This window comes from Halichoerus grypus, chromosome 5, assembly GCF_964656455.1.
Source record: "Halichoerus grypus chromosome 5, mHalGry1.hap1.1, whole genome shotgun sequence".
NCBI classification, from domain to species: Eukaryota; Metazoa; Chordata; class Mammalia; order Carnivora; family Phocidae; genus Halichoerus; species Halichoerus grypus.
The window spans coordinates 132,722,467-132,866,645 of record NC_135716.1 but is presented as its reverse complement, the minus strand read 5'-3'; the positions used below and the strand labels follow the sequence as shown (position 1 = coordinate 132,866,645).

The 144,179-nt window shown below is 42.7% G+C and overlaps 1 protein-coding gene and 1 long non-coding RNA gene across 4 annotated transcripts; one reads left to right on the top strand and one right to left on the bottom strand.

Moving 5' to 3' along the window:
* Positions 1-33,887: 33,887 nt before the first annotated feature.
* On the bottom strand, positions 33,888-132,734 carry WLS (Wnt ligand secretion mediator). Of its 3 annotated transcripts, XM_036123031.2 has the most exons (13): positions 132,380-132,733; positions 91,640-91,783; positions 91,058-91,330; positions 67,588-67,712; positions 62,080-62,241; positions 60,913-61,049; positions 57,369-57,537; positions 55,895-55,992; positions 55,473-55,536; positions 53,381-53,524; positions 52,052-52,135; positions 44,373-44,526; positions 33,888-34,820 (listed from the first exon to the last, which is right to left on the bottom strand). In XM_036123031.2, exons 3-13 carry the CDS (start codon positions 91,299-91,301, stop codon positions 34,711-34,713), a joined length of 1,491 nt encoding a protein of 496 aa, XP_035978924.1. In that variant the 5' UTR covers positions 91,302-91,330; positions 91,640-91,783; positions 132,380-132,733; the 3' UTR covers positions 33,888-34,710. The 3 variants fall into 3 exon arrangements, with proteins under 3 accessions (XP_035978924.1, XP_035978923.1, XP_077929063.1); XM_036123030.2 differs by lacking the exon at positions 91,640-91,783; XM_078072937.1 differs by lacking the exons at positions 44,373-44,526; positions 91,640-91,783 and having other exon boundaries at positions 132,380-132,734.
* LOC118555138 (uncharacterized) lies at positions 49,789-50,357 on the top strand. The gene is made up of 2 exons (XR_004926820.2): positions 49,789-50,014; positions 50,184-50,357. It is a non-coding gene; the product is annotated as an uncharacterized LOC118555138 (long non-coding RNA).
* Positions 132,735-144,179: the final 11,445 nt, after the last annotated feature.

Here is a 144,179-nt window from a genome sequence, read left to right as displayed (position 1 = left end):
TTGAAAAAAGAAACGTGTATGCTGCTGTTGTTGGATGAAGTATTTCATAAATGTCAATTAGATCTAGTTGATTAATGGTGCTATTTAGTTCAACTGTATTCCTACTCATTTTCTGCCTGCTGGATCTATCCATTACTGAAGGGGTATTTAAGTTTCCAACTATAACAATGGGTTTGTCTATTTCTTCTTGCAATTCGTTTAGTTTTTGCCTCACATCTTTTGATATTCTGTTATTAGATACTTACATGTTGAAGATTGCTATATTTTCTTGGAGAATTGACTTCTTTATCATTATGTAATTTCCCTCTTTACCCCTGATAATTTCACTGTTCTAAAGTCTAATTTGTCTGAAATTAATATAGCTATCCCAGCTTTCTCTTGATTCATGCTATTATAGTATATCTTGTTCCATCCCCTTACTTTTAACCTGTTTCTTTATATTTAAAATTTAAAATTAAAATTTCTTGTAAAAATATATATAGTTTGGTCTTTTTCTTATCTACTCTGACAGTCTTTGTCTTTTAGTTAATGTATTTAGATCATTCATATTTAACGTGATTATCGATTTTTTTTGGTTTAATATCTACTATGTTTGTAACTGTTTTCTATTCATTGTATTTGTTCTGTGTTTATTTTCCCCCCTTTTCTGCCTTTTCTGGTTTTAGCTGAGCATTTTATATAATTCCATTTTCTCTCCTCTCTAAGCATATGAATTTACAATATATACGTTTTTAAGAAATTTAAGTCCACTTTCAAATAACATTGTACCATTTCACATGCAATGCAGGTACCTTATAACACAGTATTCCCAATTCATAACTTCCATCCCTTATACCATTAATGTCATTCATTTCACTCACCCATATGCTATAATCCCCTAATAAATTGTTACTATTTGCTATTATTACTTTGAACAATTATCTATTGGATCAATTAATGAGAAAAATAAAAGATTTTATCTTCATTTATTCCATCTTTAACACTCTTTCATTCTTTATTTAAATCTGAATTCTAGGAAAAGCTTTATAGAGAACATGCTGTTGGAGAGAATCTTGAAGGGAGAAGAGGACATTGGGGAAAAGACATTTCAGAAAGAAGAATGATGTCAAAAGGGCACAGAGCCAGGAAAGTATCTATGGATGAAACAGTAGTTGAACTGGAATTTATCCTAGAAATCATCTGTGGTTTAATTACCTCATTTCCTAGATGAGTAATTTGCCCAAGTTTACACAGCCTGAAAGTTGCAGCACTAAGATTCAAACACAGGAAGAATAACTTCAGCACCTCTTCTAACCACAGAAGGAGGTTAAGACCTGTTCAAGATGGCCCAGACCATCAGACACAGCCAGGACAAGGCCTGTCCCTATCTCTCAGACCCTTCACCTTCATTCTCCCACTGGTACACATTCTGAAACATAATTAATGTTCAGAAATCCCTATGGAGATTTTAGAGATGGAGTTAATATAGTCTTCTGAGGTCAAAGAAGAAAAAGTTCCATAGGAATCAGAAATGATATATTCTCAGGAGGCAGAGAGGGTTTATAGAGTAGCACTAATTACAGCTTTGAATAAGCTGCCCACAGTCTTCTTAATGAAATGAGCTGGAATCCTTCCTTGGAAACTTTCCTAGACAATCAGGTCTGTGTAAGTGAATACTTATACTCTAGACTCAAGGGAAGGCACCAACCAACTGAAGCCTCCTTGAGGAGGGGGTGGTTGGGAGGAGAGTGTCAGACACCACAGTGGGACTGGCAAAAGAGGGTCTTTCTTTCTTTTCTTTCTTTCTTTTCTTTCTTTCTTTCTTTCTTTCTTTCTTTCTTTCCTTCTTTCTTTCTTTCCTTCTTTCTTTCTCTTTCTTTCTTTCTTTCTCTTTCTTTCTTTCTTTCTTTTTTCTTTCTTTCTTCTTTCTTTCTTTCTTTCTTTCTTTCTTTCTTTCTTTCTTTCTTTTTCTTTCTTTCTTCTCTCTCTTTCTCTCTCTTTCTCTTCCTTCCTTCCTTCCTTTTCCTTTCCTTTCTTTTCTTTCTTCTCAAGATGCTCAACTTAGAATATTATGTAGCAATTATAAATATGTCATATATTCACATAACAATAAGAATGGTTGTTAAAAACATAGTGCTCGCTGAAAAAAGAAAATGGGATGAGATATATGGCACCTCACCATTTATGTAAATTAAAGATACATGCCTACAAAACAATATTATACATTTTTGCAGGAACACACACATACAAGATACATACTAAGTACATTAGAAAAGTTGTCTATGGGAAGCAAGGAAAGCGTGATCTATGCAGGATATATATGGTTTACATATTCACAATTACTAGACACACATGTTATATAAGGATGTAACTTGCATATCCTTATTACAAATTGTAATATATAATTTATATGTTCACATATAAAGCATGTGTGTGCGTGTTACAACCCTGAACAATGATAAGATGCTTGAGGGTAGCATCTGTAAATGATTCATTTTAAAAGCCTCACACTCCCTGGTATATAGTAGGCAAACAATAAATATTTCTGAATGAATGAATGGTTTCATCTACAACTTGCCTGATGTTCTGAACATGACCTGCCAGACAGAGCAAAGACCTACTAACACATCTCTTACCCCCACTCCCAGTTCTTTATTTTCACCATGGTGGTCTATTAAAGTGGCAAAAAAGAGCTAACTAGAAAGAGAGGAATAATTATTAAAGAATGAAAATGATTTACCCCATCAAAACCAAGAAGCACATTTTATGTCCCTTTTAAGTAACAGAATTCTGCTTTCCAGTGTATTCCCTTTTGATTGTTTCCATATGCACAGTGTTTCTACTGTAAAACACTCATTGGCTAAACAAAAGTATTTTTTTGTGTGAGTCCATAAAGAGAAATCCATTTTCATTCCTTTGTGTCACTACAGCAAGGCTCTGGATGCTATTGTGGAACATAATGGCATATGCTCCTCATTTCACTGTTTGAAAGCAAAATCCTATTTCTGCCAGTAAAATTGAATTCTGCAAGTCTGATTTTTTAAATTAAAAAAAAATTTGTAACAGTTCTAGATTTACAGAATTATTGCAAAGATAGTAAAGAGATATGCCCCATAGACCCCACAGGCAGTTTCCCCTATTATTAACATCTTACATTAGTATGGTGCATTTGTCACAATTAATGAACCGACATTAATACATAATTATGAATGCCAAGTCCATACTTTATTCAGATTTCTGCTGAGAGGACCTGTTTTTCTCTTAAGGCCTTCAACTGATTAGATAAGGCTCATCCATATTATGGAGGGTAATCTGCTTTCCTCAAAAGTCTACTGATTTCACAGTAATCACTTCTAAAAAATATCTTCATAGAATCATCTAGATTTGTGTTTGACCAAACAACTGAGTATCATGGCCTAGCCAAATTGACACATAAAATTAACCAGCACAGATAGTATAGAGAGTTCCTATATATCTCATAGAGAGTTTCTCCTCTTATAAATATCTTACATTGTCATGGTACATTTGTTACAGTAAATGAACCAATATTGGTATGTTATTTTTAACTAAATTCCATTCTTTATTCAGATTTCCTCATTTTCTTTTCTAATGTCCTTTGGCTCAGGAACCCATGCAGGTTACTTACTGCATTATATTCATTCATCATGTCTCCTTACTTTCCTCTTGGTCATGACAGTTGCTCAGACTTTCCCTGTTTTCAATGACCTTCACAGTTTTGAAGATTACTGGTCAGATACTTGGTAGAATGTCTCTCCGTCGGGGTGTGTCTGATGTTTTTCTCCTAATGAGACTGGGGTCATGTTTGGAGAGGAAGAGTACAGACAGCTTTCCACAGCAGCCCTGTGAGGTAAGTAAGTACTCTCCATCTTGCAGATGAAAACAACAGGTGCAGAGAGTGACTTCAAAGAGGACAAGTAACTTGTCTAAAGTCACACATCTCATAAGTGACGGAACCAAGACCGAAATGCGTGCATTCTGGCTCTAGTGTCTGTCTTGCAGCCACTGTGCTCTACCAGCTCTGAAACTAATGAGCATCTACTGGACCTGGTATTTCCAGGTGGCTCCCTGAAGCCTTCTTCCTCACACATATTGTCTTCCCGTTGCCTGTGGGACAGAGCTCCAGCTCAGGATGCACTGATCTGACATGGACAAAACTCCATGGTCAGGCCCAGCCTCCTCTCACCCAGCTTCTCTCCCTACTGGATGCCACAGCCGACCTAAACCCCGACACCCCTGCCCTTCCCCACATCTGTGAGCAGCTCTGTGCAGTGTGGGGAGCACGTCCTGAAGAGTCAGACAGAGCTGGGTTTGAACTTGGGCTCTGCAATTTATTGTTTCTAGAATAACCTTGAGCAAGTATATAATAACATCGACCTACTAGGATTTTCATGAGGATTCAAGGAAGTAATGTATATGAGTTTAACATAGTGCACACCTTATATAATACACACTTCCATAGTAGAAAAAACGATTGATATGGGAAATTCCAGTATTTCCACTTTCAAACATCTCATAAAATAGCTACTCATACCCAAAACTGGTTGACAGATCCTCTGCAGACCACGCATTCTTTTTTTTTTTTTAAGATTTTATTTATTTATTTGACAGAGAAAGACACAGTGAGAGAGGGAACACAAGCAGGGGGAGTGGGAGAGGGAGAAGCAGGCTTTCCGCTGAGCAGGGAGCCCGATGTGGGGCTCGATCCCAGGATCCTGGGATCATGACCTGAGCCGAAGGCAGATGCTCAACGACTGAGCCACCCAGGCGCCCCCAGACCACGCATTCTGGTTTAGGGTGTGGAAAATAGGGCTGATATGTAGCCAGTGGAGTGTACAGGGAAGAGCATGCACAGGGGCCTCAACTAGTCAGCAAAACCTTTCAGAGGAAGCTGCATTAAATTCAGCCCTGAAGGCAGCATTGATTCATCCAGGTAGAAATAAGTGGGCAAGTTACAGACAAATGCTCAAACACAAAAAGCACACAGTATTTTGTGGTGGTGATTTTTGTCTGGTTAATGGGCACCACCCAGGGGATCAGTGGGAGATAGGTTAGAAAAGTTAGCTTAAGGAAAGACTATAAGGGTCTTAAAATCCAGGCAAGGAAATATGAGATTGCTCCCTGCCTCCTTGCCTTTCTCTTATATAACAACAAAAACAGCAACAGAAAAGACAAAACCCCTCAGAGGAAAACAGCCCAGTTACTAAGCTGCACTCTCAGATTAAAAATTAAAACCCAAATCTCAGTATCCCACATGTAGATGAGGGAGCCTGTGGCCACACAGAAGGGTTCTGGCAAGTGTGTTCCTCTTAAAACAAAGCTCTCTGAGGGCTGCATTCCCTAGGGATAAGTCACGACAACTTGCAGCTTTGTGCTGTTGGAGACGGTTCCATTCTGCTGTTAGCCAATCAGTGTTCAAGGTGTTCTGCCCTCATGTAGTCCTAGATTAAGACAAAAGTGTCACCAGGACCAGAGGAGGTATAGGTTGGGTATGAACCAGGAGGAACCTCACAGAGTGAGCAGGGGTTGGTGGGTGCAGAGGGAGAGGGAGAGAGAGAATCTTAAGCAGGCTCCATGCCCAGCACAGAGCCTAGCCAGGGGCTCAATCCCAAGACCCTGAGATCAGGACCTGAGCCCAAATCAAGAGTTGGTTGCTTAACCAACTGAGCCACCCAGGTGCCCCAAGAAGCCTTCTTCTAAGGTGTTTGGTGTTTGTTGAATTACCCTCTTCAAAAGTTTCAGGTTATATTCTGTGTGTAGCTTTTTTCCCATGAGTTCAACTTAATTCTTTAAAAAAAAAAAAAAAGATTTATTTAGGGGTGCCTGGGTGGCTCAGTCGTTAAGCGTCTGCCTTCGGCTCAGGTCATGATCCCAGGGTCCTGGGATCGAGCCCTGCATTGGGCCCCCTGCTCCACGGGAAACCTGCTTCTCCCTCTCCCACTCCCCCTGCTTGTGTTCCCTCTCTCGCTGTGTCTCTGTCAAATAAATAAGTAAAATCTTAAAAAAAAAAAATTTATTTATTTATTTTGACAGAGAGAGTGAGAGCACAAGCAGGAGGAGTGGCAGAGGGAGAAGGAGAAGCAGGCTCTCCACTGAACAGGGAGCCCGATGCGGGGCTCGATCCCAGGACCCTGGGATCTTGACCTGAGCCAAAGGCAGACACTTAACAGACTGAGCCACCCAGGCACCCCTCAACTTAATTCTTTTATTAGTATTTATTAATCTTAGGTAATTTCCCCCTTTTATTTCATCAATGTTGCTCACAAATTGTCACATCAACTATCACATTATTATAACTGATAGTGTAAACAAACAATTCTCTTAGATTGATCTGATTAAGGCAGTGCTGATTATTGAATTAAATTATTGAAATGTATGTCACATAAAAAAGAGCATACAAATCATAAGCATACATCTCAATATAATCCAACACCATAATCAGTAGGACATTTCCAGCACCCCAAAGAAGATGTGGTATATATATACAATGAAATATTACTCAGCCAACGAAAAAATCAAATCTTGCCATTTGCAATGATGTGGATGGAGCTAGAGTGTAATATGCTAAGGGAAATAAGTCCGTCAGAGAAAGACAAATACCATAGGATCTCACTCATATGTGGAATTTAAGATCAAAACAGATGAACATAGGGGAAGGGGGAAAAAAGAGGGGGGGAACAAACCATAAGACACTCTTAATGAGGGTTGATGGAGGGAGGGAGGTAGGAGATAGGCTAGATGGGTGATGGGCATTAAGGAGGGCACTTGTTAGGATGAGCACCAGGTGTTGTATGTAAGTGATGAATCACTGAATTTTACTCCTGAAACCAATATTACACTGTATGTAAACTAACTAGAATTTAAATAAAAATTAAAAAAAAAAAAAACAGAGACAGATTCATAAATACAGAGAACAAACTGGTGGTTGTCAGAGGGGAGGGGGCTGGGGGGGTGGGTGAAACAGGTGAAGGGGATTAAGAGGTACAAATTTGCAGTTGTAAAATCAATAAGTCATGGGGCTGAAAAGTTCAGCATAGGGATTATGGTTAATAATACTGTAATAACATTGTATGGTGACAGTGGTAACTATATTCATCATGGTGAGCATAGAGTAATATAGAGAATTGTTGAATCACTATGTTGTACTCCTGAAACTGACGCTGAATGTCAACTATACTTCCATAAAAAAAAAGTGTATGTATTTCAACCTGGTCATGTGTGTTCAGGCATGACTACAGGAGAGACATAATGAAGTTGGCAGATGCTTGCTCCTACTTACAATAAGTAAATTTGGATGTAAGACAATACTCAAATAATATTTATTGCTGACACTTTTTCTTTATATTGCACATTTTGAGATAAAAGCTAAATGAGCATGTTTGTGTGCATATACAAGTAGAATCATTATGAATGTGACAGCTACGAATGCAGACTGATACAGGTGGATTGTATTGTTGACTCAAATACTAGAAGCAGTGTCACTGATGATGGAATATTTCTAAGTGGTGATCAATTCTTGGTCAAGTTCTGAAACTAAGTACAATCTTCCCTTGATTTACATGGGAGTTGCATTCCTCGAAAATTCAGTATATATTAGAACCATGTACAACATCCTTTTAAAAATATGTAAAATGGAGTTAGGTGCTAGGTTCTGGTAACTGTAGAGATTTTTTTTAACTATATGAAGTTCCAGTGGAGCATTTAAAATTTGTGTGGGGCTGTCTCCCTCATTGTAGGACATCAGATTTGTCCCTTGTCCTACTGGACAATCCCAATAGCAGCCCGTAAATATTGTGACAACCAGTCTCCCCACACCCAACAAATTTTCCAAACACTCCCCCAGGGAGCACTGCCATCTTTGTTGAGAACCTGTACCTAGTTCCTGTTAAGACAGCGCTGTCTCCTTCACTCCCACTCTTCTAAATCCTGAGCGAGCACAGCACGGGCTCTGGAGGATCCAACAAGCCACTTAGGAAGATTCTACATTGTATCATTGAATCACCTTTGTTTTTATTATTTTTTAAAATTTTCTTATCATCTTCCAAAAAGGATGTTTTGGTAAATTACAAACAGACATGTCCAGAGGGGGAATATACAGTGGGATGAAGAGTCAGAGAGACATCGGCAGGCAGGTGAAGCTGGAGGTGAACCTGGTACCTCAAACACACATTCCCAGGGCTCACACTTTTGCTAAAGGTGAGAAGTAACCTGGTTGTCATGAGGGACATTTGATCAGCTACAGAATTCCATCGTCTCTGAAATAAAAACAAGGTAAGAACATGGAGTCTGGAGCTGGACTGCATAGATTCAACTTGGCTTCACCCTTACTAGCTTTGGGACCTTGAGTAAATCGCCATGTGCTTCAATCCCCCTGCCTATAAACAGGGTAATAATAACACCTATGATACCTACCACAGAGGTCTACTGAGAGGATTAGTTATGTTGATGTAATAAGGTGCTTAAAACAGTACACAGTAGCCAGTGTGTGTGTTATCTAAGCATTTGCCAAACAAACAAGCAAATCTCGTTGCTCAGAAAAAACACAGCCTTTCCTAGCAGTTTCTCTCACGGACTGATGTAGGACTGGATTACCTAGTTTGGATGCGAAGGGGAAACTTGACGTCATTCATCCATTCCAACCTGCTTGTGCTACAGTGCAGGAAAACCATAGCCAGAGTCTGGAAGGCTAGTGGCCAAGCTCGCGTAGCTAAGTTAGTAGAGGATCCAGGTCTCTAGCTTCTGGTTACTGCTCCTTCGAATACACCATGGCTAGAGCTGGCCTGGGGTGCAGAGAACTGGCCTGTGATCTCTCTTACCCAGCGTGCCCACAGCTCCCAAATCCAGCCTTCTCCCAACTATCCTCTTCCTCCTCAAACTCCCCTCTCTTCCTAAGTACAGAGAGCAAAGAACAAAATAAATCAAGTGTGAGTGATCCATAAACTCTTAAGGAATAGGCAAATTCCAACTGGATTTCCTTTAAATAAATCTTCTAACTTTGGGTAGGACCAGGGATGGGTAAGGAGCGGGCAAAGGTTTTGGCAAGAATTTAAAAGTAAACTATCTGGACTGGCGAAGTTCCTCCACTTTCTAGTTGAAACTGCACACAAAGTTCCTTCAGAGTCTCCACACCTCATTTGGTTCCTCTGTAACATGGGATTGCTGTAAGATTAAATGAGGTAATATAAAGTAACTAGCACCACGCCTGGCACAGAGTCGGGCTGATAGATGTTAATCACCATTGCTGTGGTTATTTTGGGCGTCAGCAACCTACCACAGGAGAGATCTTTCCTTTCCTGTCTGAAAAACTGAGGCCATATGTTATTCCACACCAGAAAGGTTCTATTTCCGTGTCTCCCTGCTCCACAAACCCAGTTACCTAGCGGAAGGCAAGGGGGAAGTCTGGAAAGAAAGAAGCTGAAAGCTAAGTTGCTCCAGGCCCATGAGAAGCAGTGCAAAGAGCATGGACGTGGGATTGAATCCAATTCAACCACTCGTGTAGCACGTTCTTGAACGTGTTGTTCTCCCTCTCTGAGCCTTAGACAAATATTCATTCATTGTCCAGAACATAACGCATGACAGGGCTTGCCATTACTAATGTGCTAAATATGTACTAAATGAAGAACTTTGAAATACTGTACAAAAAATCTAGAAAGGCAGTGAAGTAGGATGAATCTTCCGATGGTGATAATTCAGAATGATTGGTAGCAAAGGGCTTTGCAAAGTACATGTTTAAAAACACACTCTCTCTTTTACCAGGAAAATTATAAAACTATGTTGAGTCATAGCGAGAGATATTAGAAAACTTTCTAAAATGTTTTTATACCCTTAAAAATTCAATAACTCAATAGTTCCACTCCACTCAAACTTGTCATTGGAAAGACATGAAATGTCTTATTGCAGATTCTGATTTTCAAAGGGACTTGGACCTGTGGGCGGGGGGGAGGGGGTGGTAGTAAATGCCTTCTTCGTGGCTTCTGGGAGCTGCAGTCTCTCGGCACGCAGAGGTGTGGGGGGCCAGACATCTGTTCTCTGGGGAGTAAGGAGGGGCAAGGAGGATCCACCATTACCCAGATGTGTGCCTTCAGTATTCCACCCTATGGCTCCCTCCCTGTGTTAGGAAACCATGTTCTCCCCTCCTGCATTCTTGCCAGTCTACAAAACTGGAATTTCTGCCCTCTTGAGGGCATTAGAAAGCAGCTTGTCCCCATGCCTCTACCTCTCCTTCGCTTCTTCCAACAGGAGGCAATGACCTCTCTTCCCAGTGAACTTGCATGAGTCCCGAATGGTGGGCTCTCTTTTCAGGCTGACTGCACATGGGTTAGAGCCCTTTGTCACTGCCGCTGCTTTCCTGTGGGAAAAACAGCTGGATCCCAGCTTAGGGTCCAGAGAGCCAGGTCTCTTTCGCCAGAATTCATGGGTTCGAGACAGGCTGCCTGCCCCCATGCATTGTGCCATAGCCCCAAGTCTGCCCCCACTGGGGGTCCGGACTCAGCCAGGGTAGTGCCATTTTGAAAGCCATTTGGTGGCAGGTGCGGTCCAACATGACCACCAATAAAGCTGCTATATCCATCTCTGTTTGACTAGAAATATGACATATTTTAATTGGTTCAGAACCAGAAAAGTCCTACTACTTAAAAGAGCTGAAGGAGCCAGAGAAAGGGCTCAAGCCCCTTACCGTGTAGGTGGAAAGCTGAGATCCGAATGCCCTCTGGCTGGCCCAGCCTCCCAGACCCCAGCAAGGTGCTGGCCACGTAATGAAGCGCATTGCCCGAGATTGTTCCATTGCCCTGCTGCTTTCAGCACGGCCCGCGCCCTGTGGAGCTAGATGAGCGGGCCCTCCATCAGACCTCACTGTGTCTCAGCTTCCTCCAGTAGATCCCTGGCCTCAAATTATTCTCTGCCTGTTGCTTTCACTCCCTCAGAAATACCTGAGCCTTCCTCACCCTGGCACTGCTCAAACCCTTTTTCTCTGCTGGGGGCATCACCCCCAGTGTCTCGGGATAAGATCCTGGAAGCTGAACATAGGCCTCCTGCCCCATGCCCAGTGCTCTTTTGGCCCACACCTGGGTGGCTACTCACCGTGAGTTACATACTTGGGCTTCTCTTCATATTGGACTCCATTAAATAGAACAATAGTTTTAGCTCATGATGTGACTCAGAGATGGTTGCTAGGGAAACCAGTGGGAATAGGTTTAATTTGTAAATCCTGTAATTGCCCTAAATTAGCACTAATTTGTGCTTTTGTTTCAAAAGGATTTGGGCTGAGCTGACTGCGAAGCAGGTGAGGAGGAGGGAATAATCACGAGTTGGCTTCCACTGCGATATGGTCACAGTCCTTATAAAGGGTTTTTTTTCCACTGCTTTGCCAAAAAAAGCCAAAGGGATTAAAGAGGGAACTACAGGGAACACCATGGTGTCCTTCTAGTGGACGGGGAAAGCTAGAAAGACAAAACAGTCCCTCCTACTCTCCTCATGAATCAGATGGTCAGAGCAGAGTGATGGGGAGGCAGGTGGAGCAGAGAGGGCAGCGCCCTCCTGAAAGGGAGAGATTAAAGGATTTTTCATTTTAAAATGGATTTGGGGGGCGCCTGGGTGGCTCAGTCGTTAAGCATCTGCCTTCGGCTCAGGTCATGGTCCCAGGGTCCTGGGATCGAGCCCCACATTGGGCTCGCTGCTTGGCGGGAAGCCTGCTCATTGTCCCAGGGTCCTGGGATCGAGCCCCGTGTCAGGCTCCCTGCTCCACGGGAAGCCTGCTTCTCCCTCTCCCACTCCCCCTGCTTGTGTTCCCTCTCTCGCTGTCTCTGTCAAATAAATAAAAATCTTTAAAAAAAAAAAGGATTTGGAATGAAATCTTGCCATTTGCAACGACCTGGATGGAGCTAGAGGGTATTAGGCTAAGCGAAATAAGCCAGTCAGAGAAAGACAAATATCATATGATTTCACTCATATGTGGAATTTAAGAAACATGACAGATGAACTTAGGGAGAAAAAAAGAGAGAGAGAGAGGCAAACCAAGAAACAGACTCTTAACTACAGAGAACAAACAGGCTTGCTGGAGGGGAAGTGGGTGGGTGGGGGGATGGGTATTAAGAAGGCACTTGTGATGAGCACTGGGTGTTGTATGTAAGTGATGAATCACTAAATTCTACACCTGAAACTAATATCACACTCAACTGGAATTTAAATAAAAACGTGAAACTAAAAAAAAAAAAAAAGCATAAGTAAATAAATATGTACAATTGTTTCGGAATCCTAAAATTGTAATTCATAAGAGGCTGCTAACTCCACATTAAAAGAATCAAGCTATTTGGGAAGTTCCATCATCAGAGAAAGACCTAGGGTGTACTAAATGTAGGATGTCAGATTTGGAAGACAGACTGGCATCGTCTCTGCCAAACCTTTTCTTGATTCACATCCGCAATCAGAGGGTTGCCCACACTCCACTCTCGGACGTTTTCAGTGATGAAGGACTCTTTCCCAAGGCAGTCAAATCTGTTTTAAAATAGCCGAGATAGTCACTGAATCTGCCTGATCTTGAGTTAAAATGGGTTCCTTCCTTGAGATGCAGTTGACTGGCTGAGTTCCGAGACTTGTTTATAAGCCTGAGACGTACTCACCCTCTGTCCTATGTACCCATTCCTGAGCAAGCCACGTGGGCTCTGGGGCCCAGGACTACCCATCCAGTTGGAGACTCCCAGCTTCAGGCAGAACGGAGAAACAGTAGGGAAAAAATTCAATGTTCCTTGATTCAGTGTTTGATTAAGAACAAAGAGAACCACCTCTGTCTCTCAGGACCTTGTGGTGTTTACCACAATTTGTGTGATAAAAACCAAAAATCAAAGACCCTGTTGCCTGGGGTAAATGTCATATAAAACTCTTCTTTCCACAGTATCCGTATCAATGCAGGAGGACTGTGTTCCAGATGTGGCCAGGTGTGTTAAGTCCAGGGGGTAATCGTGCCTTCTTTTGGAAACACCCACAGTCCCATTAATGTGGCTGAACTTCACATTAGCTCGTGGCAGGTGCATCCCACTGGTAACCAGTGCAAACCCCCAAGTTGCTCTCTCCTTTGTGGGTGCGACATCACATGGCTCCCCACACCTGCTCTGTTGGTCTATGGGTGTCCAGGACCCCTTCTGGCCCCTTGGCTTCTTTTGTTGTCAAGTTCATCAGCTCAGCTTCAGCATTTTAAAATTCAGAATTGCAGGGACTGTTTACCTCACTGTGATGAAAACCAAAATCAAAGTGCAATCCTATCTCTGGTTCTTTAGCACCTCTCCAGGTTTTTAAGTCCCCAAGAGGTCACTGTGCATGGATAATTGATCTCATCTGCATGGTCCAGTTTTTTCAACTCTAATTTATCCAGACCAGCATGTTTAATGTCTAACCTGCCCTTTATCAATGGCTCTTCTCTCTCTTTCCAATTCCTTGACAGGAAAGTTGGAGGAAAGGCGGGAGCTGAGGAGTTCTGCTCTTTCTCGAATCTGTTGAAGCATCATAGTTAATTTGCCTGGCAATATATTGCCCTTGTGAGAGGTAATAGTTTAGGATTTTGGAAAAAGACTTCCCACCTGAGTGTCTATCCTTTGTAGGAGTGCTCTTACATTGTCTAGTACTTCTGTACTTAATTGTTTTTTTAAATATTTTATTTATTTATTTGACAGAGAAAGGGAGGGAGAGAAAACACTAGCAGGGGGAGCGGCAGGCAGAGGGAGAGGGAGAAACAGGCTCCCACCGGGCAGAGAGGCTGACACAGGACTGATCCCAGGACCCTGGGATCATGACCTGAACTGAAGGCAGATGCTTAACCAACTGAGCCACCCAGGCGCCCCTGTACTTAATTATTTTAACAAAGAGTTCCTAGGTCTATTAAAATGGATACATTTGCTAAATTCTCATTCAGTTCAATTACTCTTGTGGAAAGTCTAGTTTATTTGCCACAGAGCAAGAAAGGTTTGCCTCACTGTAGAGAAAGAATGCAGGAAGAACTAAATGGTCATGAGTAGCGACTTTGTAGATTCCAAACAAGGAAGTGGGCAGAAATCACTGTCCAGGGGTCCTGGGCCCCAGGAGGTCCAAATCCCAGAGGAAAAGGGATCCTATTTTTCTCTCTGAATTCTGCTCAAGATTTACTAGGAAACTAGCTGCCATGCAAAACTAGAAATCCAGAAAGGACATATTTCTTGGAATGTAGGTATGTGAGTAACCTCAGTCTTAGAGCAAGGAGTCAGAATATGTCTGACCTAAGGAAATAGGCGTGGGAAGACAGGACTGAGTTCTGAGTCCGCATCTATGGAAATAGATCAGGACTCTACACTGAAAGTCAGAGGAGCGTACAAAGACATTTCAGTAGGAGAAAAGAAAAAAATGTCTTTGGCCTCTAATGGGAAGGTGCATGGGCTTGGTGTCAAGGAACCAGGGGTGAGAAAAGAGGAAAGATGGTAATATGCCATAATTTTTCTACTATTTTCTTTTAAATAATGACCTTAAACTTAACATTGGTCACTGCAGTCAAAGTTTTGTTATAGGAAACCAGGTGCATGGCTCTGAAATTCTAGAATTCCTTGGTGCAGATTTGTGTCTGGGAAGAATCCCAGCTAAAAACAACTAATGGTCACTCTCCTAGCAATGCTCTGTATTTAAAATGTAGCTACATCAATAATATATACGTTCTTGAGTGGTTTATTAAAAGGCACTTAGAACCATTCATAAAGAGCAAATGCTAGTGTAAGGCAACATGCCCCAAGGGCCAGGAGGGGAGTCAGGGGAGAGCGCTCCAGCAAGATGTTGAGTCTGCACTGGTGGGGCTGGCTACACGGAGACACCAAGGGACCCCTGAAAGTGTGCCTGGAAGATAGTATCCTCAGGGTTCCCAAGACTCTGTGTGACCGCTGCAGCTTGACCGCACCAAAAGGCAGTGTGAAGGATAAAGACAGCATCTCTGGGCAGGAGGTAAAATCCCAGGCCCAGTGGCCTCCAGGTCTGGGACCCTCCCTCCTAGACCTGGGAAAGTGGGCTGTGATTGATTTCACCCAGGAGGCAAATTAATCCAAACTCTATTCCAGAAACTTGGTGAATCTAGGAACTCACCACCAGCCGTTCAACAATGCCAGATTTCAGGGCAGAAGAGTTCAGTGTTTCTCAGGCATTAAATGCCTGAGGCCTCTACACACACACAAACACATGCATGTGCAGGCGCACGCACACACACACAAACACATGCATGTGCAGGCACACGCATGCGCGCGCGCACACACACACACACACACACATTGTGACAAGGCAAACAAGCCTCACACATGTCCTGGTGCACCCTGGGAGGGGGAACATTTAATCCTCATGGCAAACCTGTAAGCCAGGTACTATTCTATTGCCCACATTTTACACAGGTAGAAAATGAGACAGGTGCACAATCTGCCCAATCCCAGGCACAATGCTGGAAGTGGCAGAATGGGGACTCGGACCCAGGTCCACCTGACTCAAAGCCCAGGCTCCGAGGTGAACCTGATGCAGAAAAAGGCACATCCTGCAGTTTTGCTGAAAGCCAGCTCTAGAACCATCGCTGCCCTCCCCACCTGGCTCTCTGGGAGATGAATGGAATTTTGGGTGGAAACAATGCTAAGGCCAAAGTGGTCCTGACAAGCACCACAGCCTAAGTTCAAAGGGAGTTTTTATCAGTCTTGAAAATGGGTATAATAATCCTTATATGTACATAACAGCTGTATACTTTCAAGTTGTTCGCCTTCCATCCTCTTACTTGGTCCCACTGATAGCTCCATGGTGTGGGTGATGTAGGTATCTTATAAGGGAAGAGTGGCTTCTTAAATCTCACACTATATATTGGGATGGAGAAAACTCCGGATGGCCAGTTCCCAAATCATTTGAAAGGGACATATTCCCAGCTTACTGGAAAAGGAGCTGGTCTTAAAGTAAAAAAGACCTGGCTTTGAATCCTGGCTTTTGCACTTAATAGCTATGCAGCTTTGGTTAACTTACTTCATGTCTCAGGTTCTCAGATTCTTCATCTTCTAAAAGGGGTCATTAATGGGTCATTAATAATGTTTATATCCTCCAATTGTCTTGAAGACCAGATAAGATCATGGAGAATTAGAAATGTCCACCAGCTGCCTCCCCCCTCCCTCAAAGAGTGCACCCACCTCTACCACTCAGCCCCACATGTGCTCTAGTCCCCCCCTCCCACTTCCTTCTCCACTGGGACTGATTGGACCAAGGTGGGCAGTTAAGTTTAAGAGTAGTTAGCTGAACTCAAAGGAATCCATCCATATGCTGAACTGAGTCACTTAGAATCTCCTCTTTTGAGATTTTTTTTTTTCACTGAGAACTGAATTTATTTTACTTCATTTTAATTAGCCACATGGGGTGCCTGGGTAGCTCAGCTGGTTCAGTGGCCAACTCTTGATTTCGACTCAGGTTATGATCTCAGGGTCATGAGATCGAGCCCCACATTTGGCTCTGTGCTAGGCGTGGAGCCTGCTGAAGATTCTCTCTCTCTCTCTCCCCCTCTGCCCCTCCTCACCCCACCCTTCTCTCTCCCCTTCTCTAAAAATAAATAAATAAATAAATAAATAAATAAATAATAAATAATAATAATAATAAATGAATAGTCACATGGAATGAGTGGCAACCATATTGAACAGCTCAGGTCTATAGCCTTCTTCTCTGGAGAAGGTAAAACAGAAGTCAAAGAACTGAAAAATTGGGGGGAGATTTTTGTATCATTGGAAAAATTAGCACACCAAGAGGCTGTGAATTTGGGGAAAAGCCAAAGGAATATAAAGGAAGGAAGTGGGAATGTTTGAAGGTATTCAGACACTGGTTGGAAGTAGAGATGATTGTGAAGATCAGGTAATTTCTGTCTTGAGCATATACACTGAAATACCCATGTTAGTAGAATCCAGTAGTATTAAAAAGCATTCTGGCATTATGGAAAACTATGTTTGATGGAGTGCTTGCTGCTATAAGACCAATACAACCTGATAAAACATACTTTTCATTTGATTTCCAGGCTTGCACAAAGAGATGGAGGACTCTTCCACTCGCACCCTATCCCAGCAGTAAGTGATAAGTGTAGGTGAAAGCAGTTCACCCACAGTTCACAGCAGCTGGCCCTGCTGGCAAATGTTAAAATCACAGTCCAAAGCTAAGTAACCAGACAGATTAAGCCTGGGATGCTGGCAGGGGTCAAAAGTTTTTAATTGGTGGGTAGCACCCTCTGGCTCTGAGCAAGGGCAAATGCAAATGCAAATCTGGCTCTGCGCAAGAGCAAATGCAAATCCTCTCTAGAGGAAAGCTCCCTCCTTTGGCTTTCTAGGATTTTCACTGATTAAGATCAACAGTATAAATATCAGCTCTCGGGAAAATACAACCAAACACACAAGAAACCAAACCAAACCACTATGAGGAAGAGGAAGAAGAAACAAAGAACACCTAATTTAGAGCTTGAAGGACTTTAAGTAGTGGAACAATCACATATAAAAGCAAAATAACAATGTATTAAATCCTTAAATAGAATGTGAACTCACAGAAATAAGCATGCAAAGCCATCAAAAATGAAAAGGGAGATTTCAAAGAGAGTTAGATATAACTTTTATAAAGGAAAAATATTATTCAAATAAAACCCAGTAGATGGGTTAAACAGAAGAAGAGAGAATCAGTGAAATGAGAGATAGAGTTGAAGAAATTAAACAGGGTACATCCGAGGGAGAAATAGAAGATGATAAGTAAGAAAGATTAATAAATAATGATCATAGGTTCCAGATAAAAATAGTAGATTGAACACATACATCTAACTTTATTCCTTTCCCCAAACCCATTAAAACTGCAGTAAACGGATTTTTTTTAAATGATATAAACCTACAAGGATGAGCAGAATATGAGAAAAGATAATAGCAACAAACTTTTAGAAAATGGAAGGCAGATGAACGAGTGATAATAGACATAGAACTAAGAAAGCCAAATCCTAAACTGATGGTGAGAAAAGCTTTGAATCAACCCGATTTTCTAGTAAAACAAACACAAGTAAAGTAGAAGGAAGGATATAATAGAGAAATTAGTATAATAGGAAGCAAAGATACAATACAAAAAAACTACCAAAGCAAAAGTTGTTTGAGAAGACTATAAAAATAGATTAATCTCTGCTAAGATTGAGAAGAAAAGAGAGAAGGTATGAATATATATGAACAAAGGGGCATATCCACAGATTGGCAGAAGTTTTTTTTATTTTATTTTATTTTTTATTTTTAAAGATTTTATTTATTTATTTGAGAGAGAGAATGAGATAGACAGAGGGAGCATGAGAGGGTCAGAGGGAGAAGCAGACTCCCTGCTGAGCAGGGAGCCCAATGCGGGACTCGATCCCGGGATTCCAGGATCATGACCTGAGCCAAAGGCAGTCGCTTAACCAACTGAGCCACCCAGGCACCCCTGGCAGAAGTTTTTAAAAGGTGGTAATCGAATAAAGTATTTATATATACTTTCAAAGAAATGAAAAAAAATGCTTGGAAAAATATTCCTTATAAAAGTAACTGAAGAAGAAATAGAAAATCTAAATAGCCTTATAATTATGAAACAAATTGAAACAGTATCCCAAAATCTTTCTGCAAAGAAAAGGTTCAGATAGTTTTACTGACATACGATTATATCATTTAAAAAAATATTTTATTTATTTATTTGAGAGAGAGAGAGCACGAGAGAGCAGGGGGAGAGGCAGAGAGAGAGGGAGAGGCAGACTCCCAGCTAAGCAGGGAGCCCGATGCTGGGCTCAATCCCAGGACCCTGGGATCATGACCTGAGTTGAAGGCAGATGCTCAGTCGACTGAGCCACCCAGGCACCCCTGATTATATCATTAAATGGAAGAGCAAATGTCTGAGAAGAGCCAAGACATTTTGAAGACAAACAGGACAAAAGAACTTGCTTTTCTGGATTGCATGACTTACTAAACAGCTAAAGTAATTAAAACAGGATAGTGAGGATAGTCAAATTGGTCAAAGGAGTGGACTAGAGAAATAGAACTACATATATATGATAAGTTGCTAAATGAAGAAAGTGATAGTAGATCACGGGTAGACCATTCAATACATGGGGCTGAGGTCACTGGTTATCCAATAGGAAAAATATGAAAGACAATCCTTATCCTCATATCCAAAACTTAATTTCTGATGTATTAAAATCTTAAATATGGAAAAGCTTTAAAACTTTTAGAGGAAAATCTGAATATCTTTATAACCTTAGGATTTATTAAAAGATAAAGTACCACCCTCCCAAATTGATAAATCAACTACACTGATATCACCAAAAGACACCATAAAAAAAGTGAAAATATCAAATATCTTGGTAAGATATTCATAACAGATTTAACTGACAAGGGACGAATGTCCAGATTGTATTTTTTTAAATTCTACAAATCAATTAGGACAACACAATAAAATATGGAAACAGAATACAAATAGGCATTTTACAGAAGAAACAACACAAACAACAAATACACATATGAAAATATGCTTAATTTCAGTAATCAGGAAAATGAAAACTAGGACCAATGAGACACTACTTTATACACTAGACTACACACTAGATTGGGGAAAACTAATACAATAGCGAGTGTTTATGAGGATGTGGGTTAACGGGAACTTTCATACACAGCTAGTAGCAGTGAAATTTGTACAATCACTTTGCAAAACGATCACCATTTAATGAAGTTGAAAACTTGCATCTTCTATGACCCATTAACCCCATTCCTAAATTCCTAGCTAGAGGAACTCTTGCACACATGTGCTTGGAGACATGTATAAGAATGTGAAATGAGGATACTGCAGTTATATGACCAACTCCAAATGCAGCTCACATAGTTTTGAATTTTAGAAAGAAGTAGCTCATATAGCACATTATCTTTCCCTAATGTTCAAAAAAAGCAAGATGAAACAATATATTGTTTAAACATTCATAAGTATGTGACAAAATATAAAAATAAGGCAAAGGAACAGTAAACAACCCAATTCAGAAAAGTGATGACCTGGAACATGCCAAGAAATCGTGTGGCGCGGGGCTCCAGGACATAGGCAGATACAAAACTGCTGGTAATACTCTAATTCTTAAGTTGTTGGTGGGCTTTTATTATTTCATTTAATTTCTTACATAAACATTACATACACATTTTGTATTATTAAATATTACATAATAAAAATTTTAAGATACTAGAGGAATATTCAAAGTTATAATAGTAACACAGATATTGGCTGCAATTTATTATTAGGTATTAATGCGAAGGGCCCAGGAATCTGCAAAGGGCTCTTTCTGAGTTCTGTTTCTAGAGATCACGGTGGGTTTGAAGCCTATGGCTGGTTAGGACCTATGTTGCTTCCCAGGGTCACACACGGGGTCCAGATAGAGGCACAGGGATGAGGCATGCAGTCAAAAGCTGGGGGGCTGGGCACTGGGGCTGCCTGCCCACCACATCCCCGGCCTAGCCCCCTGGAGGAGTGAGAAAGTTTACCCTTCTCACTCTAAGCACAGCCACCTGGCAAGGAGCAGGGAAGGTTCACCTAGTACTAGTCCGCAGGGTGAACAAAGTGGTGAGTTACTAGCTAGGCTGAGAAGGTTGTGTGGGGGATGCGGGTCCAGCCCAGGGGAAAGAGAGCGCACAGCAGGACCCCGTGGGACCTTGGAAGTCAGGGCCAGCCAGCTGCCCCACACATCTGTGTTCACATGAACCCAGCTCTCAAGACAGAGGGCTAGAGATCAAAGCCAGGGGCCTAACTGTTCTCTCTCTCCTCTGTTTAGCTGTTAGGAGCATTTGGCAACCATGGGTGAACTTGGATCGGTTGGTTCCACTGTGTTCCGTGGTCTTAATTCAGAACCCTAGACAGCGAATGGGTAAGGCTAGGGGAAGGAAGGACCCTGGTGGTGAAGTGGGGGAAGCTGGTGAAAACTGGCGCAGTGAGCAGCCTGCACACTAAGCCCGCTTCGCGTCTCCCTAGCTCTGAGAGCCTGGACATGTTACTGTGCTCCAACTCTACCTTCTGTCAAGAGAGGGGATCGGTTGTTCTCATTTGGGGGTGCGTCGACCCTGGGGAGAAGCCCTTTGAAACATGCGGGGGAAATTTTTGGTTGTCACAGTGACTGGGGCACAAAATGCCAGTGGCGCCCCGAACGAGACGCGCTCGTTCTTACCGCCCTTCGGGCCATCAGCATTTCTCTGTCATCTGCGTCTGTGATAGTCACTGCTGCCGGCCGGCCGGGAACCTGGGGGACCCTGTGTCAATGTGCACATCTCCCCCCAGCCCCTTGGGACAGCTGGTTGCTGGCCCTAACTTTAGGATCTTGAGCGCCACAGATGCTCTGTTCTCACTTATTTCCTGCTTGGAAGCTGAATCATTCTTGAAGTAAGAAGATTTGGTTGAATTCGGTTGGAGAGGCCAATTACAGACACTACAGACCACTCTCGCTCCCTCGCTCGCTCATTCTGGCAGCCAGCGAGAGAAGAAAACTGGTTTGCTCCAGTTCTCACTGCGTTCTCGGAACAACTGTGCCTTCGGGCCTTTGTTGCCCGGTGCAAGGCTGAGCAGCGCCCTCCTTGGGACACACTGGGAAATGCACAGGAATGCCTGCTCTGGGAAAATGCCTTGCCTTGAGGACAAAACACCCCGCGGCTGTGACGAGCCAATCAGACCCCAGGCAGCCCCTGGGGGAGGCAATCAGACCCCAGGCAGCCCCTGGGGGGAGCGAATCAGACCCCAGGCAGCCCCTGGGGGAGGCAATCAGACCACAGGCAGCCCCTGGGGGGAGCGAATCAGACCACAGGCAGCCCCTGGGGGAGGCAGTCAGACCACAGGCAGCCCCTGGGGGTGCCTTAGTTAACACAGAGGAGAAAGAGCCTGGTTTCAGTGTTCACCTGCTCCGTTGGCCAGTTGCTCTTGTGCAATACGTGAGATGTGCAACTGTATTTAGTGGCCAGACCCTCTCATTCCCTGTCAGCCTGGTGACCCAGCCTTGGCTTCACTGAGGAGCCTCTCTCTGACTGCCTTGTGGTTGCCCGAACCTACCAGCACATCCCTCCCAGACTCTAGCTCTAAGGAAATGGATCCAGGTGTCCAGCCCCCATGACCTGACCTTGCAGATTCCAATTTGCTTGTCCACTCACCACACCCGACTTTCTTCTATGCAGTCTACTTTAGTCCTTGCCTCCCAAATAATGCTTATGAAATTTCACCTTCACACTCTCACACCCGTTCTTTGTGCTTCCCTGTGATCCAGCTATTTGAAAGCTTGGCTCATTTTTGCTTCTCTGGGAAGCCTTCTGAGATGGCCCCAGCACAGGAATCACCGAAAATACTCCCTGTATCTCCTTTTGGGCACAGACTATACAGCTCATGCATTGGTAGCCCTGCTGCCCAAGATTTATAAGTTCCTGGAAGGTACGAACTGAATTTTATATCCTGTGACTTAGCTGAATTCCTGTATCAGTTCTAGCAATTTTTTGGTGGTTTCTTTAGGGCTTTCTACATAGACTATCAAGTCGTCTTCAAAGAGTGAAAGTTTGACTTCTTCTTTGCTGACTTGGATGCCTTTTATTTCTTTTTGTTGTCTGATTGCTGAGGTTAGGATTTCCAGTACCATGCTGAACAACAGTGGTGATAGTGGACGTCCCTGTTGTGTTCCTGACCTTAGGGGAAAAGAACTACCCTACGACCCAGCAATTGCACTACTAGGTATTTATCCAAAGGACACAAGAATAGTGATTAGAAGGGGAACACACACCCCAATGTTTCTGGCAGCAATGTCTGCAATTGACAAGCTACGGAAAGAGCCCAGATGTCCACTGGCAGCTGAATGGATAAAGAAGACGTGGTGTGTGCGTGTGTGTGCGCATGCGCACGTGTGTGTATAAAATGAAATATTACTCAGCCATCAAAAGGAATCAAATCTTGCCATTTGCAATGACGTAGATGGAACTAGAGGATATTATGCTAAGCAAAATAAGTCAGTCAGAAAAAGACAAATACCAAATGATTTCACTCACATGTAGAATTTAAGAAACAAAACAGATAAACGGGAAGGGAAGGAAAAATAAAATAAGATAAAAACAGAGAGGCAAACCATAAGAAGAGTCTTAACTATAGGGAATAAACTGAGGGTTGCTGGAGGGGAGGTGGGTGAGGGGATGGGGTAAGTGGGTGAAGGGCATTGAGGAGGGCACTTGATGGAATGAGTACTAGGTGTTGTATGCAACCGATGAATCACTAAATTCTACCTCTGAAACTAATAATACAATATATGTTAACTAACTTGAATTTAAAAAAAAAAAGAACCAAATTGGGGGAGACTTGGCCCCCATGCTCACCTACTTAAGAAGCTCAATGAGCAGTTACCATAGTAACAAATAGCTTATCTTCCTGTTCTCTCTGATCAAAACAGACAGACAGATAAACTGTTAAAGAGCAAGAAAGATGAGGATGCTCTCAGAAAAGACACTTGCTTAAAACACCAACGCTCCTCAAACTTATTTGACAGCCCAGTGATGACTCAACAATGTTAAACATTCGATGGAACTAGTGTCCTGTGAAATGCACCTTGGGGAAAACTGTGTAGCCCCCTGGCATGCACAGATTCAGCTTACTTGGTTTAAATAGTTCCAGATGGAATGAGCCTATAGCATGGTAACTGGCAGCACAAATCTGAATCATGCTCGCTGCCTGGCTGGGGCTCTGGGCAAAGGTCTCAGTGCTGGGGGACAGGGACCCAGAGACCGCTCCCTCATATGGCTGGGCTGGTCTCTGCCCATGACTGACTGAGTCTATGGCAATGCTTATGGGGAAATAAAGACACTGAATCTCCATGAATACTGGCCACCACATCAGAGATAAGCCTTTACTCTGATTTAAATTGCTGGTTAACTTATTGTGAGAATATACACAGGGAACACTGCATTCTAGAAGGAACATGCCATCTGCAGAAACTCAGGAGCCAATATAGCATTTCTTATTTGTCACTGAGGGAATTTGAGATGGTCCAGAGCCATATATAGTCCACAGGTGTCAAGAATCCGTGATGATGATGATGATGGTGATGATGATGGTGATGATGGTGATAGCCAACATTTACTGATAGTTCCTTACACGCCAAGCACTGTCCTAACTCATGTTTTCCTGACAGCAATGCTATGAGATGAGCAGTGTATTCATTTTACACATGAGGAAATGGAGCAACGGGGCTGGTTCCTCATTTCAATTCCTTTTATGTGAATTGTGACTTCTAAGATCTAAGTGCCAAGTGACTGGTGGAGACCAAACCAGCCAGACGATGAAGTGGTACCTGGGTCCCCCAATCCCTTCATCTAGCTCCCCAAGAGCTGAGAGCCTTACCCAGAGCCCCAGCCCAAGGCAGGTGCGATTCAAATTTGTGCCTCAGCAGAACTGCCAATTACCATGCTATGGGCTCATTCCTTCTGGAATAGTGTAAACCAAGAAAGTTGAATCTCCTTTGAGAAAAAGTCTCTCGTGTTCCAGTTTAGAGGTGCCATTTCAGACGGGAGGCAGCACTAAGTGGGCACGTGCAGACAGGAATGGCCTCAGTTGTGGGCCCAAGGTTGGGAGGGGATGCCTGGTTTGCCTGAGATTCTGCATTTCTTTCATGCTCCCAGGGGATGCTGATGTTCCTGCACTGTCCCAAAAGAGGGCATGGTGCTCGATTGCAGGTAGAAGTAACCTTGCACTTGCAAGGCCTGGGCTTTAGTCCCAGCACTGGCCCCCAGCTGCTGTGTAGCTTCTGCAAGCCTCTTCCTCTGGGCCACAGTCCCTTCTCTTTAATACTTGGAAAAACGCTATTCCCTGCCCTCCCCACCCCCATATAAGGCTGCTGAGAGCCTCTCCTTTAGTGTGGGGGACAGTGCTTGTCACCTCATGTTTGAACGCACTGCTTCTCAAGAAGTCCTTTCCAGCCCCCCCCACTCCCCCGCCCCGGGCTCGTGGCTGCCCCGCACTGGTGATCTCCATCACATGAGAACCGGCCTAACCACCCCTCTCTCGGGGACACACAGATCTGTCGTCTCCAACAGAACCCCAGAGACAAACCCCAGACAAAACCCAGGGATACATTCTCTCTGCTTCTTGGGATGATACGTAGAGGTCCCTGGGTCCTAGAAGTGAGTCACTCAGTTTATCATGCTTCCCTCATCTGGGGACTTAGCATAGAGCGGTGGTAATGGAGTCATCCAGGCACAGCCTTGAGTGTTGAGTGTTGGCTGTGTAACCCCAGGCAAATGACCTAACCTCTCTGAGCTTCAGTGTACTCATCTGTACGTGTCATGAATGACAGTACCTATGCCATGGGGCTGCTGCAAGGGGCTGGCACATCATCAGTGCTTCATCTTTGCTATAACCACTGTTACTTGGACACTGGTTACAAGAGAGCACTCTGGGATATACTGTAACAGTAAACTCTTAAAAACTGCCTCTTAAAAATATGTTCTTCTCTCCTTATGAAATCAATATTTTGTCTGAGGTTGAGCACACGTGATGTTTAAAACTAACAAATAGATATCAAGGGCTTCTAAAAATTCTAAGACTCCCTCGCTCTTCGTGGGTCCTGCCGCTGTCCACCGCCCCCACCCCCCCACCCCCTGGCAGCAGCTGCTGGTGGTTTAGGGCAGTGCTCCCCCAGGTCAGGGGATGCCAGCTATCCCCGGTGCAGACCTGAAGTCCTCCTGCTGTATGCTGTCCCTTTGTCCCGGAGATCTAGCCCAGGCAGGGAAGAACTTTTGGTTTCATCATTAACTTCCAGATTGCCTCCTGCAGGAATCACAAGGACCTCAAGACAGGGGTCTGGAGCAGCCAGCCAGAGATTCAGCCCCTCCGGTGGCTTCCTTGACCTTCCCATCTGAGGGCCAGCGTCTGCAAGGAAGGAGGACAGGGAAAAGAGCTGGAAGAGCCCTGCTGTGAGCTTGCACTTGCCAGGCATTCATCTCCCCACAACTACGTGGGGTGAGGGACTAGCTCGAGCGGCACAGTGGCAGAAACTGATGAGTGGCTGAGCCAAATGAGCAGAGCAGGTGTCTGCCATCTAATAATGCCCCTGTCCATCTAATATTGAGGGCAGGAAGGAGAGCATATCTACTAGAACATGAGAGTAAAGGGAATGTATGGTTAAGAACAGGCTCTGGAGCCAGACTGATTTAAACAAGGCTCAGTTACTTCCCAGCTGTGTGACCTCAGGTGAATCAGTCAACCTCTCTGTGCAGCAATTTCCTCATCTGTAAAATGGGAAATAATCATACCTAACTCATAGGACTGATTTGAGGGTTGGGATGCCTGGGTGGCTCAGTCAGGTAAGCGTCTGCTTTCAGCTCCAGTCGTGATCCTAGGGTCCTGGGATCGAGTCCCGCATTGGTCTCCTTGCTCAGCGGGGAGCCTGCTTCTCCCTCTGCCTGCCACTCCCTCTGCTTGTGCTCTCTCTCTCTCTCTGACAAATAAATAAATAAAATCTTTTAAAAAATGATTTAAGGGTAAAAATGAGTTGATAAATATCAAGCAATTAAAATACCGCCTGGCACCTACATAGCAAGGACTCTATAAATGTTAGATATTATCGTTCTTGTTATCAAATTAAATACTATGAAGGTAGGAATCTTTGCCTGTTTTGGTTACTGGTCTGTTTTAGAACAGTGTCTAGTACTTAATAGGTGCTCCATAAATATTTCTTGGGCAAATGAATATTGTTGCAAGCAGATAAACCGGTTTTTTGTAATGCAGACATTATTTATCTTGGCCAGCAGAGGGCAGCAAATAGCTATAACCGACGCTAATTCTGGGCAAGGGTGATTTAAATGTTAATTTCGAAGGCTAATAGGGCTGTCCTTCCTGAGCCAGCTGGTGGGTTAAAAGGTTGCCATTGCACCTGTATGAGTGGCCCCTACCCCCCCAATCACCTCTGTGTCAGTTGGAATGATTGGCAGAAATTTCAACTCACAACAAACCTTATTTCGATTTTTTTTCTCACCTGCCCAACTTCTTCTCAGTTTCCTCTCCACTCCCTCTCTCTTCTTTCCCTTCCTTGTCCTTGCTCTGAGTATGTTTCTCACACACACCCTCCTCTGCATCAAGCTAGTATACAGTACACTCTCCCAAATCTTATCCGTACAACTGCTGCCTGTCTTCCAAACCATGACGTCTAGAGTGCATATCCTTATGCAGTATTCTTCCCAACTAATGAGGCGGAACGTGCATAATAAACACGAACATTTGATTTGATCAAAGTAGGCCCAGAGAGGTACTGTAACTTGGCCAAGGACACACAGCGATTAGTTGCAGAGTGGGAGCACTGGCCAGGGCCTTCTGCTCTGTCCACCCCATTCCGTCTCCACTTGCTTTTTTCACCCGCAGAGGAGGCCCAAGTGGTCCCTGTGTGCTGCTCTAATCGCCGCAGCTGTCAGCTTCTGGCCCCGGATGCTGTCCCCCTGGGTGCTGGCACAGAGGAGCAGATTGCTTTCCAGGGCAGCTCACTCAGGGGCCCAGGGTCAGCGGACGGGAGGCCACCACTGCCTACTCACTCCTCAGCTCGCCCAGCCCCGGCCCACAGCTCTCACGTTTCCTCTGTGACCAGTGCAAGCCTGCCTTCCCCAGATGGTGCATTTCCTTGGCACTGACGGGGCCCACACCACCAAAATCAAAGGTGCGTTTCTTGGGAGCCTCTGGGGAGCCCTTGGGTGGCAGAACCCAGAATGCAGAGCCGTCAGCTGGAATACAGCTGGAATGGTTCCCCAGCTTCAGCTGGCAGCTCCCGACTCTCAGTTCCTGGGGTGGGCACCCCACTGCTATGGCCTCCCGAGTTTGCTTAAGATTCTGTCTTTCCCAATTATTATAAAAAAAATTATGCCGGGGGTGCCTGGGTGGCTCAGTCGTTAAGTGTCTGCCTTCGGCTCAGGTCATGATCCCAGGATCCTGGGATTGAGCCCGGCATTGGGCTCCCTGCTCCGTGGGGGGGGCCTGCTTCTCCCTCTCCCACTCCCCCTGCTTGTGTTCCCTCTCTCGCTGTGTCTGTCAAATAAATAAATAAAAACTTAAAAAAAAATTAAAACCTTTAAAAAAATTATGTCAGGGTAACTATTTGGAGAAAATATTTAATTGAGATTCCTACTGAAAAACAAATTCCAGATGAATTGACGAGTCGAAGAAAGAAAACTGAAAGAGGAAAATTTTTAAATTAGAAAAAACAGGGGTCATCCACTCCATTACCTTGCATTGTTGGTGCAGCATTTCCACTGGGTCAGCATGCGAGGGACGTCATCCAGGCGTCTGCTGGGAAGATCTCCTGTGGTGGCTGCTCCTGTCTGTAGCTCAGTCTCTCAGGGTCCCTGAACTGGAGACATTCTGCTTAACTGGGAGTGAAGACCGTCTCCACCTGGGCTCACCCTGCTGGAAAGAGTTGCTGATATAGGAGCCACCTGAAGGAGCTCAGAAGAGCAACAAGAGGTGTGGGGCTGCAGAGCCAATAACTGATTGGGATCTATTATACTAGTGCCCCCCAGACGGTGATGCCCGGCAGATCTGGATCAGGCGCCCCTTATTACTACTATAGGACATCATTAGCACACAGCCTCCTTTATGATTCTTAGAATCAGGGCTGGTGAGGACTTGAGAGATTACCTAGTTCAAGGCGGGAAGTATGTGTGGCTCGGGTGCCCTGAGTGTCCCAGAGCAAAGTTACATGCAGAGCTAGGACCAGAATTCACTAAAAAGCGGTAATTGTCCTGGAGCACCTACACACTTCGCAGATTCCAAGGTCTGACTTTTGTCCCAAGATTTGCTCTGCGGTAGCTGTCATCCTCCGTTTGGCCAGAAGAGGGCAGACACTTGCCATCGATGGAGATGGAGAGCAGGAAGATCTTTTTTAGGCTAGAATAACATCTCCCTAATAAGGTCATTCTGCTCTAATGAGAGCTGCAGCTGAAAACACAATTCTTGATGTTTCTGCTACAAATATGCTACTCGAAAGACAGTGAGGTTCAGAGACTGAAAATCTCTTCTTCATTCCAATTTCAACATTTTACCTCTCCGAGATTCATTCTTTATTATGTGAAGTACGATCTCCACTACGTGACCATCCAGAGGTGATATTAGGAGGAAAATAGGTAAATTAGAAAGTTCCTTATTACAAAACACACACAAAGAAAGGGAGGTCCACAGCAATGGAATGTGTGTGTGTGTGTGTGTGTGTGTGTGTGTGTGTGTGTGTGGAGAAGAGAGCTAACAAAGGAGAGATGGTCAAGCTGTGGGAGGGTTTTCTGGTCTTGGATGAATAGATTTGTAAATCCTCTGGCAATTGAAACCGACCCATTTGGCACTTGGAAAGGCCTTTACTACTTGCATTTATATTTCAAACTGTGCTTTACCTACTGAATCTGTGTGAGAATAGTGAACTATCACTGGGATACTTGCAAAGTCCTACAATTAAGTTGAAAAATATTGCTGAATATAAAAGAAGGCATTGGTGATATTCATTTTTTAAACTCTTAAGTGTTTGAGTGGTTACATGGTCACAAAAAGCAAAAAAGTAAGATGTGGGTATTTTTAAAAACCTGGTGCCATTTTCTGAGGATGTCGAGCCCCAGGAGAAGTATTCTTTTCACACTAATCTGTGCCAGCCAGAGCAACACTGCAGTCTGAGTATCCCATTTTGGAACAGCGAGGAACTAGAATGCAGTTAACAGGCAAGCAGTCACAAGGGAAGGGTCTGGAAACCAGGTCTGCCGGAGGGGTTTTGGAACTGAGACACGAACCTGGAGGAGAGCAGCCCTGAGTGGGAGAGGACCTACAGGAAGGAATTCAGTAACAAAGTCAAAACCAAAAAGGAAGGGCTGGTCTCGATACTGAAGGGCCTTCTCAACAGCCGAAGCCAAGGGCATTGCTCCCGAGAGGCAGCTCTGGACACTGGACGGTTCTAGGGGTGCCTAGAAGACCCTTCTGATGTCCAGAGAAAAGGCATCGCTGCATACAGTCTTGGCAACCAAGTTATCTCTACCCAGCCAAAGCAGTCATGCATCAAAACATGCTGGGTGAGAGCAAGCTTGCAGTAGTCAGAATGGTTCTCAGAGCACCACGGGATGAAGGCAGCTGGAAAGAGAGGGGACAAAGGTATAGTCGCGTGAATGTCAGACTGTACCAGCGAGTTCAGCCAAGTCAGGGGCACTAACATATCCCGAAAGGAGCAAGGTTGGCTTGAATGGAAAAAAAAAAAGACAAGGGTCCTAAAGAATGTAGGTTTCCACTGCAGTCAGACTGAGATTAGGATTAGCCACGGCGTGTTCACTCACTCACCAACCCTCCCCGACTGAATTCCCACACTCTGCTAGGCACTTTGGAGGGAGCTGTGTGTATTTTCTTTGGAGGCTCCGGGATGATCCGTCAGGCTTCACTGTGGTTGAGATGTTGTCTCTTTCTTCTGTGTCCTCCTTTAGCCTCCATGATTACCCGACATGGCAAAGGAGACCGTGCCTGGGATGATGGAGCCACAGGGAGTATGTGCACGCTGCACTGTAGGAGTTCATGGGCACTGCGGTCTATTGAGATTCCCCAATGTGACCAGCCAGCTCGCACAGCCTGATCGGTTTGAAAGAGCTGATAAAACATAGTTTCTGTAACTGTCAAGGTGAGAATGAGACCCAAGACCAATCTCCGTTCTGATTTTCTTTCAGCCTTCTCAAAAGTACCTGCCAGGGTGTGACTTAAGGGCTCCACCAGCTCTGAGAGATGTGCTGAGGGACTCGGGCATCAGAGCTGAGTCAGGGATCTACCTCCGTTCTGAGAAAGGTTAAAACGCCCTGCAGGTCATGCGGGGAACCACTTACATCGTTATTACGGACATTTCCTTCCCGGAAGAGGAAGATGTAGGAACACCTAGTGAATACCCAATGTGACTGAATAACATAAAACTGATTTTGTTTTCTCTTTGAAACAGCAACTGTTATTTTATTTGCTTGTTGAATATATTGGTGAATTTTCTTATTTTTTAAAAGCAGGTAATTGGGAAGCTTTATACTTCTTTTCTATCATATTCTTCAAAACAATCTGAACATTTTAGGACAGCTTGTAGAACTGGGGGTATACATGGCCAATATTTTTTTTCTCTAGATTGATGGTCCTTAATAAAGGCTTCTTCTCACCTTTTGGAGAGTCTCTTGAACTTTCCACAGATCGAAAATGGTTGTGTTCAACATGCACTCTTGAAACTGAGAACTTCTTTAGCAGAAGGCCAACACTCATTTCGTATTTGTGGAGACGACAGAACACCCCGAGGGACGGGCTGCAACCTCTCTCCTTTGGACTTCGTTTCTCCTCTAACATCCATCCGCTATTTCTCTCCCATTTCAGGATAAAAGTATCCTTTCACTCTTTCAAAACTAACCCTTCAACTTGTGTCCTTGATCCCAAATCTCTGAATTTCCTTGGGGCTTATGTTACCTCACCATCACCTTGACCTCATGGCTGGCTCTTACTCCTCAGGTTTACAAACTCAGTCTAGTTCTCTCCTCAGACGACAAAACACAAGCCCTCCCTTTACTCTGGTTCCTCCTGGAGCAACCACCCCACCTCTTCCCTTCCCAACATGACCACCCATTAATTCTGCTCCACATCTGTCTAACTTCTGTCCTGCCACTTGAGAAGGTCACAGACTTCCAAACCACCAAATCTCACAAGCTTTATTCCTTAAATGCTGTCAAATCTCTCAGGATTTCTAACTTCTTTCCCCGTGAATCTGGCTCTTTCTTTGGCTTTTTTGACAACTTGCATTTTTCTGGGTAGTCTAGCCTCATTTTCTTTCTCTCACGAGGCTGTGCCCAGTTCACCACTCTTGCCAGTTACCTTCCCTGCTGCTTTGATGCTCTGCCCCAGCTGTACTTGTTCTTCTCAATGATAATGACTGCCAACCCTCCTGCCCCCAGTGGTCTGCTTTACCTCTCATTTCTAATTGTTAGCTTGTCAATTCTTGCAGAAGATGGCTTTTAAAACTCAGCCCAGGCAAATCCAGGTTCATCGTCTTGCCCATTGTGGCAGATCTTTCCTGAGTGTTTGCCCAGCTCAAAATGGGTTCTTTAGAAACTGACCCCGATCCATAGGGTGAGCCACTAGCAGCAAGCTGACTTGATTTCCTGAACACAGTTGACTGGCAAAGAGACAGGTGGCTGCCTGAGGCTGAGCTGCTCACATACTCCCTCCTAGTTCTGAAGTGAGACAGAGACTTGGACTGGGTGTAAATGGTAACAGCTTGAGGGGAAAGGTCCATGAATTCCTGGTGCTGGGGTCTCTTTAGAGTTGTCCCAGTTGCCAATCTTTCTGGTTAACTGCACTCTTCCACGGATCCAGGAGATACTCTAGGAAAGCTCTAGTAAGTTCTTCTTTCGGCTAAGGTTGCTAGTTGGCTTCTACTACTTTACAGACCTTTAAGTAACAGACCCACTGACACATCTCTAGGAATCTCGAATTCTGTCAAGGACCTTACCATTCCCTCACCCAGCAAGGGCTTGCTTGCGATTTGACTCTGCTCTTCATTTTCATGAGGCTCACATTCAGAACGCTCAAACCATGTCGGCTTTATCTCCAAGTAACTTCCTCTCCACGTCCTCTACCGTCACCCTAGTTCTAGCCTTGGGAACCTCTTTGCTGAGCCCATCCAGCTTCTCCTTGAGCCACTCATCATTCTGATCATATCGCTTCCGTGCCTAACACCTTCGGTTCAGTCCTACAGCTCTTACCATAGCATTCAAATCCCTGGTACATGGGGCTCATCTGCTGTTTCCACTCCTTCTATGTGCCAACCAGGCCTGAGGACCAGCCTCATCCAAACGTTCTCTGCTCTTCACTTCCTCTATGATTTTTGGACTGTGGTTCCCTCTGCCCTTTGGCCTTGGTAAAATCTTACTTCTTGAAAGCCTATTTCAGGCCTTTCCTACCTCCTTAGGAGAAACTCTCCCTCCAGCCTGCTGGACAGATCACTAGTCATGTTTTGCATTCGTCTTCCCTTCCCGACTGCAAGGCACAGGCTACACTGATTTCCTGGCACCGCAGTGGTTGATCAGAAGGTAGATGTTGAATGCGTTGGGTCACATACCATCACGTGTTTACTAGGACAGGAAAAGGCCTTGGAGAAGAGCCAAAGCCAAAGTGTGTCTTTCCATCATGGCTTGGCATGACTTTAGCCAAAATCAGGGACAAGAAAGGATGGGGGCTGCTGAGTGGGTAAATTCCATGGCATGTGCCCCGGACCCGCAGGCATGTGTGTGTGAAAAACACTTACAAAATGGTTTCTCGATCCAGGAAGAGCACATTTATACGGCATAGAGCTGAAGAAACACTTCCATATACTTTAACTCGTTTAATTGGCACGGCAACCCCGTGAAGCTGTTAGTTTAGGAATGCCAGTTTGTAGGCGAGGGAACAGTCAGGTCACGAGGCTTCAACAAGGTCACACTGTTAATGACGACAGCAAACTGTGCCTTCCAACACCCGATCCAGTATCCTTTCTCTCTGATGTGCCATGTGGCCTCTCCGATGGCAGAGTTAAAATACAATGAAACCAGCTACTTGGGAAGTGAGACTAAGGGGGTGGGGTGCTGATGTCTGCTTGTACATTCTCTAACTTTTCTTCCCCACGTGTGAGCACTCATTGCCAGCCTAGGGAGGTTAAGCACCTAGCACAGAAAATATTACCCTATTTCCAGAAATTGATACCACCCCCCGAAGCACTCTGATTTGGTGGCAAAATATTTTAATTTTTCATAAAGCTGTTTCCCCAGCCATTCCCCACCCTGCAGAGTCAGCAGGGAAAAGATTCTGTGGGCACTGGTGGAGGAGGCGGACGACGTGTGCGTATACATATGTGCATATACATACAGGTTTATTTAAACGATCAGATCTACACTTTTGGAGGCTGTTGGAAGCATCTTATCAAAAGAAAACACATTTTAAGCAAGAGGTTAAAAAAGCTTTTCAGACCCAAAGGCCATTTAATACAATAAATCCTACTCGGGTAGTTTAGCAAACATTTTTTTAAAACCCACATCCAACAGACTGGTTAGTATTGGATATACAGATTTGGTTTCAAAGCTGAAATGCCCCTGGCGTAATAGACCTTCTCACGAAGTTCAGTTATTTTATATTATGCCATAAAAAATAGGGACACATATCTATTGACAACTTAAATATTAACTCAATAGGCTACTTGGTGATATAAATAGGAAAAAAAAAACAAAAACAACAAGTGGTCACAGACTAGGTTTGAGAAGACTATAACACCAGCCTATCCTGGCCTGCAAAGATGTTAAAATCTACCCTAGAATCTAAAACAGGAAAAAGAGTCAAATATTCCACTCCATATAGACCCCGTCTGGCCCAAACCATCCCCCAAGGAGAACACCCCCAACACATGAGGTTTACTAACCACCTGCTACAGATGTTACTATGTCCCTAATTAACAATGATCACAGAAAATGTGTCATATCAGAGGTTTTGTTATCATACACAACGCATTAGTGGCCGCAGGAATCGTCCTCGGAGAGCACAGTCAGAAGGCGAACTAACAAACGTCTATGCTGCTGGCCCAGGAAACCACAGCGAGGAGTCTCGAGCATTCGTCTGCACGCTCCCCACTCTAGCTAGAGGGGCCGGGATGTGGGGACCGTCCCAGCCAGGTGCTGCAGCCTCTTACTCCTGGGCCTCCTTGCGGGTCAACTTGTAGATCTCGGTGGGTCCGTCCACATGGGTGATGGTGGTGGTGAGCTGGAGTTCCTCCCCACTGTGGACACCCAGATCACCTGAAACAGGGTTTTGGTGTTAGACGTGTGCAAGGAGGAAGCAGCAAGCTGGGATTCGCCTCGGTAACACTGGCCCAGCACCAGCCCTCTTCCACATCCCGAGCTTCTGGAGACCACCAGGGCACCACAACCTGGGCCAATGCGCACCCCTTTCAGACTCTAGTACTTTCAGAGCATTCCTGTCTCTCAGGGAAGAGATATTAATGACAGATGAGTCAATGATGCTTCTATCATGTGTAGTCATTATTAACATTTAATGAGAGCTTACTTTGGACCTGACGCTATTCTCCATGCTTTCTATGTAATCGGAGTTAATCCTTCCAAGAGCCACCCCAGGTGGGCGCAGTGATCGCAGCAGCAGCTTTAGAGATGAGGAAACAGGGAGGGAAGTAAGGACACTGCCCCAGGTGGAGGGGCAGACACACGACAGGGCCGGGAAGGAGGCCGGGGAAGGAAAGTCTGACTCCAAGGCCCCGTGGTGTGGACTAAGCCAGCACAACACGCCTCCCCAGCGATGGGGAGGGACACACGTACACACTTGCTGTGAGTAATTTACAAAGCAGCTACGCCATGCGAGGGCAAACAAGACCTGCCTATATTTACCAACAGATAGGGCAGGGGAGTGCATGTAATACATTGAGAAACGTTCAGGGGTTTTCTTCTCCTGGGGGAAAAAAAAGAAAAATCCCAGAAATGGGCTCTGAACTTTCTGCTGCCCCCAGGATTCTGTACACAACACCGGTGTTTTGGACTCATCATCAGTGACAGACGTGTTCCCCTCTGCTAAAACGGAAAAATGCGGTTTTTTCTCCACTAGCAAGAAAAAAGTAAGTTTCTGTAAATTGAAGAATCCTACCTGCCATAAGGCAAACTAAATGAACATATAGCTGGCAAAAGGAAAATGGAAAACATTAGGACATAACTGCTGTCAGACTGTGTCTGTGTGGGGTGCACACGGACTTGCAGATTTGCAGAAAGAGGTGCTGGAGAATGAAAGCTCAGGGTTACGTCTGTGATTTTTTTTTTTTTTTTTAAGATTTTATTTATTTGACAGAGAGAGAGAGACAGCGAGAGAGGGAACACAAGCAGGGGGAGTGGGAGAGGGAGAAGCAGGCTTCCCGCGGAGCAGGGAGCCCGATGCGGGGCTCGATCCCAGGACCCCGGGATCATGACCTGAGCCGAAGGCAGACGCTTAATGACTGAGCCACCCAGGTGCCCCACATCTGTGATTTTTATATTTTATATGTCTATGTTTATTACATATTATATTTTATTATATTATTATATATCATATTTTTATATTTATACTGTATACACATACTTTCTGGGACTAAAATTTTTCCTAGTTCAAAGCACAGAATTAAATAAATAAGTGCTGTTTTCAACTGGGCTTGAAACTTAGAAGAAAGCTTTGGCCCTATGCTTACAACTAATGTCTTGTCACTAGTCTGAGAACTGTTGGGCATCAATGCATCTGCTGGCCTCAGAACCCCAGGAGCCACCCCACATGCTGGTCCCACAGGCTGCGTGGCTGGTGCTCTTCACGTGTGCCACGTGGTATTCGTTCTTCCCCACAGACCCATTCTCAGCAGCCGTGCGGCTGAATCAGTCTTATTAAATGCTGGTCTGCGGCTCTCTGCCTGAGACTCGCTACTTTCAGTAGCTGGGTCATTAGCTGTTGAGGAGGACTGCTAACGGTAATTGGGGCTCTCTGCACAAGGGTCCGATCCACAGGACTGGGGGCAGAGCAAGTAATGAAGGGGGTGTATCAGCCCAGGCTCCAGCACGTCCAGCTCTACCCTCCCTTGGGCCAGCACACAGACCAACAGGGTGCAGAGGCTGTAGAAGACTTATGCAGGGCCCCCGGGGGCCACACGGAACCGTTATTTGTACAAGCAAGTTTTCCCAGGTCACCAGCTTGCTTTCTCACTGCTGCAACTTCTAGCCCACTCCTTAGTCTAGCACAATTGCCTAGGCCTCAAATTTCTCCGTCAAAGTTAGTTCTGGATTTGCATATCTGGGTGAGCCATCAAAACTTCAAAGCCACTGTCAGGATGTGGATGTCTGTGTGAGTCATTAAAATTTCAAAGAAAGTCCTGACCACCCCAGTAAACCCATTAGCACCTCCAAGTGTTTACCTAAAGAATCCCTTTCACTGAAGACTTAAAAATAGACACATTCTAGAATGTAATTCTACTCAGGTTTTGAACCCAAGGTGCTAATTCTTTAAGCTTAAAATGCGGTTCTCATTAGCATGTCCTAAAAAACGTGTATGATTCTACAGATTACTTGAGCCAAATTACTTTGGCTTCCTTATTTTAATAAGCACCCATATTGGTCTTTATCATGTGCTGACACCGTTTTGAACACTTTACAAATACAAATATATTTAATCTTCACACCAGTGCTTTGACAGAAATGCTGTCATCATTTCCATTCTATTGATGAAAAAACTGAGGCACAGAGAGGTTAAGTAACTTGCCCAAGGGCCAGGTTGGTAAACTGTGATGTGGGATCCAAACCAGAGCAATAAGGCTCCAGAATCCAGGCTGTCAAACCTTTAGGCTATGTTGACTCTTTGTAAACAATCTAGTTTCTAACAGCCAGAGAGACTGCCAGCAAAGGATGAGTCCACACGCAACGTGTTATGGTCATAAACATATACATGCAATAATCCGGATGAAATGTTCAGGATGTTAACTTTGCTTCTGTATTTGGTGAAAGAGAATTTATGGCACATAATTTATCAGTGCACAGGTAGTAAAGACAGCTGTTATTTTTTAGTATTTACCCTATGCACTATTAGGGGCTCAGCATGCCCTGTATTTCTTTATAAACAGGAAGACACTGAGGGTCGAATAGGCAATTAATTTTTCTAATGTGATTCAGTTTGCTCCCAGCAGAGCTGGGATGAGGACCCAGAGCAATGGGACCCTGGCTGGCCAAATCTATGACTCATCGCGTGTGGTCTGATTGTACCTTGAAGGCCAACTCTCCCCCCACCCCTTAGGGGGTGAATGTGGGAATATGGCAGTAACATGGCAGGAGTGGGGATCCCTCCATTTCTTTCCAAATTCCATCAACCCCTACTTCTGCCAAGGTCTTGCTCCATCTGTTATTCTCCCTCTCTCTTGGCTTCTGCTACTTAGTGCACAAACATGCTCAGAGTCTTTTCTAAGACAAAAACAACAAAAACAAAAACACAAAACCCTTTCCGAAAATGTAGTATGTTTCTTGTTTAGGGAAGAGGAGAAGAATAAATGGGGAAAAAATTTAAAAAGGTAAAGAAAATAATTCTTCAGTTTGCATTAAGCCTCTTTCCCTGCTTATGGTGTCAGGTCCTCTCAGCTAATTAACAAGGAGATGAGAGCTTGTTTCTGTCTAACCGTTGTGAAATGAGACTAATCTCTGGCATTGGATTTAATCACCAAGGACTATCAACGGATCCATATTTATGATATGGCATCCACAGGTATGTAGCTGCTTGCTGCTTGATTCTCACTGACTGGAATGCATCCTGGAGACACAGAAAGCCATATAAACTACACTATAATGAGACACCAATAACCACAGCTCCCGAAGACTGGCATCATTTTAATGATGATTCCTTGTGTATCTGTGGCTATTGTAGTAAAAGGAAAGAAAACTCGCTAAGATAATTCCAAGACTGTTTCACAGAATCTGGGAGACCAGCAGTCTTCGAACATTATGGGGCTACCTAATTCTGTCCTCACAACCACTAAGGCAAATGAACACCCCACTGCCCAGATCTGGAAGCCAGAAAGCTCCCACACCATGAGTTCATATTTCTTTAGGTCATACTCAGTCCACATTGGAGCCAGGATTCCAAACCATCTATGTCTACCTCCAAAGCTTATGTTCTTTCTAGAACACTCGTGACTTCATGCTGAGCCATTCCCCACCTACCTTCAAAGTACCTCCAGATACCGAGTACCAGGCAATTCCAAGAGGGTGGACACAATAAAACCTAGACATTTTGAGTGAAAACTTAATGTTACGGGCTGAATCATATCCTCCCAAAATTTATTTGCTGAACTCCTAATTCCCAGTACCTCAGAATGTGACTATATGTGGAGATAGGGCCTCTAAAGAGGTAAGGAAGTTAACATGAGGTCACAGGGGTGGTCTCTAATCCAATACGACCTATGTCTTTATAAGAAAAGGAGATCAGGATACAGAGACACACAGACTGAAGACCATGTGAAGACACAGAGAGAAGACCATCTACAAGCCAAGGAAAGAAACCTCCAAAGAAATCAGTCCTGCTGAGACTCTGACCTCGGACTTCTTGCCTTCCGAGCTGTGAGAAAATACATCAGTTTCCGTTGTTTAAGCCTCTCAGTCTGTGGTATCTGCAACAACAGCCTTCCCAAACTGAAAAATTTAGGAGGCAGAAAGTCACTCCCAAGAAGGTGACTGAGAGTGGGGTGATAGTCATTCGAGGAGCCGGGCAAAGATGCTTTGCTTTGCCTGGGAAAGGAAAGATCAGGTCACTGGAAGGACAGCAGCCCCGGGAGAGGCGGGAGGCAGAAAGTGCCCAACTCCACCCAGCAGAGCAGGACGTGCTAGGCTGGTAGTGGCTTGTCGCCAGCTTCCCATCTTCATTAGGAAATGGGAGAAGGCCACGGAGACCCACTTCAGAGTCTGGGTCCAGTCCTGGTGGTAAGACCACTTCCATCACTGCTCACAGACATCAAGAAGCCAGGCTAGCCACGGGCGGGTCATCTCACACGCAACCAGGGGAAAGGCCTCAATAAAAGGCGGCCACTGTCGAAGCCTCATGACTCAAACCCAACATTTATTGCGGCAACAAAAGCCAAAGCCACCTTTCCTGTGAAACAAGCAGCAGGAGACCTTAGAAGCCTCTGGCAGTAAAACTGACACAGCGTGGTAGCGAGCTACCAAGACATGGGACCCGGGGTTGCTGCTGTGGCTTCCAGCAGAATGAGTGTGTCAGACAGAAGACATTTAGCGCGAATAGAAATAGAAAGGAACCAGTTGGCAATTAGAGTGTTCCTGTTCCCTTCGTCATAGTCATCCAGTCAGGAATTCCGTTTCTCAGGCTTTTTTTCTAAAACCTTCTGACAAGAATTCTATAGACGAAATAACACAAAAATGAAAGCTATTATTAAGAATTGTCTGACTTCATAAGCAGCTCCAACTTTTTTTTCCACATGAATTGGTGGCTGAGGGGGTTTGGACAGTTCGCTGAGCGTGCAGAGCATCAATGCTGAGCCCCTGGGAGATGCTGCCTTCGTTCCGCCCTAAGATTAACATCAGCCTGCTGCAATTCGTGTCTGCCTGGGAAGACATCCAGAATGATTCACAAATCGCTTATGGAAACAGGTAAAAAGAACAACTTTAATGAGAAGGCAGCAGGAGCTGGGCAGAAAATGTGAATGGTCCTTAAAAGAAAGAGGTCTAAAATATCTTTGCTAAATTAAAACAAATGATATGTCTGTTTGTATATATGTGTATACCAACATATACAACATGTATGTACACACACATATACACATAAAATGATTATATTTAAAGATAAACATATATGTATGTATATGAAATACTTGACGTGAGAACGTTTATATCACCAGCTATGGTAAATCAACCAACGAGATGGAACCCAGAGCTCCACACCTTTGCAGCACCAATCAGCTGCTAAAAACATGAAAGTGTTCTGGCCTGGAGCTGTTCCGCCACGTCCCGAGTTTCTAGAGGCAGCCAAGGAAGCCTTGTCTCTCAGACCAGGCTGCTGGCTCCACGAGAGCAGGGACTGTGTCTTAGTCCCTCCTTTGGGCTTCATGTCACTCCATCTGATCAAACCTGACACAGTGCTAAGTACTGAGGTACTCAGCGGTTCATTTCGAAGGGTCACTTTCTGATCCACACAATAAAAGAGAAACAGATGTATAAGAAAAAAATGCTCTTTGGAAAGCCAGCCTTTCTAGAACCTGCCATCTGCTTTGTTTCTCTCAGTCCATTCCTTGACCAAAAGGGAGAAGCCAAAATCTATGCTCTCTGCTTTCATTTCCTTCCTACCCACTCCCTCCTGACAGTTCTTGGCATCTCTCTCCATGTCCAAACAAAACAACCCCTCTCAATATTCTTTCTCTTTCCTTAGCCCCTTTGGCTGCATCAGAAACCACCTGCCAAGTTCCTGGAAAGGAGCTTTTTCCAGATGTCCATCCAGGATCCATCTCACAAAGGCAAGAAGCACCACACACCTGGGATTCATTCTCCATAGCAAGAGATCTGAGTACTTGGCTCTGGACCTTAAAAGCAAGGGAGTGGGGGAGCCCAAGCCACCTTAAAAATAAAAACTTTCCATGAGAAAGGAAAAGGAGCACGGGAAGGCTGGGGGAGGAGAAGGGATGTCATCCAGAGACCCAGAGAATTTAAAAATACAGTGTATCCCCCTAGGAGTTCGTTTTCTAGGTTTCCATGTAATATTTCAAACTAGCTCTTTCCAAGGAGCTTCAAAATCTTGGCAAATGCTCCACAACTCCTGGGAGACACTGTGTGGTCTGGCCGGTAGACGAAGAGATGAAAAGTGAAGGAGGGCAGAGAAGGAACATGATCAGAGAACCCAGCGTGGAAAAGCCCCTTCCAAAGGCACGAGGTCACAGCATCATGTGGGACTGGAAGGACACACCAAGCTGCGGGGGGCTCACGGGCTGCTGTGAAGTCACGGCCGATCATGTTACCATCATAGAACTGCTAAGTTGTGTGACTCGTGTTTATGACTGGAACAGGGTCCCAAAAGAGTCTGCCCATTTAACTGCTTGAAGAATGTTTTTTCAGCAAGGGCCCTACTGGCATTTTAGGCTGGCTAATTCTCTACTACAGGAAACTGTTTTGCTCACTGCAGGACACCCAGCATCCTTAGAACGTGGCCTCTAGACACCAGTGGCACCTCCCAGTCATAGTGACAATCCCAAACAAACAAACATGAATACTTTTGGCAAGGGATTTGGGGGATATGACCTCCTGGTGAGAACCAGCTTTTGAGCTTTCTGTGAAATTACAGGTCAAGCTGCCTTCAACCGAAAAAAAAAAAAAAATCTGATGGGAACAGATCAAGTGCTATTCTCATCTGCAAGGTTTCAAGCCTCAGAGGGCGGCTGCTATGCAGAGTAAGAAGCCTTAATGGGAGCTGCCTGATACCTGGCTTGCAAATCAAGCATCTGGCCCAACAGGGTGGCAGGCAGTCAGCCTGTCTCTGCAGGGATGGCCACAGCTCTGGCTTCCCACGTGCCTAAAAGTGCTAGGATGGGCAAATTCTCACCAGTGTTGGGAAACCCCTCACCTGTGACAGATCACCCTCTGAGCTGCCCCTTTATGACAGAAACCGCTCTTCTTTGCCAACAGGAAGAAAGAGAACCCCACAGAATTTCATGGTTCCAAGACTTTAGGAGATCACACAACTGGGAGAAGTGGTGCACAGAGGTTAGGCAGTGTGCCAATAGTCACATAACAAAAACCACCGGAATAGTTTACATAAAGTGCCTTAGTACGTGGTCAGTATGCAGTAATGACGGCCCATTAGTAGTGTCATTCCAACTTCCCAGGAAGTCCAGTGACTGCTTTATAGGGCATTTCCCTGGAAGGCAGAAACTTCACCTACTGGGTTCCTGCTTAATACTCTCAAGTCAAGGACACATCCATGTGATTTCTGTCAAAGTCCAACAGGATGACCATGAAATGAAATCGAGATTCTTGTTCACAAGCCCAGAATCCCTTCCTGCTGGCGTTCTGGAGGTCCACTGTTTGAGAGGCTACGTGCCACCATTTCCCACGCTGAGTGAGACCAGCCAAGGAGCAGGAAGGAAGACAGGCCTGAAGGACACTCTTACACAGAAGAGAGAGGTATAGTATTGGAGGCAGATGGTGGCTGAGAATCATCTACGGCCCCAACCTTCAACAGAGATGCCCCTCACTTCTCACACCATCTCTCATGTCATCACCCTCCTCTCCTTCTAACCCTAACTCTCTAGATCATTGGCCCATCTGTGAAATATGAAAACTAATCTAGAACTCTCATTTCTAAAGCATTAATTCAACCAACATTTTCAAAACACCCTTAAGAACCTGTCCTTGCTCTTAAGGAGTCAGTATTCCAGAAGGAGAGAAAGAAGATACAGGCAAATTCATCTACTACCTTTATACAGCAAGTGTCATGTGAAAAGTATAATCGTGTTTCCCCAGGCCTATTCCTTAGAACACTACTTCCAGAAAAAAATGCACTGCTTGGAAAAAGGGGTCCAGGGCCAAATGATTTAATAATTTGGGGAAATGCTGTTACTCTCACCTATTTAAAAAGACCTATAGTAAAAATTAACGTATTAAAGGCATTAAGATGTCTTGCAGTAAAAACCTCATTAATGCTGATTAAAAACCCAATGGTTCTCAAATTTGTTTCACTACTAAAACCTATCAATATTCCGTGGCAACAATATTCTATTGAATGTAGTTTGCTGGACTCCAACTAGGGTGATCAGGAATAGGTTTCAAGAAAGAGGAAGCATTTTGAATGAGCCCAGGAGACGGGCAGGGTTTTATTAGGCCCAAAGGGACCCAGGGAATGAATCCATTCATTCAATACACACATGGTAAGCACTTCCCGTGAGCAAGGCCCACCCGCAGTGCCACGGCCGACATGCAGACTGTAAAGCCCTGGTCTCTCCTCCAAGGCAGTGAAGGGCACTGGCTCTGATTTGAGAAAGAGCATTCTAATACTTGGGGAAGAGCCAGAACATGGCGAGGGTAAAGCCAGTGTGAAAAAGACAAGGCAGAATAAGGGCGGAGACACACAGTGTAGGACTGAGTAGTCAAAGAAAAAGGAGCTATCAGATCTGTTGTTTACCAGGCCACCTATTCCAAGTTAAGAGCATGGCCTAGAGCTGTGACAGTCATTTCCCTCTGCTGTGGCTGGAACAGACACCCCAGGCAAGCGCTTCCCTTCTCTGGGCCTCAGTTTCATCATCTACAAAACAGCCAGACTGGCTAAGGTTCCTAAGGCTCCGTGTGGCAGCAATCGCACTTAGGGAGAAGGCCATGGGGACAGAGGAACAGCTATTGGTCTGGATGCATGTTAGCAGCCTTCCACAAGAATGAGCAGGAGAAAAACAAAGCCAGCTCAATCTTCGACTCTCAGAACCCAGGCCCATTCCACCTGATAGCTTAAGATCATGCTTCTCAAATCAGAAGAATAAACCTAGCATAATCTCCAAGAGTCAATTTTGCTCAAAAAATTGAGGAAAGCAAATTTAAATTTTATACTAAAACTGGCACCTCAGACTAAAATGCAATCTTCTCAATGTTTGAAGATTTAAAAAAAAAGAGACAACGACTTAAAGAAGTATCTGCCTTGTGCTGGCTTTTTTTCTTATGGCTCCCCAGTCCCCAGGGGTGCTCACTGACATTTGCAGGGAAAGTCTGACTGGGGAACCCAGAGCCTTTCCTAAGTGGATCTTGTAGAGACTGAAGCTGAATTATCCTGAATAAAGCTCTGCTGAAGAGACTGAAACTCACCATTGGACTGGTCTTCCCCATAGTTCTTATGGGATGGCGCATACAAGAACATCAGAGCAAAGACATACAGGTTCCACATCCCATAAATGCCTGTGAAAAAGGCACTGTTCACCTGGACAGTGACGCCGCCCCACTTCCAATGGCCTTCTGTCACCTATGGGAAAAGGACAGTAACATTCAATTGGAACCAAGAAGAAATATAACACTGACACAGGAACCAACCAACACAAAAACCAAATGTCTTCTACATATGGGAAAAGTAAAGGGCCATGTAAGACTTCTTTTTTTCTTTTTAGATTTTTTATTTACTTATTTTAGAAAGAGAGAGAGAGAGAGCATGCGCTCGAGGGAGCACAAGTGGGGGAAAGGGCAGAGGGAGAAGAAGCAGATGCCCCGCTGGGCAGGGAGCCCGATGCATGTGGGCTCGATCCCAGAACCCTGGGATCATGACCTGAGCCAAAGGCAGACGCTTAACTGACTGAGCCATCCAGGTGCCCCTAGGACTCCTTTTTAAATCAAAATCATACTAGTATGAATTTAGGTTCACTGAGGGTTTACTGTGTGTCAGGTACAAAGTCAGTGGTTCTCATGTTGGCTGCACATCAGAATCACCCAGGGAGTATCTCTTTCTTAAATAACAGTACATAGTTACCCCTAACTTAAGGAAACTGTGTTTGAGTCTCACACTTATCCACAACTATAACCCCTCCTCTGTAGTCTATCTTCGCAGCTCGATGTAAACTCCCTGCAGGCAGAGACCACTTCTGACTTGTTCACTGCCATACCTTGGTGCCTGATGCCCCACAGTGGAGTGAAGACAGTGAAGTGAAGACAGGCTGATTAAATAATCAAATGAAGCCTTAACGGTGAGTAGCTTTCCTTAGTGGGGCAGCGTGGGGAAGCCGAAAAGACACAGGCTTGGAGTCAGAGACCAGGATTCAAATGCAGACTCCACCACTCACTCTCTGTTTAATGTAAGAGAAGAGTTAAGACTCTAAACCGCAGTTTCCTTAGGTACAAAATAGAGGGGACGCCTGGGTGACTTGGTCGGTTATGCATCTGCCTTCAGCTCAGGTCATGATTCCAGGGTCCTGGGATCGAGTTCCATGTCGGGCTCCCTGCTCAGTGGGGAGTCTGCTTCTCCCTCTCCTTCTGCCCCTGCTTGTGCTCTCTCTCTTGCTTGCTTGCTCTCTCTCGAGTAAATAAATAAAATCTTAAAAAAAAAAAAAAAGTACAAAATAGAAACTTGCAGGGTTACTGAGGAGAATTAAGTAAAAATGTTTCAAGAAATTTCCTAAGACAATAAACAATAAATCTTATGTCTATATAATGTCACTCTATGTAAGTCACTCATGAAGGTAATTATGAAGCTTTCACACACCTTACAATTCTCCAGGAATGTTTTGAGGCAGCTTTTGTCTATGTTAATGACTTGGTAATTGTTTGGAGGGCTGTCTGATGACGTATGGATTACACTAAGAACTGTCAACAGAACTATTGAGCCGAGTGACTAAAAATTTGTGCCAGTTCTGAGATCAATGAAATGATTCTGGGGGCGCCTGGGTGGCTCAGTCGTTAAGCGTCTGCCTTCGGCTCAGGTCATGATCTCAGGGTCCTGGGATCGAGCCCTGCATCGGGCTCCCTGCTTGGCGGGGAGCCTGCTTCTCCCTCCCCCACTCCCCCTGCTTGTGTTCCCTCTCTCGCTGTGTCTCTCTCTGTCAAATAAATAAATAAATAAATAAATAAATAATAAATAAATAAATAAATAAATAAATAAATAAATAAAAAGAAATGATTCTGACCACTTCTGCTTGCTACAGGAAATTTTAAATGGGAGTAGAAGAATACTGGACAAATGTCCCTGTGAGAACTTACTGAGGCTGGGTTATGTAAACCATCTCTAGGAGCCCCTTCTTCTAGGAGCTAAAGTGTAAGATGGTAAGCTGTATCTAAATGTTAATGACTTTAACAAGCAGGTGGATTTCACCTCCTGTTCATGAGGCAATGGGTCTATATTCACCTGACACCTTCTTTATAGCGCATGACCCACTGGGGCCCCAGGCATAATAAAGCTGTAAGTATAGGTGTTTCCTTTTGAAAGACGTGGAGTATCAGTTAGTTAGGTTAACTAACTCTAGACTTACCAATTTTAGTTGGCCTTGGTGATACATAATTTTTCATTTTTGTGATGCATAAACCATTATCATGAACCCTAACTTATTTTTGGAAATAATTCACTTGATACAATGTGCTCGGGAATATTTTTGGCAAAGAATTTCATAACCATTACTGATTTTAGAACAATGTATGAGCATTTAAGCTACATAGAACTAACTTCTTAGAAATGTCTCCAAATGTCACTCTTCTTAACAGAATACCCTAGCTTTATAAAAATTACAGTACCTAGGGCATACTTAAGATGATTTTAATGCATATAATGGAAGAGGAAAGGAAGTCTTAAGATAATTCCTGGAAATCTATGTACCTGCTGTCATAACAAAGGGAACTGTTCTGTATGCGAGGAAGGAGGGTAGGATGGGCTGGGTGAACTATAGATACGATGGAATAAGGCAGCTGTAATTTTCTTCTACTCTGTTAAGGCAGTAGACCCCTCAATAGGTCTCTCTCCTGCAAGAGACCCTACTTCCTAGGACATAAGCTGGGAAAACTCAGTACCTTTTTGCTGAAATTGATTCTTGTTGGGACTGGCATGACCGATCTAAGGAAACGCCCACCTGTATGCCTGGTTCACAATGGTATTCGACAGACAGATGTTTGTTGAATGAATATGGACAAAGGTACAGGCATGTGCAGGAATGCCAGTGCAAGTACATGGAAGTAGAAAGGGAGGATAGAAACAGTTGCTCGAAGGAAATATCTGATGCCAAAGTAAAGAGAAAATATTGCATTCTATAGTAAAGAATGATGATTGTACTTAAAAGTAAGTCAATGGGTAATAAGTATTATTTCACTTAAATATTGCTCTCTAACACAAATATTAGCAAAACTCAGACTTTTTAAAATAATAAGGGTAATGATAGTTAACATTTATTTATCCAATGCTAATATGTCAGGCACTACAGTAAGAATTTTAAATGGAAGATATTATTTAGTCTTAACTTTATGGGCGCCTGGGTGGCTCAGTCGGTTAAGTGTCTGCCTTGGGCTCAGGTCATGGTCCCAGGGTCCTGGGATCGAGTCCCGCATCGGGCTCCCTGCTCAGCGGGGAGTCTGCCTCTCCCTCTGCCTGCCGCTCTCCTCTGCTCATGCTCTCTCTCTCTCTCTCGCTCTCCCTCCCACTCTCCCTCTGTCAAATAAATAAATATTTTTTAAAAATAACAACTTTATGGGCGCCTGGGTGGCTCAGTTGGTTAAGTGACTGCCTTCGGCTCAGGTCATGATCCTGGAGTCCCTGGATCGAGTCCCGCATCGGGCTCCCTGCTCGGCAGGGAGTCTGCTTCTCCCTCTGACCCTCCCCCCTCTCATGTGCTCTCTCTCTCTCTCTCATTATCTCTCTCAAATAAATAAATTTAAAAAAAAAATTAAAAAATAAAAATAACAACTTTATGAGGTTGGCAGGTAATATTTCCACTCAACACAGGGAAAAACTATGCCTCAGTGAGGTACATTATCTTGCCCAAGATTGCTCAGTCCGAAAGTCATGGCTCTGACTCCAAAAGAAGGTATTCTTAACCATTATGCAATATAAGAGTAGGAATATTATCCTAAACAGTGGTGAGTCTGTTAAGTTAGCAAATGGAGCAACTATTGTGGAAGATCAAATTTCCTTTGAAAATTCACTTAATTAACCATAATGCAAATTATTATACAGTGTATATATACACAGGTTTGCATATTCAAATCCATAGAGTAATATCGATGTACTATATATCCTAGACATAGTAATATAGGATATTCAAAATTGGATCTATATGCAAAATACAGCTTTACAGTAGAAGCACTGAAATGAGATGCTTATACCATGAGGGGTACACAGGTGCTCAGACGGCCTGAGGAACTAGCAGATTCATGCCCCCATCTCAGGTCTGCTGTGAGACGCCTGCACCTTGTTTGGCATAAGGCTGCAGAATTACCTATACTATTTAATTTGTAATCCCTAAATGTATTATTTCCTGCTGAGGGCAGAGAGTTGCATTTGCATAGATGAGCTGTATATAGAGAGTCACTCGACTGTGGGTGCGTGCCTGTCTCCTCTCTCGGTTATTCCTGCCTGGGACCTCCAGAGTTCTGAGCACGTTCCCACCAGCATGAACCACAGTAAGCAGCCTCAACAGAGCGGCCCTTGTCAATCCGAAATCTTATTAATGCTAAAGCAGAGAGGTGACAGTCACCCCATTTTAACTTCCGGAGGAAAAAATCAGATAGCCCTAACCAAAAAAGAAAAAAGAAAAAAAAGAAAATCATCTTCCCTCTGCCTAAGTCTTATTTCTAAAAGTCCCTGTTTTTCCTGATTTAACATTTGAACAATTTACTTTTGTGTAAAACCACCCAATTATACCCCTGGAGCCAAGTGAAGGTCAAATCCCTTTACACCCAGTAGTCTTGACAACCAACATTCCACTTAACAACAAGATTTCCAAATCCCAGACACAGGCTCTCTTACTGGAAACATTTCCTCTGTGAGTAACAGAATGAAGTGATCACACACACAAAAAAGAGCTGGGGACAGGCTCTCTGGGAGTTTGCTGCATGTGGCTTGACCTGAATGTCAGGCACCTGGGGGTCCCCTTAGTGAAGGTTGGTGACCTTCTCCCCTGCATTGCACTTCTGTTCCCTACTGCCTGCCACCTCTAAACGGAACGCCTCTTTCTTTTCCAGAGGGAAGGGGCTAAAATACCAGACTGTGATGTACCATCTCTCGGTTGCTATGACTGAGGCCATTAAAATGGCAGGCATTAAAAGACTGCCCCTCAGGACCCAGCTACAAAGCCTCAAGGTCACTGCATTCCACAGCTTCCTGTGGGCCCTTCATTCCTGGCCTCAGAGCTTCAATATCCTGGTGAGATCCCCTCGCATTATATTTCATGGGGCTTAAATGCAAGCTCTCTCAGCAAGCCCGAGAGTATAATGGGAGTTTTAATACATTCCTTTTACCTAAGGCTGGGATCTATTTCAAAAAGTTACCCAATAGGTTTTCTTTCAGGTGAGCTCATTGCTGAGACATTCCAAAATGACATTAAAAAATAAATCCTCTGATGACTATATTAGTACAGTACCTGGGACATCGAGAGTTATGCCTGAAAACGTCTTAGATATCTATAAATAAACCTTAAAAAAATAACCCAGCAGGAGGAATGTGAGGAGCTAATGGAATCCAAAAGAACTCGCTGCTACCCCCTTGGAGTTGAAATCCACTCCGGGCTGACTGTCGCTGCGGCAGATATAAAAAGCCAGCCACAGTCTGGAGCCGTGTTAGAAAATACTGGGGCAAATGGAATATTAATCTTTTTCTCCAAAGAAAAGCCACAAACTCTGCTCCTTGGAAGAACTGGCCTCCCTTGCTTGAAAACGGTGCACTATGTAACATAGACAAGGCTAAATTCGGGCAACATGTGGCTGCCTTCAAGATCAGCAGCCGTCCCTTCTGGACTTCACCTGGAAGGGACTCTCTGCAGAGCCAGGTGCGTAAGTGGCATGGGGCTGTGGGAGCGTGGCGGCAGCTTTCTGAGAGGGCAGAGACACAAGTTAAGACCCAAAGTGCCCTTTGCCTCTGCCTTCCTGAGAACATATCTTGAGACTGCCTTTCATTTCTCAGCCCAGCTTACTTGACGCTTCTGTTTCTCCAAGCAGTGTGCCCTGCTCTCTCGGACTCATCCAACTGGCCCTATTAAGTGTCCCAGTGCGTTACCGAGGCACTGGAGGACTGGACACTCGGGTCACATGAAGGAATCAGCCAAAGGATAAGTCAGCCCTCAGACACCCTTGTTTGAGCCTCAGCTGGGTGAATAAAAAACTCATTCAGAATTTGAAATATGTTACTGCATTTGGAGCGATGACTGAAGTTTCCTCGGTTTTATAAACAAACAGTCTGATACAAACACAGCACTGGTGTAGGTCACAGCAGATGTGGTAAGCAGAACTTTTCGAAGACAGATATGTATTATTTGTTTTGTTTGTTTTCCACACTCATTTCAGCCTTCAACAGCAACACTCACACTGCCCAGTGGGCAGAGCCCACATGTCTCTAGAGGCCCCTAATGTGGGTCGGAGGCACCCTTGGGTGTCCCTGCAACAAGTTCAAGAGGTCCATGGACTGGAATGAGAAAAACTGTATCTTTATGATATGAAAGTTACCATTTCTTTCAATTATAAATGTAGAAAACAAAGTCCTGTTAATATTAGCACTAGCACAACCTGTAATTTTGTTACCCATAAAATCATGACATTTTCCTATCAATTACAATTATAGATACGTATCTGTAACATCTGTAACATGTATAATTGCAGATATCTTTGAAATCCAAAGTACTTTATTTTACTCATTTAAAAACATTCAACGAAGACACCCATAGCCTCCAGCAGGTTGCCCATGGGATCTATGCTGCAGAAAAAGCACAGGAGCCCCTCTACTAGAGGGAAACGAGCCAGCACAGTGAGACAAGTCCGGTCCTAAGGCTCCATCTGCACTAACATTCTCAGTTTTGGCCAAATACAGGGATGACAGAACAGTTGGCAAAAAAAAAAAAAAAAAAAGTCAAAAGGACTGGGTTCTGGTCCCCAACTTACTGAATGTCCTTTGGCACAACATTCACCCCTTTTGTTATTCACAAGAGCACAGCTATTCCTGCCCAGGATGTGCCAGGCACTCTGCAAATCACTCTGCAGGCATTACTTCCTGTGGTCCTTACAGCCCCCTTTTGTGGCGGTACTATTATTACATGCATTCTACAGATAGCAAAATTAAACCTTAGAACTGTTAAGTAATCATCCACTATCTCACCCAGCTGGAAAACAGCACAAATGGGAAATGTCTCTAAGGCCATTCGATTTCATATCCTAGCAACTGAGATAACAACCCCAACCACCCTACACCCACAGGATTTTTGTGGAGCTCAAATGAATGGCAGATAGGTCATCTGTCAGGTTTAAACAGTGCTTTCCACTTTCCAAAGCCAGTTACCAACATTTTAAAATTATTACCACTATTGAGGTTTTCAAGTATAGCAACATTTTGAGTTTTGGAAATAACCAGCAGAAAGGTAAGAGTCTATCAAGGGGACTTCTGAATTGTATTTCATGTTTAAGTGGCAATATAATTATTACAAAGAATGGCTGATGGACTGTAAAAGGATCTATGTTAATGCTTAGATAAAGATCAAGTCAAACAAATACTTGCTTGTTGGTGTTCTGCTATAGGGCTTAAAAAGTGTATTCTCTTAAGTAAATGAAATAAGTGCCCTTCAATCTGGCTGCAGGCTTTTAATTTATGTAGCAACTTTCTTCCTCCTACGAGGCTATACTGAAAGGGAAAATTCCATCCACCTCTGGCCAGGTGGTTCAGTCCCAGAGTAGAGCACCTTAAAAAACATGGCTTGAAGAGGTGCCCAGCATTACAGCCTCCCTGCTCCTTCCTCAGCAGCTCTCTAGAATTTTCTGTGCAGAGTGGAGGCACCCCTCCAGGGACATTCTCACCCTGACGCGGTTCAGGGTCCACTTACCTGGCTAACAATGAAGAAAATGACAGTCATAGCGGCGCAGGCCAAGGTGATCAGCATGAGGAACTTGAACCTGAAAATCAGCCCCTATTGGGAAGGAGAGAAAGAGTAGATTACCACTCTCCCAGCTAGCACCAATCCTTTTCTCAAGATATAACTCTGTAAAAAACCAATTAAAAAAAAATATCTATAAAACAAAATCCCTAAGAGGGACTAGTAAAATAATTTCATATAGTAACATTTCTCCTACACAGGTGAAGGTGACTGAAAAATTTATTGGGCCAAACATTTCTTATGTTCTTATCTCTCATGAAACAGTGATACCAGAGCCGGGGAAATTATATTCACGGCACGTTGTGAGGCTGCTAATTTCCCTGCTAAGCTGGTTATGCTTCTCTGCAAGGGTTCAAAGTCACCAAATCCAAGTTTTCTGTGGTTGTAATAAAATTCTGCTCCAGTGAACAAAAAGAAATGTGCATATTAATCAACATGAAGTGGATTTGGTTGAATTTTCTCATGTGTCACTCTAGCTCTAGAGACATGCAAAGCTTCAGAAAGTGCCCAGGGTTTCCTGAGAGCAGGATTTAAGGAAACCTGTGTTTCAGGGAAAGACACCTCTTACTTGGGGGCTCTTAGCTGCAGATCCACTGTATATAAAAACCCTGGGGTTCTGCAGTTTCTGTTTCTTTTCACAAGAGGAATTAGGCCCATGTCTCCAGGGACAGCCACTTAGGCATGAATCCAAGGGATCCTTGAAAAATTAAGAATGTGTTGCCTGCATTAAGAGATCGGAGGATGTTGAGCGTTTTCTCTTGAATGAAGCACATAATCTATAAACAGAGATTACTGAATTCTATTTGATCACCTGCTGGATATTTTAGGGGAAATGTGGCCTCTCCGAGTCTAAAAAATCAGATCACCTGGGCTGAAGCCCAGGCTCCAGGCTGATTCTCAGCAAGGGAACTTTACCTAAAGCCTCACCCCAGCCAAAGCCCTGATGCCACTCTAATCAAATCTCCCATCTAGTATCACCCACATTCCATCCCAAAGCTGAAGAACCTGCTGAACAAGTTCACCCCTTCTGAGGACAGAAAGACATATAGACCACAGAAAACTCCAAGATCGACACAAGCCAGCTAGATGCTTCTCAGAGTCAGAGTTAGCCTCTTATTTTGCCCAGACATCTTCCGTGACAGGAGAATCCCTCCATGTGTATCTGAAATAAAGGCTTCTCATCTCCAGGTGTAGGTGTGTGGTGTGTGGTGTGTGTTTACACACCAAGCAGGAGCTCCTGAGTCACCAGGTCCCGCGTGAGCCGGGAGGTTTGCTCACCTCATAGTGCAGCCGCCGGACTTTGCTCATGGCCGGCAGGCTGGACTGCTTCCCACTGATGTTCCGAAACACCTGAAACACCATGAAGCACAGAAACAGGAAGTAGAGGCAGAGGCAGATACCAGCCACAATGATGAAGGCCATCTGATGGTTTCCAGTAAAGGAAAGGGCAGGCTTGCTGACACAAACACTTCTCCTCAGCTCTCTTGGCAAGGACACCCATGGTCTCCAAACAGGGGGATAAAATATTAAAACTTGGCATTCTAATGCCAGCGATAGAGATTTTCGGACACAAAAGTACAACAGAGTGGAGTGTTCCAAGTTGTTTTCTAAGGCAAGTGAGAGGAGAATGGAGCCTCGCTTATTAGAAATGCAGACTCCAGGGCCCACCCGAGACCTACTGGATCAGAATCTGGCTCGTAACAAGATTCCCAGGAGATTGGTATGCACGATCCATTTGAAAAGCACTAAAATACTGGGTATTGGTTGTAAATGACTGATCAGGTAAAACGCTGCATTAAAATCACCAGAAGAGTTACAATACAGCCCAGGTTCCACGGCAGATCTATGGAATCAGATTTTCCAAGAGCAAGTATAATCGTGGTTGAGAACCAGCGGGCTAGTCCTTGGATTTTTAGAAGGAGACGGAGACACCGTGGAATCAGGAGGTGATGACGTGGGGGTTGGGAGCAGCAGCTTCAAGGGATGCTGGGCATGGGACGGAAGGCCTTGAAGTAAAACCAGGGATGAAGTTCTGTTTGCAATTTTCTGTCACAAGAAAAATCTTGTCAAATGGAACAGAGAGCAGAAGGACAGATGGCCAAGGTGGGAGATGAGGGTGGGGGCAGTATATACTTTGAAACTGATCAGGGCAACTCTAAGACCCATCCTGAAAGCTCAACCTGAGAACCACCAAGGCTTGGGGAACACTGAGCTGGCCTGGGAGGCAGGTGACCTGAATCCAAGTCCTTTCTGCTACAACTCTACCCCAAGCTGCATATTTTAAAATATTTTAACAAGCGTGCACTCAGTGTGTATATTTCATTAAATAATATATTCAATGCAGTTTCTCCTTCTTTCCAAATGCCAACAGTACCCCAGAATGAAGGGAATATAGCTTTTTTTTTGCTACAGGCCCTGACATTTTATTTGCCTCCGTGGACCTTCATCATATATGGACCATGAAAGGGCTGAAGTAGACTTAACGTTGTAAGGACTCCCCGTGTTGTGCAGCTCACATTTTCGGGAGGAAGGATGGGAGTAGGGCAGAGCACAACTCTCTCATCTTTATTAAGGTAATGATACTACTGAATCAGTTTGCTCACCAAGTTCTTGTGATACTAAGAAGCCCAGACAAACATCATGACCAGACAAAGCATATTTACCAGCACATGACAAGATATTATCCATCAAGAAATAATACAACTCCAGCCTTTCTCCCCACTACAACAGAGGAGAGTCTTTTTCTCCCAAAGCACTTAACATATTATTCAGGAAGATAAAATATTTAAATCCAGCATCCTGAAGGGGATAAGAGAAGACTGTCACTTCTGTTTCATGAAGATGACTCAGAGTTTATGCCAACCAACCAGAAGCCTCGGCAACTCCTCTGGAACTAATCACCTTAGCCTTATCTCCATGCGGTCTCAGAAATGAATAGCAGCAGCGTGGTACGCTGGTACACCAAGGTCACTGTAAGAAGTCTCGCACATGGAGGACTTCAGAAACAGGCTCTCCCACAGGGGCCCAGAGGTGAACCTCCGTGGCTCCAGGGAAAAGCTAGTCATGCTTGAGTCTGCGGTAAACAAGTGTATCACAGGTCATTTGCACAGGCTGTGGTAAGACGAGCAACTCTGAGCCCTCTGCCACGGGGATATGCTGCACCTTCCTCATTTTGCCTGCTCTCACCGGGCTTAAAAGCAAGCATTAATTCTTCTGATTATTTGCATTAATTGTGCCATGATCATTGGTCTGAGGATCAAAGCTCTGGCTGAGCACACACGGAGAATATTAGCAGGACTTAGAAAATGATCTGGGGGGACCTGACGGCTGTGGGAAGAAATGAAACCCTGAAGTCATCAAGGAAGGATACAGCCAGCTCTGTCCCGACATCTGTAGTCCAGATGCTGTAGAAGGGATTTGTGAGTTGTACCCCTCTAGAAAGAAAAACAAGATGGAAAGACACAATTAATACAGAGGCAAAGGGGGACTTTCCTTTTTACACATCCTCTGCTTCTCAGCCAGAAGGGCGGGGGCTGTGTGTAGACTAAGAAAAGTTCACAGACTTAAAGAGAAACAGAGTTTGAAGGATAGGACCAGCACAAATATTTTCCATCTAGAAAGAGCTTTGCCTTTGATCTCAGCCCAATCCTTATCTGCGGACATAACCACGTCCAATGCTTCCATCCCACAGGCTCCCAACCACCCTTCCTCTTTTTGAATCCTCCTCCCGAGGAGCTGGGGTGGACATGGGGATGCACATTTCAGCCCAGGAACCCACAGGCACCTGCTCACCTCTCACACATGTCAAATATGAAGAGACAGAAAGAGCCAACAGCAATTGGTCCGACTTGCTTCCAGTACCCTGCTATGTGATTCCGCTCGTGCTGATCCTGAGGGAAATGGAAATGAGAAATGACATCGGGGAGAGCAAAGCAATTCTACAGGTAAGTCAGTCATTCTAACAATCCTGCTGACCACCTGTTGTATACCAGGCATCATGCTAGACTCTAGGCATATGAGAATGAGTAAAACCAAAATCTCTGTTCCAGAGGAGCTCATTTTTTATCAGTCCATCCATAGGGGCTCTCATAGCCATAAGAACAGGATGCTACGGGAACACAAAGAAAGGCCTTGTATCCTCAGCAGTGGAAGTTCTGTGGTTTGCAAAATAACTCATTCTGAATTAAATTAAGCGGTTTATCGCATGTGTTTGTCAGGCGGGTGGATTCCCAGAGGACAAAATAAACACTTTAAGGCATTAAAATATGTCAAGAGATATATCAATATCTCTCATGGTTAGGAAAATAGACGTATGTTCTCCCTACCTTCATTAAAAACAAGAGTGGTTCCTCTTGGTAGATATACAAAGACACTAAGAGACAGAAAATGAAGGAATGTAGAGCGAGAAAACGGAGAAAGGCAGAAGACAAATCTTAGCACCCAGGCTGAAGACCAGGTGCGACAGTCCACACAAATCCACTCTGGGCCTCCACCATGGCTCGCTGTGCTGCTGCTGGACCCGAGTCCTGCTGCCAAGGGCTCATTCTCAGAGCATCACCACTGGAGGACCCCTCCCGCCTACCCCAGGCACCCCAGCCATCAGCAAACACCTCTCTCTGCTCTCACTGCTCTCCTAGAAGGGCTGCAAGACTGCAGAAGCAAGGATCAAACCCTAGTGGAGTTTAAAAGCAGTCCACTACTATGAAGCTGGTTGCCTGCCAGGAGGACCAAGCTCCAGCTGGCATATCACCTGAGCCACAACGTGAGGACCGCACCATTCTTATTTTTAGCCGTGGTACCTTCAATCCCTCCTGAAATAGGATTTGATGTCTGTGCAAACTGAGACCAGGGAGGTCAGTATTTCAGGGTAACAGGGGTTACCAGGCCACCTGGACAAATTGCCAGCTGGAAAGAGCCAGACCCACATTCTCTGGGGGTTACCTTGGTCCTGGGGACAAGCAGAGCTGAAGCCAAAGCAGAAGAAACAGTAATAATCACTGACATTTGTGTGTTTACATTCTGTGAAATACTCACATTATCTCGCTTAAATCTCACGAAAACCCTATACACCAGGCCTTTAAAATCCATGTTACAGATGAGAAACCGGAGATTCTGGGCCAGACAGTCACTTGCCGGAGGCCACGTGGCTAGGTAACAAGTGGGGGAGTCAGAATTTGAACCGGCGTTCTGACTCCAGAGCTCAGTCTTGCAGCCACTAGTTGATCTTGTCTCACCCCCGTCCCTTCCTCCCTCAGGAGGCTCTTACCATCATGTGCTCGCCACAGAAGATGATCCAGAAGGAGAGGAGCATTGCGTAAAAGATGCCTTGCCGGATGTCGCCGAACAGTAGCATCCAGGTCCAATCAAATCCAATGGAAAACCATTCCACTGGGATATTGATAAAAGTCATGGAAATCCCAAGGGCAAAGATGACTCTGATCATGAGAAAATAGCAGGAAAACCACTTTATTCATCTGGGAGGCAGATTTTCCAAAAAAAAACCCAAAACAAAACAAAACAAAAAAACAACCCAGTTTGGGGAATTGAGATGTTACCTATTGAGACTGAAGCCATATGATCAGTTTCTTAGCTCTCATAATGAGTTTCTACACCCAGACGCAAAATGCCTTGTGTTGTTGGCACCACTGCGGGATGAAGGAAGCCTACATTAACCTTTCTATATAATTGAAGCTAAGCTCCTTAGTGCCCTGCACTTTATTTTGGTACCACATCAGATTAAGAGCTTCCTACAATGTTTTTCCCTTCCTTTGCCTTCTTAAACAGACCTCACTGAACATAACTATCCTCTTTTACCTATTCAGGTAATCATTAACTTGATCATTAAGAACACTCATGATTATTATTGTGATGATGATATCCTCCTCGGCAACTATGAATTGGATAAGCATGTTTGTTTCAGTAAGAAATTATTCCAAACAACAAGAAATACAACTTCTTTTAGCTGCTTGTTTAGTTTTCATTTTGCTTTTTCCCTACTGCCCAATTAATTGCCACTGCTCTATCAAATATCATTCATTTTGTCACTGATTTATTCATACTTTCAATCATACCTATGAAATACAAGTGTTAATTAAGCACGGATCACACGCCAGGCATTTTGTTAGGGCCATAGATGACCAAGCGAGGTGGTACTCTTCTACTCATGGAGGTAGATTTAGTGGCTGAGCCAAATAAAGTGTGACAAGAGATATGACAGAAGTGTGCACAGGCTGCCCCAGGGACTTCTAACCTTGACAGAGACAGAAATGGAGAGGAGTTGTGAGTCACAATTGGGGAGGTGGAAGGGCATTGCTAGCAGAGGGAAAAGCCTGAATGGAGGCACAGAAGCCTGGAACAGCCTGAATCATTTGGGGATCCGCACATGGAGGAAATGACAGGACATGAGGAAATGACAGGACATGACACCAGAGAAGTAAAAAAGGCTGAGCTCATGAAGAAACTCGCCTACCCCATTAGAGAACTTATCTTGAAAAGACTGAGGCTCCAATAAGAAGTTTAAACAATGGAGTGACATCATTCATTCATTCAACAAATTCATATTTATTGAGCTCCTACTATGTGCCAGTCACTATTCTAGATGCTGGGATACAGTAGTAAACAAAGTAGGCAAGGATCCTGCTCTAATGATGCTTGCATTTAGAAGGGGTGAGAGGAGGGGTCTGTGAAGAAAGATAACAAATAAATAGAGAATATATAAAGAAAAATAAAACAAGGTAAAAGAATGGAGAGAGAAGGGGTATTACTTTATATAAGGTGGGTAGGAAAAAGCCTCTAAGATAAGAGACATTATGCCTGGGCCTGAAGGAAATGAGGAATTGAGCCACAGAGATATCTAGGGAAGAGCATTTCAGATGAAGAGAACAGCAAGTGCAAAGGCCCTGAGGTGGGAGCCTACCAGGCATGTCTGAGCATCATCAAGGTGGTAGAGGGCAAGGAGATGAAATCAGAAGTGGCAAGGGTCCAGGTCATCAAAGGCTTTTTATAGGCCAGGGCAAAGGAAATGAAAAGCCAATAGAGAGCTTTGAGCAGAGGAGTGACAAGATCTGATTTACACTTGAAGGGGAACACTGGCTGCTCTGAGAATAGACCGTAGGAAGGAAAAGAGTGGAAGCAAGAAGAACAGTGGAGAGGCTATTTGCAATAATCCAGGTAAGAAATGAGAAATGATGGGGAGTTGGATTAGGGGGTAGGAATGGATATGGTGAGATTTCCTGGTGGGTTGGATGAGGGGTGTGAAAAAAAGAGAGAAGTAAAGGATGACTCCTACTTCTCTAACCTGAGCAGCTGAAAGGATAGAGTTGCCGTTTCCTACGATGGGGATGCCTGGGAGAGGAGCAAGTTTGAAGAGGGAGGAAATACAATGTTGTCCTTTGTATGCATTACATTTCTGTGCAAGTGAAGATGTTAAACAAACAGCTGGAATTCTTGGATTTAGGGCTGGGAGGGGCTGAGGTTGAGGATATGAATTAAGAGTCATCAAAGCCTGATGATTTTTAAGACCATGAGACTAGATGACATCACTTCAGGAATAAGCATAGCTAATGAAGAGAAGAAGTACACAGATAAGCACTGGCTCCAAAGTTTAAGAGGTTGGAAAGATGGTTAGAAACAGCACTGGAAACAGAGTGATGGTCAGCAAAGGAGGAGAGTGGAAGAAGCTCTGTGAAGAACAAGGAAGTGACCATTTATGTCGAATGTTGGTGATGAGTCTAGAAAAGTGAGAACTGAGAAGTGACCATTGGATTTGGGGTGTGAAGGTCATTGGTGATCCTGTCAAGAGCAGGTTTTTTTTTGTTTTTTTTTTTTTAGAAGATTTTATTTACTTACTTGGCAGAGAGCAAGAGTGGGAACACAAGTAGGGGGAGTGGGAGAGGGAGAAGCAGGCTTCCTGCTGAGTAGGGAGCCCGATGCAGAGCTCGATCCCAGGGTCCTGGGATCATGACCTGAGCTGAAGGCAGATGCTTAATGACTGAGCCACCCAGGCGCTCCAAAAGCAGTTTTAATGAGGGGCGGAATGGGCTCAAGAAAGAACAGGTGGAGAAGATATATAGGTAAGGTTTTTGAAGAGGTTTGTTGTAAAGAGGAGTAGAAAAATGGTGGGGTGGGGCGCCTGGGTGGCTCAGTCGTTAAGCGTCTGCCTTCGGCTCAGGTCATGATCCCGGAGTTCTGGGATCGAGCCCCGCATCAGGCTCCCTGCTCTGCGGGAAGCCTGCTTCTCCCTCTCCCATTCCCCCTGCTTGTATTCCCTCTCTCGCTGTGTCTCTCTCTGTCAAATAAATAAAATCTTTAAAAAAAAAAAAAAAAGAAAAATGGTGGGGTGGTTTCAGGGGGAAGTAGGAAAAGTAAGAGTTTTGTCCAAGAATGAGAAATGGTATAGTGTGTTTGTATATTAATGAGAATAATCCAGCAGAAAGGAAAAGTCAGTAATGTGGGACAGAAAGGGGATGTATCTACGAGAGTATTGTCCTTCTGGAGGTGAGAGGGTTGGGCTTAGGAGCAAGGCAATTTGTTCACTAAAACAGAAAGAAGTATTCGACCCAGACCATGGGAATGAAGAGCAAAGACAGAATAGAGAGCCAGAAATGTGAGAGAGGTTTAATCCCTAGGATTTAATAATAATTTGCATGTGAAAGCTGAAGGAGAAAAAAGAATCCAGGATGATTCATGGTCCAATCACCAGCCCAAGTAACACACTGACCACTTGAAATAGACCCCAGCAAAACCAGCACCATGGCAGGCAGATCTGGGATGCCAGTGTTCCTTAAGAGTGCTCTGAAATCAGCTCTTACTTTTCTAGAAGCACTGGGGGTCGGGACATCATAGTGATCCTCCTCCAATACCACACCATAATGATGAAGATGCTGGGTGTAAGGAAGGTCTTCATGGCAAACCACACCTTGGTGAAGCCTCCATTTTGATGGATTCCCTAGATAGAGACCAATCATAATTTTGAAGGTGAATATATCTTAGTGTTATTTTCTATCAGCAAATGCATTATGGGGAGAGGTGAAAGCAGATCATTTCTGCTGAACTTTCAAGATCAAGAGCTTTAACACTCATAGCATATACTCTCTTCATGTTCTCCCTAGCCCCTCCTCAGGCACTGTAGAAATCTAAATAAAAGGCAAAAAAAATGGACCCAATCTATAAACAGGAATCATTAAGAACATAATCAAAGTTTTTTCTCTAAGGTTTTTTATTGAAAAATTGAGACATTTTAAGATGCTAAAGATGTTGGGACTGGTAAAATGTGTTAAGGTAAATCTATATAGTGGAATGCTAAGCAGCACTGCAAAGTATATTTATATTATATTCACAATATACTATTAAATGAAAAAAAGGAAGAAGGCAGTTGAGTAGGATCTTTTTTTGTAAAGGATATATGTATCTATCTATATAGAAGAAAATCTATAAGGATTATAGGATATAAGGATATATCAAAACCTCAACAATGATTATTTCTCTAAATATTGCAGGTCATTTTTATGTTCTATATGTTTACTTGTGCTTCCTAATTTTCTACAATAAATATGTACTTCATATGTGACTTTTTAAAGATTAAAAAAAAAAACAAAACCAACCTTTTGCTCCATGTTCTATTTTTCGCCTGTTAAACAAATCAAATGGAAAGAACCTAAAACACCACTACTCCCTTTTAACATTTGTGCTTGCAAGGTGAGACATGTAAAAAAAAAAAAAATTACTTTTATCTTGGTGTTATTATGCAATCATGACCATTATAATAAAATCTTAAATGGGCATAATAATTGTATTACTTTCCATTGAAGCTGTCAGCCATCATGGGCATGTTATTTCTATTTCTCAGGTGAAGTAACGGACACACAGAGACATCCAGAGTGAGCCGGAGTTCCCTGACAACACACATGCCCACAGACCAGTGTTCTGAGCCCGTGTTCTACTGTCCCATGCTGCCTGGATCCATTAGATTCACTTACCACCAACTGAATATCCTTTATTTCCCCAATCCCAACGTTGATTTTCTTCTTCTCATTCACAGGCAGCCGGATGTTCAGAAGGTAGTACTTATGAGCTACAGACCCGATTTCCATGAAAGGAAGGACATCACATTCATAGTAACGGCCCTCATACTCTGGGGTCTGGAAGAAGAGCAGAGGTTTGAGGCAGAATCACTATTTCCAATAGACTATGTCTGAATTGTCTCACCCTTGCCTCATATCACGTGCTAAAAAGCTAACGCTTAAAGGGATACCTTACGGCTACAGATAACAGGGTGCACTGGAGGCATGGCGTCCATTGGCTGCTCCTCACCGCCCCCCCCCAAAAAGCCCAGCCACATGTGAGGTAGAACCAGAAATTTTATTTTTTTAAGATTTATTTATTTGACATAGAGAGAGAGCACAAGCAGGGGGAGCAGCAGAGGGAGAGGGAGAAGCAGGTTCCCCGCTGAGCGGGGAGCCTGATGCGGGGCTTGATCCCAGGACCCTGGGACCATGACCTGAGCCGAAGGCGGACACTCAACCGGCTGAGCCACCCAGATGCCCCAGGAACCAGAAATTTTAGATTAAAAAAAAAAAGATAAAAAAAAATTTTAGATAAAAAAAAAAGAAATCTCATATATCCCTTAACACTTCCTCAGTTCTTCAGTCCTCATTAAACCTCACATGAGACTAAGCTGGTCTCCCAGGACTACAAGGGCTTTTTATTTGCAGCACATCACTGGAGACCTCCAAGGCTGTATGGACCGGTCAACTTCTGAAATGTTCAGGAGGAAGCCCTTGCTGATGTTCATCACACTCTTAGATGATGGCTAGTTATTTTCACGGTTTTGGCCTGAAGGAAGCTACAAAAATGTGAAAATATCTTCTTTTTACTGATTTAATAGAAAAAGAAATCAAGGAGCACTTAGAATTTGGGGAAGATAGAAGGGATAAAAGGTAATGTGAGATTAGTTTATTAGAGATGCCCATTTGGGATTTTCTGCCTAACTGCCCAAGAGGTAAGATGGCAGAAGGGAGCAGAAATTTTAGTTAAACCAAACTTAGCCCAATTTCTAGAACACCTCTTAGACTTCCTGCCAAGGATTGAAGAGCTACTGCCCTGAGCATAGTTGTGGGAGATTAAAGAGTAGGGGTACAGGTTGCTTTTAAAAACTAAATTCTGCTCTGCCTCACCAGGACTCCTGGCTATGTGTTCCTGCCAAGAGGTCAGGGTAGGGAAGTAAATATGGGCACGAACAGGCATGAGCTTTAGCAGCCAGGGACTTTTCCCTATAAAAGAGATGAGTGTCTGCCATCAATGTAGGGTTTATATGTCAGCTTCACTATTTGCTGGGTGTACACCTCTTGATCAAGTAAGGGAAGACCTAATTTGCTCTTCCTAAACCTATATTCTCAGGGCCAACATCAATTTTTTTATATCTTCAGAGTAAAAAGTCCAGTGGAGAAATCAGAAGGAAGATAACAAGGAGTCTGCACTTGTGTATGAAGAGTCTCTGACCCTTTTGTGATCTTGGGGAGTTCTTTATTGGACAGTCAGAACTTAAGAGTGCAATACACAGAATTTTGTATAGAGACAAAGACAAAAGTAGAGGTAGAGCAGGCTAGTATCTGGATTTTACGCTTCCATTCTTCCCTTCCTCACTCACAGCAAACATTACTAATCAATCATGATAGTTTTTCATCTTCTAAGGTTTGAGGGGCTCTTCCAGAACTATTAGTTGACTACACTTGGCTTAAGAGATTTTAAAAATTCTTGTGTAGAAAGCTTCCTACTTCTTTCCCAAACTTCAGCTGCGGACTGGATGAGTCTTCCTCTATAGATTCTTTCTCCTCTGCTCCTTTCTTTTACACTTAAAAATCAGGATGAGTACTGGGGCTCGAACTACTGACAATACAGTAGAGTCTCTAATTTGGCTTCAGATTAAGCTGCATTGAGGGAGCTGAGTACCCTCTGTGGTAACAGCATGAAAAAGATTTTCTGATACGTTTCCATTGAGGGTCTTGTTTTATTTCTACAAATTGAGATTTTGAGAGGGAAGGGAATAAAACTTACTTAGTCTAATGCCACTGACTTGATTGTGTTTCTCACCCAAGGTCCCAAAGTAGTAGGAGTACTGGGTTGGCGACATGGGTCTTCCACATCCAGCCTCCAACTCTGATGGAGAAGAGGACCCTCGAGTACAGCAGGGAGAAAAGAGTGATGTTGCCTCAGACATGCCTAATTGCAGGCACGGTGCTGTAGTAAGGAAGGCACCGGACTCCATGCCAGGAGACTTAGAATCTAGCCCAGACCTGGCCCCCTGCTGGGGGAAACATCATCCACCTCATTCAGCCTCACTTGACTCCTAAGCAAAACAAGATCTCTGCGGTTCCTTCTAATTCCCCATCATGGTTCTCTGGGTGTCCTCTACTTCCCTGTCCTAACAGAGAGGGTAACACTACCACTCCATGAGACAAATTTACAAAGTTGAACAAATTAGACACATCAGATTCTGGGATCATGGCCTGGTCTACCTGTCTTAGAGACAAATTCACTGTATCCTGTTGGGGACTCTTCCTTATGCATGGAGGTTCTGCCAGTATTTAGGGCATTTAGGAAGAAAGACACTCGCCCCCCCTTCCTTTCCCCCATCCCCCTCAGCCCTCCCCCAACTCCAGCATGAGACTGGCTAATTAGGACAAATTACAGCAGGTGGCAACTTGACTCCCCCCGCCCCCGACTTCACAATCCACCAGGGACTAAAAAGCTTTAAAGCAATTTCTCATTTAATCTTCAGACTCAAGACTAAATTTCACTGCAATCAAAAAGCAGAGATTTGATGATTCATTTCCTTCACACTTTTCAAGGTTTAATATCTTTCTTGAAAGGGATCAACACATCCTAAAGATAATTAAGCAGCCATCATTAAGAAGCAGTTGCAGACTTCTTAATGACCTCCCCTTCACTCTGCTTCTCAACACCCTCCAAGTGCATAAGGAAGGTGAGAAATGACTTTTCCCTTTTCCGAGGATGAAATTCCATATCCCAAGGCTTTATATCCTTTAACTTAGATATCCAACCAGTCTCACTTCTCAAAGATGCATTCAACTTGCAGTGACAGTTAGAAAGGTTTTAATTAGGGGCGTCTGGGTGGCTCAGTCATTAAGCATCTGCCTTCGGCTCAGGTCATGGTCCCAGGTTCCTGGGATCGAGCCCCACATCGGGCTCCCTGCTCGGCAGGAAGCCTGCTTCTCCCTCTCCCACTCCCCCTGATTGTGTTCCCTCTCTCGCTGTGTCTCTCTGTCAATAAAGAAAGAAAATCTTTAAAAAAAAAAAAGAAAAGAAAAGAAAGGTTTTAATTAATTTCCTGCATTGCATGCAAAGATCTGAAAACATCAGATATTCCTCTTCTGTTACCTCCAGTTTCTCTCTACCATTCATTTTCCCCTGCAGATTACCCCCAAGCGCCTACCCCAAACAATTCCAGATGACTTTTTTGGGGGGGGGTGCTATAATTGGCAGCCAGCGGAGGATCTAAGGCAATGACTTTTAAATTTTATCGAACTTGGGGCACCTGGGTGGCTCAGTCAGTTGAATGTCTGACTCTTGATTTCAGCTCAGGTCATGATCTCAGGGTTGTGAGATGGAGCCTGCATCCGGCTCCATGCTCAGTAGGGAGTCAGCTTGAGATTCTCTCTCCCTCTGCCCCTCCCCCAGCTCGAGTGCACATGCTTGCACACACTCTCTCTCTCTAAAATAAATAAATAAATCTTTAAATTTTATTGAATGAAGGAGTTGAAATCCTATTAAAACACAGATTCCTTGGTCCTATGCCTTGAGATTTTGATTCAGAAGGTTTTGGGTGTGACCTGGGGATTTGCAGTTCCTACAAGCTCCCAGGTGATACCAGTGCTGTTGGTCCTCAGACCACACTTTCCCCTAGGAAACCTGGGCAAGGGAGAGTTAATAAACACCAGGTGCCCCAGCAGGTCCTATGTATAGGGTGTATGGCTTGCCCACAAGAGTCCTGGTGGCCCACCTGGTTAACATCCCCTTTCATTCTCAAACATATCCTGGAGTGGGTATTGAATAATAAAGTCACCCTGCTGATGTTCATCATCTCATCTAATCCTTATAAAGAATCCCAAGGCAGGTATTATTATTCCATTTTGCAGATACGCAAATGAAGCTGGGACAGATTAACTACATTTGCCAAAGGTCATATAATAAGTAAGTGATACAGCCTAGAACCGGAGCCAAGTGTGTGTTGCTCCAAATCCACACTTTTACCTAATGTTAACACTGTGAACCTGCCCCTCCCCATCTTACTCCTCTTGGGGGTAGGATGGACAGCTGGGGCACGGTACTCAGTAGCTTCAACGTGCCACTCCTACCATTCCACAGGAACCCCAACTTTGCAGTGAGAGGGAAAAGTGAGGCCAGGGAAGGCCAATGCTAGAAGAGGAACTAAACTGATCAATGCAGCAGGTACTACAAAGCTGTCCAAATCCTTTAAAAGGAACTGACCTGAAAATACCAAGTGACAAATGGCATAATCAAGAATGTGCTTCAGTGTACTTCACACACAAAAAATGAGACCATTTCTGTACCTGAAGGGACATCAGAGATCACCTCTCTGAGGGTGCTCCATGTCAACACCCTTGAGGAATGTGGGTAAGCATGAGTAACAGTAACTATGGCTCCATTTCATCTTCACAGAAACTTTCACAACTGGGGGCTAAGTAAGGTAGGGGAGTCAGCATCTCGGGAAGGCGTGTGTGCGAGGACAACACTTGCCTGAAAAGGGCCCCTGGCTAATTGTGACCTGGTCCTTATATCATCGAATCTTACTATCCTCTGAGGGCCACTGAGTCCATCTTTGCATTTTCATTTATGAGGAATCATAAAATTGCCAAAAAGAAAACATCTCCCTATTTTCAATGCAGGAGAGTAACCTCCCTCCCATGGGCAACTGAATGTGTCCTTCTGGAAGAACCAGAGAAGGGAGAGCCTTAAAAATGGGTTGGAAGACCCAGGTCTCAAATGAAATTAGATTTCCTCCCTCAGGGCCTCTTTTTGTGTGTGGTGTTCACTGGGATTTTTAGTCTTTGTACCTGCACATTAACTCTGGCAACAAAGAGATGCCTAAGAAACAGAGAAGCAGATACAAGCATTGATCCAATATGAACAGATTCTCACACCTCAAAATAACTTAGCAACGTTGTTCAGACACTCTCAGCGCTTAAGCAGAGAACGAAGAGTTTATTTTTATGGAGGTATTTCTGAGAAACATCTACATCACTTCAAACAGACGTTCTTCCTTCCTGTGCAGGGACATAAAATCTCTGCATTGCCCTTTTCTCTATTAAGACAAAGGATGATGACTAACCCTTGTGGGTCATGCATACTGAGAATAAGGAATGTATCTATGAACTGTAAAGTAAATCTCATGTACCCGGAACCCAAATAAAAACCCTATCAACTTAGACATCAAGGCATCCTACCTTGGGGGATGTAAAGGTACATTTGAGTTTCCGGGGCACTCGCTCATGGGCCATTTCAGTCCATTCAGCAAACATATCATCACGGTAAGCCAGGGAAACATCCATGGAAACTTCTGCATTTTCTCCTGCAAGAGAAAAGATGCACAATTCCAAAATGGCATCTGGGAATGTATTTTGATAACAGCTCAAAAATTCTCATAGGCTCTGCCATGGAAACCAACAAAAGAAACATATTAGTTCCTAACAAACTCCAAATCCAGGTCTCCAAATCTGAGAACTTAAAAGTCATAGGGTGAATGTCAAAGTTAGATGTTCAGTCCCTTCCATTACCACTCTGCAAGGAGTCAAAGAGCTTCCACTTAAACTCCTCCAGAGACAGGGGTCTCACTGTCTCTGAAGCAGCTCAGATGGTCAGACTGTGACTCATGGTCAGCACTTACCTTCCTGAGACTTGCAACACTGGTCCTAGGTCTGCCCTTAAGAGTCCCATGGAATGTGAGATCCTTTTTCCACAAAAGTGCCTTACGTACTTGAAACCCATACTTCATCTGCCTGTGTCTTCTTTCCTCTCTGATAACAATTTTCCAACCACTCCTCAGAGACATGATTTAAGTACCTGTCTTCTGAACATACTCTAGTCTCAAGGCATCCTTCTTAAAATTACTCCCCAAGAAGCTCTCAAATATGGGATCTGTTACTTCTCAAAAACTCAAGACCCATCTGCAAATTCTGGGGAAAGTTAATGTAAAAGATGAAGGGTTTTTCCAAAGTTAAAGACTTATACGCAGGGGCGCCTGGGTGACTCAGTCATTAAGCATCTGCCTTCGGTGCAGGTCATGATCCCAGGGTCCTGGGATTGAGCCCTACACCGGGCTCCCTGCTCTGCGGGAAGCCTGCTTCTCCCTCTCCTACTCCCCCTGCTTGTGTTCCCTCTCTCGCTGTGTCTCTCTCTGTCAAATAAATAAATAAAATCTTTAAAAAAAAAAAAAAAGGCATACACAGATAAGGATCTAATAATGAGCATGTAATTGTGCAAATGAATATTCACACGTACTTCCATATCAGTAAGGACCATAAGTGGGTTTAACTCACCACAGAACTCATTAAGAAGATTAGATTAATGAAAATCACATCTATCCATTTTGTCTGTTTTATACTGTGCCGAGCAAGTTCAAGAACAGAAGAGTCTTAATGGGGCAAAAAAAAAGCACAGATCACATTTCCAAAATGACTGGAGAACCAGCTCTCACTGGGGTTAGGAGATGGGGCTCAATTCTAAGCTCTGGAACCTGAGCACATAACAGGTCACATGGGGAACAGTTAATAACTGCTGTCTGGAAAAGTAGGGCTTTCTATCCACTGGCCCAGTGTGACTTGAAGCCAGTTTGACAATGTGAACCCCAAGTTGTCTGAAATCCAGAAAGAGAAAGAAAGAATGCAAGAAAGGAGGGACCTGAGGCCACTTGGATTTAGACGAAACCCTCAGTGAACATTGGTGCCCCGCTATTTATTGGTAATATTTAAATCCTCACACACAGTGAATTGGCCATTCCTCTTTTCCTCCTCTCCCTCCTGAAATACCACAGAAACAACAGTAAAGGAAAACCAAGGACATTAAATCACAAGGGGAAAAAATGGTAATGACATGAGCAGACCAGAGAATGCAACAATTTTTTTAAAAATGAAAAATAGATGAGGTAGGGCTTCCTGACAGCCACAGAAAGGGGCACAGCCTAAATTGCTACAGAACAGATATTCTGGAAAAGTGAACCATTATGTCCAACAGACATCCAAGGCATCAAAATCTGAAAACACCCATGTTGCAGAATGCAGAAAACACCAGTGAGGTAGGGGGCTCATAACAGGGTAACTGGGTTGAAGTCTGTACACAAAAGTCATTGGACCTCTAGCTCTTCTGTCTTTTCCCACCTCTGCAGACTTTGAGGGGAGACTCTGGACTTGAAGACACCAGGCAGTGCAGAGACTCAGGGCTGAAAACAAGGAAAATACGAGTCTACACATAAGAAACTGTGGGACACTCAGCTCCACAGAAGAAAGGCTCCGAGTTTGTATGTCCTCTTGGTTGGGGCCCAAGCTGTCCAGAGATGCTCCTCACTTGACAGCCTCAGTGGTCAACAGAATGAACCAGCCGAAGCTCTAATATTAGGCACCAAGCTACATCCTTTTCATTTCTAACACTGGCATTAGAAATTGGGACTTTCAGCTATGTTGAAAGAACACTTCCAGAACCACAGGCCTCAAGAGTACAAATCTGAAAAGCTATAAAAGAAGTTATCAGTCCTTGGAGCCCCAGAGTTCAGAGCACCACTGGCCTTGGACATCGGCAGGAAGGCCCTGAATCTGGGGTCCACATTTTAAAGGGCTCTGCTGTCTGGCCCTCTTCCAGCTACCTTCCTCACAGGAAGAGAAACCCTCAAGTGAAAGGGACATGCCCAACCAGAGTCTAACCCTTACCCCTACTTTTAGAATATGCTCCAAGAACTCAGACCTATTTTCCATGGCGTTGAAGGGCTGAGAGTCTTTCCCAGATCTGGCCTCCCAATGTCGACTACACAACCACTTAAGCACTCCTGGGCTCATAAGTGGTCAAAGGCTATTGTTAGTAGGATACAGCCAGATATTGAGCACAGAGGTTGGGGTGTCCACAACATAGCACTCAAAGCTCCTTTTTGTAGGGGATGGAGCCAGGGGGAGAGAGCAAAGGTGTTCAGGGGCCCACACTCCTTGGTCAGTTCCATTTTGGTTCAGAATTCCAAAGAGTCCAAGAATCCTAAATTCAAACATGGCTTTCCACTTCATTATGAAGGTAAATTTGTTACACTCAGATAATAGAACTAATTTGGCTTAACATTTTTGCTGGCCCGATTTATCACTTTTAAGTATTTAGACATATGACAGCTATGCTTTCGTAGGCACTCTTGCCCTGGGCCCCACAAACATTAGGGATGAGCCTCATTCAGAACAGGTGCCTCAGAGAGAGGGAAGGCCAGGCAGACTCACCTCCTGGCCTGCTCCCAGCTTTAAGAGTTATTCCCATCTGTTGGGAATCCCTAAAGGAAAAACTGTTTTAAAATATGCCATTAAAAGCAAATGAATTTTAAACACTGCTTTCATGTATGATTACTCTGTATTTAGCCCCTATGACTTCCGTGCTTTCATTTAAATTACCTCACTTAATGTTCCCAACAAACTCTATGAAGTGGGCACAGGTATTTCCTTTTGATTAGTGAGTGAGCTGAGGTCCTCAGATATTAAGTAATTCGCCTGAGGTCATATTGTTGTTGGTAACAGGAGGGAGACAACTATTTTGAAATTGCCTTAAAAGACAATCATCTTTTTTACATTGCTCAAAGAAGACTGGCTACCTTGTGATGAAAACAGTCCATCAAACTAATCACAAAAAATGAATATGTATGCTCTGTGCAGACACCCTCTGCTTCAGGCCTCACACCCATCCAGTGGGGAAGAGGTTAGTAAATGGCAGGGCTGGGACTTAAACCTGGGTCTGCATCACCCCAGAACCCCACTTCCCTCTACTACCTTTGTTGGTAGAAAACAGCAGACTTTCAAAAGAAACTTAACAGGGGGCGCCTGGCTGGCTCAGAAGGTAGAGCATGCAACTGTCGATCTCAGGCTCAGGCCCCACACTGAATCAAGCACCGTGTGCAACGGGCCACTCAACTCTAACCCAACACCCTTCGCAGCTTCCTGCAGGAGAGAAATATGTGGCGCTCCTCCCAGGCCATGCGCGTGGCTTGTAGTGTGTCTGGAGTTCTCTCCTAAACTTTGAGGTGAAGAGCTGCTGAAATCTACACAGTGCCATTTCAGAAAACTGGAAAGTGTGACGTGGCACGACGTCACACCGCAGCCACCATAAGGCAGGACTGGGCAGTCTCACCAGACCTTCTGCTCTTGTCAAGAGAAGACAGAAATGCGAATTGTTTTAAACCTCTCTCAATTTCTAAATGTCAGTAATTAATTCACTAAAAACAAAAATAGGCTAAAACAAAATGAAACAAACTCTCTGTGCAGTTCATCTAATAAAGTATCAGGTGACCTGAGTCATACTGTGGAGGAGACACTTCATACAGCCTCCGCATCACCATTCTTTTCTTTCCATTTCACCATCAAGTAAAGTTCTTCCTAAAGCTTTCTATTATTGTTCATGAACTGTATCCCATGTTCTGCCTAATCCACACACATCCCTTACTTCCTGTGCAGTCTGGGGCAGGTGTCATCCTTCCTGAGGTAGAGAAGTCAAGACTCGGAAAGCCCCGCCTCTAGAAACATCAGAATCAAGCTTCTAGAGCTTCATGAACTGTAGTCCTATGCCTTTTTGCTGTCTTTCATGGTGTACTTAAAAAACAGAAACCACAGGGAGAATGGCAGGTTCAAGTGACCCTCTCTTGCCTTCCCTCACTGGACTTTGTGATATCACCGCCCCCTCCCCCAACCCCCTCGCTGGGATGGATGCTCAGGCTCCTTACCCTGTTGCAATAAGACTTGCCTCCTAGGATTCTGGGACCATTAAGTTAGTTACCACATGAAAAACTGCTTAGAACACTGCAGAAAGCATGAAGGACTAGCTACTGTTTTTTATCATTTTATTAGGGAAGTGAAAGTCTTATGCCTACCTTTAATTCCAAATAAATACCAGGTTTCAAGAACATGGAACTTCCCACTATGAATCCCTATCCAGACCTGGAACACAAAACTCAGAAACAGGAAAGCACTGGCCAGAGGAACCCAGCAAAGCTGTGAAGTCAGCCACCTGAATCATTTTCCCTTCTGCTGCCAATGGACTCGGAAATAAAGTTCAGCTTTAATGACTATGTTGCATGTAATAAAACACTGGTTTCATGACTCCCGGGATACTGCGTGGGCAATATTGCCCTCCCCCCCACCACCACCCCCAGAGATAATGAAAGTGAAAAATCCAATTTGCACTCCCTGGGAGAATGGCAGGAAGGCCAAGTGTCCTTGTTTTACCAGTTCCATAGGGTAAAGCGGTAAGGTATCAATATAGGGCATTTATAGATTTGGAACAAACAGTTTTCTACACGTATCCCAAACCAGCAGCTTTGCTATCCTGTGGGCTGTCCAAGCTTCACATTTCTCAAATGGCTTTGGAGACACATTTTGGTTGGGTGGAAAATGCATTTAGAATCCTGGGAAAGGAGGTGTGGAAAGATACTGTGGTTCTTCACACTTACTATTTCCATCCTGTTACAGAGGTGGTGCTCTGACATGAGGAAATCTGCACTCCAGGGTTCTCTAGGTGCAGACTCAGACTGCTCTAGAGTATCATTACAGGTGGAAAGATCTGTGCCTTTCCGTATTGGGAAGCACCGACCAATCATATCCTTTGGAATCACGGAACCTTCTCAGTTGAACTGCCCTGCCCTGCATAAGAAAAGCATTTGCCAATCAAATCAGTTTCCAAAGACAAGTAGAAAGCCAGAGAGGAGAGCATAAGCCAGAAATGGTTGGGGAGACAAAAAGGAAGAATCTGAGCGCCCCAAGAAATCGAGGGCAGCTGCTTAATGTTAAGAATGGACGCCGGTGGGGTGAAGCAATGGAAGATGAGGCTTCACTGAGGAAGCGATCAGGATGCTTCTCACTTAAGACTTTTTGAAACTGGCATTTGCCAGCCAAGATAGTACAGAGTTTGCAAGCCAAAGAGATCTGTTTTGCAATTCTATCTTTACGACTTGCTGGATGAGTGACCTTGAATAAGTCTCAGTTTCCATGTATGCAAGATGGAAATAGTGGGACCTTCTTCCCAAGGCTGTTGACAAGACCATTTGGTACACAAGCACTTAAACATACTAGTTTCCCTTCCATCCTGGTTCAGGATGGTTGGGTTGACCAATAAACTGGAAACAAACGGGAGAAAAGGGAGGGCAAGCTGCATGAAGAGGAAATAAAGAATTATTTTATGGTTGTCTGAAGCTTTTAGGTTCCGTGAGAAACCTTGGTTTTCCTAGGCCCTTGCCCTGGGAAAAAACTAAAGAAATTTCAAAACGCTCACAGGCATTCCCACATTCCATCGGGGAGCTGCTAGTCACCAAGGATTGTTTGGGTAACCTCAGAAGGAGGCCGCACAGATGAGCCTCCTCCCAGCCTCCAGCAGACATATAATCTGGGGTTATTTATGCCAGCGTTCCTACCCCAATCAAAACCTCTCTGACCTGGCTTGTATTTTCTTGACGCTTTCAATTAAGGAAATAACAAAACCAACCCTGTCCTACATCCATGGTTAGGCCTGGCAAAAATGGACTCAGCTAATTATAAATTTGGCCCTGGCTGTTTTCTTAAGATGCCCTACAGGCCTGGGTGTGCACAGTTATAAAAATGAATGAGTACAATTATTTCACAAACCAGCCTAACAGTTTAGTTCACATTATTGCTTTCATTTGTCTCCATCACGTCAAGCGTTTGCGTTTGGGAGAAATATTTTCCACGTGTAAGAAGACATTTTTCTAAGATCGTCAAAATGATCCCTTGCTATATTGCGGAGCACCATCTCCTAGTTGAAGTAAGCAGTCTGAGATATGCAATGGGGAAAACGTTCCTCACACTGGGCCCTTTGCAAAGTGACATCTTCTTGGAAAACATCCGCTTATCCTTATGGTACCCTATTGTACTACTTTTAAAGGCTGTATATTTGGAAAAGTAGCTGGGGATATCAACTGTTTTGTAAACAAATGGATCTGAAGTACCACAGGCTATAGAAAAACTACATCCGTTGGTGTTCACGAGGTCGTAGAGTAGCTCCCTCCTCTTCTCACTCTCTACGCTTGCCCTGAGAGGTCTCATCTGCCGCTGGGATACCAGTCCCCTTCTCAAGTTCAGATTTTTCTCCTGGGTTTCAAATCTGCACACTCACTCCCCATGGGATGTCTCTACTTCCATGGTTCAGAAAGCCAAACCACCAAAGTTGGTAAACTCTCTGCTCATCAAGTCTTGCAGATGTATTGCCCTCTCTCCCCTCACTGTCGCTCCTCTTGCTCAAGGCCACCATCATCTCAGGCCTTAAATAACTCAATCAAATGCCCCATTCCTGTCTGTTCTTCACATTGTAGCCAGGGAAATGATTTCTAAAATACTTTCAATGCCTTTACAGGGTCCACCTTAAAAGGTTTAAAAGTTGAAACTCCTTAAATGGCAAAAAAGGCTAATATCTGGCCCCTGGTTGGCATCCTAGGTTCGTATCTTAGGAGTTCCGCCCCATTCCTGGCACCTGGGCGGCAGGTAACCTTGAGTGTAGCTCACCACTCCACCTCCAGCCTTGGAATATGGGTGAGAGCTCAGGCTGGAGAGAGACACAGCCTGGAATCGTAGCTCACCTTAGCCACTCGGTGCCTGCGCAGTGATGGGCAAGTCACTGAACTTTTCAATCTATAGATGAGGATGAGGCTAATGCCCATCCCCTATGGTTGCGAGGATCAAATGAGATCAAGTGGGAACTGCTCAGCACAGCCCTGGCATACAGTAAACACTCAGCAAATGCTGACTGCTATTTTAAGGCTGCTACTCAAGGTTACCTACCCTGGTTGCCCTCAAGGTGCCTGCTAGCACCCCAAATTTTAAAAAGGTGTCCCCTTTGAGAGGATGAATTACCAGAAGTTTCCTTTTCCTCTGGGCTGTAGACAGTACTCTGCAGCTCCACTCATACCAGACTCCTGTTCATCTTCTAGAATTCCACAGATTCACTCCCAACTTCCCTCATTCACTAGAACTTGATGAAGTGCCCCTTCTCTTACTTCCACACTACCCTGCACATCCAGCTCTGTAACACTTATCTTACGATGGTGCAACTACCTCACAATTTCTCTCCCTACCCACCTCCCACTTAGATTGAGAGGTTCCCGAAAGCCAGGAACTGCCTCTGTCTCGCTCACAACTATTATCACCCATGTCTTTACATGATGGATATTCATGAAGTATCTGCCAAATTAACATCATCCTTCTTTCTCCAAATACTTCTATGACCCCAAATTTCTTCTGTTACTCCATCACTTCTATATCCCACATGTGTGGTCCATAGTTTGCTCTGTTCGGGTGGCATTCATTCTTTCCCCAATGCCTGCTGTCCTTCCCCTACCCCCACACACGTGCACACATACACACACACGCATCCCTCAGAAAGAAGACGTTCCTCAAATTTGGCCCAATGGTCCCATCAGGGAACAATGCGCCTGTTCCCCAGGATTGGATGGAAGGGGAACTTTTAAGGGAAGTGATCCTGAGGGAGGTCCTGTCCCCTTTCCCCCTCTCTATCTAAATTATAATATGGGGTTGCACTAATATTCTGCTTGAGAGGGCTCGTCAGGGCAAAGGAGGAAACAAGATGTAACCTCAGGGGCTAGAAATCAGAATTCTCAGTTTAAGGATTAAGCAAAGCAATAAAAAGGTTGGCCTTTGAGGTATATATCGTGCCTGTTCCAAGTCTGTAGGGATAAGAGAATGGATGAGACCACTTGCAAGAGAAGAAAAATTGTATAGCATTCATTGAAGTATAGCATGTCACATCTTTGGTAATCTACTCAAGCCTCCTTTGCCATGTTGGAAGGGAAGCCTATGAGGAACTAGGAACCCAGAACAGCTGGTGTTGCCAAGACAGAATCAATATACCTCTGAAACGTCTGATGCTTATGGCCCATCCAGTCCAAATCCTTCTTTCATCCACCAAATATTTTTAAGCACCTCCTCGTTTCCATCAATAGTGGGGGATAACAAAGACATACAAGGCAAAGTTTGCCCTTAATTGTTCATGTAAAGTAGGGAAGGCAGGCATAAACACAAATAAGTATAATCACATGTGGTTGGTACTACATTCGAGTACATATAAAGTATACAGTCAGCACAAAAATGCCAAGAGTGCCGGCTAGGGGGTCAAAGAATTTAGCACAGAATACATGATCTTTTGGATCACCTCATCCATAAGAGGTGATATTTAACTATGACTCACAGTTTGAATAAGAGTTCATTAGGTAATGAAGAGAAAGAACTGCAGGCAGAGGGAGCTGCATGTATACAAAGTCACAGAAGCATAAACAGTGTCCTGTAGTCAGGGAAATGGAGAAATCAACTAATTCAATATGGCTGAAAATGGGAAGAAGGCGTGGAGAACAGGCAAGGCTGGAGAGCAGAGGGTGTGATGACAAAGGGAACAAGCTTGCTCTGAACACTGTTAGCATTTTGTTTAGAGAGATGTTTAAGCACAGAGACCTGGCAGTTGTGTGAAAGGCAGACTGGAATTTGGTAGGGGAAGTAGGGTAGAGAGATCTAGAGATCACTGAGGCCCACTGCACTTCCACAGTTCTCAGCATGCTTAGGATTACTTACTCTCCTAGAAACTATCACCAGAAGGACCCTCCCTGTATTCCAAGTAATTTGAGACTCAACAATGAACTAATCTTTGCCTAACAAAGCTGGAGAAATCAGAACCATCCAAACTGGCAAGTGTTAAAACACAGGGAAGCAAATATGGCAACAGCTCTTTCCCATTTGACCATAAGCAACAGAAATGTGGAGAGAAAACAAACTTGACAGCCAAGGGAGGAAAACACACAGTGGGCTTCTTTGCTTTCTCCCCAGGACTCCATCAATGCACAGAGCATTTAGATTAGCGGATTTGATGGTTACAAAAATCTACCTGCCTCCTCTCTCTCCCTCTCCCTCCCCCTTCTCTCTGAAAGCAATTAGAGAAGAGAGCTTCATTCACACTGAATCTAAAAATAGATGATGGCAGAGTTCACAGACTGACAGCTGCATTCTCATACAGTAACCAGGAAAGGAAAGGGATGGCTAATTTAACTTAACAACTTCCAAAACAAACAGTGCAGAAGTAGTCCAGGATAAAGAGAAAACACAAAGGTCAGTTCTTCAAAGAACTGGAAGAGGAATGGGGTCATGCTGTGGCAGTTTATTAGTCCTCCCCAAATCCTGATGAAATCAGCTAAGTATTTTGCCCAGATCTGCCCAGAGTCCTTCAGACAAGAGCGCTGGCAGATGAAGCTGCTAAAGGAATCCAAGCAAGATCAGGCGGAAGGGCCGTGACTTGCCCTCTTAACTTCTTCATGCATCACCCAGACACCCACAAGCTAAGAAAGTCACTATATTTTCTAGATAAGATAAATGAGCGCATCTCCCCTGCCCGCCCCCCCCCCCCCCACCCCACCACATCTAAATCACACTGCCTAGCCCGGGACAGGGAAAAAGAAAAAGTTACCCAGCAAATAAACCAGGATCCTTAAGAGGGAGAAATCAGGTGTCTAAAAGGAGTGGCCATTTCTTTTCTTCTCCGGGGTCCTAAAGTGTTTTTGTTTCTGTCCTCATGCTGGCCTCCCCCGGGAGGGGATTATGGTTGGGCTTCAAAGAAACAAGGGCATGCTTGTGGGCGGGAAGCAGGGTCTCTGCGGCGCTGGCTCCCAGGGCTGGCTCTCTGTCAGAGCACTGCACCCCAGCATTCCCGCACCACACTGCCTCCATTGCCCTGGCGACTAAGCTGTTTCAACAGCTGGGTTATTGCTGGAGTCAGGCCAGTGTTCTCCACACAGAGGATTTGTTTCGCGAGGCTTCTGTGGGGAATTCAGGATTTGGGGCTCTCTTTGCAGCTCAGGTCCTACCCTTGATCAATTGGCAAGGGCCTTCCCTGGACTCCAGTCCCAGACAGCCATGGGACCACATTGGGCTGCCACCCAGCTTTCCAGGAGATGGACAGACTTGTAAAAGCATAAAGGTGGGGGGGGGGAGGCAATGTGTCCAAGAGAGAGAGAAGCAAAATCAAAAACCACCCTTGGCTGAGCCCCAGAAGACCCCCACTGCCCCTCCCTCAATAAAAGGCACCCGTACTAACAGGCTGCTTTTCCTGCTATTCTCTCCTGCCATCTCCCTCAGCCTCTCCTTTGAAATAACTTCTCTTTCCTTTTAGGTGTTGTTGGCACCCCCTCCGCCTCCACAAACTTGCCCCTGAACACGAAGTCCAGGTAGCTCGGCCCTCAACCCCCGGCCTCCCCTTCTCTCATCACATCACGTACACTCATTTATGTTCCTGTCACCTCTGAGGTAAGCAGAGCCTGCTGACTTATCCCCTCACTACCCCGATCTCTAGGCTCTGTGCCCAGCACGGGAGGCACTCCTTTACTAACTGCTGAACAAACCACCCAACGCCTTTGCACTGCGGGGTGACTCTTATTTCCTGGGGGTGGGACCAATTTTCATTTCTAGTCCATTCTAGGCTGCACCTAAGAGCTGGATCACCTGCTCTTTCTCCTGAATTCGCACCAAAGGCAATCGGGCTATCTTTTCTGATATTGAAGAGATCCTAGAACTGTTGAGTTTTCTTATACAGAAGATATTGTATTTTTAAAAGAAATAAAAGGATGATTTCTAAAAGCTCCTATTTGTGAGTGCCTACATTTTCAGATGTGTAGACATTTTCAGATACATCCATGCCAGCCTGATACGGATGATCAGCTGCCGTCTCAACATGAGGAAACTGAGGCCCACGCTCCTACTGCTAGTGCCGGAGAAAGGCAAAATATGAACCCAGGGGTGCCTGACTCCGCAGCTCCGCAGCTCCACAGCTGTTTGCCATTATGTCACACATTCATGGAGTGAGGAGACCGGTTTCTTGTTCTAGGTAAAGCCACTCATTAGCTGTACAATTTGAGTAAGTCATTTATGTATTCTTTCATTAATGACTGAAGTTGGATCCACTAAGGTCCTTCTGGTTCCAACATTCCACGAATGTAGAAATCCTAACACACCACCGACTACCAAACTACCTTCTGCTCTTGAGGCATTGCGGCAAAAACAAAGAACAATAAAACAATCCCTGCCCTCAGGGCACTTGTAATGTCTTTAGTGACAAGGGATAAAAACTTCAGTCTGACTAATATACGAGTTAAACCACACCAAATACAAAAACACCAGAGTACAGAGCAGTACTTGAGAAAAACACTGTCCTAACTGGAAAAGGACAATAGTACATTTCAATAATGGTTCCTCTGCCCCCCCCAACCCCCCCCTCAAAATATCTTTGTGCTGCCAGCAGGAAAAGCCAACTACCAGAAGGGATTCCATCTGTTTCACGGGAAAGCTTTGTTTCTGACAAGTTTCGTAAAGGAAAAAGTAGGCTAGAACAAGCTTTTTATTTCCAACCCACCTTTTCTTCATTCCCATGAATGAGGAGGGGATACAAATGAAGGCAGGCAGCCAGGGAGAAAAATAATATGGCTGGTGGTTCCTGACCTCTTGGATTCCTGCCGTCAGAGAAGCCCGAGAGGCAACATTTAATTGTGGAAAAACCAGCCTTGCTCTTCTCTTATCTTTTTCCTCTGTGACTTAAACCCACAATTACTGGCAACCCCTAGATTCCGAGTCACTCAGCTGGTGGCGGCAGCGATGGCTGTGTCTGTAGCTGAAAAGCAAAAGGGGAGTCAGATTTTACCTGCCTCGGAAGGCAGCCTTGCACGAACAGCCCTAACCCAGCTTTACGACTTCTCCCATTAAAAAGTTCACAGATGCCCTCCCGTCGGGAATACCACCATGCGAGAAGTCCAAATGGGAAAAAAAAAAAAAAAAAAAGAAATGCAGTTTCCAGCTGCTGTATAATACAAAGGACAAGCTATGAGTCTCGAATCCTGAATTCCACATTTTATTTCAGCACTAGAAACGCGATTTTTCAATTTCTTTTCTTAAGGATCCAACTCCAAATTTCTTTGCCTGGCCCTCACTGTAACTCACCAACAGCCCCCTTAGTCTTTCAGGAGCTTATCTTCTCTCTCCAATACGGAATTCTTCTGCAGCCTAACAAATGGGCTCACTGTCCTTCACATACCACGTGTTCTTTCACAGCATTTCACAGTGGGAAAATAAGGATCTTAGTCCTGACTTTCTCACCTGCAAACCAGGTGACACTGGAGAAGTCACTTCACTTCCATAATTTCAGTCTGCAGAGCTTCAAAAGGTTGTGTCCCAGATACTTCTACACTCATCTTAAATTATTATCCTATCCCAAAACATTTTAATTTACATGCTAACATGTTTATAGTCAAATGTCATTAAACCATGCCCTGTGGGCATATTCTCCCAAGGATGCTGAAAATTTTCCACATCTTCTATTTTAGGGTGTTCACCAATTGCTTAAGTGCTGAACAATATGTAACTTGAAGCTCATGGGGTCTATCTAGATCATGAAGTTGGAGCTCTTACCTTGAGATTCATAAACCTCTGAATCCCATAGATAACCTCTGGGGATTCAGTTGAAGAACTACGAATACAAAATGTGTGAATGGGATCCTATGCACATTTTTCTCCCAAGGTCAAGTTCTCTGATCCAAAGTTAAGAAACACTGTCCTGAAGTAATGAAAGGCCTATGGCCAGCAACCACCCAGGTCCTTGTTTTGCACACTCAGCCTTGCTGTGCTTCTTTCTGGTCTTCTATGTTCTCTCCAGAACTCACACTCCTCCTCTCTGCTCAAGTCCAAGAATAATAATAACTCACCTTTACTGAGCATTTACCACATACCAAGCACTTACTGTGAAAAAGCCGCAAGTATTATTCTAGTTTCATCCTTAAAACAATCCTATAAGGATGGCACTACAATTACCTCTATTTTATACATGAAGAAAATGAAGTACAGGAAGTTCATTAACTTAACCAAAGGGGTCACGAAATTTAGCCCAAACACTTTGGTTTCCCTGAACAAAATACAGCTTGGACTGTTCCTTTGCCATCATATATTAGATAGTCACAAATTTCAACATCTTCTGGAAGATTCCACCCTTCAAGACTCAATTAAAAAAATTACCTTTTCAGTAATCATTTCCCCTTCTTTGTTCATGGAATACTCTGGGCACTTAACACTGAACACATCGGGGTAATTTTTTATTTCTTTCTCTCTGAACACATTGGTGTAATTTTTTGTTTCTTTCTCTCTGGACTAGACTGTGAGCTCCTAATTAATTATTATGAGTACATCTTGAGTATTTATACAGCCTGGGGCTATGCTAAGTATGGAGATAAAAAGATGAACAAGATACAGTCCCTGCTCTCAAAATTCTGTCTTGCAGGATAGAGAGAAGTAAACAAAGAAGGGCCATGAGGTTTTTTGAAATTGTAGTATAAAGGATAAGGACTTAAAGTACGAAAAATGCCAGCACATAGTAGAAGCCCAATAAATGACCACTGAATGAATAAAGGAAGTTGGGAAGAGGACCTCAGAAGCTGGACTGTTGAATTAAAAGATCCACCTTCCCTTTACGAAAACTCTTTGAGGTTATTTATACACTGACTCACCTAAAAACTGCTTCCTGTGTTGGTGTCTATGATACATTTTTTAATGTCAGACTAAAAATACACTTCCAGTACACCAACCCTGTCTGCCTACCCAAGGACTAGAAATGAACACAAGGTAAACACATAACAAAAGAAAATACTAGAAAACTCACTCATGTCAACACTAAGCTCACCCACTAACAATGGGGCATCTTCTAAAATGGTTCATACTTGAGGGTCTGTGAAGTCACCTATTTACAAAGCTGAAGGGATGGATACTCATAAGGTTTTTACAAAGCCAAAGAATCTGAAGTGAGTCATGGACTCTCAGCAAAAGATAGGACCTCAGGGGTCATCTGGTCTAATGTCCTACTCAGAATAGCTCCATAGCACTACAGATGGACTCAGGAGTACAGTGCCTTGGCCCCACCCCGAGATCACTTTTGCCTACAACCCCTCTATTTCTCAGCTGTGAGACTCTGGACAAGTCATTTAACCTCTCTCGTCATCCATTTCCTCTCTCTGCCAGAGGGACCTGTTGAGATGATCAGATGAAATAAAAGCAAAGTCTTAATCAGAGATGATTTGAATCCCAATTTTGCACAAGCGAGAATCTGATTGCTCTCCTTGGGTGAAGGGCCCATCCTAATCCAATCAGCTGTGGCTGGAGACCTGAGCTTGTGACCAGTGGCCCACTCAGCAGGCACGATGGAAGCTCACAGTCTGAGGGAGGGCAAATAGGCAAGTTCCACGGGAATATGGCATGAAGCCAAAGCAAATGGCTGGCAACAAAGACAATGGTCAGCATCTCTGGTACAAGAGTACTTTGTAAAGAAAAGGCCACCCAACATAAGCTATCACTGTGGTCATCATTACAATTCTCTCCACCCCAACCAGCTTTTGCTCGATAACTACCAGTGACAGGCTGCTCCATACTTGAAGAGACAACTCCAACTATGTGACAGCACCTTTTTTTTTAAGATGCTGAATTCAAATATTTTCAATCCTTACTTTTAAAGAAGATATAATCTTGCTTGTTAGGTTAGGCCTGGGCTTTCCTTACGGCCATAATATGAGTAACAGGTAAGGCAGGAAAGATACGTTCACTGGACAATTATTTTAGGAAATAACCAAGACCAGAACAATTTAAAAATTAGAACATCCTCTTGCTTTAAAGAATTACTACTACCTCTCCAACCAAATTAGCACTAACTTACCAAAGCAAAAGAGGAACTGGAACCATTTATAGCATCAGTGTGCATACAATAGGTAGATATTAAGGGAAATTTTTTTTTTCCCCCAAACGAAGAGTCCCTGGCAGTTTTGCAAGTCGAATTTGGCTTTAACAGAGGGTTTTCCTTCTCCCATCTAACTTATTTTTGCTTTGAAAAGCATAATCCAGAAAACAGTTTTTCTTCACATTTTCTTACGTTAACCAAAATAAAGATAGGATTCTCAGTAAAATAACCTCACATTAGCTATGTGATGACTGACTGGCATTTAATCACTGACAGGAATACCCCAAGTTAGAAGAGGAGGTAAAAAAAAGAAAAAAAAACTAAAACCACCTTATATATAGTGGGGGTGCCATCAAGGAATCTGCCGCTGCTAGCTACTCTGCTATTCATATTCTTCATTGATGTCACCAGGATTTATTTTAGTAACCAGGATATACTTGTTATGGATGCAAAGAGAATCTCCTCGTTTATATTCTAAACTCAGAGCAGGAAATCAGACACGTGGGTGATCTGCAGCTGTGGCACTATAAACAGATTCTAGACTGCACTACATTCCCTGAACTACAGATTGGGAGATTTAAAAGAGAAAAATAGAAAATACACCATTTTAGAAAGACCAGTGACACTTCTGTCCAAAAAGGTTTGGGTGCTGGTTGGTAGAAGGCTCACTGGCCTTCATACAGTAGTGTTCTTGTTGCCACGTACCACCCCCCTACCTACGTGGTTAATGTACAACGAGGAGATCCTGCTTTGTCTAGGGCCAGCCGTGCTATAGGGGGCCAGTATCTCAGGGTATAAGGTTTCTTCATCCAGGAAATTAAAGCATTAGCCCCTTTAACATTTTGGGATCAAGTAGCCAATTTGAAAACTCGACAAAAGCCACAAACCCTCTTCCTCCAAAAATACATACAATAAATACGACTGAAATTTTATATAGAATACCAGGGGGATTGCTTGGCCCTTGAAATTGGAAAATCCACCCATAGGCCTCTCCTCGTTGAAGATTACTAGACTAGCAGCACTCTAAAGTTCCTTCCAGGGCTCAAAGTCTGCAATCACACAGTTGATGTTTAATAACAGTTACTGCAAATTATTTAAACCATAGATGAGTGGTTTGTTATGACTAGAGAATGACCTGTTATGATCTCCTTTCCATTGTTAAATTGACCCATAAGCCAATGGATGACTGGAAGGAAGTAGGGGGGACTGGATATACCAAACGATAAACATTAGTTTAAAAAATTGTAGGAAGGTTTTAGAGGAGCCCAACTCTTTCTAGGCTGCATTTCTTTATTTGGATATACATAACATAACACAAAACCTTTGTGCCAGATAATGGAGATCCAGAGAGTTTTATAGTGATGTTGTCCAAGCACTGAGCTTACCAATAATCACACCCAAATAAAGTGAAGCCAAAGGTTCCCATTTTCCTGCCAATATAAACTTGTTCACAATGGTTAATTCCAGAGTTGTGCCTGAAGAGTCCCTCAAAGGGAAAGATAATCCATAAACGAAAGCAAACAAACATGATGTCCCTAATCTCCACTATCCTGGGTTAATCAACAAAATACAGTCTTCTCCTGTGATTTTAGTTTCTTTCTAACCCAAGTCAGTAAGTAAGACTGATTTATATTAGAAAATTCTAGGTTCTCGCCTGGGTTTGAAGGGAGCATATGACTCCAAGAAAGCAGACTGGCCATATAAACCCATCTCAAATATTGACAACCTACCTTTTACCCACCTCTGCAAACCTTACCATATTTAAGTCTCCTGGATCTTTCTGGTGTATTTTGAGCTTTTTCAGTTTATCTTTTTTGGGGAGGCGAGGGGAGAGGGCAGAGGGAAAATGTGAGGTCATTTCTGCTCATATTGACTCCAATTAAGGTAGACAAAGAAATTGAAAAGATAACTTCCAAAATACTCATGACACCAGCCTGTAATAAAAACTATCCAATCAGGGGCAGGTGGTGCAGTTGGTTAAGCCTTGGACTCTGGGGCTTGGGTGGTGATCTCAGGGTCTTGAGATCAAGACCAGCGACGAGCTCCATATGGGGCTCCACGCTGGGCAATGAGTCTACTTAGGACTCTCTCTCCTCCCTCTGCCTCTCCCCCACTGCCCCCTCAAGTAAATAAAAAAATCTTAAAGAAAAAAAAAACTATCTGATCAGAAATGTTTCTTATAAACAGAGACTGTAACATGGTCATGACTCAAAGAAGGTCTCTTTTGAAAGGAATGGGAGAGTAGAATCAGATTTCTTCTTAGTAGTTGCTACAACATATTTTGTTAAAAAGAACTATCTGATAAAGCATGGAAATCTAGCTGCATGAATAGCATTGTACCAATTAGCTGGTGTAGTTTCATGGCATAAGGAGTCCTCTCCCCCATTAAGCTCTCTTTGTGGACTCTTCCCAAAGAGGCATCTGAAAACAGAATTAAGAACCACGACTCTTGCTAATGGCCAAGAATAAGTTCACGGACTTTCTTCCTTCTGTAAATTCACCCCTAATCATTTTAGATAACATAAGTTTGTTTGTTTGTTTGTTTGTTTGTTTACAGTTAACAGACTGTTCTTTTATCCTAATTGTCTTCATATGATATCCAAATGGAAGAGCACCATCACTCTGTAAAAAGGCAGGACTCTCAGCTATGTAACTTGAGAACAGGGTAATGTTATCATTCTAATTTTTTTTTTTTACTAGAAATATGTTTTACAGGAATGTTTTCAGCTTGAAAGAAGAAAAATCACTTGTCAGTTATAGAAATAATTCCATCATTTCATGTAGTCATTCGCAGTAATGAAACAAGCAAGTAAGACTTAATACTCGATCCTAGCGTACAGCACAGGGCTCAAGGCAAAACATAATGACTTCATTACCTAAGAAAAGAATAGACAGGCTGGCTTTTCCTACCCCACAGCATTCTCCAATATTTTTTCAGCCTAAGGAATTTTTAAACCCCTTAAAATTCTAGATTTACTACTCAACACAGATCAATCCCTCTTCAGGCTTTCTGCCAATGACTCTCAGTGCTTCTATTTCAACAGCCTGTAGATCTGAAAGCTGGGTAGAGACATGTCAAAAAAAAAAAAAAAAAAAAAAAAACTTTCTTTGATCTCTGCACCCAGGTTCCTCAAAAGAAGCCCCATGGAGAGTCTGAGGTTATGCTAAGTATGTGACTTGCAGTTGTAATCAGTAGAGTGACATTCCTTTTTACAAGTAGGCACCATCTTAGCCAATCCAAACCTGTCTTTCACAAATACATACATAAATTGAGTGACTGATAATACACTTTAAAAAGAATGAGGTACACCCACTTTGGAGGATATTTTCAAATAACAGAATTTGGTGTCACAGAAAAATCAAAGCCATTTTTCCCAATGATTAACTATATATCCAGATGCCAGATGTTTCAGCTAACTCTTCTCTGACACCCTTTTCAGGGTACTCACACTCCCCTCCATTTCCTCTTTGTAGTAAAAACTGAAGTCCTATGTCCCTTACAACTCTACAGAAGCACCATGCTTGTGCCCTGACAAACAGGTTAATTTCAAGCCTTTGAAATATTCAGGAAAAAGTTAGCACTGACCCAATCACAGATTTTGACAGACAGGTCTGCTAGGAATTGGTCATTGCTATTCACCAAAAGGTCAATTACTCCTGATTCCAAGCATCTGTAAGTCTCCAGATTCCCTTCAATGGGCTTCCCCTCTCCAGCTCCAACAGCCTATATTGTTTTAAAACTGTCACCGCTTCAAAGTTCAACTGGCTACTTTTTATACTTATCACTGAAAGACAATTGTAGGTTTTTAAACATTTATGTTTAAGAGGTGAAAAGTAGGGGTTCTGTTTAAAACTGCTTTTTCAAACGAGGATTACCTTTTTTTTACATAACTCACATGGAATATCTTCTTTGTCAATAATTAGATATAATATACACAATCTCTAACCACTTTTATTACTATAAATTTCCCTCTAATGTCACCATTTCCCCCGTAAAGGTATCAATCTGATGAAATCTTGGAATGATTAAGTAATGACAAGCTTTTAAAGAGTCAGTCAATGATTTCTACTTTCTGAGGGTTTGTCAAGATCCCAAATTCTAGCTAAAACCTGTATCACCTTAAATGGAAAAGTTTAAAAAGAATATACATTTAACACCAAGTGACTAAAAGTCATTTAAAATACATAGTCTTAGATTATTTTATCTACTCAAAGACCCTTCAAAGGTAGGTGAAAACTCTGGTCATATTTACATTTGTCTTGGAAATCCCAACATTAATTTCATAGTCCAAATTGTAAAATCTCTTCTCATTATTTGAGATCTGGAACTCATTACACAGACTGCCTGAGAAAGTTTAAAGAAAAAATAGAATTGGTCCTGACTTTTCCTTACATTTGAGGTAATACTGTTACAGCTGAATCTTTGATAAACAGGAAGTCATCCACATATAATAGGATCTTGTTCACTACATTCCTGATCCCTTTTCTCCTGTCCTACTTATTGCTGCCAGAAAGGCATCCAAACTAATGGTAAAATATAAAAAGTAGACAGAAGTCTCATGCGTTCTTAACATAAGGATCAGAGGAAAACAGAGATCTACAGTGTCTTATAAATATTATTATAATTAAAAATATCTCTATGAGCAAAGACATACCACGACATACCACCACTATTTAATTTAATGGATGCCTTCCTCAGTGTCCATTAACAAAGGTATAGAGAATAAATTTAAGAAAAAAAATATTCCCACAAACTTAACACGTAACCTTCTCATATTCAAGTTAACAGCTCCCACCCACAGCTACTGCCCCAAAAAAGTATTTTTTGACCTGGTTTCCTTGATGGCTCTATGATGTCAGTTATCTTCTACATTCATTGAAGGAACTGTTAGTTGTCTATCTTAATTTTTTAGTGTGCCCCTATTAGGTATGGGCTCTCACGTTACAAGAAATTTAACAGTTTTTTAAGATAAGACTCTTTAATACAATCTTTTTTTCTAGATGAAGATAAAATATATTTTGGAGGCAGAATACATACTTGAGAGAGAAAAAACGTAAGACACAGTCAAATTCATTTACATATAGAAATGTTTTAGTTATAGCCTCACCAATGAAGGCATTCTTAATGTTTAGAATTAATATTTGCTGGGAAGTAGGGGTGTCTGGTGGCTTAGTCATTTGGGCATCTGCCTTCGGCTCAGGTTGTGATCCTGGGGTCCTGGGATTGAGTCCCACGTTGGGCTCCGTGCTCGGTGGGAAGCCGGCTTCTCCCTCTCCCTCCCCACCCTTGTGTGCGCGCAGGCGCGCTCTCTCTCTAATAAATAAAATCTTTAAAAAATATATTTGCTGGGAAGTAATTCATGTAATAAGTTAAAATATGTAATAGGTTCTGACCACCAAATAAGATGTGTTGTGTGTGTGTCGGAGGTGGGGGTCCCCACATATCCAACAATTCTCAGACACCAGCAGAGTGTCCTACAACATAACTCAATTCTGACGCTATCTACCTGGGGATGGCGTCTAATCCCCCAGGTTAAGGTCTCCGTCCCACAGGGTGCCCTCCACTGCAGATGCCAATCTCAAGCCCAGGGTGTTACCTGTACTTCTGACCAACTGGCTAGCAAATGAGAGGTTCCCACAAGCCCCCACTTGGGTTTAATTTGCTAGAGCAGTTCAAAGAATTCAGAAAACCCATTTACTCACTAGATTACTGATTTTTGACAAATGATATGAACCAACAGCCAGATAAGAGATACATGAGACACAGTCCCTAGTGAAATTCCTTCTTACCTCAGAGTTTGGGGCCCGGCAGGGTGGCATAAGGAAGCATTCTGGTTTCCCAACCTGGTACCTCTCTGAACTCCATTCCTTTGGGGTTTTTATGGAGGTTACATTATATACACACAACTGATCAAATCATTGGCTATTGGTGACTGAGTCGACCTACAGCCCCTCTCCCCTCCCTGAAAATCAGGAGTGGAACTAAAAATGCCAGCCCTCTATTCATGATCGGCTCCCCTGGCAACCAGTCCCCACCCTTAGGCGCTTTCTAAAAGTCACCTCATTAACATAAGCCCAGTTGTGGTGGAAAGGGGCTTGTTATGAACAAGGCACCCATTTCACCTTTATGGCTTCTGATGCTTTCTCAGGAACTGAGGACAAGAGACCAAATATTATAACAAAAGATGCTCCCATTGTTCTTATCACTCAGGAAATTCCAGGGATTTGGGGAACTGTGAGCCAAAGACCAACTACATATGAGAAATATGTTTTGGTGATCTGGATGACCAAATATCTATTTCTTATACATCACAGTATCACAACATTGCCTATCCCCCTCATTGCAGCACATACTTTTCTTTCCTTTCTGTTTCCCAAACATTGTCTTTCCCAACTCCTTAAAAGGACATGTTTTGTTCAGTCTTGTATCCCCAGTACTTAATGTTTAACATACAACTGGGACATAATAAAGTTTGAATGAGTAAATGAATAAATGTGTTGCACAACCAACAAAGACGACAATAGGTAAGAGAATGTGGACATGAGAAATGCGAAATACCACTGGAGGCTTTGGGCTGTTGTGCAAATCTGGACCTTCCCATCAGCCATTCCTTCCATCTAGAATGCTCTTCTATTTGTCCCCACCCTCAGCCCCAACTTCTTGTCAGGGTTTTCACTCTTTAACACTCACTTTACATATCTATTTGCTCAGCTCTACACACACACACACACACACACACACACCCCAAGGCAGTCTTCCCTTACCATGTTCTAAAACCTTTTCTTTGTATTTCCACAGCCTCCTGCGCGTACTTTGGTTGCAGCCCCTAGCACCTCACACCGACATGATCGTTTATTTGCCCATCATTGCACTTGACTGTAAGCCCCTTAAAGGACCGTGTCTTCACCTGTATCCATATGTCTAGCCATCAGCACGGTGCCTGGCAGTAGTAGGCCCTCCAAAATGGTTTAAAATAATGGGTAAGAGACTGAATGAATGGAGGGGGCTCTCCATTCTGGAAATTATCTCAGCATATCTATTTGTTCCCGGTAAGATGTCCACCAAGCACATACACTGGCAACTCCTAAACAAAACAAATTTAATGATTATATATGGAGATTATTGAGGATACAGGAAAATTAGAATTAGAAAAAGTGCTTTAATCCAAGGACTGGCCCCAGGGAAAGAGGTCTCCAACACACTTCTTTCTCTTTCCAACTCACCCCTGATACTGTGTCAGTAAAAAATGTTTTCTTCTCAACCTAAGGTTCCCTATACTGTTCTCAGATGCCACATATAATCTCCTCCTCATGAAATGTTTCTATGTCCCATGCCCTCAGAATCTTGAGCCACAAGTGAGTAAGCTACAAAAAACAAAAACAAAACAAAACAAAAAAACCAACCCTGGTTTTATGGGAAAATGAGTGCTCATGGGTTGGCATTCCCATTTTGACAGGGATCTGTACTAAGACGATGGCTTTTCTCAAAGCCTAGTGGGAAAAGACATTTTGAAACATGGGTCCTTTCAGAAATCCTCAAATCACTTTGCTGGAGTGAGCTCCATCCTAAAACTACAAAGGTGATGAAGCTTGGCAGTTAGGGCAAGGCTCTGAAGCCAGGCCGCCTGGGTTTGAATCCCAGCGCTTCCACTCTCTCACCTTTGACTGTGAACAACCTCATGGGGGCCCAAGGTTTCTATCCGGATAATGAAATAGTAAGACCTACCTCACTAAATTGCTAGGAATAGGAAATGGGTTAGTACAAGTAGGATATTCAGAAAAGGGCTTAACAAGTAGTAAGTAGTCGGTAATTTTCTGTTCTTAATATTCTCATTTTACTATTACTAGAACTGGCTCTGAGAGAACCAGAAGAGAGAAAGTGTCCAAGGTAGGAAAGGAGTGAGAAGAAAGAACACTTACTGATTTGGTTGTTCAGCTTGAAAGCGATGTCCAGCTGCAGGATAAACAGCATGAATTGGAACCAAGGACTCATCTCCATGGAGGGAAGGGGGATGTGGACCGAAAACACAATGTCATTGGCTTCGATTTCCCTTGGGATTGCTTCCTCAATGTCTCGGATCTTGTCGCATTGGTTGGGTCCCCAGGGCATTAGCCATTTTGTCTTGTGATGGTTTTTACGGACATCCACACATTTCACCGACATGTAGGACACTGCCGTCGTGGGCCCCGGGGCTGAAAAGAAAAGGTTTTTCTGTTTTAGAAAAATCATCCACTGAAGTGCTCATTTTGGGGCTAACATTTGCCTCCAATGTTCATACTGCCTTCTCTAATTGGGATCAGTAATCCCTGGGGATCCCCTAAATCCGGGTGAGGATCCTTCAGTGACCTCCACAGGTGTCATAAAGCATCTCCAAGAGTCTTCCCATTAGGTTTTCAATCACTGTCATTTTCATTGAAAGAATACGTTTGTAACCACTTTGGTTCAGTGACTTCCTTACTCCAAACAAAGGTCACAAAAATCAACTGTGCTTCCGTTCCCACCTGCCTGAGGGCGTGGAGGGCTCCGGGACTTCACAGAGCACAGTGTCTGAAGTCAGATGACCTGCGTCTGAAGCCTGGTTGAACAACGGACTGCCAGTTCATCTTGGGTAAATTGGTGAAATCTCGTAGTTTCAGGACCCTCATCTGAGAAACAAGATGGTTAGTTTCTAAGACAGTTGGGTTTCTAAGATTCTCCTTAGTTCTAACACTGCATGTGATGGAGAGAAAGAACGACGTTGACCTCAGGCCCTCACTTAGTGTGGTAACTGTCAGAGGTGCGGACAGAAGCAGACTATACCGCAGAGGTATCCAATCCATGCATTTGATCTGTGCACTTCAAAAGCGATCATCACATTTGAACTATACAACATTAAAAAAAAAAAAACCACACCATTTTGTGATTATAAAACGGTTACAGGATTATAAAAGAAAATCTGCAAAATACAGAAATTTTAAAGTTCAAAACAACATAAACCCAAAATCCCACTAGAGGGAAGTAACCACAGTCAGAAAAACATCAAAATACTAGCTTTTCTATGAGCGTGTAATTAGATAAAAATTTATAAACAAATTACATTATAGAACTTTAAAACACACACTAATATTAACATATATTTCTATAAAATAGGATCACACCATGCGTAGTTTTAGGGCTTCTCTTTTTTATTCATGTAAAGAAGCAGAGTAGCCAGTGTGAGTCCCACCAACTCTGGAGCCGACCTGCTTCTGTCACCAATAACCCACACTAAGAAGGATGGGTGAATTTGGGTGAATGATTAAACCTATCAGTGTATTAATTTTATCATTTCTTAAATGGCAATAATAATAGTATGCACCTCTGTGAGTCAGTGTATACATTAACAAGTGAACATGAAAAGTACAAAACAGGGGCACCTGGGTGGCTCAGTAGGTTAAGCATCTGACTCTTGATTTCAGCTCAGGTTATGATTTCAGGGTCATGAGATCAAGCTCAGTGTGGGGCTCTGCATTAGGCATGGAGCCTGCTTAAAATTCTCTCTCCTTCTTCCTCTGCCCCTCCCCCCTCCCACGCTCTCTCTAAAAAAAAGTGCAAAATATTAGCTATTATAAATATTTTCTATATAATTAAAATTTTTCAGCTAGTGTTTGCAAAATAATCAGTCACAGGATATATCAAATTTAATCTACCTAACCTAATCCCTCCCCCCCAAGCTTGTAAAGGTTGTCTATAAATAAGAATAATTCTTTGCCTAATATTTTTTGCTAGTAATTTATCTTAACTTTTCCATCTGCTGTCTAAATTTGTTTACAGCATATTTAAATGTAGAGAAGTTCCAGATTTTATAGAATATCTCTTTACCTGGGGTGCCTGGGTGGCTCAGTCAGTTAAGTGTCTGACTCTGGCTCAGGTCATGATCTCAGAGTCCTGGGATCAGCCCTGCATATCTGGCTCCGTGCTCAGCAGGGAGTCTGCTTCTCCCTCTGCCCCCCCCCCACCAACTCATGTGCGCGCGCTCTCTCTCTCTCAAATAAATAAAAATAAAATATTTAAAAAATAAATAATAGGGGCACCTGGGTGGCTCAGATGGTTAAGCATCTGCCTTCGGCTCAGGTCATGATCCCAGGGTCCTGGGATCGAGCCCCATGGGTTCCTGGCTCAGCAGGGAGTTTGCTTCTCCCTCTCCCTCTGCCTCTCCCCCTGTTCATGCTCTCTTTCTCTGTATCTCTTGGACTCAAATGAATAAATAAAGTCTTTAAAAAATTAAAAAAAAATAAAAAATAAAAAATAAATAAAATCCTTTAAAAAAAGAGTATCTCTTTAGCTTTATGTTTTCCCCATGCTTCTGTGCTTAGACCTTCTTTATCTCCAATTCAATAAACAGCCACCTTTATTAATTTCGTTATTTTTTTTACTATTTCACGTTTTAAAATATGTAAATAGTTGATACATCTGAAATTTGTTGTGATGTAAAAGATGAATTGAGGTCCCAAGTTTTATTTTTTCTAAATATTTAAATTATTCTTTACTGAACAGACTCTCTTTTCTTGTTGATTTATGACATCACCTTTATCTTATGTATACCTATAGATGGTTTTGGACAATCTGCTCTATTTCATGTATTGGACTGTCAGTTCATGGCTTAATACAACACTGTTTTGAATCCTATAAGTTGATGGTTTGTATCAATATCTGACAGAGTAAATCCCCTCCCCCAATCCATTTCAAATTTATCCTTTTTATCCTTTTGCTGGGATTTGATTGAAATTACATTAAATCTACAATGTGGACAGAATTGGCATCCTTTCCCAATAATTTAGTTTTCCTATCCAAGACCAGTGATTGCTTCTCCATTAACTGGAGTCCATTTTTCTATCTCTGAAAATTTTTGCAGCTTTCTTCATATGGGTCCTGCTAGTACTTTTAAAACTATTTTTTTATTTTTATATTTATATTTATAATATATATCTCTGAAAATGAGCAGGGAAAGGAAAACAGTATAGATTATGATAGTTTAAATATGTTTAATTCTGTGCATATGATAACTGGCATACTGTGATTTCACACCTTTTATGAGCAGAAATCACTTCTTATGTAATAGAGATCAGGTAACAACTAGAGAAATACATAAAGCAGAGAAAAGTCACTCAGGAAGCAAAAGTGTGAGGGTGCCTGGCTGGCTCAGTCAGTGGAGCGTGCAACTCTTGATCTCGGGGTTGTGGGTTCAAGCGCCATGGTGGGTATAGAGTTTACTTAAAAAAATAAAATCTTAAAAAAAGGGGGGGAGGCAAAAGTTTTTTTGCCCTGCTTCTAATGCTCAAATACATTTTTTTCCTATCCCTAAATATCTGTCCTAATGGTAAAGTTTTAGTAAAATGTTATGTTTGCAGTAAGTTGTGGCAATGTGTACTCAAACGTACCAGAAAACACAGCGCAACTAAACTCTAGCTTAAAGTCCTTCAGTGCACCACAGAATCACCACTAATCCATGCAAGGGAAGTTTTTCTTTAAAACTCAAAACTGTATCACAAAGACATCTTACACCTAATCCACCTAAAATCAGGCATCTAGGTTATTAGAAATACGAATCAATTAAACTTTGGTTATCCTGACTTAGCCAAATAGCCCCCCTGACACTAGAAAAACCAAATGGTACATTTAACTGAACCCTTTTTAATGTGGCTGAAGAAATAAACAGGGAGACAAAACTCATGAATTCTATTTTTGGCTAACATACTCAAACTGACTATTTGCTACAGAAAATAGTTACTACATTTTAAAACGATTCTTCTAAAATGAACCTAACCTTTTTTCATTTCTTTTCTTCCCCTCCCCACTTTTGAAAAACAAGTCTCTCCCTCCTTAGACCAAAATGAAAAATAACTAGCTGAGTTCCTCAGCTAAGCTCCAAAACCACATTCCAAACTTAATAACAGAGAAGCTGAACACTTTACGGGCACAAAGGCTGCATTTTTAATGGACACAGTGAACGCCTGCCTTTGTAGCAGCCTGAATTATTTTCATTCTTTCATTAGCCTAGTGTATCTTGCATAAAGAAAAAAATCCCAGGAATACTAATATTTTCATAAATCTCATGGCAGTGAACTTGGAGAAGCCTCAAGTGCATCTCAAGCTGTATTATGGGAATCACAAATATTTTTCTTCACTTGAATAAATTAGTCCTCTAGTCTCTAGTCTCAGAAATCTTTTACATAACTTAAAAACCTAAAGGTAATTCAACATTTTCAATTTTCCCAGTAGTGCTCAAAAGGCAAAACACGTTTTTTTTGAGAAAGTTAATCAACATTCTGATATTCAAATATGGACAGTTAATGTTCTCCCAATAATATATTTACAACTTAAGAGAACTTCCTACTAAAAGTAAATTCCCAGATGTTTCTTTAAGTAGAAAGCCTATCAAAGTAAACTAAAAACAAAGCTTATAGCTAGTAGAAAGGATTTTCACTAGCTATAGCCAAAATTGTGAGTACATGGATCACAAAACAGTGTCTAAAATTTTAAAAAAAGTTTGATTTCTATCTTTAAATTAAAAAAAAAAAAGTCTGAGGGATTTTACTGTAAGAGGAAAGAATAAAATAGAAAATATCGAAATGTTTACCTGCAACCTTTGAAGACACCACAATCAACTAACTACCAGGTATATGTGCTGAAGGCCCTACTTGGTCACTAGCATGGTTCTAGGGATTAATAGAGTTTGTATATTTAAGAAGGGACTGGATGGATTCAGGTCAACAAACTGAGTCATGTTTGCTCAGGTGAAAGCTAAAAATAACCACTCCTCAGTATTCCTAGGATAGTAACGCAGTATCACCCAGCTGCCTCAGCACACATTTTAAGTGTCCCCTCTACCTATCCATAGCATTTAATCGGGCGGAAAAAAAATGGGCCAAAAGCTACTTCAACATCAGTACAATTTAGTAGTCAGAGCAATCTGGCCAAAAATGAATGTGCCCAGGCACTGCGGATTGGTTAACTTATGGTAGATTAAGACAGCATTCAGACCACGCACAGAAGTCATAAAACCATGAGCTCTTTGAAAGCTCTGACCTGTTTTGAGTTCAGTTCTCTTTACTATGTCAAACATAGGCCATTTTCCCCTTCCTTATCTGTACTTCAACTGCCAGTATTTTTGGCCTCTGCCTCTCCCACTGCAGCACAGGAATTGCAATATGTGATACTGTATGACATTTAATTTTAAAGGGTTATGAAATCAGTAAGACTTCTAATTCAAAGTTGTGAAAAACTGCCCAAACACCTCTTGATGCCTCTTTGAAAACCCAGTGGCTCCTCAATGACATACATTACAAAGGTTCATACTACATTCACCAAATGTGTCTTGAGTACCTACTACGCGCTAGGCAATGTTAGGTGCTACAGTGAACCCAACAGACATCAGCCATCCAGCCAGGTGGAACGCACAAATAATGGGGGGAACCAGGCGATAAATCATAATTACAATAAAAAGTAATTATAATTGTGGATGCTACATTTACCCTGACATTACCTGCGAAAGGGCAACAGAAAGATACTTGGGAGGTAAGAGACATGAATTCACTAGAATGAGGTAAAAATTCCAGTCATCATTACAACATAACCTTGAGTAAAAATGCAAGTGAACAATGACTAAACCTATACTCCTTTTGGAACAATATTGACTCCAGTCAGCTTCCTGTTATAGCATCTCAAATGGTTGTCCAGTTTACAAATTACCAGCTAGCCAACCACTACCGCTATCATGCTCAAAGTTGAGTCAACATCAAATCATTAGCCCCTACTCTCTCCAGAACCTGTAATTAAAGAGTTGGAAAGAGATACAAGACTTAGTTGCCTCCTAGAAAAGTTAAAATAAAATTAAAACAACATGCTGACATGACACATGGTCTCCGTTTAAGCCAACGCAGACTATTTCTTTCTTCACTTTATTACAAATAAAGAATCTTCCTTTAGCAATCATCTAGGAGTATCACTATTATGTGGGCATCGGGCTAACTAAAGATAGAGACAAATGACAGCCCCAGACCCCAAGTTGCTCACAGTCGAGTGTGGGCGGTGAAGTTGGCAGAGAAGTACCTCCTGATTGAAACTTGCTCGGACAGAGGTTTGTGGGGGACGCACCAGCTGTAAGAGAGGCCTGGGGGGGGGGTGTGGGGGGATGGGCACTGCTTCTGCAGGCCTGGACTTAGCCTCCAAAGACAGCAGGTGCTGGTTAGCCAGGGGAAAAGGGGGGATGCCGAGTGGGGAAGACGCTGAAGAAGAGCAGGTGCTAGACTGCAGGCTATCTAGAACATCATGAATTCTGCAGATGTCTGCACTTGAGTATTAAAATTTACAAAGAGCTCATTTGAGAGTTGAAAATGCACACACCCTAACTTTGTTTGCTTGCTCTAACCAGTGGCATCGCTCTACTAGGTGCCTTGACTTCTGCTCCCCACGGCCTCTGCTCCATTCTGCAAAGCAGTGGAAGGAAGAATAATAAAGAGATCCACCGATAACAAAGAAATTGTATTTAGGGGGAATCTTTCCTTCCAAGACTCCCATCTCTGTCCTGCAGGCAGCCACAAGGCCAGACATGAACTCTGCTGGAAGGAGGAGCAAGAGGGTGGTGGGGAGGAAATGGCAAAGTTCTGGCTCCTATTTTGGCAACTGGGCCTCCGAGGAGCCTTTGAAGTCTAGATCACCTAATCTGGAGGAGGAATGTCTTCCTGCAACAAAGACGGTATGTTTTTTTTTAAAGATTTTATTTATTTATTTGACACAGGGAGAGAGAGAGTACACGCAAGGGGGCCGGCAAGCAGAGGGAGAGGGAGAAGCAGGCTCCCTGCTGAGCAACGTGGGGTTGGGGGGGGCTCGATCCCAGGACCCTGAGATCATGACCTGAGCTGAAGGCAGACGCTTAACTAACCGAGCCGCCCAGCGCCCCAACAAAGATGATATTTCAAGATTAATCTGCTTTGGGCTACAAGGGAAAGGAATGTGCAGAACACACCAGTTAAAAGGCTAAGTCATGCTTACAAACACGAAAAATCAGAAACCCTCAATTTGAAAAAGTCATGATTTTAAGTAAAAATGGTCAAACATTTCAGAAATCTTTAGAGAATTCTGCTTTCACCATAGCAGTTAGCTAACAGATACGAAAACAAAACTATTCGCCCTGACTTAACACACAGACAACTGCTAACAGATTCCTTCCTCTACTGACTCAAGGAGGAGGTTGCTCTCACTCCTGAAATTTAGCGTCAGTTAAAAATCAGCTGTCATGATTTCTGCACCTGTAAAAATACAAATGCTTGATTTATTTATTTTTTTAATAATGTCATTTATTTTCTACCTCATTCCTAAAAGATTTTGAGTTACTAGGAAGTAGACATTAGACTTTATTTTAAAAAAAAATAAAAGAATTGAGGCTGATTTACAAGGACAGGATTACTGTTGGGTGGGGGTGGGGGGCAGGCACTAAGAACGACTTGGCCGGGGTCCACATCTACAAAAGGAGAGAACAAAAAGCAGTAGCTGAATAATGTGAGCCCCCACAACAGTCACATGAGCTACTTTTCATTTTGTAACGTAGACAGACCGTAGACAAAACTTCCACTGCCTCACAATGAATGGGATTTATAATTCATTCAAGATTATATACTCAAATCGGTTCTAAGCTTTTCCTTCTGAACATCTATGTTTGTCTTAATGAGAACTTACAGGAAAGGTACTGGGCATTCAGGCCCTTGGAGAACTCCAGGCTTTGTTCACGATTTTTTGATGCTCCTCGGGGAGGGGAGGAGCCAAGGAGGGGAAAAGGAACATAGGTGGCAGAAACCAAGGAGACCAGATGAATTTCTGATATTTATACAACTACAGTTTTCATTCAAAGCCCCCCCTCCCCGAAAGCACTTATTTAACATAAAAGAAACTTCAGCTAAATTTAGAAATTAGCTTTTAAATGTGTTCAATTGAGATCCCTCAAAGATTCTGCCTCCCTTTCTCAAGCTCAAAAAACTCCTGCTTTATTTCTCGTTAAAAGGAAATGTGTGGGATATACTGTACAAATGAAGTAACCAGATCATGTTCTCTGAGTCGTGAGGGAGGGGTTAGACCACTAGCAATTCCTTGAGCCAATTCTGTTTGTGGTTCCCTCCAGGTCAGTTCCTAAAAAGATTTCTTCGTGTCTGCTATCACAGGTATCCAAGTTGTAGAATGTCCCAGTAGAATGACCGCTTCAAAATTTTCAGCTAAAGAAAGTGTAAATACTTGTGTTAAACTGACTTAGTGCTTCGGAATTAGCCAACTCAGTCTGTTAATTCCTTTCCTGAAATTGCTCCGAAGTTATAACGGTCAGACATTCACTCTACTTATGCCACTGACTTTGAAGATGAAATTCTCCTATACTTCAATCATACCAATTAAATCTCACTAGATTACTAAGCGAAATATTATGTCACAATTCCATCTCAATTACTGGGGGACTGAGAGTGGGTCTGCAGGGCCACGACCTGGAGAAATGATTTTCTGAATTACCCTAGCTATGCCCTAGTGCATGTAAAGGGGTATGCTGAGTGAAATGTAATTCATTCTTGCCAGTAATTTTCAGTAAGTAGTTAATTATGCTAACATCTGTTCCAGGAAAGCTAAATTTTTAAACACAGCAGAACATTCCTCTACACTAAACTACCACCACCAAAACACACAAAAACACACATACACACACATGCACACCACACAGCAGCGTTGAATGCAAAGTAATTTGTATGGTACGCACAAAAGTCAAACACTTATTTAAAAATAGTTCCCTACAACACAAACTCATGGATAAATGACACAGACATTTTGACGACGGCAAAGTCTCAGAAATTGTAGCAAACACTTGCGTAATTCATTCTGATAAAAAATATTGAAAAATATTATATGTTTTCATCTTAGGCTGATGAGAATTTTAAATGCTTGGCCTGCAACCTCAATTGTTCTGGAGCCAAAGATGTAACAGCTTTGAAGAACAGAAGAATTACTCTATATTTGTCAGAATCTACGCGGCAAGCAAGCAGCACCACTTGGCTTCCATTACTTGCCTGGCTTGGATCCCGTGGAAATGAGGAGCGTTGGAACCAAGAGGAAAAAAATTAGAGTGCTTTGGGACACAGAGCCAAACTCTTACATAGTATCTGAAATGCTGTGGTAAACATGAAATTACTTTAGGCTCAAGATTGGTGCTATTTTGAGGTTTGTTTTTTTTTTAATCTCTTTGAAAAAATAATAAAATGCACATAAAGGGCCCTGCACAAAAGGGCACATGAAATCTACTGACCATTAGATGGGCTATTTGGGGGAGAAATCCCAAATCCTGAATTCAGATTAAAAAACTGACCCTCACTTTTAACATCCAGCAGCAAAGAGAGACTAAATCGGGAAGCTCAACATAAGTACATTAAATTACTAATTCTAACCTCTACCTCTGAAAAATGCCTGCAATTAGTGTTTTTCCATCACTCTAGAAATATTCAAAACAGCAAAAATTAAATGCACATGAAGTAAACACAAAAGACCTCCACAGAAAAACCAAATGGCTCATCTGTTGACGCTATTGCTCATTGCTCGGCAAACCCAGTCATCTGGGCTGAAGTTTTGAATTTGTGCCAATGCTTCAAAATCAGCCACCTTTTAGCCAAAAGGCTGTGGAAGGTAGCCAAGACCACCTATGGAAAGTGAATTATAGCATCTTATAATTTACTACCTTGGCTATGATCTCATAAACCCAGCATGGAGGGTGAACCAGCTCTTGTGTGGGAAATCTCTCAGAGCTCGGGAGGGGGTGGGAGGGCTCCCAAGTAGGGGTGACAAAAAGGTGGGCAACTGGCCCTACTTCAAGAGCAAGTTCGCCACCAGCACACTTTTGTATTAAAATTTTAGGGTTAGGAAAGCCCCCCAATAAACACTGTAGGAGAAACAGCCGCTTTGTTCTGAAATACCTGTTACACTCTATAATTATAAATTTCACACATTTGCTATCTATAATTTATAAATCACAAATATTCTACTTTTGTCAACATTGTCAGTGTTAATAATAAACACAAATACTAACTAATATGTGGACTGTGCATTACATTTTATAAAGCACTTTCACATGCTTGGATCGTCTAATCCTCACAGGAAACAGGTCAGTCATGATAACGACCCCCACTGCACATGAGAAGACTGGTGGGTTTCATCCCACCAGCAAGTGGCAGAGCTAGGACTAAAACCACCATCTGACTTCAAATCTAGTGCTCCTTCCAATATACCACACTGCCTCTCAACTGCTCGTTTATTATTAGCTCACCCTATTTATCAGTTCTCTCAAATTACCTGAGAGGTAATGTGCAGGGCAAAGAGATGGATGAGAAAGACTGAATGGGGCCATCGGGCACTTGCTGAAGCTCCACAGACAAGACACGACCCAGTGCTGGACTGGGCACCATACAAAGGGAACCATCGGGATAGCTTATCTGGGCAACTCAGTTGGCCACAGAGTATCTCCACAGAGTTCCTTAAAGGGATGGTGGGATAACATGCTGCCAAAAATACCACTCAACTCACTTGAAACTAATGGCTACACTCCCATAATTCACTGGGGTTCAAATTCTGGGCTGGAATGTCAGCCTAGGAAAAATCCAACTCAGAAACACAAGATAGAACTGCCATGGATGAGTCTATGACACATCTCATAGGCAGAATAAGGGCCAAGGATACAAGTTAGACGCTGGCTAACTTCAGAGAAACCTAACACAGAATTTGCTGGCAATTCGGGTAAAGCCAACAATGGCACAATCTGACTCAGGGAAGGGTGAGTCCCCCATCCATGGAAACATTCAGGAAGTAACCAAATAGATAAAAGCCTGAAGTAAGTAAGGTTTTCTCAGTGACACCAGAATGATAACGTCTCCTATACACACATGTGAAATATTAGGGAATGGAGACTGTAAGACCCAATAAAAAGCTTCATGCAATTTACTGATTTATTTTTCTCTATATTCTTACCCATTTCAGAAAAATAGACAAATCAATTAAAGGAACAGAATATGGGGCATTCCAAAGGGTCATAGTACAAGCTGAGGCTAAGGTCAAGCAAGACTTGTTAACAGCTTTATCTGGAATTTCACAAACGCCAGGAATAATCACATCCCCGTCCCTGAATACTCAAATAAAAGGTAAGACCTTAGAACTTCTGAATTCCCTAAAATTGGAGGCAAAGAGGTAAATTTTAAGGGAGACCTGAAATTTTAACAGTCACACTCTTAGGAATTGTTGGTTTTCTTTAAAACACACTAAAATAACAAAATTAAGTAAAATCACTACATAACTGTTAAATATTTTAATATTTTCATCAGTTCTAGGTTCTGGCTCAAGTGCCACCTCCTTTGTTTAATTTGTTAAATGCTTAGAATGTGCCAGCATCTGAGGCCTTCACCAATTTCCCTTCAGTAACAAATGATCCTTACTTCCTCAGATGTCAAGATCACCTGGCCTATGTCTTTACTATAGCATTCCACTTTATTTGCAAACGTAACTCCTGAGAGGAAAGACCACATCTTATTCTTCCTTACGGCACCAAGCATAGAGATTTAAACACGCACATCCTCCAAACCTGAATTAAAGAGACTTTATGTCCTAATAAACACATTAACATTATATTATGCTAATTTAGGGGTGCCTGGCTGGCTCAGTCAGTAGAGCCTGAAACTCTTGATCTCTGGGTTGTGAGTTCAAGCCCCACATTGGGTTGTAGAGATTATTTAAAAACAAAATCTTTAAAAAATAAATAAACAAATAATAAATTACGTTGATTTACCTAACAAGCTTTTATCAAACACCTAAGAGGCATCATTTAAAAAATGCCATAGGGAATTAGATCCACGGCCTGCCTATATGAAAGTACAATTAAGACTGGCATTCTGAGAGTTTGGGAAGCAGCCATGGCTGTCTTCCATGATGCCAACCTCCCAATGCTACTCCTGTTCCCCTGTTAATGTCCACTTAGGATGGTTCCTCCAGATCTGTGTCAACCTGTATATAAAATAAATACTGAATTTTGAAGACCAAAATGAACTTTTCCTGGAGCACCTGGCTGGCTCAGTCAGAAGAGCGTGCAACTCTTGATCTCAGGGTCATGTTGGATGTGAACATTACTTAGAAAAATAAACTTTAAACAAACAAACAACAACAAAAACAAAATGAACTTTTCCTAAACTGAAATACTATCATCCCAATCCACAGGAAAGAAAGTAAATTTACACATCAAAAGAATGTATAGGAGACACACAACAGGCAAGCAAAAACATGGTAATTTCTGAAAAATGCCTCCCAAAGGGATTGTAGCCAATATTAAAATTGTGGGAGCATGTTTAGGAAACTTTTTTGGAAACTGAGCATATTTTCTGGAAATTGAGGTTCTCAAAAGTAGGACTTATAGTTATTCATCCCATTCGAGCACTGCCCTAAGGAGATCAAGGCCTGCATGCTAGAAAGAAAACAGGAGACAAAATGAAATAAAATATTCACACCTTAGCCTTAAATGCATATAATTCACAGCTGCCTATTTGAAGATTTTATAGCAAAATCTATATTGTTAATAACACACAGTGGGAAATTTCAGGCCATTTCATTAATATCCTCCAATCAAGTCCTACCAGAAAGAAAAACAAACACCCCCTTCTAAAGACATCAAATCCTACTTTTGAGGTCAAATCTACAAAACAGGCTCAGACAGAAATTTGGGCAAAGGAACCTTCAGATGGACATATGGTCTATTTACCCAGGTGCTCTCAAGGCGTTTTTCTCTCTGGTCCAATGAATTACGTATGAAAGTTCCCAAAGAACTAGCAGTGAAAGGCAGTGGAAGACCTGCCATGAAGGAACTGTGGAGCGCCAGATGGGCACCAGAAGTCTTGAGATGACACACGGAACTTCTGAATGGGGACAGGTAGATGCAACTGTGACAGGAAGGAAGCGCTATTTAGGAGGAAGAATTTGCAGACCCTCTCAATTCGATTCGTGTGGGATGCGAGTGAGAAAGAGAAGTCAAGGATGTTCCCAAGTTTCTTGCATGGGTAGCAAAGGGATGGCAGCATCATTTGCTAGGGAGGGGAGTCAAAGGAAAGTAAGTCGTATCACAGGTCGGATATGCAGAAGCTGCGCTGCTTGTTAAAGAAAGGAGCTCAGTTTGGAGGGGGGCCAAAGGGGAGAGGTTAGAGATAAAAGGTCAAATACGTGAATGATGAAGATTTGGAAGAGGAATTAGATTTATTCTAGGTAGTCCCAACGTTGCAAGTTCTAAGGAAGGAAATCTGAGATCAGTAAAATCTGACGATCCCAAGTTAACCTGACCAGTTGAAGACAATGAACTGCCCGTATTTGTGTGAAGAGAGGTGCTCCTGCTGGTACCACTTGGAGAGTGCGAAGCTGGAACAGGACATCTGAGCACTGGATAGGGATGGAAAGAGCCTCTAGGGCTTTCTTCATCATTAACATTCTATGACCCTTCTTCACACATTTAGAGTTCCAATTCTGGGCCACAAATCTGTCTTCTATTCCGGAACTACTGCAGATTTGAGAAGAATCTTGGCAGAATGAATTATCCCACAAAACAGGATTGCTGAGTTCTAGTGCTGGATATACTACTAACCAGGCAATCGATCAACAGTGGGCCCCAATTCTCTCAATTGTGAAAGGCAGTTTTTTTTAACTATTAGTCACTTCTAACTTAGAAATTCTGTGACTCTTGGGCGCCTGGGTGGCTCAGTCAGTTAAGTGTCTGCCTTTAGCTCAGGTCATGATCCCAGGATTCTGGGATCAAGCCTGAGCTGGGCTCCCCACTCAGCAGGGAGTCTGCTTCTCTTTCTGCCTCTGCCCCTCCCACCATGCTCTTGCTCTCTCTCTCTAATAAATGAATAAAATCTTTAAAAAAAAAAAAAAAAGAAATCCCGTTACTCTTAAGGAAATTTATATCCTCTATGTTATGGTAAAAATCTTTCTTTTAAGGTTAAAAATATCCTTTTAAATTAGGGTCAATTTATATGTCAAGAATGGAGACCACCAAGCCTTGTCCATCTAGGCCCCTTCTCCCCTCATTTTCCTTGTATTTTCACATCTGTTAGAGGAAAAGACCTTAATCCTCCTCCTCTGTTCTGTTGCTCTTAGGAGTCAGAAGGGGCTCTGGGTGTTTTCTATCTTCCAACAACTGGTGAGACCAACGAACTCCTCTAGAGAGCAAGGGCAAACTAGAGCCAACTGTAAACCTTCATACTGATGTATTCAGCATGACGAAATGTATCCCTATAATATAAACTACGGGAAGGTGGGTCCAATCCAATCATAATGAAATCATTTAAGGCATAAAAAAGCAAAACTCCATTCCAGCTTCCAGCCAATGGCCCATATACTCACAGTATAATACAAAGACATTCCAATACAATGAAATAATTTGGAGCATGTCCAACCTCTATTTTTCAGGATGACAGAAATAAGCTCACCAGAGCTGAGTCTATTATTCAGAAGGAATGGAAGTCATGGCACACACTGCCCCAAACCAAAAGATCATTGACAAAATTTGCTAATGAGACATCAATTCATAACATTCAAATTTTCATTTAAACTGTTGTGTTCTTAATATATTTCAAAATTTACCCAGATTACCCTTTACATATTCCATAGGAGAAAAATGATGATTACAGTGCAGTAAGGGAATTGCTTTTACAGGAAGGGTTCTTTGTGTTGCTGAAAAAAACAAAATATTCTATAAAATCAGAATGAGAAAAAATTAAAAGCAAAAGCTGTAGAGGCAAAAAACCTTGGAATTCAAATCCCAGTTCTGTTACTTACTAGCAATTCAGTCAGGGAACTTACATAGCTTTACAGGATGCCAGTTTCCCTTTGTAAAATTCCACTAAGAGTTCCCCACCTCATAGGTTTCTTGTGAAAATAAAATAATTAATAGAAAGAGCCTCTTACAGCACCTTGCACATAGTAAGGCCTTAAATGTTAACTTGATAATAACATGCTGCCAACAGATGGAGAAGAATAATCTGGCAAGATGGCAACATACTCTTTGTTCTCTATCCTGTCGTCTTCCCCTGAGGGATGTGTTAACCAACATTTAGGGAACGAGAAGGTCTGGATCTTGGGACCTTAGGTCATTAAAGACAGAGGTTCTCCTTGTTTCTCAGTGAATAGCCCCAACAATCAGAGATGATTCTAGAAGAACTTTAACTGGAATGTTTAAGATGTCATTCCCTGAGAAATATCCCAGGGATATCCTAAGCAGCCTGTTGTTTGAGGGATACAGAATTAGCCTTTAGGTTTCTCTTCAGTGAAATGGGACTAAAACATCTTTTCTCCACAATTATTTTCACAAATTATAAAATAATTATAGCCAAAAGTATTAGCATGGGTCTTCTCTACTCCTTCCCCTCCTCCCAACAGACACAGAGAATACCTCTTGCCTGTTCTGTTGCATGCCCTCACCTGCCCTCCCTCCCACCCACCCCCATGGAAGTTCAGCTGTTGCTAGATGGGCTCTCTGGGTTTTCATGATACACAATCAAGAGAAAGGGGCCAGTAGAGAAGACAGGCTTAGGTTGGGGGAGCAGTTTTATCAGAGGAGGTCTGTGAGAGATTTTGGAAGAGGCTAGAAGCATCAAATGGAAGGTAAAGGAAAGGGAGATTTCTAGAAATACTGCTACAGATTATATGTCTTCTTCACCATATTCTGGCAGTATATATAAAGAATTGAAGTTATTAGATTATTTTAAATTCATTTTTGGTTGATTGCCCATTTCTGTGACAGAATCACTACTTCAAGACTGGACCAATTAGGTCAGTCAGGTCTTTAGTAGGGACTAAATAAAAAAAATAATAGGCACAAAAACCTCATATAAACCTTTGGCAGGATTTATTTAGTTAGCATATGACATTGGGAAGGTGGAAAGGATTGACCTCTTAGAAAGGCACATTAGGATTATGAAGCTAGACTATATGAGGTTAGAGCTACAGCTACCACCAGGTCATCAACTTATTTCAATATTTTGTCCAAAGTCTGGGCTCCTCACCATCGGAGGGCTACACCTACCAATTCCTTCTTAGTATTCCTGGATGGCCTGCCCCAGTCCTTCTATCCCAGGGTTTCTCAACCTGTGTACTACTGACATTTGGAGCTGCATAACTGTTTGTGGGCCATCGTGTACATTGTAGGATGCTAAGTTGCTAGTCCCACCAGTTGCTAATAGCATCTTTGCTCATCCCCTAGCTAGTCGTGAAAATCAAAAATGTCTCCAGATATTGCCAAATATCCCCTTGTGGGCAAAACTGCTCCTGGTTAAGAGCCCCTGTTTTATCCCAACCACCCAGGCTTAGAAGAAATGCTTCTACCCCACAAGCCATTCTGTGACACTCCCCTTTCAGAGTGTACCACTATAGGGATTCCAAGTTCTCAGCAATCCATGACCATTACAGTTGCCTACATATGCTGGGCTGCCTGCATCAGGCTGTCACCTACAAATTATAAATGCTTATACCAGCTACCACTTGTTGGAAATTTCTTATGTGCCAGGCATGGGGCTAGGGGATTTAACTTGATTTTCATTCTTATACTGAAGTGGTAGATATTGTCTCCACTTAGAGAGAAGTAAAATGAGGCTCTGAAATGTAAATAACTCATCCAACGTCATAGCCAGTAAGTGGTTGAACTGGGGTTTGAACCTAAATTCATCTGAGCCTACCATCTCTCTTTGACTCATGCCACACTATGACTCCTCATGAGAAAAACCAGTGCAGAGAGAGATTTGGAAAATGCATTTGGTATAAGTTATAGGAGCTAAAATGGTGAGGCCAGAGCATAGACTGCTGCAGAACTCACAGTTCTCTGCAATAAACTGACCACCAGCAATATAAATGCTTTTGTTCTAAGGACGTTACCATGTTGATTTTTAAATTATGGATTTTCTACTGCAAACAGGAAAATGGTGGTTTCCTCTCAGTTGAAACAACAAGCAGTAGCTAGTTGCCATAGTAGCCAAGATAAACTTAATCTTGACTGGGAATACAATCACCAGAGAGGGATAGCAGGTATGGTAAGGAGTCAAAACCAGACAAGGAGTGTTTTTCCCCTGGAAAATAGAAAGTCAACGGACAGAAATGGTAATTGTTTTCAATTATTTGAAAGGCCACCATCTAACAGAAGGGAAGCACATGTTCTAGATTATTTCAAAAGGAAAAGCCAGGATTTGTAAGTGGAAATTACGATGTGATAATGGAGGCCAGTTTTCCACTAAATGATAAGAAAGAACCTTTAACCATCATAGTGTTTCAATTGGACTGAAAAATTAAACAAGCTGTCTAGAGAACAACTAACTCATCACTGGAATGGGAAGGTGATGGCAGGGAGGTCGTCCCTGTTGGGAGACCCCAGGGTGGGTGAGACTGGACTAGGTAAATTCTCAGGTGCCTTACAAAACAAGAATCTGCTTCTCTGAACAACTGGGAAATAGTAAATTTCTGTTGCAAACAGACAAATGCAGGTAGGGGCAGTGGGAGTTTCCATTGGGCAGAAAGCACCAGCAGTAGCTTCATCACCGTAACAGGAGAGGTAAACGCCAGTCATGCCTGGGAAGAAAATATTTAGGTGAGACAAGATACAAGAGGGGAAGGAAGACTCTGGGGGGGGGAGGGGGAATTTTTTCGTTCTGCTCTAAACAGATGACCAAGAGATAGGGCACTAGGGTTAAAAAAGAAAGAAAGACCAAGAATCAGACAGCTCTTTCTTCTGTCTGCCAACCCTAAAACACTGTGATGCCTCTTTCTTGGAATTTACAGCCACCTCTCACAATTTTGGCTTCAAAAGTCCATTAAAAGAAAATAGGCAAACACACAGCTAGAGGATAGCTAAAGTAATAGTTGATTAGCTCTCTTGTAAACACTAATATTGCCTTTGGTTTCACGACCCTTGATTCACCTTCAACCAAGAATTTGTTATAAAACATCTCACCACTAGAGTCGGGGAATGGAGAGGACAGGGCTAACCTCAAACTTCCCTCTTAGAAAACCAACCACATTGTAAATTTGCAGGACATGTCTTGGAAAATTAAATTATTACAAAGTCAACCTCTGCTAAGGCACACAACTTCCCTTATAAAAGGGAGGTGCTGAAAGCATAACAGGTTTTCAAAAAAAAAAAAAAAACTATACTAATTCATCTTTGCATATTAAATATGAATAATACGTAAGAGGATTTTCCCTATCTCTTCATCTCCAGGGCACTCAAAGCATTTACAGTCTCATTATTCTACACAGTGCTGGTTAAGTGGGTACCAAAGATTACTATCCTCCTTTGATTTCTAAGAAAGCAACTACAGAAAGATTAAACAAGTGAGTTGTCCAAGGTTGCTCGGTAATTGAGATGCTTGGAGTTTTCCATTCAGTGCTTGTTTTAGGAACTTAGTACTGAAAAGTGATTGAATCTTGTAAACTCACCTGAACCCCCAAGTCTTACCCATCTCTCCCCCACTTCCCACACACAACTGAAATTTTCATCATCTAAACACAAAGCTGCCACCATGTAGATCTTGGACAAGGATATCCTACCAGACCAGTGCCACCACCACAGAAACACCTGACTTGGTTTTCCAATCAGAACCGACCCACTTCTTTAACAAGTGAAGTTGATTCTGCCTGGCTGTGTCTGGGAAATATTTAACCCCTCAGTTAGCTATTAACAATTGGTTTGACTCAGACGAGACAGAGGACAAAATAATAGTGGCTGAAAAAAATGCCTCCACCATTCTGATTACAAAGGAGGCATGATTAACGAAGTTTCCTTTGTGTCTAAGCTCCATTCTGAAAGCCAGAGAAAGAGCTTTCCACTCACTTTGTTGACTGCTGAGTCTTTTCCTACTTGTCTCATCACCCACACAATCTGTTCATAGCCCAGAGAGACAATCCAGCCAGTCTGTGGAGAGTTCCTAAAACATTCATGTCGTGAAAGCAGACAGGATGAACAGGACCTCATCTCAACAAAGGATGATGGGACATTCAGCAAAAGAATTCACAAAGGAAAATACTGACCGAAGGCCCTGGGCTGAATGGATTTTCCCACAATGTCTAACATAATGCCTGTCCTTATGGGTATTTGTAAACCTTCTGGTCAATTTACAACCACCTCCAGGTTTTGTCCCCCAAACTCCATTGCTTTTAGAATAAAGGTTTTTTTTTAAAAAAAAAAAAAATACAATTAACAAGTTAAGGAAGTCCAAATCACTGCTTTAAGGATCCTCCTGTCTCTAAGACCTTTAAACATGAAAACAAAAGTGAGACAAAGATTCACGTTCCCAACTCAACCACCTCAGCAGCTGAGATAATGCATATAAAACACTTAGCATATTGCCAGGCACACAGTAAATGTTCAGTTAATATTACCTAACATTTTATAATACGCTGCTTTGTTTTCTTAATAATATTCTTGCATATGTCCTGCCTATCTACTCAGCTAAAACAGTGCCACTTTGTCTTTGGTGTATTACAAAAGATAAGCACCATCTTTGTCATCATCTCCATCTTCTTATACATCATTATCATAGATCCTACTGATCTATGGTAGGTTATGGATGGGATACTAAAAGCAAACCTAGTCTCATAGCTGGCAAGTGGTCAATTCCCAAATTTGTTCATTTCATATCCAGTGCTTTCTTTCCATATAACACCATAGATGAGCAGATGAGCAGGTCTTGTACCTCTTTATATTCCTCAGAATTCAGCAAAGTACTAAAATATACCTTAATCACCATCTAAACAAATTTCTAATCTGTAGGTAACCTAAAGGCTTTGAGGCTTTACTGAGGATTTTCTAATAGAAAGAAAAGAAATGGGTGGAAAGGCCAACATATTTGGCTTTGAGAAAGACATGCCTCTGTTTTTATTTGCCAAGGAAAAGCGTTCCCAGGTCCACTTAGCAAATAATAAAAGAAAGAAGAAGCATGGGGATTGAAAGATACATCTAGGGAGGCAAATGGGGCTAGAGTCAGATCTCTTGATACTCTGCTCATGGCTTTTTCTATTAAGCTCATTTTTAATTCAGTGCCTTAAATGAGGTGAGTCTTGTCGTGGATTATGCACATCAAGTTGTGCTTCACATGATCACCCCATACTTTAAAGGCCCAGGTAAAACTCTTTAGTTCGTCAAAAAAAAAACCAAAAAACACCTTTTTATCTGATCTGAAAAATGCTTAGAACACACTCTATTTCACCCAACATTGATCTTAATGACAAACTGTCTAATGTTATTGATCCTGTCTCTCCAATCAAATTTAAGTTGGTCGAAGGCACCACGTGTGCACTTCCATCTGTAGCCCATCACTAACCCAGTTCAGGAACTATCGTAACATGTGCTGCCCCATTTTTTGTTCTGCTTCACAGACTCTTGGATGTCCTAAAGAAACCTCAAGCCATTGTAACATCTACTCAAATTTCCCAACCATCCCCAGAAATACTGCTCTGCTTGGGCAGTCATTAAAGCTTCTCCTATGCCTTCAAGAACCTCATTTTAGCTGCTGGGACATCCTGTTGCCATCCATTTCACACAGACATCCAGCTCAGCAGGAGTATGCGTTGCAATGAGCTTCACTTCAAAGCCAGCAGCCTGGCCAAGCTCCAGGAATTGTCACTAATGATCTTCACCAGCCACTTGATGCTCCAACAGTGGTACAACATACACACACAAACACACACACACACACACAAACATCATTTCAACCACTACTCTGGTTGGACGAGCTATGCCTCCAGAGGTTGGTCCCATACCTGATTTTATCTTTTATTGTTACAGAAGACTTATTCCATGAAACCTGAGCAAACTCTCCAGATACACCTTCTGCAATATAGCAATGGTCTCCATCAACCTATCCTTAAACCAAGATGCAGTAAGTGCATCAGTCTGGGGTCTTTTGGTTGCAAGAGAAATGGAAATCTTGCTCAAAGTTGCTTTAGCAAAAATCAAATGATCAATCAATTAACAAGGTGAAGCTAAAAAATGTCCAGAGACAAAGCAGTCTTTAGATAGAGGTTGTTTTGAGAAATCACATTATGTGAACAGATCTCACTTCTCTACAGTCACTGAATTCTACCCTATATTTTATTAGTTTCATTCTCAGGTTTCATTAGAGGGACTCCAACAGTTCTAGGCTCATATTACCTGAGTTCAAGCTCAGCAAGAAAAAGAAAAGACATCTCTTTCTGGTGGCCTCCAACAAGCCTCAGAACTCACTCTGAGTAGACTAACCTGAGCCATGTGTTCACTGTGGCTTGGTTACGTGTCCATCACTGGAGACAGAGGTGAAGATTCTCTTCAACCACACAGATGGGGAGTGGAGAGGGGCAAGTGCAACAGGGAAACTAGGGTCCTGCTATCAATAGAACTGGGCTGAACCACCCTCCCCAATAAGTCTTCTCTCTTTCCCTAATCTCTAAGAAGTTGTATTACAGGGATGGAAATAAAGGAAGAAAATAACCAAGCAAGTCACAAAAGAAATAAACAGCCAGAAAGCATAGGAAAATAGATTCATCCTCACTAGTAATCAAAGACATGTAAATTAACAGAAGATATTCTTGGCAGATTAGAAAATTTTTAAAAATAAAAACAATGCCCAGGACTGGCCAAGATGCAGGGAGATGGACACTTCCAGACTTGACCAATGGGTTCTATGGTGGTTATTAATAATCTGAAAGGCAAGTTGGCAGTCTCAATCAAAATCTTTAAAAATGAGCATGCCTTTTTTTTCTTATTTTTATTTATTTATTTTAGAGAGAGCGAGTACAAGTACGTGAGAGCAAGGGGAGGAGATGAGGGAGAGGGAAAGAGAGAGAGAAGCAGACTCCCTGCTGAGCACGGAGCCAACCACACAGGGCTCCATCTCATAACGCTGAGATCATGACTGGGCTGAAATCAAGAGTTGGACCCTTAGTCAGCTGAGCATGCCTTTTGACCTAAGAAAAATTCACAGAATGAAGTTTCCAAGGAAATAATTAAGGGTATGAACAAGAATTTAACTACAAGGAAGGTTTCCCCAGTATTGCTAATATACAAGCCCCAAAATGGAAATATCAATGTCCAGCTACAGGAAATTGGGTAACTTAATTATGGTACATCCATTCTATGGGATATCATACCAACATCAAAAAGGACCTTTCAATGCATCTATATTGGCATGACATAAATAATGGAGGACGGCACACAGAAGTGTTAATGCAGTGAGTGACCACACCACAACCCCATTCACTTGCTAAATGTAGTAAATTAGTTTCATTCTCATCTAGGCACTCCCTAGCTCCTTCTTAAGATTTACGACAGGGTTCTAAAGACCAGATTCTGCTGAAGAAAAGATCAAAACATCTGGATATTCTTAGGAGGCTGAAATTTTGTTGATCTTTCAAAGAGATATTCCTGATATACTCAACAATTTTTTATGGGAACATCTGAGTGTTATACCAGGTTAAGGTGAAGAAAATGGACCACTGATGGCACTGACTTTTCCTGGAGACAGTTCAAAAAGTAATGCTTGGCTAACATAGAGTGACTTCTATGACAAATCATTCTCCGTATCAAAAAACCCAGCTTTTTTCCCCCAGTCTTCACTGTATCATCATATAGCAATTAAACTTCAAATCCCCAGAGTAATTCCGCCACAAACAAATCTCACCAAATCAAACTTCCATAAACAAAACTCACCACGGACACAGCTATTTTCCCTCTCAGTTTCCATAACTTTAAAATGTGAATATCCTTGGTGAACCCACCTATCTTAGAGTGCTCTTGATAAGGCCAAATGAGAGGATTTCTAGAAAGTGCTTTGAAGAAGGATAAAAGCACTATACAAATGTGAGGTAGTGAGATTATGAATTCAAATTTAACATACACTCCACAAAGCACCTGGGAGTCCACGTCAAGCCTCTGGCTCTACCAGAGCTCTACGTTCCTTCCCTGTAGTCATTTCTGAAAGCCAGATGTTGGCCTGCAAAACCTCCCTGCAACAAAAGGACAAGGCCTTCTTTACTTTCAGATTGGCCAGGGTGATCATAAAAATATGGTGTTTCTAGCTGTTGAAACTGAGGTAATAAAATAATGGAGGGAAATGTCAAAGATAATCCAAAAAACAGTCATGCCTGGTATAGGCAGGAGCCTGAAATGGAAATGGACAGCAGTATGAACAAGTAGACGGGTTAATGGTTTTCATATTATCTCATTCAAGCCATGGCAATTAAAAATCCCAGAAGACAGGAGCTTCTGAGAGTGAGAATTCTTTTAGAATTAGCACCCAGTACTAGTACGAGCAATATTTTATAGCACTCCAAATATCTTCCCAAAGGAAATACTGCTTAAAAAAAAAAAGAGTTCTTTCTTGGTAGTGCTGTTCCTCTATACTACAGACTTATATAGTGTTTCTTCTACAGTCTCTTTCCCATTTTGAAGAATGGTAAAAGTTTAAATAAAGCATGGATGGGTCAATAGTAAGTACACTGAAGTTCTTAAATGCCCTTCTTTTTAAACCTCTACCCCAATTACATCCCTCCCTTGAGGATATTTACAATCCTCTATGACACATGCTCTGTACCTTCTTGGTTCAAGGAAAACACACCTACAGCATTTCAAATTAACTACTGACCCTTACTCTCACACTATAAACAAACCCTTTTCAAAATCTCAATTGCATTGTGTCCACATTGATTAAAGCTTGAAGCCTGGTGACCTCATGTGGTGTTAACTTCTCTCATGCACCAACAGCATTCTGCCTTTCTACTCAATTACCCCCTTTGGTGCCAGAGGATCGCTACCCAATGAACATACACAATGGACTTCTGCTTCATTACACTAATCAACAGCAGGATAGAAATAAGCAGAAGAGGAATAAACAAGCTAATTTATCATGAGGACAGAGCAAGCTTTCACCAGTCTCGCCATGGAAAACTTCTGTGGTTAACGGGAATATCAATGGTCTGGGGGTGATGTTTATGATCTTACAGATTATAGACAGAGCCACCACAGAACCTCCGTGATTAAAGAATTTTGCAGAATAGCAGGTGTGAACAACACGCACACAAAACCCAGCCATGCCTTTAAAAACCCTAGGGTCCTACGTAAAATCTACTTCATAATTATTTTGAGAAGTACAACCCAGGGCTTTGGATAACGTGGACCGACACCCTGGTAATTTGCCCCAAGTGTTCGACTTAACTGTGGGGCCTCTCTTATTCATCTTTGACGAGGTGGTCAGGAGGGACCCAGCCTCTTTGTGAGAAGGATCTGGATGCCCCCCCTCCTTCATTAGGCATGGCAAGGGCACAGCGGCTGATTGAATTAACAACTTCGGAGGGCTTCAGTCCCAGTTCCCAGACATTAGCACCATCATCCAGAACAAATTAAAAGTCTCACAGCAATTAAGCAGATTTTGAAAATGAATTTCCCATGGTTCAATGGTTCAACAAGCAATCTTGAGTTAAGTATTAAAGGAAAGTTTAGGAGGAGGAGAGGAGGAGTTGATTGCTGAATCTTCAGAGTAAACATTCAATTGGTGAAGGCATCAACAATAAACTTTTCAGCCTCTGCTAACTAGGCTTTTCTACTTTTTTATATGAAATTGGAAATATTCAGTCAGAGAAAGAGAAAGAATAAAAAATTAACGTGGATTTGTATTAAAATGGTGAATTAAAATGGAGGATTTTTTTTCTTTGTTTTTAATGCCTTTAACATCATTGTATTCTTGTTCAAAAACATAAACAAAAATTAGGAAGGAATGAATATGTATGATCCTAATCTCTAGATTTTATATGTATACAAGGGAACCTAGACCTGACTCTAGAAGCATCTACATCTCTCTGAACCAGTATGGCCAGGTTCAGAGTAGGCAGAAAACCTACGTCAGCGTCCCAAAGGACTCCAGTGAATCAACTCCGGGAACTCACTCCAGGATTAAAAGAATAACACTAACAATAAAACAGCACCTAGCATATTCTAAGTGTTTACTATTTATTTGCCAGGCACTGTACACATTCGTATCTCATTTGATCTTTTCACCTATTATGTCATTGAATCCTCATAGAAACGTCATGAGATGAACATTACTGCTCCCATTTTACCCATTTGAGAGAAAAGGAAACTCAGGCTCTCAGTGAGGTCATTTGCTCGGAGCCACATAGCCAGCAAGTGGTGCGGCCAGGATGTGCATCCCGTTCTTCCAACCCCACAGTTCTTGCTTACATTTATAATAGCAAACTCCCATTGCCAGTGTGGTTTTACCCAGTCTTTGGAGTCCCGGATGGGGCCATAGCAAAAAAGAAGTGTCATTACTCTAGAGGGAGAGAGTACAGGATGACATGATGGAGCCTTTCTTTTAAGCCCCTACATTCTCCCAACACCAGAGCCTCCCTGTCCCCTTACTTCATGCCAGCTCTGTGTCCCTTCCCCCGCAATACTCCTCCTCTAGCTAAGAGATGTCCAAGTCCAGCTTCTGTGGAGCTTTCTCCTTGGCTTTTGCTTTCTTCCCTCCCAGTTTACATCTGCTTCCTAAATCTCTCCTCCCATCTGCACCTGCTCCACTAGAAAGTCAACAGGCCCAAGTTCCTCTCTGCCTGCAGGCATGCACTGAGCACAGCACGCACGTTTCCATACCCTTCAGGAACCTGGAAGACTATGTGGAGGAATTCATTGTGTCCACAAGCTGAACACAGTGGAATGCAGAGGTGGTTATTTGGATGTATTAGGCTTTCTTGTCAAGGGCAGTTACGAAAGCTGACATCATAAATATATTATTACCCATCTCTATGAAGAACTGCAGATGCATCTGCAACGTTCTTAGGAGGGAAACTCTGAAAGATGTATTTCCCATCTTTAAAAGTTTATAGAAAATTAAACTATGTGCTCTTCTTAAAGAAGCCCCCAAAACCAGCCCTCATGGAGCAGAAGAAACACATTTACTTCTTAAAGACAATAAAACACAAAATTGTTATTATCATTCAATGTTCTCATTTGAATATTCGAAGTTTGAAAAATACAGATGGTAGTGTGTTCCTTCCTCCCAGCAAACCTTATCAACAAAGCAGTCAGTCAGTTCTTTGCCCTATGGCCAAGTGAAGACCAATAGGTAGATTAGACATAATAGTAATCAGCATAACCATCGGCATGGGTAATGAAACACTCCACTAGTGGTCAGGACACTTCCTTCCAATCTTACTGTCTCGCTGTGATTCCTCTAGGCCTTAGTCTCCACAATATAATAGGATAATGTCCCTTTCCAAAACTCCAAAATTGCACACGTTTATATATCAAAGCATACAAACCATGAAGGTGGCACAATCTTTTAAGTTCAAGCAAATAATAAGAAACCTTTCCTCATTTAACTATAAAAGAACAGCTTGGAATACAATGTTACAAGTCTTAGGGCAGATCTTAAAGTTGAAGCATTTTAGCTCTCTCTGCAGTAAGTACAAATGCAAACAAAGCCTTCCTTCCTCCCTCCATCTCTTCCTTCCTTTCTTCCTTCCTCTCTCTTTCTTCTGTAAGTATTTCTGGGCACCTCTGCCGCACTACACTGTGGTAACCACTCAAGATGATAAGCAAATTAGACCCTTCTTTGCTCTCATGTAGCTTACAGTCTTATGAAGGTTGTATTTTCATCTTTATTTTTTCTTTATAATTTCTTATAACATTAAATTCTAGCTAATGTCTCAGAAGTAGTTAGTTAATATTTTATAAGAAAAAGATCATTTTTTTCCCTACAAGTTTGACTTTCAAAGGTCTTTGTCATTTATGTTATATCCGGAAGCAGAAAAATTTCCCAATGGATGATAACTTCAATTTTATAATTTAAAACAGAACAACTGGGATTCATTTTGCAGCAAGCATGGATGGAATATACCTCTTCCATGTATTAATCGGTATCTATTTAAAAGTCTTGCTACCTGGGCTTAGAGAGCCGTGAAAACTGGTCCAGCATTTTAAAAGACAAAATCTAGGATTCAAATGAAACCTTGGTGAAAACTATCACTAACTGGCTCAAAAAGTGAATCGCTCCAATTCACCAAATGGGTAAATGACATGCTTCTTAAATTGTTGGCAGCATGGACTGTACCTAATAGAAGGCTATCAAGCAGGGTTGCTGGGTTTCTAATTTTATATACTCCACTAAGAAGCAGAAATACCCTGCCATGAGCCTAACCAGACAGAGGATGACTCAAAAGAGAGAAAGAGAGAGAAAAGAGAGAGAGAGAGAGATGGAAAGGACGAACCTTGAGAAGTTAATTAGTTACAACCTATAAATCAGGGAAATAGCTAACATATATGGATTGATCTAACACGTAGGTGTAGGTAACTTAAGTTCATTAAACCCTACAACCTCCCTATGAAGGGGAATTTTTATTTTATTTTATTTTAAGTAAGCTCTACACCCAATGTGGGGCTTGAACTCACAATCTTGAGATCAAGAGTCGCACGCTCTACTGACAGAGCCAGCCAGGTGCCCCAGGAGAAATTTTTAGATGCGGAAACTGAGGCTCACAGCATATAAATGGTTTGTCTAAGTTACAAAGCAAGTCTGCTAACAAACCAGATCATACCCATTGATCAACCGTAAAACCACATGCCACCAGTTAGAAATCTGATCACTCTGAATGGAAGGATCTGTACGTTTATCAAAATCAGAAACATCATAAGGAAAACCTTGAACCAACACCTTGCTTATAGAGTGACTGTTTCCTAGGAATCCCATAAGAAGCCCAAGTCATCAAAGGCAATTTTCAAAATCATTGCAGCAGTTCTGCTTAGCCAAGAGACTTACTGTAACGTGAGATAGAGGACTTCCCTGGATGGAGCTGGCATCAGTACCTAACCCAAGTCCTGACAAAGAAATATTATTGTCTCAAATATATCTTTATGCTGATTTTGTTCAAATCCCAAATGTATTGCTCATCCTTCCCCCAAACTCTATTTTCTCTCTTTCCCTGTTTTAACAGGTGGGTGAGGTAGGGAAGAGGGGAATGAAGATTCTTCTGATACCTATAAAAAAAAAGAAACATGCTATTTGAAAGGTGACCTTAAATGTCCTTTTGGTTTAAAAATCTTGTGTCTAAAAATTATCCTGTTTATTTCTCTTTCATCAACTATTATCCAGAAATGTCATGTTCTTATAGTGCAAAACTCTTTTCTGTTTAGGTATATTTAAAGAATGATGCTGGGTGATTTAACACCAGTTCTCTCAGGGACCTGCAAACTTTGTAAAATAAGGAGGAAGGGTGACTAAAAGGATGCCTAAGGTCCCAGGGTTTCCTGTCACAGCTGAGCCCCACCTCACCCCCCACTTCTAATTCTGAAGAAGCTGATCCTTTCTAAGCTTATAGAGGTGTGTTCTATAAGTGACAGCCAGGCCCCATGGTTCAGTCTTTTCAAAGCCTCAGTAAAAATCTTATCTACAACTTCCCTTAGCCCAGGCACGCTGGGGCTAAAGTTGGAACCCATTTCACACAAGCCAGAACTAGCTCAACAGAACAGAGAAAAGAAAGGAATGTGGGAACGTGTCTTTTCCACATTTAAGGCATTCCGTTCTCAGGCAAGTTACAACCTAAATGAGAGCAGATAAAATCTATAAGAACCCAGAGTAAAAAGAATAGGGCCTCAAAAAGACCTGATTTGCCTTGAGAAATCAGGGCTGGATTTAATAAAATACGGAACCCAACTTCTGGTTGTGATCACCTAAAGACAAGCATGTTAAACAGAGACTTAAAAGTCCAGATTTGAGGCAAGAATATACAATGGGGAAAGGACAGTCTCTTCAATAAATGGGAAAACTGGACAGCCACATACAAAAGAATGAAATTAGATTACTATCTTACACCATGCACAAAAATGAACTCAAAATGAATTAAAGACTTGAATGTATGACCTAAAACCATAAAACTCCTAGAAGAAAACATAGTTGGTAGGTTCCTAGACATTGGTCTTGGCGATGATTTTTTGGATCTGACTTCAAAGGAAAGGGCAACAAAGGCAAAAATAAACAAGCAGGGCTACATCAAACTAAAAAGCTTCTGTGCAGCAAAGGAAACCATCAACAAAACGAAAAGAAAATCTACTGAATGGGAGAAAATATTTGCAAAACAGATACCCCAGGGTAATATTCAAAATACATAAAGAACTTCCTTGCCTGGCTGGCTCAGTCAATAGAGCATGCAACTCTTGATCTCAGGGTCGTGAGTTTGCGCCCCATGTAGGGTTTAGAGACTACTTAAAAAAGCTTAAAAAACAAACAAACAAAAAACTCACACAACTCATGAACAACAACAAAATCCAAACAATCGGATTTAAAAATGGGCCGAGAATCCGAATAGACATTTTTCCAAAGACATACAGATGGCTGACAGACACACGAAAGATGTTCAACATTACTAATCACCACAGAAATGCGAATCAAAACCACAGTGAGATATCATCTCACCCCTGTTAGAATGGCTAGTATCAAAAAGACAAGAAATAACAAGTGTTGGCAAAGATGTGGAGTAAAAGGAACCCTTGTGCAAGGTTGGAATGTAAGTTAATGGAGCCACTATGTAAATAGTGGAAAACCTATGGAGGTTCCTCAAAATATTAAAAATAGAATGACCATATGATCCAGCAATTCCACTTCTACGTATTTATCCAAAGAAAATGAAAACACTAATTCAAAAAAAATATATGCATCCCCATGGTCATTGCAGCATTATTTACAATAGTCAAGCTATGGAAACATCCTAAGTGTCCACTGATAGATGCATGGATAAAGGAGATGTGGTGCATATATACAATGGGAGTCTACTGAGCCATAAAAAAGAGTGAGGTCTTGCCATTTGCAACAAAGATGGACTTTGAATATATTATGCTAAGTGAAACAAGTCAAAGACAAATATATGATTTTACTTACATCTAAATCTAAAAAACAAATGAACAAACAAAACAAAACTAAGAGATACAGAGAACAGACTGGTAGTTAACAGAGGGGAGTGGGGTTTGGGGTTAGGCAAAATGGATAAAGGAGGTCAAGAGGTACAAACTTCCAGTTATAAAATAAATAAGGCATGGGAATCTAATTAGTTTACAGCATGGTGAGTATAATCAGTAATATTGTATTGCATATTTGAAAGTTGCTAAAAGAGTAAATCTTAAAAGTTCTCATCACAAGAAAAAACTACTTTGTAACTTTGTATGGTGACATGGTCACTAGACTCATTGTGGTGATCACTTCACAGGATATACAAATATCAAATCATTATGCTGTACACCTGAAACTAATGTTATATGTTAATTGTACCTCAATAAAAAAGTCCATATTCATTCCCGCTAAGTCAGAGGATGCAGAAAAAATAGTGCTTTGTGACTCTGCTTACTTTCAACAAAAACGCAGAGGAGGAAGAAATTACAATGTAACGCTTGTACCTTTGGAAATACAAGAATATGCATGGCAGTCACAATGGCACGGAGCTCTCAACGTTTTAAGCCCTGTTTTGGCAATTTGAATTTTCTGCTTGCAATTACCTTCAGACTAAAGAGGTGGCAGAGATAAAGAATGAGCAATTTTGTTGTCTCTTTTGTATGCAAAACAGACCAAAAAAATATAGGGCATGTCACTTCCCCCAGACTCACTACAACTTCAGAATTATGCCTGCCACACATTCCCTGAAAGTAGCAAAGTTAGTCACAGAATTTTAGACAAGGAAACCTCAGCCTGATTAAGTTTTAAAACTAAACACAAGGGGCGCCTGGGTGGCTCAGTCGTTAAGCGTCTGCCTTCAGCTCAGGTCATGGTCCCAGGGTCCTGGGATCGAGCCCCGCATCGGGCTCCCTGCTCCGCGGGAAGCCTGCTTCTCCCTCTCCCACTCCCCCTGCTTGTGTTCCCTCTCTCGCTGTGTCTCTCTCTGTCAAATAAATAAATAAAATCTTAAAAAAAATAAAAAATAAAAAATAAATTATGTGGTATTCTTTGAAATCCACATAGAACAGCATAACACTATATGTAATTCTATCACTAAGAATATTAAGTATACAGGGCGCCTGGGTGGCTCAGTTGGTTAAGCGTCTGCCTTCGGCTCAGGTCATGATCCCAGGGTCCTTTCAACAAAGGGATCCCTGCTCAGCACGGAGCCTGCTTCTCCCTCTGCCCCTTTCACCCGCTTGTGCTCACTCCTGTGCTCTCTCTCTCGCAAAAAATAAATAAATCTTAAAGAATATTAAGTATACAAAGGCAAGAGGGAGAAGACATTAAAGTTAATGTTCTTTTCTTTATTTTTTTTAAGAGGGAGGTGGGGGAGAGAGAAAATCTCAAGCAGGATCCAAGCCCAGCCTGGAGCCTGATGTGGGGCTGGGTCTCACCACCCTGAGACCATGATCACAGCCGAAATCAAGAGTCAGATGCTTAATCAACTGAGCTACCCAGGCGCCCCACTATTTTATTTTCAAGTAACAGGAAAGTCAGTAGATCTGTAGGAACCACAAGTAAGGAGATCTCTGCACATCAACTGCACGGCCTTCAGATGATCATCGTGGTGAAGCTCAAAAGCAGATACATGCTTCCAGGGCTGACTGGCATTAGAATCGGAGTCCAAGCTATGGAGCTGCCTCTAATTGTGTAAACTGAGTCCCTGCCCTTTCCTGGGACTCTGATTCCTCCTCTGAAGAAGTAAAACAAGATGGTTTCCAAGACCCTTTTTGCAGTTTAATAGCAAAGGCCCCACAGTTCCCATTCAGGCCAAATACCACCAAAGTGTACAGATAAAGTGGACCAACCCCACAAGCTGCACTCATGGCAAGTGATAAGATCCACAGTTTTAGAGCAGACTCAATTATCATATTGGCCTATAATGTAATGATGCCACCAAGGGGGAGCTTACTGAGGTGTGCAGTGATTCACCTGTATCCCAGAGACCCCAGAATCCTGGGCATTCTTCCTTTGTCCTCATGTTACCTGCTCTACTCTTACACCTCTCTGCTGCCAGTGAATTTTGGTGGCCAATAATCCCAACTTTTGTAGACTTAGACAACGGCATACCCAAGCTCTATTAAAATTGTGTATAAAGCAGGGGCGCCTGGCTGGCTCAGTGGGTGGGGCATGTGACTCTTGATCTTGAGGTCATGAATTCAAGCCCCATATTGGGTATAGAGATTACTTAATATTTTTTTTAATTGTGTATAAAGCAAAAGTAATGAACCTCAAATATAAGCATGAGGAATTCTCCTGGGAATAAAATGTGCATGCTTTAGGACAATGATTTAGACTTGCATTCTTATTTACTAACAATTGATAATAATATTAACGTCTACCCTTTGGGGAAGGCTCATTATGAGACATTCGGTGATAACATGGGAATTAGTGTTAGAAAGCAGGATAATCTCTCTGCGCACTCTCAAACCCAAACCAGGTATATTTCGAGTCACTCCCATACCTCCTGAATCTGGAGGTGTTTGACAAAGTAGTGATGACTTAAGGAAGACAAAGAATAGAAAACAAAGGGGCACCTGCGTGGCTCAGTCTGTTAAGCATCTGCCTTCAGCTCAGGTCATGATCTTGGGGTCCTGAGATCGAGCCCCTTGTCAGGCTCCCTGCTCAGCGGGTAGTCTGCTTCTCCATCTCCCTCTGTGCTCTCTCGCTCTCACTCTTGCTCTCTTCTCAAGTAAATAAATAAAAACTTAAAAAAAAAAAAAAGAATAGAAAATAAACAATGTCATAGTTAAGTTGCCCCAGATCTAGAAAGACAGAAGAACAGAGAAAAAAAAGTAGGAGAGATGGATATGGGGTTAAGCAGATGGCTTCAGTGAAAAGTCCTCTGGGAATCTCCTCTTTGGTGGGCCAGGTTCAGTGAGACAGCCCAACGGGTGCCATGTCTTGGAGAGGGTGGCTCTTCACAGCCATCATCCATGATGTAGGAGGGCTCTGTCCCACATCACAGTTGAGGGGCGAGCCAAGGAGCTTTTGTGACTTGAGATCATTGAGACCACACGTGGTCTGCAGAGTTCGAGCCAGGTCTCCCTCCACTATGTGATGCTACCCTGAGATCAGGAGCTCTCTCTTTGGGAGGGGCTCAGCCAGGACTAAGGCAGCAGTTAACTGGCCCCCAACCAGGTCTCATGAGCTTAGCCTTATTAATCTGGGCTTTGCAAAAAAGCTGAGCCAATCATTTACAGATCCATTACCTTCTTTCTAACGAAAAATCATAACGCCTTGCCAACAAAAATGTAATAACTTGGCCTCTTCTTTCAATTACCTCTGCTCTCTTGGAAATGTCTATTTGTGGATAAAGCTTCTGAGTTAACCCAGGGAATTAACCAGAAGTTTAAGAAGGCCCTATAATTCCTAGGGGCTAGTGAAGAAAGAACACCTCTTTACCAGGAAATATTAACAGAATGGAGTAGGAAGGAAAAAGAGGGAGCAGAAAATTGCCCTTGAAGGCCCAGGATTTCAAAAGGCACAGAAGATAGAAACACTAGTTTAATATGGAAGAAGAGGATGGTATCGGAAATAGGTTTTGGAAATCCAAGTACAAGCTGTGTCCCAAAGAAATGGCCTCATATTTCTATAAAGGCCTTAGTTTTTCTCTCCTGCATCCGTAGTCTACTCCCATCTTCCTTTCCCACACCCACATTCTCCTCTCCTGTATTCGGTAGCTATATGCAGGATCCCTTCTGTATGCTAAATCCAGGAGGCATTTGGGGCCTTCAGGAGTTTGGTTATCTTGACACATTTTCAATGACAACTCTCAGTTCCTCTTTGCGTGTGTACGAATTTCTTTCTGGAGGGAGCTGGGGCATTATTTTCTCAGGTCTGGCCCTCTCCAGCATGGCCTGCAAACACCGGTCAACATTTACAACGGCTACAGTATACAAAATTGGGATCATTTGTTTAGGAAGCAACTAGGTCAATGATTAGTACCCATGCAGTGACGGAGGATGTGGTTTGGGAAAGAGGTAGAAACAGAAAAGGGGGAGACTGAGCTTCCATCTTCTATTGAATCTGTGTAGAATCAATTTTATCACACTCCAACACCTTGTTTCCTGTAGAAATTGAAGAAACAATAGGAGAGTGGCATTAGCCTTAAGAGCATGACTTAGGATTCAGTCAAGGATCATGCACTTGAGTGCCTGCCCTCATTTACTATCTCTGTCCCCTCTGAGAAGTTCCTTAAATGAGCATCTGATTCATCTGAAATCTGGAGAAAGCACCTGCTTCTCTAGGTTGTTATGATGGTTCAATGAATCAATACATGTAAAATACTTTCCATAGCCACCCAATAAATCCTCAAAAAGCAACAAATCATAATTAACCAAATCCCTCACTACTGGTCCAATGACAATCTGATTATTGCTTTTGCTCCCCTGTAAAATTTAATTAGAGGTGGAACATGGTGGAAGCAGGGGAGAAGAGGTGGTAGTAAAAGGCAAAATGGAGAACCTAAGTATTTTTGTATTCTAAAACATGAGTTGCCCTTCTCTGCTGTTTAGCAATCCTTTTAGGTTAGCCCTATTATGAAAAGCCCTATCATTTCATCATCAAGTTTGAAATCACCAACGCCCCAAGCTCCCCTTCACTCCCATCCTCCTCCCCATCCATGCATCTTCTCTCAGAAATGTCCACATTGGGCACAGCTGTCTATTCTATTAGGCAACCCTTACAACACCTCAGAAAAGACACAGGACATAAATGAAATAGACACGATTATTTCACGTCTTGATGGTCCCTGTCCCCCATCATCTCTTAGAGTCTCTATCAAAATTGAGAGCAGTAAATCTTTGAATAAAGAAAGTCTAGGGGCGGCTGAGTGGCTCAGTCATTAGGCGTCTGCCTTCGGCTCAGGTCATGATCCCAGGGTCCTGGGATCAAGCCCCGTGTCGGGCTCCCTGCTTGGTGAGCCTGCTTCTCTCTCTCCCTCTGCTGCTCCCCCTGCTTGTGCTCTCTCTCTCTCGCTCTCTCTGTCAAATACATAAATAAAATCTTAAAAAAAAAAAAAGAAAGAAAGTCTACCAGCATTTTTTCCAAAGAACAAAATGTACATATTCATGGTGTCAGCATGGAAGCCTCTAGTTTGAGATGCTCTCATTATTAGGCATGGGTGTGTATACAAACAGAAATTTCCTTTGGAGAACAGAACTGTCAACTTGGAGTGAAAGGCTCTTCTTTCAATTGCTCTACCATCCCTGCCAATCCACACCCTCTAAAAGCCTCTCCAACCGGTTGATTGCTTCTCTCCTCTTCCTTTGGAAAAGTCCTGATGTATATAACTGCATAAATATGTTAAAACCACTAACCTGAGAAAATAAAATCAAGTAATCTTCCTTAAAGTAGAACTCAAACGTTTTTATGGATAATGAACTTGGCTGCTCAGCCAACTGGATGATTCAGACAATTACAAGAACTAGTTTGAACCTGTAAGAAATTGGTCAGATGGGCATATGCAGCCTTCTCAAAAGGTGTCCTCCCCTAGCCTTGGCCAGGATCTGCTGTTATGTAAAGCTGAACTCAATTTCATTTATCATCACATTGGATTTTTTTTTCCATTTGATATGTTACCTAATGATTAAAATGAGAAAGCAGCTGCATTTATAGTGTTACTCATCTTCTCTTTCTGGGTTTAAACCACATTCATTCAATCTTAAAAGTCAAGGCTTTGGGAGGTGAGGGCAGGGTAACCTGATGGTTGAGGATTGTGGCTCTGATGTCAGATTGACTGGAGTCCATTCAGAGCTTTAACCCTGACTAGCTGGATAATCTTGACTCACTGGGTAATCTCAGTTTACTTACATGTAAAATAGGTACAGTGCTACCAATCTGGCAAGGCTTTGCATGGATTAAATTAGGTAAGGTCTGGCACACAGCGCACATTTAACTAACATGCTAAACATTTGTTGTTATTATTTTAGTAATACATTTATTTCAAGATGAAATATTAATATAATTATCTGACAGTATAATTAACAGGGCTTCTCATTTTACATGTTCTTGGGTTCTCAGTAAATAAGTGAGAATTATCTTGATGCTAGACACTTCATCATAGGAAATCTTTTGCTGGTGAACTTGGATTAAGAAGTGCTGTTTTCTACCTCTGGCTCTCCCTAGGTTACTCAGGCTTCAAGTCCCCCTCTTTCCTAACTCCCAGTCGGCATTGCAGCCCTATCCTGGGCACACAGCAGGCTCTAATCAATATTTTGCATGTTAGGTAGGTGACACATATGAGCTCTAAGCTAAGGACTTTCATACAATCTCAAATTCTAAATCTCCATAGAAACACCTTTATGAGGAAGATAAGGTAAGAATCTTTCCTCAGTCTATATGAATGTAAAAAAAATTTAAAGGCCAAATTATTGCAAAATGTCAACTAGCTAGGAAAGGCTTTGAGTCTAGATCTGAGTTCAGGCAGGAGATCTGAAAACCTTACAAAGCCATAAACAACATGATTATCTCAAGGAAATGGTTCTCACTTTGAATAAGGAAAAGGCAAAGTTCCAGTAGAAGGCTAGACAGGCTGTACGGAATGATTAGATGAAAGCATGATTAGAGATTATTACAACAAGCATGATTTTGTTGCAATAACCAAGTAGATAATTAAGTTTTTGAAGAATCAATAATGTAATTTCCACTAGAAAAAATTTCCCACCTTTTTACAAGAAGAATTTTTGAGATTGCACAGTACTCCTACAAACCACATTAGATACTCCAGTAGTTTAACAAAGAGAAAAAGATGACATGGTTTAGTCAGGTATGAAATTTCGCAAAACAAAAAGGAGAATCAAATACAGAAAAAAATGTGGGCTAACATCAACCAAAAGCCATTGATTAGTTCTTTTTGAGACCAGCTACCCAAACACTGCAGGATTACAGGTATTACATTATCAATATATGCTAAAATATAATATGTACCACAACAAGCTTAAAACCTAATTACTGGGAAGCAAACCTTTACACACTCCGCATAACTCTAATTTTATTTAATTTCTTAAAATCCTGCAACTTCCAAATAAGCAATAGTAGCAGAAACAAAAATTCACATGAATGAACCACAATCAAGGCTACCAACAGTTCTCATTTAAATAATAATAGCACAGTAATATGGGCTATATCATTGAAAAGCAATAAATAAGTCCATGTAAAAATTGAGAAAACTGATTATATATGTTTATATTATATGTACGTAATATTCTCAGCATTAAAGAACAAAAAAGGGAACTCATGGTAAGCTTTTGAAAGAAAGCAATCCTCCCTGAAGATAAAATAATGGGCAATTTGTTGATACTTATGCACAGTTTAAGTCTGGAATATTCTCATTTAATGGTATGATTAAAACAATGCAATCATTTTTCATTCATTCAGTTCTGATCTTCACAGTCTTCTTAACAGTTTTAGAACAGGTGGGAACAGTGACCTGCCTTTTCAACCATTATTTCCCCAAGACATGACTAATTTGAAGCTGAGCAAACTGCACATAATGGGCCAGGGATTCAAGTTCATGATTTTTAGTAGGCTGTACTCTTGTTTCAGGGCACATGGTCTCCCTGCCCTCCCCCCTTCTACCACCCCTGCCCTGCAGCTGCCTCTCTGCCTTATGAAATCAAAGGGAAATTATTTTTTTACATTTTCTGCAGGCTTATTTTTAAGGAGGATAAAGATTAGGCTACATCTTTAAAAATATTTTCTTTTCCTTTAGGGGTTCTTAAATTTTTAAATACATTCTAAATACTAAAGAAGCTAGCCACTTAAGAACCCTTCTCAACACATAAGAAAACAATCAGATGCATGATTTTATAATGGCTCAAAGTTTTTATAGAAGCATGGCATAGTTCAGTGAATTTTTAAATACCGCAAATTCTACCATATAAGATATTGCTTTCTAGAGCCTTTTTACAAAATACCATCAAAGGTTTGCAGTAAAGAGACACTGCCACAAGAAAAACTAACAACCAAAACAAGCAGAAAACAGAACAAAAACCTGGTTCTAAGAAGGCCATTGAGCTAGGGAAGTATTTAAGCTGGCTAAATGAAAACCCAATCCCTCCTATTTGCTTTTTATCTACTGTTTAAAATTTCCCCATCAATTCTTAGAAGGCTGCAACCAAATACCAGTCCAAACATCATCTAAAACTCTACCAATGAGGAGAATGAAACTTGGTTAACTGATTTGCCTGGTCACTTTGGGGTGCATGGTTTGTCATGATTGTTTGGGGGTGGTGGTTGCTGGCTGTGTTTTGAATATATGTGTATGGGGTACTTATACGCTTACAGTCAGGAGCTTTGCCATTCAGATCCTCCCCTTCCTAGGCTGCCATGTTTTCTTTCACAGGGGACAACAATGATCAAAAAGAAACAGATATCATGGTCAATTCAAAGCGAAGATTTCACTTTCTCACTTGGCCTCTGCAGATGCATTGAGAAACACTTCACCACCACCCCCAACCTGTCTTCCTACTTAACAGTGGAATTGAGCAGTGAAAGAGTCTCTGCTCACTGGAGAGAGTGGAGGAGGAGGTCTCTGAACTTTACTTCAACTTTCCAGCCTACAAACTGCTTCTTCAACCACTGATTCCACTTGCCCACTTTGGTGAAGTTTCAGTCGTTGCTCAGTTTCACCTGCTTTTCATTTTAGGGAAGTTTGGTGGGAAAACATCCCACTTACCTTTTGTTGATATTTTTTTCCCCATATTTGGGTCTTGTACTGTACCCAAGTTCCTAGATTTAACAGAAAAACAAAAACAAAAACAAAAAACAAAAAAAAAACCACCTCTCTAAATGGTTGAGATAAGGGCTAAGTCACTATTCCGTGTTTAAAAGTGAACTGGATCTGATCTTTGCGGCCAGAGTGGGGACACAGTCTTGGCGACTGAGGAAGGAAGGAAGGGAGTTAAGCAGTCAACTTACACAATTTCCCCCAAGAAGTGTTACACATAGATGTTTTTCTTTTCCAAGTAAAGTTGGAACTAAAGCAGTTTACCTACTGAGAGGAATCTAGTTACAGGACCTATCACTAACTTTTTGAGATGGTTATCAAGTACAGTCACCAGCCAAATTCTCTGGGAAAAACAACCCTTGGCACCACATCCTCCAGACAAGCCCCTCTTTGAACATACAACTGCTCTGATCCTACAACAACGCTAATGTCCAGCACCTATCACCAGTGCTCTTGCACCTTTCTCCACAGTACCAAGATGCTAGCAATTAAGCTAGTTCACGAAGTGCCCTAAGAAACCTACAACAGTGGATAATGGGCTCTTCAAGGCTAGGCGATCAGCTTCTTAGGAAAAGAAAAAGAAACACACACTAACAAACACCAGGGAACTATGTGTAATGGTTTGCTGCTTGTGCAAAAACCTCAAAGAGGATGAAGGTCAGACAGGGATAATAGGCCAATTTAATTCTGAAAGCACAAGGTGCAAGAAATTTTAATTATGGTCTGCCACTGAAATCACACAAGATCCAATGGCTTCTAACTGCAACTGCTCATCAAGGGAGACAAGAGGTGTAATTGTAACCGCTGCATAATCACTGTGAGGGCACAGGGAAGGCTGCCTTCAGCTCCCAGCAGAGAATGTATTAGGAGCCTAGAAAAATCCAATACAGGGAAACATGGAGATTGCACGTAGCCACACAGGGGCTCCTAACAGGAAAGCCAAACCCCGTTGTGTGTGTGTGTGTGTGTGTGTGTGTGTGTGTATATATTTGAGGGGTGAGAGTTCCAGGAATAAAAGGTTAAGCTATTTGGCCCAAATTAAGAATATGAGCTTGGAAAACTCTGAACCCCTTTCTGCTTTGTGGATACATACACAGAGAGAAAGGCATGATCTCCTCCAGAAATTTCTGCCTCGGTGAAGCTTCACCCACTCTCCTTTGTTTAAAACAATTAGCTTGGATGTTACAGTGATTTACAGAACCAGACTCCCTTTAATTTGTTCCCATCAAACCCAAGTCTGGAGACAAAACGCCACACACACGGCTCGAGGTGCCCAAGCCTGTGCAGCTCGCACGCCCGCGCCGCGCGGACTCTCGTAAAGGGACCGGCAGAGAAAGCCCCTCCGTGGATCTCCAGTCCGCAAAGTTTCACAGATCCGTGAAGAAAGCAAAAGCACCCATCCGCGCCCGTCGCAAAGTTGGCGCTGAAGTTTGTGCCGGGATGTCCTAAATCTCGAGGGGCAGGGGACGCGAGTGTGCGGCCAGGCTAGAGGATGGATGGAGATGGAGAGACAGCAAGAGGGAGTTTTTACGAGTGGAAGATCCGTGAGACCATCTTCTTCACCCGGAAGCCTGTGTGGCTCCCAGAGGTCTCGGAGGTGCTCGCCAGGGGAGGCGCCGTCGCCGGGGGCCGGAGAGCTGTCACCTGCGGGGAGCCGCGGCGGGGGCGGGAGGCGCTCTACTAGGCGCCCGGGGAGGACGTGGCGGGGGGGTGGGGGGGCGCTTCAGAATCACCAGCTCTCGGGGCTCTGAGAAGTGGGGGAGGGGAGATTCGCGAGAGGGCAGGAGGCCAAGAGCAACACCTTTCGGATACGCTTTTCCCCTCCTACCTCTCCAACTTCCCTCAGCGCCAGCAAGGACTTTCTCCCACCGCACCCTACCGCATCCCGCCTCCGGGCCCACCTCTCAGACCCTTACGCGGCCGCGGCGGGGGGTGGGGGGTGCGGCCAGGAAGCAGCCGGCGCGAAGGTCGGGACCCCAAACGCAAACTCTCACCCCCGAGCCGAGACGACCAAATACGTTTATACCGGCAACGATCACAGCCCCGTAGCAGGGCTCCCGGGTTAGCGCCGGGCGCAGTTCCCTGACTCTTCTGTTGTTCCCAATAAAGTCGATTACGTTGCCCTCCGGGAGCTGATTGGGAGGGAACGGAGAGGAAAAGGGGGGAACGCGGGAAAAAGCAGGGGGAGCAGCAATCAACTTTGTAACCCAGCGCTTCCTCGCGCGATCCGTCGCCATGCTTAAGATTCCCACCCCCGCCACCCCCCTCCTTCCTTTCAAGTGGATACTGAAACTAGGCCAAAACTTTTTCCCCTCCTTTTCTCTTAGCCACTAGACTGGATTGTGCCCCACGGAGCCCCATGGAGCTCTGCTTTCTTAAGCACAATAGCCGGACTAATTAGATCATAGAAGCAAGGCAGTGATACTGTAACAAGTAGCCCGAGAGGCAAAGAGGGAAGGGGCCCGAAAAGAGAGAAAGGGGGAAAAGTTTGCAGCTCTCGCACTTACCAATCAAGCCTCCCACCAGAAAGGCGATGATTTGGAACACGAGCAGAATCCCACCAACAATGCACAGCTTCTTGGTGCTCATGTTTTCTATAATTGCCCCAGCCATTTTTGCGCCCCCCTTTTTCTTTCCTCCTTGAAATAAATGTTTTTAGGGTGTGCTTTTTGCCCTTCTCCTCTCACGCTCCCTCCTCCCTCGCCTCCTTTCTGGGCGCTGCAAAACTTCAGGGGTGTGGGAGCGCGGCGAGGATGGGACCGGGACGCAAGGCGCCCGCACGGATTCCCCCGGCGCAGCCGGCTCGGGCTCCCCCAATGCCCGGAGCTGTGATTGTGGCCGCTCCGCCGCCTGTGGACGCTTAAAGGAGCAGGGAAGCGGATCACATGACGCCGCCTCCCTCCCTCCCTTTCTTCCTCCCTCCCTCTCGCGCTTCCTCCCTCCCTCCCTCCCTCTCTTCCTCTCCCCCTTGCCCGCCTGTGCGGGGCTTCGAGCTCCGGAGGGTGCTGGCGTCCCGCTCCCAGGTCTGGCTGGCGGTCTGTCCCGCCCGGGGCTGGTGTCGTTTGGGGGTTGATGCTGTTGTTAAGTGGGTTTCCCCCACCCCGCCTCTCACAGGTTTCCTTTTCTGGTTCGAGATTTAAATCACCCACGGACAGCTTTGCAGACCTTTAACTTACGCGTTGACTTTAGGAAATGGGCCCCACCCGCAACTGCCAGAACTCTTCAGGAAAGAGGAGGAGAATTTTTTAAAGGGACCCAAAGATGCTTAAGTCAGAGCACAGAGATGCAGAATAAAGTCTTTGGCTTCCTTTGACCTGACCCTAGCCTCAGTTGCTGGGTATATACCCAGCTAAATCCCCCCACTGCACCCCTGAAGGAACCCTGTGCTCCAGCCAAATCAGACAACTGTTCATTACCACATTATCCCCCACTCCAGGGGTTTCCAGAGCCTTGACCCTGGCTCTTAGAAACATGTATTCTACTCCGTCGGAGTTTTAAACCTCATTTAAAAACCAGCTTGTCTGAAAAGCCTTTCTAATTTTCCAAATCTCCCCCGTGTAATATTTCCTTGAACCCAACCCCTACAACTCCTGTGTTTACATTCTTAGCTCCTATTGTAAGAACTTGTGTGTACACGTTTGTCTCCACCACAGGGCTGTAAACTCCTGGGGGATAGGGACCGAGTTTTATTCATCTTTGTACCCACCCTCCCCCAACCCCGTGGTTCCTAACAAAATTCTAGCTCTAGTAGATCCTCCATAAACTTTTGTGGAATGAATAAATAAATAAATGTGAAAGCAAGCCCACGTTTTGCATTTCAAGAGCCTGAAAGAGACCTTATTTGATTTAGATGGTACACATATTTAGTTGCAATGTTTGTTGTCTCTTTGTGAGGATATATTTCTATTTACACTTAACTTCTAGGGGGAAAGGAGGGTGGGACTCTTAAGAGAGTTCCTGTTCTATCAAGCCTAAATTCCTGGGCCTGGTTTTTCCATGTTCCATAAACGGGTCACTTGGCCAGCACAACTCACATTGCCCAAATAGACCCTTGGTTTGGTCACCCCCCCAAACATGGTTTGCCACCCCTTAGACACCTGGTTTCTTGCTCCTCCCCTCTATCTATACCCTCTTCGTGCCAAGGGAATACTGCAAGTCACCCGTCCTCTGCTCGATTTCTGAGCTTACATTGCCCTTATGGAAGATGCCATGCAGGTTACCCTTAACGAAAGTATTCATTTCTAGTCTCCAACTAGACTAGATACTCTTTAGGACCATACCAAACTTTATATATATGAAAATCCATCTCCTTGGAGTCGAACAGTTCTTAAGAGTTCTGGGGATATAGTTGCTATTTATTCATTCTTTCCTTCAACCCTTTAACCAGTAGGGCTCACATATTGAGCCCTTAACCTGTTCCAGGCTTTCTGTTCTAAGCCCTTGAGGATACCAGGATGTGTGTGTTTTCTTTTAAAGATTTTACTTATTTATTTATTTGTCAGAGAGAGAGCACAAGCAGGGGAAGCTGCAGGCAGAGGGAGAAGCAGGTTCCCTGCTGAGCAAGGAGCCCCAGAAGGCAGTCGCTTAACCGACTGAGCCACCCAGGCCTCCGGAGGATACCAGGATGTGAAGACAGTTGACAGTCCTGGAGGAGCCCTAGTCCCGCTGTTATTCACTGAATAGTGATTAACAACCTTCACTTCAGAGAACACCAGATCAGATAGAAGAAGCAGACAGAACTGCTGTCAACAGTAGTGGTCAGAAGCGTTTGGTACCCAAACACAGATAGACGAGTGTGGCTTATTTGCCTTCCTTCTTTACCTTTTCAGAGACTTACATCATTTTTGTTTCCCCTGACAGGAGTAGGTTCCAGGGCATCAATAACAGACATAGGAATGCCCTTCTCACCTCTGTTGCTAGTTAACTCCACGTTCTGTGTTCTTATCTCAGCAAGCTGCCAACTTCCACACATTTGAATAATAATGATGCCTTTGGGTTAGAATTTCTTTTTAATACCAAGGAATTTTTTTAAATTAAGGTTGATAGGATTCAATATCAAGATTTACTCTCCATTTGATACTATGTTTCGCTATTTAAGAAGAAAGACATGGGAGGCACCTGGGGGGCTCAGTCTAAGCATCTGCCTTCAGCTCAGGGCATGATTTCAGGGTCCTGGGATCAGAAAGGCTGAGTAGGGCTCCCTGTTCAGCGCTCAGCAGGGAGTCTGTTTCTCCCTCCACACTGCTCATGCGTGCTCTCTCTTGCTCCCTCTCTCTCTCTCTCTCAAATAAATAATGAATAAAATCTTTTTTAAAAAAGAAGAAAGAAATGGTGTTCTATGCACTTCAAATATGAACTGAATCCACAAGAATGTGTTTAGTAGTCCCCCCCCCCCCCCGCCATCCACGGGTTAGTTTTCTGTGGTTTCACTTAACCTGTAGTCAAGTGAGGTCTGATGGTCTGAAAGCAGGTGATCCTCCTGACCTATTGCCAGAAGGTCAATGAGTAGCCTAATGCTATGACACAATGCCTTTGTCATTCACCTCACTTCATTTCATCATGTAGGCATTTTATCATCTCCCATCATCACAAGAAGGCTGAGAACAGTACAATAAGGTATTTTGAGAGAGAGAGTACATTCACATAGCTCTAATTACACTATATTGTTATAATTGCTCTATTCTCTTATTAGTTATTGTTGTTAATCTCTTATTGTACCTAACTTTATCATAGGTATACATATGGAAAAAACACTGTGTATATAGGGTTTGGTATTATCTGAGATTTCAGGCATCCACTGTGGGTCTTGGAACATACATCTCACAGATAAGAGGACTACTGTATTTATTTAACATTAGTGAGCTCCTCAACTCATTTTTCTATCAACTGTTACAACACACTCTACTCATTCAGCTCCCAAATGCATCTCTTCAGAGTAACTGGCCTCACTTCTTTGGTTCTAGTTTCCCCATCTGGAAATGAGAGGCTTGGAATAAAATACTGGTTCCCCACAAAGGTGGTCCCCCCCTTTTTTTAAAGGGCACTTAATTAAAAAGAGCTATATATAATTTTTTTTGAGAGAGAGAGCGAGCACATGGGGGGAGGGGCAGAGGGAGAGAGAATCTTAAGCAGGTTCCATGCCCAGTGCAGGCTCCACAGGGCTCAACACAGGGCTCCTCATGGGGCTCCACATGAGGCTTGAGGTGGGACTCACCACGGGGCTCCAATTAGGGCTCCACCTCACACCCCTGAGATCATGACCTGAGCCGAAATCAAGAGTCAGATGCTTAACCAACTGAGCCACCCAGGAGACTTTTAAAAAGAGATATTTCTAATTGCTAATCAATGCTTCTAACTTGCATGCAATTACCAATATTGCCAAACTGAATGTGGGACAGACACTTTCAGTATTCATCACCATGAGTTGCTTTAAGAAAAAATTACCATTTCTATTATACCTTTTTAAAAATTAAAAGTGACTGTCAGATCCTTAGTTCTCAAGGGAATAACACAGACAAGTAGAAAAGAGCATGAGTGAGTTGTCCAGTTTTGGAATGGAGCCTGGACCCCAGCTCTGCCCCTCACTTGCTATATGTCACTGTGAGCCACTCCAGTCACCCAGCACTCTGAAGCTCAGCTTTCTCATCTGTAAAATGGAGATAATGACAGTACCTGCTTCATGGTAATCTTGCAAGAGATGATGATAATGATGATTATATTTAAGAATCCTTAAGGGAAATCAATAACCTTGCATTAAAAACTAGTAAAACTGATCATTAATTGGTTCTTCCTCAGCTCTAAAATTTTACCATGTTGTAATTATTTTTTGAAGTATATTTTAGGAGCAGTCTGGGTGATTAACTACCTGACAAGGGCACTAGTAAGGCCAACATCTAGTATGGGATTCTGAGCAACACTCAGTGAACTTGAAACCTAGAAACATTCTATTCTAAAAAATGCTTCTGATCATCAATAAAGCACTTGTCATGGGTCCTTAGATAGACTGTCCCAGAGACTAGATAATCTAAGAGTGCAATCCAACTCTTCCAACAGCATTTGATCATTCCAAGTCCATTTCCCTAGACTTTTAAGTTGGAGATCCTGATTTATCCATCGTTTTTATTTGAAGGGTTTGTCTTATGGAAGATCATATTGATGTTCAATGCATATTTATGGAATGGATGAATGAATGGATGGATGGATAAATGAATAAGTGAAGGTAAATTAACTGCAACCAGCACCCCCCCACACACACACACACAGACACACTTCAGTTCCTATATAGCATATACTGACTAAATGCCTATCTGGTATATATACCCTGGGCTGCCGTTTGCACATATATCTATATATGTGCTGTATTGTCACCCTGGTTTGCAAGCTGCTTAAAAACAAGGAAAGTGTGACCTGAGCCTTTGTCTCTCTCAGAGCCCCAGCACTGCACCTTGCACAGAGAAGGGCTCAGTTCCTGGACTTAAGACAGCCCAGTCTGGAAGCCAAGGGCAGCATTCCATTATTGTCACTGAAATAAAGGTAATGCAGAGATCTAAAAGAATTGCATCTACCTCCTCAAACACCTAATTTACTTCCCAGAGGGACCTAACACGAGTAATAATCCCACTCTGAGTCTTCTCATTCTCATAAGTAGCTTTTACCCATAAATGGCATCCCAGCGCTCTTCTGTTGTTGATATTTTCTTATAGTCAGTGCCTGTGAATGTGAGCAGGCACTTTGGGTTCATACTCTTATTATTCAGTGGCACTTTTCACTCAGTAGACATACATGAATATATATATTCACAGCTTCTTTTGAAATCCTTTTCTTTTCCTTTTTTTCAGAACCATCCTTCCCTTCTTTCTCTCTGAGCCCCATTGTCTCATTTTGTATATAAATACAAGAGCTTTTCTAGCACCTCCTTTCACACACTACCCTTGGGTAGGAACTATTCAGAACCCAGGGCTTGGAATATCAGTACTTTAACCTGATCTTTTTTTATGACATTGTTTAATGAATACCCCACCACTCCCTCCCTTTCTACACATCAGCACCCTTGTGTGTGGGTCTCCTTTACCCCTTTTCTTTGACACTCCACATACATTTCAGACATGAGGCTTATTCAGTCACAGCTTTAAATCTTACTACTTGTGTAAATAAACAAGACAATTACTTACCTTTTTGAGGCTTACTTTTCTAATTTCTTTTAAAAAAAGATTATAATAGCAGCTTCATAGGTTCTGGTGAGCATTAAACAAATGTTACAAAGCACCTGACTTACTTTTCTAATTTCTTAAAAAAAAAAAAAAAAAGATGCTGGGGCTCCTGGGTGGCTCAGTTGCTTTAAGTGTCTGCTTTCGGCTCAGGTCATGATCTCAGGGTCCTGGGATCGAGCCCCATGTTGGCCTCCCTGCTCAGCAGGGAGTCTGCTTCTCTCTCTCTCCCTCTGCCCCTCCCCTCACTCGTGCTCTCTCTCTCAAATAAATAAATAAAATCTTCAAAAAAAATTTTTTTAATTTAAAAAAAATTTTTAAAAGATGCTGATAGCAACTTCATAGGTCATGGCGAGCATTAGACAAATGTTACAAAGCGCCTAGCACAGAGCGTGACCCAGAGTGGGCATTGAACAAACATTTTGCATGTTATAAAGGAGGAGGTTTCTGTTCCCAAAGAGGGAGAGAGAGAGAGAGAGAGAGAAAAGAACTATAAAACCCCTAATTATTATCTCTTATGAAATTGCTTTTTGAACCCAGGCAACTTGGAAGGGGAAGATAAAAAAACTTTATAGGTTTCCAGAGGCTTCTGGTGGGAGGCAGCTGACAACTTGAAGTAGCCAGCCAGGCCCCTGTTGTTTCCCAGGCTTGAAAGAGGCTGCTGCAGAGGGCTGGATGCTCCAATGCTTCAACCTCCAAGATCACATGTGCTTGATTCCTGGAGCCAAGGCAGGACGAGGTCTTTTTCTCTATGCCAGTTTCCACAGTGTAAGATTTATGGGGTCTGCGTGGACTGCTTCTGCTCCCACCCCTTGCCCTCATGACTGTGCTCCCTCCCCATTTCACCATGGACTTAGTCATGCTCACCAGTGCCTCTCCATCTGCTTTTTCCCATGGAGAGTGGTGGTGGGAGGAGAGCCTGGACAGGCCAAGACACACCTTCTTGGACAATGATCCGGTGATGTGTAGACAGCACTCAGCGTAATGGCACAGAGTTGGTGCACAAAGTTCGTTAAATGAATGAATGGTTATGATCCCTGGCTATCCAGGGGTTCAGGAAGGCCCCCCACAGATGGCCAATGGCAGGAAGAAGGACTCAGACTTAACCTCAGCCCAAGTACTCTGCTACATGCTTTATATATATTATCACCATTAATCCACACAACAATCCTATGAAGGAGGTACTACTTTTATCATTTTATTTTATTGTTTTTTTAAGGATTTATTTATTTGAGAGGGAGAGCATAGTGGGGAGGAGTAGAGGGAGAGGGAGAGCGAATCCCAAGCAGACTCCACACTGAGCACAGAGCCCCACACGGGGCTCGATCCCATGACCCTGAGATGATGACCCCAGCAGAAACCAAGAGTCCAACACTCAACAGACTGCATCACCCAGGCACCTCTATTTTTACCATTTTAAAAAGAGGAAAGCTGCTTCAGAGAAGTTACAGAATATTCCCTTGGCCACATTGCTACTACACTGGGAAGCTGAGGATTCTAAGGGAGCTGCAACACACCATTCATTCTTTCAATCACCAAAAATGTATTGAGCTCCATGAGTGCCAGAAACTGATCTAGATGCTGGGGAAGAGCAGTGGGCCTGACAGAGGCCCTGCCCTCATGCAGCCTACATTAGAAAGCCCACTTCAGAGCCTTGCTTTTTATTTCCTTTATATCAGCTATGCCCTTTCAACTCACCAAAAGGAAGAAACCTAGGAGAAATCGAGTCCTTGGTGTGCAGATGGGCTTCACACCAGGTTTCCCTCAGGAGACATTCATTCAGAAACCCCCTTTTCCTGCCAGTTCTGAGACAGTTTTTTTTTTGCTGTCCCTTTGTTCATACATTCAGCTGTTTTCTTCGTCATCACTTCACTCCCACTCAGATCAAACTCCCTCCAATTAAGCCTTAAATCTTTGCAATTCATTCTTTGGTAGTATTTGCCATTAGGGCTTTTCCAAGCTGAAGATCAATTTTCAAGTCAAATGACTCATGAAAGTAATTAAGCATAATTTCAGTGTTTTGAGGACTTTCTTGAAGAATACATGCTAGCAAAAGACATACGTGTTAGCAGAAGATTCAGTGTACAAAATTAGTTTTGGCCTAGCTAACCTGCAAACTGATTCCTAAAATACTTTTGTTTGGTTCTTTATTTTGTTGTCATGCTGTGAATCCCTAATAAAGACCCTCTTTACCAAAGATTTCAAGTCGCTTGATCAATATTACTCATCTTCATGTAAAAATTTATGAGGGTAAAAATTCCCAATTTCTGATCTATGTCCTTACTTCTCTAAGAAATCTGAAGCCTGAATGACTTGACAATGTTTTCTTTCATTTCTTTCATAAATATTTATTACATGTTTCCCATATGCCAGGTATCTGGCAAGTGCTAGGATACAAATACAAAAAAGACAGATATGCTCTCTCTTTCACAAAATTTATAATCTCGGATATGTAAAAGCATGATGCAGTAGCTCTATTTGCCAAGACAGTAAGTCCTGAAGAATCACTGGTGTGAGAGGCATGGAAGAGACCTCAGATGGAGAAAGTGAAAGGACAGGAGGTGCTGTCCTGGGTTTGGGGAGCAAGGTCCTCCCCATTCTGGAGTCAGCATCGTGTGGCAGGGAAGAGCATGGGCTCAGGTCTGGGGTCTGAATCCTAGCTTTTGCACTTACTAGTGTGTGCCTAGGCTAGTTAGGGTAATTTTTGTCACTCTGTGCCCTCATCTGTAAAATGGGAATAATAATAAAACTCTCCCTGGGGCACCTGGCCGGCTCAGTTGGTAGAACATGCGACTCTTGGTCTCAGGGTGGTGAGTTCAAGCCCCACATTGGGTGTAGAGCTTACTTAAAAAATATAAAAATAAATTTTAAAAAATTAAATTAAATACTCTTCCCATATATGATTGTTAAAAGATTAAATGGGATATTTTGTGTCAAGTATTTAAAACAGGGCCTGAAACATAAATTCAACGTGTTTGCTTTAAAAAAGGTATGTTTTCCCCTCTTCTGCCACTCCCATGATGCTAAGTTCCCCTCAACCGCAGTTTCCTGTAATCCTGTTGACAACTCTCTCTCACTGAACAACCCTGCTGTCAGTTGGAAAGATTGGGATAGTAAGCCTTCAGGACTGCCTGATGAAACTATCTTTCAAGTATCACACATACTTTGAGATACTTTGTGATTCTCTTGTCTCATAAGCAGATACAATATCTACCTTGGGTGAATGCTCATACAGCTATGTCTGTTATGTCCCTTTATACATGCTACCCCAGACCCCATTTGGGCACTTGTCTTATCTACTCCAGTAGATCACAAATTTTTTTTTAAAGATTTTATTTATTTATTTGAAAGAGAGAGAGGGAGAACACAGAAGGAGAAGCAGACTCCCCACTGAGCAGGGAGCCCAACGCAGGGCTCAATCCCCAGGACCCTGATATCATAACCTGAGCCAAAGGCAGATGCTTAACCGACTGGGCCACCCAGGTGCACCAGATCACAAAATTTTTAAGATAAAAAGACTGTCTTATTCAGAAATCTTTTTATTTAATTCTAGTGGAATCCTAGGCTTGTAGCAATTCTCTCAGAGCTTTGCTACTTCCAGATTTTTGCCTCTTCACCTCCTTCTCAAAACAGATGTTCTATTTTACTGGGGAGGTCAGAAGGAGCCACCAGGTATAAACTCTCTCAGCCTCCAAACTGATGAATGTTTTCCTGTGCCTGATCTTCAAGGAAACAATGAACCACCTCTTGGGCAAAGCATCCACCTTTACTTAAGCACATCTACCTGTACTTATGCTTAGACCTATTTTAGAGAGCTGCCCAGCATAGCCTAGAAGTTAAGAGCATATGTTTTGTTTAATGAGTTAGCACATGAAAAGTACTTACTAGATAAAGTACTTAGCACATGGTATACACTCAGTAAATGTTAGCTTATATTATTAATTATCTTCCATCACGTTCTACAACTTACTTCTTTAATGATCTTCTTTCATAACTTTCCTCAATCTTCCAAATCTTCTCCACCCTAAAAAATATCCTTCTGAACCCTGCATTCTCCTTAATTCATAATCTTCACTGGCATCTTTCCTTTAATTGTAAATCAAACTTCTGAAAAGACAGTTCATGTTTGCTGGCTTTATAATCTCACTTCCCATTCCCTCCTTGACCCCCTGCAGACAATTTAGATTCTAGACCCAACATTCCATTGACTCTGCTCTGACAATGATCACCAATGACCTCTTTGGTGTCCATTCTACTTCATGTCTCTGAAACTTAACACTCATCCTTTTGAAAAAAAAAAATCTCTCCTCACATCCTCAGCTTCAATAACTCTGTTCTCTTGGTTCTCCTACTTCTCTAACGTCCCCTTCTCTCTCTCATCGGCTGTTTCTTCTGCCCACTTCCTGAACATTAATATTCCTAACTATTCTCTCCTTAACCTCACCTCTTCCCATAGCATCTAGAGCAAATCTGTATCTTCAGCTCTGGCCTTTTACCCGAACTTTAGACTCACAGAGCCAATCACTTCCTAGACATCTCTGCCTAGACACACTACATGCACATCCAAATCAACCAGATGCCTTCACTATCTTAGTTAATGGCCCAACTCCCCAACCAGTCACCTAAGTTACATATCTCAAGGCCATCCTTGATTCATTACCCACACATCCAATCAGTTATCCAGACCAGATTCTACCTCCCTTATACATGAGCTAGCCTCTCCTCCCCACCCCCCACCCCCACCTCTCTGCAAGTCCAGAGCCTCATCATCTTTCCAACTTGGACTACTGAAGACCTTCCCTATCAAATCTCCAATCTCTAGTTTCTTACTATAGATACTCCAGTCTGCATACAGTTTCCAAAGTGTGATCATTATAAAATACAGATCTGTTTTCCCCACTTTCTGAATATAACTCTGCAATATCTTCTCATTGCCTACAATAAAGCCTACAAATAAAGCCCATATCTAGTAAAATCTCACTGAGTACTCTAAGATCTAACTACTTTGGATTATCTCTTATTCCCAGACTCACCAAGACATTTCTTTGTACATTATTGTGTATAATTCACAATCTAGCTTATGTCTTTCTTCTTATAACATATTCACTGGGATAGACCAGTTGACCCTAAGGTGGTGTCATCAAGCTATGATTCTGTGGTATTCCTCTTCTTATATAACCTATTTCAAAGTACTGGCTATCCTGAGACCCACATGGAAACCAAGAAATCATCCTAGACTTCTCTTTTATAAATGTAATCAACAGATACTGAGAATATCATCTGCCAAGTCACATAAATAATACATTATCATAATAATGCCAAACACTTATATTTACAATGTAATGAGCACTGTTTGAAATGAGATGGATGGATGGATAGAATATTTAAGTATATAACACTTAGAACTAAAATAGTATAATAAAAGTATGTACCTCATTAAGGATTAAAGTCTTAAGTGTACTCTTGTATATATCACTTAGAACGTTTTATCTTCACTGCAGTTGAGATACATGCTATTATTCCATTTTAGACACTGAGGAAACTTTGGTTTAGATAGGATTAGTAATTTACTCAAGATCACGCAGCTAATAAACACTGGAGCTGGGCTTTGAACCCCATCAATGGGTAACTTAACAGTTATTCTCTTCTGCCTTTGGTTCATACAACAGTCGTAGTAACATCCCTCAGGTTTTCTACGTATCAGGTGCTGCTCTGAATATATTACATGTATTTCTTCATTCAATCCTCACAACACCTTCTGTGAGGCAGGTGCTATTTCTCTCCTTGATTACCTATGCAAATACACTTGGCTTAAAGAAAGTCAGGTAAAAATTCAAACTGGAAACCCGGAAAAATCTGGAAGTGAATACTCACTTCAAAAAGTATGCATTTACTCTTCTAAAAGCCTGTTTCAGAATGCTTTTGCATTTTAGATTTCTCAAATCATTAACAACAGGTACCTTTCCAGTATGAAAGTAAGGATCTCTTTACTCATTCAATCTTCCATCCACTCAGCAAACCTTTATTGAATGCCTACTGTATGCAAGACACTAAATACTTCAAAAAAATGTTTCTTCTCTCAAGAAAATAAAAATCTAGA

Bases quoted from the DNA above. Each gene is read 5' to 3' on its own strand.
- WLS (XM_036123030.2), bottom strand. From the start codon at position 132,485: ATGGCTGGGGCAATTATAGAAAACATGAGCACCAAGAAGCTGTGCATT. The intron at 67,713-91,057 runs GTAAGTGTTCTT...TTTCTCTTGCAG, and splicing joins CAAGCTGAACAACCAAATCA to GAGAAAATGCAGAAGTTTCC. The intron at 34,821-44,372 runs GTGAGTTTCAGT...ACCCTGTTTCAG, and splicing joins TGGGGAAGACCAGTCCAATG to GTGATCTGGGTGTCCACAGT.